At 43.5% G+C, this 144,179-nt stretch overlaps 2 protein-coding genes across 3 annotated transcripts in view; both read right to left on the bottom strand.

Annotated features, from left to right (window-relative positions):
* The window catches only part of reck (reversion-inducing-cysteine-rich protein with kazal motifs), a 53,574-nt gene extending 25,669 nt beyond the window's left edge, over positions 1–27,905 (bottom strand). Inside the window, 10 exon segments of the mRNA XM_023972493.2 lie at positions 833–1,006; positions 1,521–1,785; positions 2,542–2,739; positions 3,399–3,432; positions 5,143–5,190; positions 5,270–5,355; positions 8,872–8,908; positions 10,201–10,275; positions 14,382–14,440; positions 27,693–27,905. Of these exon segments, the coding sequence (XP_023828261.2) occupies positions 833–1,006; positions 1,521–1,785; positions 2,542–2,739; positions 3,399–3,432; positions 5,143–5,190; positions 5,270–5,355; positions 8,872–8,908; positions 10,201–10,275; positions 14,382–14,440; positions 27,693–27,762 (1,046 nt within the window). The 5' untranslated portion in view covers positions 27,763–27,905.
* Positions 27,906–33,074: 5,169 nt separating this feature from the next.
* LOC111953439 (collagen alpha-1(XVIII) chain) lies at positions 33,075–117,048 on the bottom strand. Of its 2 annotated transcripts, none has more exons than XM_023972696.2 (41): positions 116,715–117,048; positions 116,543–116,622; positions 74,840–75,387; positions 70,662–70,736; positions 69,429–69,521; positions 64,639–64,756; positions 64,402–64,442; positions 63,840–64,031; positions 63,253–63,279; positions 61,522–61,584; positions 61,120–61,197; positions 60,929–60,985; positions 60,632–60,760; positions 58,086–58,139; positions 57,908–57,943; positions 57,406–57,531; positions 57,037–57,096; positions 56,875–56,910; positions 51,252–51,293; positions 49,812–49,874; positions 49,347–49,382; positions 49,134–49,217; positions 48,718–48,783; positions 47,999–48,061; positions 47,364–47,453; positions 47,229–47,264; positions 46,764–46,817; positions 46,487–46,543; positions 42,351–42,410; positions 40,039–40,066; positions 39,066–39,143; positions 38,877–38,902; positions 38,580–38,678; positions 37,968–38,112; positions 37,792–37,856; positions 37,388–37,510; positions 37,234–37,281; positions 37,004–37,033; positions 35,842–36,045; positions 35,257–35,372; positions 33,075–34,214 (listed from the first exon to the last, which is right to left on the bottom strand). In XM_023972696.2, exons 1-41 carry the CDS (start codon positions 116,723–116,725, stop codon positions 34,013–34,015), a joined length of 3,639 nt encoding a protein of 1,212 aa, XP_023828464.1. In that variant the 5' UTR covers positions 116,726–117,048; the 3' UTR covers positions 33,075–34,012. The 2 variants fall into 2 exon arrangements, with proteins under 2 accessions (XP_023828464.1, XP_023828465.1); XM_023972697.2 differs by having other exon boundaries at positions 116,543–116,619; positions 116,715–117,047.
* Between the last annotated feature and the right edge of the window lie 27,131 nt (positions 117,049–144,179).

The following is a 144,179-nucleotide window of genomic DNA, read 5'->3' as shown; positions in this document are numbered from 1 at the left end:
TACTGTGTGGTACTGTGTGGTTCAGTGTGGTTCAGTTCGTAAAAACGTGGCACTAACAATGCAAATGTTGTGAATTTGTTGCAGGGATCTCATACAAAAATGTATGCATAAAATAATCTGTTAAGAGTGTCATATATTGCAACTATATAATAATAATAATAATAATAATAATAATATAGTCCCTTCAGAAAGTATTCGCACCCCTTTTTTCCCGCATTTTCTTGTGTTACAAAGTGGTATAAAAGTGGATTTAATTGTCATTTTTTTGTCAATAATCTACACAAAATACTCTTTAATGTCAAAGAGGAAGAAAAATGCATACTTTTTAAATTGTTTTTATTTTATTTTTGTATTATTTTTTAAAAAAAGTACTCTTTTTCTCCCCAATTTCGTGGTATCCAATTGGTAGTTACAGTCTTGTCCCATCGCTGCAACTCCCGTACGGACTCGGGAGAGGCAAAGGTGAAGAGCTATGCGTCCTCTGAAACACAACCCAACCAAGCCGCACAGCTTCTTGACACAATGTCCGCTTAACCCGGAAGCCAGCCGCACCAATGTGTCGGAGGAAACACCGCACACCTGGCAACCGTGTCAGCGTGCATTGAGCCCGGCCCGCCACAGGAGTCGCTAGTGTGCAATGGGACAAGAACATCCTTGCTGGCCAAACCCTCCCCTAACCCGGACGATGCTGGGCCAATTGTGCGCCGCCCCATGGGTCTCATGGTCGCGGCCGGCTGCGACAGAGCCTGGACTCGAACCAGGATCTCTAGTGGCACAGCTGGTATATATACCTAGCTACTTATCTGGTATAGTAGCTAGGTATATACCATACCTGTTGTTGAAGTTGGTGCAGTAGGCCAGGTCCTTACAGCCCAGCTGGCAGGGCTCCCTGACGTCGGCCAAACAGGTGATCAGGTCCGTCTCCACAGGGTTGTACTCGCACATCTGATCAAACTCCTGCCATGTCTGAGTGCCCCAGTTGGTGCTGATCTCCTGACACATGTCCCTTTTGGTTGACAAAACCCGAGTTAAACATACAGACAGAGTCACAACCCAAGAATGTAAAACCAGACTCAAATGTACACTGCCTTTGAACAAGGTAAATATCTCCAAAACTTTGAGTGTGCCTAACCTTCTGGCACATCTAACTGTATAAAGTCATCTGAAATTGTACATCTTGAAATGTGCAATAATCTGAAATCTGAAAACACGTTTTCACATGTGTGGTTTCATGGTATCACATGTTGCTTTATATGTTGTCATATGTGATTACATGAAAATGTGTTTTTGGAACACTTCATGTGTTGACTTGAAATTCATGTGGTTTCCGTAAGGCTCTGTAGCTAGCTCAGTTGGTAGAGCATGGTCCTTGTAATGCCAGGATAGGGGGTTCAACTCCCAGGACCACCGATATGTAAAATGTACGCACAATTGACTTTGTCGCTTTGGATAAAAGCGTCTGCTAAATGACATATATATTATTATAAACATCTCATCAGAGTACAATGACTCCAACTAACCGGCACAATGAGGTATTGGCTTTGGAGCAGCAGTGCAGCTTGGCGCCGTCGATCTTGGCGGTGGGGGAGGTCTCCGTCTCGCTCTTGGTGGGGGGGTGGGCGCTGCCCAGGAAGCACTGCCACAGCGGGTCCTGGGGCAGTGGCTGGCTGCCGCACTCATTGATCAGGCCCTCCATGATCTCATGCTCCGTGGTCATGGTGCGAAGGATGCGCCGGCATGCCACCTGGCAGTGGGGCTCATCGGCCCGGTCGCAGCAGTACAGGCCTGGATGGACGAACAAACTTAGTGATAGGCAGTGATGGGCGCTGCCCAGGAAGCACTGCCACAGCGGGTCCTGGGGCAGTGGCGGGTCCTGGGGCAGTGGAAGGCAACACAGACATAAGATACACACTGGCTATATTAAATGGGTTCCTGATAGATTAGTATTTCAATTCAATGAAATATGTTTTTCTTTACTCCCGAGGGGCATTTTCTTGGGCAATTATTTGGGTATAAGACTACTCATTATCTATGGGGTTGCTGATAGATTAGTATCAGATTATTATTATGATTTTTTGTTTTTAAATGTAACCTTTATTTAACTAGGCAAGTCAGAAGAACAAATTCTTATTTACAAAGACGGCTTACCGGGGAACAGTGGGTTAACTGCCTTGTTCAGGAGCAGAACGAAAGATTTTTACCTTGTCAGCTCGGGGAGTTGATCCAGCAACCTTTCGGTTACTGGCCCAACGCTCTAACCACTAGGCTAAAAAGCACAGATATACTCAGTATCTACAAAGCTCCTGATAGGTTAGTATTAGAGATACTCAGTATCTACGAAGCTCCTGATACGTCAGTATTAGATGTACTCAGTATCTGCAAAGCTCCTGATAGGTCAGTATTAGAGATACTCAGTATCTACGACGCTCCTGATAGGTCAGTATTAGATGTACTCAGTATCTGCAAAGCTCCTGATAGGTCAGTATTAGAGATACTCAGTATCTACGACGCTCCTGATAGGTCAGTATTAGATATACTTACTGTCTATGGGGCTCCTAATAGGGTAAGACTTGGTGTAGTTGCCCACACAGCCAATGAGCTCGGGGCTGATGCTCTGGCAGTATCCCTTGACAGCTTTGATTTGAGAGACGGTTGGGGAAGAGTCTGTCCGGAAGATAGCCTGGCAGTACTCTCTGCAGTTGGTGTGTCTCCCTGCATAGCTGCAGCATACCGAGCCCACTGAGGCAGCACAGACAGACAACACAGTTACAACTTGCTTTCCATCAGTCATTCACTTCAATGGAATTGTAAACAGAATCGAGTAGAAAATAGTTTATTATTATTATTATAAATTATATTTAGTCTATTTTGTTTTTAAATAGCCTTTAGCTTCATAAAATATATGACACACATCGCAAACATGATCGACATTCAAGCATCAGGAACTCTTCTTTGCTGAATTAAGAGTAGAATAGAGTAGACTTCCAGGATTTCCTAGAGAATAGTCTGATTAAATATGCATGGTGAACATTGGGGGTGATCCTTAGTTGCTAGACTTCAGGGAAGTCCAAGACCTCACATCCTCATAATCGCCCAAAGGCATGTCTGTCACATCTGTGGTGGGCTTGTCTGCAAGGCAGTTTCGCAGCTCCGAATACAAATAAGGGCTTCATCGGCTGGCTGACTCCGTGACAGATGAAATCATTTCTGCGGACCAAAGGTCAAGACCTTGCCTTTCAGGCACGTAAACATGGCTTGTCAAGCAGAGTGGTGACTCTTTTCCTACTCACAGAGGTCAAAGGGCCCTGAGCTGACTCCATGTTTAATCACACTGGAAAATCGCGCTCAGATTGGTGGACTTGGGCTAGCAGCTTGTCATGGAGATTTGGGAAACTTACTCTCATTTTTGATGATACAGCTGTAGAGTGGTTTCTGGAAATGAGAAGAAAAATAACTTTGTGATCAGAAGTATAATTGAAAAAAAATTATTATGTCAGTTCTCTCTCTCTCTCTCTCCCGCGTCCTGCTCCGGTTTGCCGTTCTTCTATGTTCTATGTCTGCCTCGTCTCCCCCCGTCATCTCTCTCTCTCCACGCCTCTCTTTCTTCATCTCTGCCCCGCTTGGTCTCCGCTTCGTCGTTGTTTTCTGCTCTCGTCTCTCTCTCTTCTTTCTCTCTCCACCGGTCTCCCTTTGCTTCGAGTTCTCATCTTCTCTCTCTCCTCTCTCTCTCTCTCTCTCTCTCTCTCTCTCTCTCTCTCTCTCTCTCTCTCTCTCTCTCTCTCTCTCTCTCTCTCTCTCTCTCTCTCTCTCTCTCTCTCTCTCTCTCTCTCTCCCCCTTTCTCTCTCTCTCTCCCCTTTCTCTCTCTCCTCTCCCCCTTTTCCTCTCTCCCCTCTTTCTTTCTCTCTCTCATCGATCTCAATCCCCATCATCGACGTCATCAAGGTCATCTCGTCGCTTCTGCCCTCGCTCAGTTAGTGGCTCATTTGGGCTCGTCTTCGTTCTGGATGGCGGTCGCCTGGCGTATAGCCTAGGCTTGAGTGGCGATGGAGGGGACAGGCGCCGTGCCGGGTGCGCGTCGCTCTCATCGTCTCTGCTCATCACTCTCTTCCTCTTTCTCGCCTCTCTCTCTGTCTCTATTGTTCTGCTCGTCACCGCCTACCCCCCTCGTCGGCTACTCTCCCCCCTCTTTCTTTCTATCTCTCATCAAATGGGTATCCAGGGCAGTGATTGGGGACATTGCGCTGTGTAGGGTGCCGTCTTTTGAACCTGAGTCTCTGTGGTCAGTAAAGATACCATGGAACTTATTGTAAGACTAGGGGTGTTAACCCCGTGTCCTGGCTAAATTCCCAATCTGGCCCTCATACCATGGTCACTTAATCACCTGCTTCCAATTGGCTCATTCATCGCCCCTCCTCTCCCCTGTAACTATTCCCCAGGTCGTTGCTGTAAATGAGAATGTGTTTTCAGTCAACTTACCTGGTAAAATAGGGCTTAAAAAAAGATTGAAAAAAACCAACATAAAAACAGTCCTGTCCTAAGTACTGTTAAAACTTAATCTGAAAACTAACTGGCTTCTTTCCAACAACACCATAGAGGAACATAAAGGCCAGTGCTGCTGCGTGCTTTGGCTCCCCTCACAAGGATTCATGAAAGGGCAAGATGAAAGGGGCCAGTGCCTAATTAAAGCTGGTGGGGGGAGTTTGGTTGTGGTTGTGGTCCAAACCAAACATTAAGCCCGCCGCTTTGTTTGTTTGTTTGTTTGGAACGAGGAGGTGAGCCAGATGAAAGGAGACCTCTGCTAGCACATCGCTAGCCTACGCTATGCTAAGCTAATAGCTAAGCTAAATCTTCTCAGCAGGACTGGATGAGCTCACTCCTCTCTCCCTTTGACGAGAGTGGCTCCAATCAGAGCTAAGATAGAGTGCTACACAGACAGGAAATGACCTCATAAAGAGGGGTGGGGATGAGCACGATACTGAGATGGACCGTAAAGACTTAACACTGCCTTTATCTTGTAAAAGCCAGGGAAAAGGCCAGGGAAAAGCAGCAGAGAATACATACAGTCTCTCAGAGTCAAAAGCATTTGCTCAATTTAAACAAAGCACATTATTTTACACAATACATGACCTTGTGCTACTTACTTCTGTGTCTTTTTTGCATATTTTTGTGATGTCGTTCTTGGATGATGCCTATAGGGTCAGAGAATGAGGAATTAGGTGAGACCATATGGATGAGGCCATAACTGGCCAAACTAACTTCCTCTCTCACCTGCTTGCACTCCCTGCGGCACTCTGCCGAGATGGCCAGCTCACAGCAGCCAAGGCCAACCCAACCATCGGACTTCCTGGACGCTCCTGTAGACAAACAAAAATGGCCACCATTACCCACAAATCTTTCTGGGTGTTTCATTATCACAGTAAAAGCATGGGTTAATTTTATCCTCTAGTTGGGGTTTGCAAAATATTCATACTTTTTAATGGGCAGCATATTAAAGCCAGACTCAGTATGACCCAAATAAAATATATATATTTTTCCAGTTTTGAAATGGATAGATGAAAGCTTATTTGGCCATTTCTGTCACCTCAAAGTGATTTAAAATTAAGTTTTTATAAATTATAAGTACATCAGTTTTGTTTACAAATTGCTGGTCAGATTTCTCCAGGTAATTATGATGCATATAGAATATTCTATCTGTTACTCTGATCCATCCACGACTACAGCAACACATCAACAATACATACAAATTGGCCTATCTACTGTATATCGCTCTCAGTATTAAATGATACAGAATAAAAGTGTAATTTTAGCTGAGAAACGCGTGTCGTAAAGGTAATGTTGGCTCCTGGCTGTCAGTCCGTCTGTGCGGCTGTCTGTCTGTGCAACAGCTGATGATGTGCAGGATCGCAGATTTGAAAACACCGGCGGGTCTGTCGTTACAAAGTTTATTCAATGTTGCTAGCTTGAGCTTCTGAATGAAAGTGTAATTGTGGGCAATTTTCATTCAGCAATGGATTGGGAATATTTTCTTAGTTTACCACTAGCTAGTTCAAATCAAATTTTGTCACATACACATGGTTAGCAGATGTTAATGCGAGTGTAGCGAAATGCTTGTGCTTCTAGTTCTGACAGTGCAGTAATAACTAACAAGTAATCTAACAATTCCTCAACAACTATCTAATACACACAAATCTAAAGGGGTGAATGAGAATATGTACATGTAAGTATATTGATGAGCGATGGCCGAGATGGCCGAGCGGCATAGGCAAGGTGCAATAGATAGGTATAAAGGTATAAAATACAGTATATACATGTGATATGAGTAATGTAAAGTGTCATTATTAAAGTGGCATTATTTAAAATGCATTGTATAAAGTGACTAGTAATCCATTTATTAAAGTGGCCAATGATTGGGTCTCAATGTAGGCAGCAGCCTCTCTGAGTTAGTGATTGCTGTTTAGCAGTCTGATGGCCTTGAGATAGAAGCTGCTTTTCAGTCTCTCGGTCCCAGCTTTGATGCACCTGTACTGACCTCGCCTTCTGGATGGTAGCGGAGTGAACAGGCAGTGGCTCGGGTGGTTGATGTCCTAGGTGTTCTGGAGGGCAGGTAGTTTGGCCCTGGTGATGCGTTGGGCAGAACGCACCAGCCGGACTACTGCTGGTTTTCTGTTCTACCTGATAATTAATTGCACCCACCTGTTGTCCCAGGTCAAAATGGCCTGATGGCCCCAGGTCAGCCTCCTGAGAGGCGCTGTTGCGCCTTCTTCACCACTGTCTGTGTGAGTGGACCATTCAGTTTGTCTGTGTGTACGCTGAGGAACTTAAAACTTTCCACCTTCTCCACTGCTGTTCCTTCAATGTGGATAGGGGGGGTGCTCCCTCTGCTGTTTCCTGAAGTCCACAATCATCTCCTTTGTTTTGGTGACGTTGAGTGTGAGGTTATTTTCTTAACACCACACTCCGAAGGCCCTCACCTCCTCCCTGTAGGCTGTCTCATCTTTGTTGGTAATCAAGCCCACTACTGTTGTGTTGTCTGCAATCTTGATGATTGAGTTGGAAGCATGCATGACCACGCAGTCGTGGGCGAACTGGGAGTACAGGAGGGGGCTGAGCACGCACCTTTGTGGGGCCCCAGTGTTGAGGGTCAGTGAAGTGGAGATGTTGTCTCCTACCTTCCCCACCTGGGGGCGGCCAGTCAGAAAGTCTCGGACCCAATTGCACAGGGTGGAATTGAGACCCAGGGCACTCCAGCTTGATGATGAGCTTGGAGGGTACTATGGTGTTGAATGCTGAGCTGTAGTCAATGAACAGCATTTTTAGATAGGTATTCCTTTTGTCCAGATGGGATAGGGCAGTGTGGTGGCGATGACGTCGTCTGTGGACCTGTTGGGGCAGTATGCAAACTGAAGTGGGTCTAGGGTGGCCGGTAAGGTGGGGGTGATATGATCCTTGACTAGTCTCTCAAAGCATTTCATGATGACAGAAATGAGTGCTACGGTGCAGTAGTCATTTAATTCAGTTATCTTTGCCTTCTTGGGTACAGGAATAATGGTAGCTATCTTGAAGAATGTGGGGACAACAGACTGGGATAGAGAGCGATTGAATATGTCCGTAAACACACCAGCCAGCTGGTCTGCGCATGCTCTGAGGACCTGGCTAGGGATGCCGTCTGGGCCAGCAGCCTTGCGACGGTTGACACGTTTAAATGATTTACTCACGTCAGCCACGGAGGGGGGGGACACACAGTCCTTGTTAGCTGGCTGCGATGTGGCCCTGTATTATCCTCAAAGCGGGCAAATAAGGTGTTTAGTTTGTCTGGAAGCGTGACGTCGGTGTCCGTGATGTAGCTGGATTTATTTTTGTAGTCCGTGATTTCCTGTAGACTCTGCCACATAAGTCTCATGTCTGAGCCGTTGAATTGCGACTCCACCTTGTCCCTGTACTGGCATTTTGCTTGTTTGATTGCCTTGCGGAGGGAATAGCTACACTGTTTATATTCAGACGTATTCCCAGACCTCTTTCCATGGTTCAATGCAGTGGATCGTGCTTTCAGTTTAGCATGAATGCCGCCATCCATCCACGGTTTCTGGTTAGGGAAGGTTTTAATAGTCACAGTGGGTACAACACCCATATGCATGAGCTAGTTGGACCATATTTTAGACTCCTCAGCATGACCAGTATGCTGGACACCGTGGATAGTGCCAATAAAAATCACAAAAGCAGCTCTGTCTACTGGTCAGTGAAGCTAATTAGCAAGCTAGCAGTATATCATTGTCTGTGTTAATTAGAATAACATTATACTGCTATAACGTTCATAGCTGACTCATTTTTATAATACGGTAGAGTAACCTAAAGAGCCAGTTGTAGGCTACAAGCAAATGAGAACACCAGCTGTCTGATACTGATCAAAGGGCAGCTGGCCCAGCGGCCGCTTGAGAAATCTTAGGTAGAGCACGTTATGACGTCTTGCCTAGGTTTGTTTACAAACAAGTAAAACTGTCGCCCCGATAGTTTGATATTTCATGAACACAAACTACGTAAATGAGACTTACTGAGTCTGGCTTTAAACTGTGGACTTATATGGACTTTTAGTGTGGGCTCAATGGGTACACAGTGTTGAGCTAAGCAACACTGTGTGTGTGTGTGTGTGTGTGTGTGTGTGTGTGTGTGTGTGTGTGTGTGTGTGTGTGTGTGTGTGTGTGTGTTGTGTGTGTGTGTGTGTGTGTGTTGTGTGTGTGTGTGTGTGTGTGTGTGTCTCTGTAGGTAAGGATCAACAATGTTTTTGCATCTGGGAGGCATTATGTTATGTTCTGACAGGTAGATTTGTCTGTAACAGCAACGTATCCCTTTGAAACGCTGGCTGCAGATCTTACCAGGTAGTGTGGAGTTGATGCAAATCCAAAGCTCATTCTGTGAAATACAGAAAAAAGGTCATAGCATTATAAACAGAGGACCAATGCCAAAACAAGCAAGAGAACAAGAGAAGAAAATGCCATGAAAATGCCCAGTTCATAACAGAACGACAGGTTGTTTTGACGTACGGTGGTTTCTCTGGAGTTGGGACAAATGAAAAAGGAAGGGCCTTGTGTTGAACGTAAGTGAGCATGAATGAACCACACGGAAGACCTCTGTCAGGGGTTTGTAAAAGTAAGGATGTCTGTGCATTTCTAGACATCCTGTCCCCAACATTTTTTTCAGCCCTCAAAAAAATGACCTCAGAGAACTCTTGGCTCTGGTGAAACAACAGGCTATTGAATTTTATAGAGAGCATTTTATTTTTAATTAAAACATATGAATGCAGTGGAAAAAACAACAGAGACACATACACTCATAAGAGCTTTGTGGTAACATACTGTGGGATTAATAACACACAGTAATAAACACAAACATCCCAGGCTCCTCTGGGTAGAGAACACAACGCATGGAGAAGGAGCAGTGAGTGGCTCAGAGAGCACACTCCCTCTAGCCCTAAACAAGATGATCAACTTAAAAAAACTGGACATTGTCTGAGGTTCAGCTCCGTACATCATTGTAAACACTCACTCGTGTCAGTTGGCTCGCGAAGAGAGGAGCCGCTTGTCAAGAGGCATCACTATAATTTGCGAGGCCGACGGAGAGACAATATATATTTACATGAAGTATAAACATGATTTGTGATGAAGGGAAACCCAAGAAAGTTTCAGAACATGAAGGACGACAGAGGGCGAATGTTAGTACATCTACTATTACACCTCACAGAGCCAAGAATCCCTAAAAACAGCTTTGAGATGTTTAGCGGGGTCTTAGAGTGAAAGGAACCTTGGAACTGCAGTGCTAACATGCTGGTGAAATCGTTTCCAAAATCCAAACATCTAATCCATTTTAGCAAATGAGTGCAAGACATGTGTGCAAATAAAATAAAGTATTTACCTCTAGCTAATGACAGACTGGTTCCTAATTGGCTGTTTCGAGCAGATAAAAAACATTAGGGTTTGTAATTACGTTGGTGGGTGAGGAGTGTTAAGCTTGGTTTCAAGCTCCGCTTTTTGATACTTATTTTATACTTGTAGCCAAACCCGGTGCAATAGACTTGTGATTAATGCGTATAAGCTTTACCATGGCCACCGATACATTTCCTCTGTCATAATGAAAGATTTCATAGCCAACTTTATTACAGACACATTTGACCGAAGACTATTTGTAGACCAGAAATCGGCACTTACCATAGACTCAGGGCAGTAGCTTGGTAATCGCTGTAGTAGGTGCTTCAAACGAGATTCGCTTTTTATGGTGGCGAGCTGGAAACAGAAACCAGTGTGTTATAATGAATTCAAAACATGTTTTCACCAAGAACAATGTCCATACGTTTGCAATATAGATAGCTAAATAGTTGGGAAGAGATTTTCAATGATTTACGATTCCATGGCACATTTATGAACTGATACACAAAACAACGCTGGATTCATAACGTAGAGTTTTTCAATTTAAATTATACAAAATTCTTGCAACCAATAAAATGTTATATATACAGTATGGGGGATAGCTCTGCAGATTTTGCTACGAAGAGACAAAATCATTAGATCATTTGTTTTGGTACTGTCCATGTGTAGCTTGTTTTTGGACGCAGGTTCAGGAATGGATGAAGAATTGCAACATTTACCTGGAGCTAACCCTGCAGATAGCACTGCTGGGTAATTAAAAAATGAATTGTCAATCGATCAATAATATAATAATAGTCTTAGCAAAAATATTTATCTTTAATTGACAATGTGTAGAATCTATGAGAATAGAAAGGTTCAGAACTTTTGTGAAACATCACAGCACAGTTGAAAAATAGATGGCAAATAGAAATCAAAACTGGATGGTCTTCAGAGATTGATGGGAGGGGTTGAGGGTAGCTGAAGGATGGGACTAAAAACAAACAAAAGATAATTCATGTAAAATATACCATGTCCGTAAAATGTATATACAGTAGTATGTATAAGCTGGAAGTAGACGCCTAAGTGTTGTTGTCCATTAGTTTACTACAATTAGGGGAGGGGTGGTACGTTAGGGGAAAATAATAAAGGAAAATATATATACATACATATATTTACAAAAAATATATGGGCAATTGGAAATGATGCAGACAATTACATTTATGGAAGCTACAATCTATCTGCAATATTAAAAATCTGATCTACCCCCCCCCCTAAAAAAAGTTTAAAAAAAAATACATTTCATCTGAAAACTATAATCTATGTAAACAGGTTTTGAATAATGAAATGCTCATGTAACAACAGTATCGTAACAACAACAGCCATTTGGTATGCTTACACTTACCACTCAATTAACAAGACTAACGTTTGCCTGAGAAAAGTAGACATCATCCCCAAATGACAGAAGAGTTCATCTTAACTCTATTCACACTCAGGCGTGGCTCTCTAGGTCGCGTGACCCTGCGACATAAAACAAACATGGCAGGGCCAATGACAGCAGCCAACTGTGGCGTTATCAACGCAGGGTGAGGAGCTGTTGGTTGACTCTCACACGGTCTGGGAGAATCCTGCGCCTGCCAACACTCTCTGGCTTAGTGCACAGTCATGAAATTAGCTTTGGAAGATTCATAGCCACTTAGTCAGAGCAATCTAAAAGACTAAACACATGATGGGAGTTGATGTTGTTTTTGGTTGGTCTCCTTCACTCCTTCGTTGTTTTACTTCACACAAAAAAAAACGCCGTTGGATTCAGCGTGAGAAGTTATTGTGTAATATCTGAAAAATATGTTGTAAAGAGTGCAGTAGTAGTAGAGTATTTCTACACTAAAGCGGAGTTCAGCCCCCAACTGTTGAACTGCATCTTCCTTTTTGACTCGTCTGTGATACTGACATCTACACCACCGTGTGTCTGCTATTGTTTCATTCTAACCAGGGTGATAAAGTTGGCTTGTTCTGCTTTCTGTTCATGCATTCTCACCATTTATCCTCATTACTCGACATTCTATCCAGAACATCAAGTGCACATGAAATAAATCACCCGAAACTAATAACACATTCTTTATTTGTGAGGTGAAATAAATCGAGGTATACGCTGGGGACTGACGGACGGTAATCTTCTTACAGCTGGAACATTCCCAAGATCTGTACCTTCGAAAGCAGCTGCCGAGCGGTGAGTTCTTGGCCGTTAATAAAATACATCTGCAGAACACTACAAAGGCGTGGTTAACTTGGGCCATGGAAACGTACAACGTACAGGGTTCCAAACAAGTTATTCGTCTGTCCCCATAGGAGAAGCCTTTTTGGTTCAATGTAGAACCCTTTTTGGTTCCAGGTAGAACTCTTTTGGGTTCCATTTAGGACCCTCTGTGGACAGGGTTCTAAATGGAACTCAAAGGGGTTCTACGTGGAACCAAAAAGGGTTATTCAAGGGGTTCTCCTATGGAGACAGGCAAAGAACCCTTTTAGGTTCTACGTAGATAGCACCTTTTTACACGGACCAAAAATATAAACGCAACATGTAAAGTGTTGTTGCCATGTTTCATGAGCTGAAATAAAATAACCCGTATTTCGCTCAAATTTTGTGCACAAATTTGTTTACATCTCTGTTAGTGAGCATTTTTCCATTGCCAAGATAATCCATCCACCTGACAGGTGTAGCATATCAAGAAGCTGATTAAACAGCATGATCATTACACAGGTGCACCTTGTGCTGGGGATAATAAAATGCCACACTAAATTGTGCAGTTTTGTCACACAACACAATGCCACAGATGTCTCATGTTTTGAGGAAGCATACAATTGGCATGGTGACTGCAGGAATGTCCACCAGAGCTGTTGCCAGAAAATATAATGTTAATTTCTCTACCATAAGCCGCCTCCAACATCGTTTTAGAGAATTTGGCAGTGTCCAACCGGCCTCACAACCGCAGACCAAGTGGCGTCGTGTAAGTGAGTGGTTTGCTGATGTCAACATTGTGACTGGAGCACAGGAGGCTGCTGAGGGGAGACTGGCTCATAATAATGGCTGAAACGGCGCAAATGGAATGGCATCAAACACATGGAAAAATACATATCTCTATTCCCAGTCATGTGAAATCCATAGATTAGAGCCTAATGAATTTATTTCAATTGACTGATTTCCTTATATGAACTGTAACCCAGTAAAACCTTTCAAATTGTTGCATTTATATTTATATTATATTTTTGTTCAGTATATAAAACTTCTCTCTCTTTCTCTCTCCAACTTTGAAAGATAAATAAATGTGGGGTGCCAGATTGAAACATCCAAAGAGGAATGACCTTGTCCTTTCAGAGACTGAAGGCCTCCCCTCATCAAAGAGGTAGTCATCTCTTAAGAAGAAATGGAACACTGTTTACACGGAGCCCTGTGGCACACCCCTGAAAAAAACACTTTCTCTGCAGAAACACAGCAGCTTGCAAGGACGCGAACAAGACGGACATTATATCTCTGCCCTCTCCCCTTCTTTCTCTCTCTGTCTGTCACTCTCTTACTTTCTCTCCCCTCTCTATAATTTGGATCTCCCCCCTCAGTGGCAGGTGCAGTGCTGGGGACAGGGCGACCTTGCTGAGCGTGGTTCAACACTACAGCATCAATGAGTCTCTCTCTCTCTTTATATCTCTCTCTCTCTGTAAAGGGGAGGGGGAGAGTGGTGCTGGTGGTACGCCACCAGTAATAGCCTACTGAAATGGGCTAGGGGTCTGCCCTTTTTGGTCCCATAAAAAATAAAAAGCCTTTCAGATGTCTCTTTCATGTCTTAGTGAGACACAGAAGGCAAGGATCCATGAAATTGTGCACTGCTTTGGCAGATTCCTTCACTACAGTAAATAAGAATAAGATGCAGAGATACAGATGTAGGATCTTAATTTGAGCCAGTTTGCTACAGCAGGAAAATAATCCTGAAGCAACAGGAAATGTGAATTATTATGTGGATTATAATTCATGGACATTTTGGTAGGGATTGATACCTTTTTTGTTAGGGCAAATCAAGTCTAACATTTCAAAGAGGAAATGCAAACTTGTAGTGTATTTGAGTTCTTCAAAGTTTTCGAAAGTTTGCATTTCCTGCTGTGCAGGAACATTCTCAGAAACAATAGAGTGATCAAATTAAGATCTTACATCTGAAGAGCGCGAGAGAGAGCTAGAGAGGGCATAAGAGGAACAAAAGAAGATAGACCCCTCACCTGCTCCTAACTCAAATGGGAGACAGGCAGAATTGTTATTCTAGCGCTCATCGCTACACTTCAAAGGACAGAGAAAAAAAGACATTTCAGTGCTCTTCATCAAATAGTCATTATTTATGAGCTACAAATAATACGGAGACCATTGTGCTGGGGCTAAAGTTCTCTCACTCTTGTGCTCTACTTTAAACTGTGTGTGTGTGTGTTCAGTCTGTGGCCTCCCTTACCTGATCGCATGCTTCCCTACATGGTGTGAGTTCCGCAGCATGGTGGCAGCAGGACGAATCTGTGGAGGAGAAACAGACAGACACGGAGGAGTTAGTCTTTGCAGAGAAAGTCTTTACTTTGATACAGTAGCACTCACTCACTCCCCAGCTTGTTTTGTCTTAAGCCCTGGCAAACCCGGGGAGACTTTCCAGGCGGGCGACACCTTGAAATCCATCCATAAATATAACGGATTCACAGTGGCTTAAAAACACAGTTCTGCTTTGGGGCTGGAGCGATAGATTGATAATGGTATTACAGCTGAGCTTATGTATTTGTCTCAATACACCTATTTCATCCTTTGTGCGTCTGGTCAACAATGTCTGCAGACTAAACAGATCTGGAGTAAGCTCTTATTATCTACACTTTCAGAGCAACAAGAGTGTCTTCTTGAGAAAGCTTTGGTCTCTGCTTAACCAAGACCTTCTGCCCCAATGTAACCAACGCAAACACATCAATGGCCTAACAATGAAGCATGATACAATGAATTTTACCGCATCATTTTTGTCAGGACATCTTAAGATGCTCAAGACTGGAAACATACACAATATTCAGTTCCATACAAAAGAAACGAAGTTTATATGATAGGTCAATGAACGCTTTCTTCTGGTAAATGGAATAAAACTGTCAGAAGAGACGTTTGTGGTCTTAAATGAAAGTGAATAACCTCAATTCCATGACCTGAGGACATATAGCAGACAGAACATCGGGCTTAATGGAACCCAGAGAGAAAGAGAAGAGGGGATGGAGAGAGAGAGAGAGAGAGAGAGGTGGAGAGAGAGAGAGAGAGAGAGAGAGAGAGAGAGAGAGAGAGAGAGAGAGAAGACTCGCACACATGCTCAAGCCAGACTTCTAGCCTTCCGAATAATAATCACAAGGGGGAAAAAAGGGTCTTACAGAAACATATTATAATCTGTTTATGCTCCTTGAGGAAATGTCATAATTATCAGAATTCTCTCTCTCCAGCTTTTTTTCTTTCATCTCGGCCCAGACATGGTCTTCCTCTCCTCCTCTTCCATTTATGTCTGATCCAGGCTCAATCCTTTCATCAACTTGATTCTGTTTTCTTTTTCTTACTCTTGTCTTCTTAATGTCGATCTCGTATCGGCAACACGCTAAAGCAGGAACAACAAACGCAGCGGTGGAGATGAAAGTGTTTTAGGGTCTAAGTGCTGCATCGTTGACCGTCTGTGATGTATCCGAGTGGGTCTGGTCTGGGTAGGGTCATGGTCTGGGTTCGGTCTGATGGAAACCAGAACCATCCTAGTTGTCTTTGTAATGAGACACAGATCCCCCTGGCTTGACCCCCAGTAGTAGCCTTTAAAGTATGTGTGTGTGTGTGTGTGTGTGTGTGTGTGTGTGTGTGCCACTATCCAATTAGCTTCGAGTGTGTGTGAAAGAGAGGAGTTTACGTGTGTGTGTGTCTATGTGCATCAGTGTGACACCCCTTAGCGTTCTCTTCTGCGCACCGCTACAAATTTCACCTGTCACATTGTTGTTGTTCTGAGGTGAGAGAGCCTTCCTGTCTGACAAGCCACGCTAAAACAAAACTGTTGTCATATTGCTACGATGGTTTCCATTGGCTTCTAATGACACCACATTCATTAGGAGGCTATAAAGGCTGGGAGTAACAGAGAGAGGCAGGCAGCTTGACTAACACACCAAAGAGGAAGACATGGTCATACGAGGGGAGCTTGGCTAACAGCTTAGCGGCAAAACAACACCAGTGACACCACAAACAAACTTGCCCCGTCCTGAATCATGTTGGTTAAACTATGTAGCAGGAACTGACTCACCTTTTCTCTTAACAGAAAAGACAAGTGAACATGTCATATGACCTATATATAGAACTGCAGAGCGTGAGTGAGTGCAAGTAAATGGATGTGCGATGCAGTTGTCTTGGACAGAGATGGTTCTGTCATTAGAGGTAGGCGGGGACTTGGAAAGGGTTCTCGGTCTTCTCTCCAGCCACTCACAACCATAAGGCCCCTTTTAGTGAGTCCAGAGAGCTAGCGTCTCTGGGTGCTGACTCACCTCTCTTTCTCTGACTCTTTATCTCCCTCTCTCTCAACCTCTCTCCATCTCTCTCTCCTGTTCTTGAAACCCAGTAACATATTGCTAGCACTTTGAGCTAGCCCTGCTACTGTGTCCCTGTTTTCAGAGGAATAGTAATAATGCCACCCACAAGCCACATGAAAGGAATTCCCCTCTTCAAGCCCCCCCCCCCCCCCCCACAAACCTCTCTCTCTCAGTACACACTCCCACCCCAACCCTTTTAATGCCCCCCTCCCACGCTAACTCAACCCACCAGCCGCCCCACAGACCAGCCCCTCTGGACTCCTCACGCCCTGCTCCCCAAACTACTTCACACAGCAAAGTTGTTTGCAATGAAGGGAAGGAACATGTTGGCCCGGCTCTCATCTCTTGCGTGAGTTACGTGAAGAGGCAGCATTTGATGTTCGGATATTTGAAGAGAGAGAGTCAGAGACAGCGACAGAGCGAGAGACAGAGAGAAAAATTGAACTCTGGCAGAAATGAAGGCAAAAAACTTAAAAGGGTCGGCACTTGACAGCCCCAGCAAAACTGATCAAACGGGAATGAGAACCAGACAGAGGGAAGGAGGGAAGGAGGGAGTAGGAACAGTTTACAATATGGGGCCGTGGAACCCCGTGGCCCCGTGGCTTCCACCCAGAGGGAGGCCCCACAACAGCCTCTGGATTCCATTCATGCCCTGACCGACGCAGTGTCGTGGTGAGGAAGAGCAGGCCTCGGCATCCTGGCTCTGTGTGTCTGTGACTCTACTGGACTGGGGAAGACAGAGAGGAGAGAGAAGGAGAGACAGTGGAGGAGTACAGTATCACCACGGTAGTGACTGTTCTGTTACTCTCTTCCTGCCTCAACTGACACATAGCCAGAGACATGCCACTACACCATAGACAAGAGGATATGGGGGTGGGGGTGTCATTAATACACTCTTACCCGAATACGGGTTGAAAATTGCAGATTTGGGCACTGATAAGCGCCTAAATTGGAACGCAGAGGCTGTACAGTAACATCCCATACATGACGTTAGAGCTCAGACTCACTCCGTCACAGCTCTGTATGGATTTTGACTGACAGATATTCTGAACTTGAGAACCGCATGCGACAAGAACTTGCCCACATCCCTCTCGCTAATCGGGCCACTTTTGCTAATGTTTTGTTGCCTGAGTAAGGGAAATGTTGGAGGACTCAATGTATTTTGAAAGATGAGACGTTCGTTGAGGATTATAATAAATACTGCTTTAATGTCATACAAGCAAGCCAAACACCCATAGCATAAAACTCATGTCATATACAGTGTCAACATTTATGATCACAGTGTTTGATGTACAGTTACAAGATTACATGGAGTCATACCCTGGGTTGTTCTGAACAGAATGAGACGATGTTTGTCTATTGTGAAGAAGTTTCACTGCGGAACACGCACCTGGATGCACTCATGACTCCTTTCTATACGCACCAAAATGACCATCTGTTTCTCTGAATTGCCCTGTGAAAGCCTAACATCGTATTTTATAACTTAGCTAGTCATGTTGGTAATAGAACAACCTTTGAAATGAGTGCACTGAAATAACTTAAGAACTGTGCACTTTGGAGATGTGTGTGACCACTTGGAGACTCCAGTTAGTCCTCTCACTCAAACCCTTGTCATTTTATTTGCCTTATGTTGAACCTACCCCACATTTCCCAGGAATACTGTTATCATGTTACTGAATGTATCCAGAGTATTTTGAGATTTTGTTCTCAACAAATTCAGCGAAAAGTACAGTGAATGTAAAATGCACATAAAATCAACAGTGTAATGTTTGGTTTCAGTCTTGTGTCAGGTGAACTGTTGTGTCCTCAGCTTCGGTCGAATCATTTCCCCATAATCTCCAAACTGTTCCCTTTCAATTTCTCCCATGGTTATGCATTTAATGTGTCTTCTGTAAGAAACATTTCAATTTAGCCCTATACATATAGGCCAATTCCTAGAAGAGTAAAGGGTTAACATGGCAAACCTTTCTGGACAGGGGAGAGTGGAGAAGAAAGAAGGGAGGAGATTCCAGCTAGCTCTTTAGGAGGAGAGAGGAGGGAGGCAGGTTGGGCTGGGCGTGTGTGGAACACGTCAGCCTCAGTCATCCTTCATTAAAGTGAGTTAGCGTTAGCCAGCAACTGCTAGCAGCCTAGGAGCACTCACCAGGGGGAGAGAGCCGAGCATTAGCCGACCCAACCCAAGTAGCCCTGCAGCAGCCTGCATTGTGGTGACCGCAAGTCCGCGCTCCCCTCTCTTAACGAGCTGCCATTTTAATGACACAATTGGCGCGGCCAGTGGACCATTCAGCCTCCAGCCCTCCTCCTCACCCGTCTGTGTCCGTACGGCTGTTCGCCTGCCCCTCTATGTGCTCCTCGCCCCGAAGAGAGGCCAAACAAATTACCCGTTGCCAAGGGCAGACAGTTGATAAAAGCCATGGCAACAGCACTAGTTGTGCACTGTTCGTGAATTGTTGTGTTTTATCTTTTTTTGTTGTTGACATTGTTATCTTTATGTTTCTATTGAGATGAATAGGCCAGCAGTGGACGGTGGCATGGTGCGATGAGGTTGTACAATATATGGAGGTCGGAGGAGGAGGAGGAGGAATGAATTGGCCAGTGAGGCACGTCGAGCCCCGCTGCGAGCCCTTTAATAGACAATGACAGGCTCTGGCTGTGCGGAGTGGGGAGAGCTCATCAGCAATACACAGAGCTGGGAGTCAGAGGCCCCAGGAGCTGCTAATGAGCATAGTAGGCCTAGAGACAGACTGACAGACAGACAGACAGACACCACGAGGACACACGGTATATAAGGTACAGTAACAGGACAGAACAAGACAGGACCGAACAGGACAGTAAAGCAGAGCATAGTAGAGTAGAGTAGAGCATGGTGTCCCAACACTTTCCAGTCCCTGTATTGGTGTCAGAGTGTTTCGTCAGCCAGAACAGCCTGTTGGGTAAGTATGCAGTCAGCTCTGAGAGAATGGACTGCACTGTATGGGGGAGAGGAGAGCACAGTGTGAGGGAAAGTCACAACACACACAACTATCTTCAACTCCAGGAGATAACGGATGAGTCGGTATGGGGCCTGGTGTGGTGGGTAATCCATCCATACTGTCAGGGGGACAGAGGGAACACACATGGTCCCTCACCGAGGGGTTACACAAACACAATGGAGGTGGTGACTGTTGAAAGGGCTTTTAAGGGGTGGTCATCTGGGGTGGATGGGTGACAGACACATCACTCTATGTTGTGGCTGGTTTAGTGGGGCTAGGGGGTCGTGTTTGCTGTGAAGGCCTGAGGAATGAGTGAACCATTCCACCGGCACTCAAGAGAAAACATACTTTCTGGCCATGCAGGCAGTGTGTGTGTGTGTGTGTGTGTGTGTGTGTGTGTGTGTGTGTGTGTGCGGTGTGTGTGTGTGTGTGTGTGTGTGTGTGTGTGTGTGTGTTGTGTGTGTGTGTGTGAGAGAGAGAGAGAGAGAGAGAGAGAGAGAGAGCGAGGAGAGAGAAGAGAGAGAGAGAGAGAGAGAGAGAGAGAGAGAGAGAGAGAGAGAGAGAGATACAGTGAGAGAGAGATACAGTGAGAGAGTGAGAGAAGTGTGTGCAGTCTCTCCTACAACCCCATCTGTCAGTGTGTGCACGCACATTCATGAGGGACACACTGCGCACCTCAAAAGCACCCTCTTCTTCTCCCAGTGTGATGCCCCTTACTTCTCCTCACAACTCGGGAGCGGGAATCAATCACGTCAGACGCGCCGCTTTCATCGGCGGGACGGAGACATCTGCCAAGACGTACCCATCCCATTTCCTGCCCCGCTACGCATATACAAAGGGACATGTACCGTATGACTGGCCTGAAAGATCACAGGACTTAGCACTCATAGCAGATGCAGTCTGACTTTCCAACTATACAATGCACAGACTGGCGGCTAATAACAAAGGCATGGTAGGAAGGGAAGAGAAGAGAGGACGGAGGAGAGGGTAAGGAGGGAAACCGCCACTACAATAGCTCAGTATCAGCTCTGAGAAAGCTACAAACCGCTGAGTCATTTTTAACCCTATTGCACCATATTTGTCTGAAATGTAAAATATGTCAACTAAAACGCTGACAGACACGCAATGTGGGACGGCCATCTTTAAGTCATTATGACTGGCTATAGCTACATTAACTAACCACGCCCAGGGCTGTAGCTAGAGTTCAGCAAACTGTCTTCCATAACTCCATGACAATAACAATCTAATTGCCATTCTTGTCTTAAGGTGTCAACATCTGCAACAGTGTTTGCCAAACTCTGTGCTACATGTCTGTGGCTCGGGTGCTCACCCAAGCCTCTGTAGTAACTGCGTGGGTGAGTTCAGTAGCTATCTGGCCCTGTGTGGTTGGAGTAAATCCCTCTGTCCACACCACAGATCGGTTTGATCCTGCAGTCTTGGCACCAGCAGCAGACAGAGACAGGCCAGTGTTGTGTTGTGTCTGTCTTTACCTAGTGGGCTGGCCGAGGCCTTGGTTGGTTCAGCTGCTTCATTCAGCTGTTTTCTCTGCTTAGCTTACTGGATATCTGGGCCCGTATTCACAAAGTGTTTCTGAGTAGTAGTGCTGATCTAGGTCAGTTTTGCCTTTTAGATACCGATGAATGAGGCATCGGGGACCTGATCCTAGATCAGCACTCCAACTCTGAGACGCTGCGAATACAGGCTCTGAGATTTGACAAAGCAGCTTCAGGCTTTAACAGTTATACATTTGACATTTTAGTCATTTAGAAGACACTCTGCCACTTACAGGAGCAATTAGGGTTAAGTGCCTTGCTCAATGGCACATCGGCAGATTTTTCACGTAGTCGGCTCGGGGATCCAAACCGGCGACCTTTCAGTTACTGGAACAATGCTCTTAACCGCTAGGCTACCTGCCGTTAGAGTGTGTGTTTATGCGGGCCGGCCCGGGACGGCTGTATTTTCTGCTCACTGCCGTCCTACGGTCCGACGAAAGCCATTTCCCGTATTTCGCCACAAAACACAAGGCAGACTTTAAAGGAGAGAGTAGGGATAAAATGGAGGGGTATTTATGCTATAACAAACAAAGCTGGAAATAGCAGCAGCGCTAGCCCTGGCTAAAGCGTATAGCCGCTGATGAAGTGTGGAATATCAATGTGCGTGCCCTCCCCCCAAAAAAGCGGTTCCTGCCAGTCCGCTTCCTGTGCGGATGCTCTTGTGGAGGTTGCTTTGTCTTTCGCTCTGTGTGATTTCTCTCTAAACAACTTAAACAATATCAAACCTCTCAATTTCAGAGCCGAAAATGTCAATAATATAGCAGACAAAAATGAACTTTCTAATCTCATATTCTCTCCTATTGTGTATCAGAACTCAGCCTAGGATGTCCTCGTCTCACCATCGGGGCTATAAACACACACAAACACAATGGTGAATAGTCATGGATTCTTGTCTGATGTTTGGGCTGCTCCCGCATTCCTCCCTGGCAGCCTGAACCCTCTAGGGGAGAGTTTAATGCCTCTGGGTCAAAGGTGACTTCCTGTGCATTAATACATTGCGATCTGACATAAGCAGGGAGGCATTAAGGGATCAGTGTGTTGTGAAGAAATGTGGGAGAGACTAGAGGCACAGACGTTTCCTCGCACCAAAACTCTTTCTGTGTCCTGATTCACTAAAAAGATGTGTAGGCCTTTGTACTACAGATGCAGTCAAACATAATGGCACCCATGTACGAGTCACTATTTATTCAAAAATAAGTTGAAATTGAAAAAACCTTTGGTGTTAACACGTGTATTTGTTTGATTTGAGGCACAGGACCCAAAAAATCTAAACTGAAATTTACATTTTTCACTTCAAAGTCAAAACATGGCCTGGACTAAATTATTCAAAATTCTAATGAATTAAGTTGGAGGCAAGTGATTCTATGCAAGTGTAATTTATCCTACTTGTGGTAAGTTGCAGGTGCCACCAGGGTAAAAATAGCCATTAACCCGTTTTGAAAAAATAAAACACGTTCTGCTCCATTGCACTCCATTGTAAAGTGCAAGGCAGGCAATATATGGGACCACATCTGTATATGAAATACTAGGAAGGTGTTCCTAATGTTTGATATGCTCAGTATATGCATGCACTATATGAAAATATATGTATGCACTATATGAAAATATATGTATGCACTATATGAAAATATATGTCTGCACTACATGAAACAATATGTCTGCACATATGAAAATATAATCTAGGGATTTCACATGACTGGGAATGCAGATATGCATCTCTTGGCCTCACAATGGGCCTCAGGATCTCGCCACAGTATCTATGTGCACACAAATTGCCATCGATAAAATGCAATAGTGTTCGTTGTCCGTATCTTATGCCTGCTAATACCATAACCCCACCGTCACCATGGGGCACTCTGTTCACAACGTTGACATCAGCAAACCGCTCGCCCACACGACGCCATACACGTGGTCTGCGGTTGTGAGGCCGGTTGGACGTACTGCCAAATACTCTAAAATGACATTGGAGGCGGCTTATAGTAGAGAAATTAACATTCAATTCTCTGGCAACAGCTCTGGTGGACATTCTTGCAGTTAGCATGCCGATTGCGCGCTCCCTCAAAACTTGAGATGTCTGTGGCATTGTGTTGTGTGACAAAATTTCTAATTTTGGAGTGGCCATTTATTGTCCCCAACACAAGGCGTACCGGTGTAATGATCATGCTGTTTCATCAGCTTCTTGATTTGTCACACCTGTCAGGTGGATGGATTATCTTGGCAAAGGAGAAATGCTCACTAACAGGGATGTAAATTAATTTGTGCACAAAATGTGTGATAAGTAAGGTTTTTGTGCGTAAGGAAAATGGCTAGGATCTTTCATTTCAGCTCATGAAACATGGGACCAACACTTTACATGTTGCGTTTATATTTCTGTTCAGTGTATGTAGTGTATAATAGACTATATGACCAGGAGCAGCAAATTCCTGAGTAATTATTCAAATCAACAAGTGAATGAATAGAGAATATTAATTTTGTCATTATAACCCCTCATCCATGGAAACCAAACTCTCTTTAATCAATGGTTGATAGATAACTTGTATTTATTCAACTGACTAATGCTCAAATTAGTTTCTTTGATTCCCTCATTGAAGTGTCTTTACCAGAGTAACTAGACAGGCAAATCGACAAACAACTATCAAATAAAGACATGAAAGTGTGTTTTTAACACATGCTGGGCTGGCAAATTATTTGACAAAAATCTGTGTCCCTCCATCACGCAAGATCCATAAGAAACCAGCTAAAGAAGAGAATGTACTCGGTGTGTGAAAACATCAAAGGCCATAAATTGTGTCTTGCATCTATAAAAATCTGCTCCATTGAAGAATCTTCAAAAATAAACTTCACACAATATTCTAAAGAGATAAATGATGATGGATGAAGTGCTAGATATCTAAAACAAAGTTCTTGCCATCACTAATATCTTCCTCCAGCTGTTTAAAATGACATCTGTGAGGATTGAGGGACTCATAAAACAAACAGAGGGAATAGAGAGACAGGGTGATGGGTAGCCTCAGAACTAAAATTGGATGCGTGCTTGATCGACACCAGGGTCCAGTTTGAATTCATCAACCCCAGTACACTCCTATTTAGGAACCTCAAAGCAACACACAAGCAATAAAGCAATAATCAATTACACTGCTGCTGGCACATTACAATCTTCAAAAAGTAAACAATAGGCCTTTTCAGTATTTATGTCGAAACATGGCCATAGGATGGTGGTCCCTTAATGTTTAACCATGATTGATGACCAACTTTTTTGGGTCATCCACCCAGATTCTGGATTTCAACAAACACAATCAATGTGTTGAGCCACAAGGCCCACCACAACCCAAAATAATTCAGCCAAGATCCAACAGTAAGTGCTCCTGACCTATCGTTTGGGAACCACGTCTTATAAAACATTTCTGTGCATGCCCGACTCCACATTATCTACATATAGCACATAATCATACATAGTGTGTCTAAAGTTTGGAATATTTTACCATCACATGGAGGTGCTACAACCATGTGTCTGTGGTTGTGGTTACGTAAAGATAGCCAGTGTGACCAGCAGGCCCATGTGCGCTCCAGGTGTGCAGCTCACGTAGGGCGCTGCACATTCTTCCAACCCCTGGAGGAGCACCTGAACACCATCAGTCTGTGTGGAGCAACAGATGTTGAGGCCCTGATTGTACTCCAGCCTCCAGATGGAGGGAGTTGGTCCCGCCCCTCTTTTCATATTCAATTAGGAAAATCAAAAGGGACACAGAGCCGGCCTGTCCCACCACTGACTCCACACACACACTGGGGAACATGCATCTGAGGTGGAAGGATAGGGGGGTTGGACAGATAAGAGTATGAACAAACATAATGAACTGCATATGTCCAGGTAGAGGGAAAAGAGGTGGGGGAAGTGTGTGTGTGTGTGTGTGTGTGTGTGTGTGTGTGTGTGTGTGTGTGTGTGTGTGTGTGTGTGTTGGGGGGAAGGAGAGGTAGTGGGGATGGAATCAGCTTGAGTCTTTTTTTGGCGAGTGATCAAATGAGGAACCCGTCTTGTTCTATTACATAAGATCCAGTTCTGTTGCTGCCACCCTCGGAGCCTGCCTGACAGACAGTCTGCTCTGGACCCATTGAAATGAACAAAGGTCTCACCTCCCTCGGGAGAAATGCCACACTTTTAGGCAAAGAGCGTGAGAGGGTCTTTAAAATCCAATCTACTTGTAAAATAAAAAAGAATAGGTCTTTGTTGATGAGATGCAAAACCAGCCTTATTGCTATACAAATGGATATGGAGTTTAATAGCGTGTAACTTTCAAGTGAGGCCTGTACTGATCCTATGTCAGATATTGGTATTTGAAGTTGGCACAGAAATGGAACCATGACTATGTAGTGTTCCCCAGTCACATTCAGGTATAACTTGACAATCTTGACATTTATGGTGGCCCTTAATGTAACAACTTCAACGTTGTGTCAACATAAGTACGTACATATGTTTTACAGAGCCTAATCTAATAACCTGAAAACTGTTCAGTTATGTCTCAGATCTGAAACATAATATACATTGATATTAATGTAAACCAATGTTCTTGCAAACATGCTCTTTACTCTCCTAAATGAACAATTATTGGAGTCAGATCAAAATAAATACCATTATTTCATTTATTGCAATAACCACGTGCCAAGTTAATAGCATTGGTAGGCTACACAATCACATTTTTAAAACATTGCATAAAATTGCATTGAATTTGCTTAGAACAAAACAATAACTACATTTGTTGTCTGTAAAAGTATGGCACAACATGATGCAAAAAAACGATGCAGGCTTGAAATGACACACATTTCAGATGATGCAAAGACAGCCATCCATTCTATTCTGCCTCATGTTCCTAAATCAGCCTTACTTTGAGGAGATGTTCAATTGATTGCAGATGCCTCTCCTTAAAACAGGGATGACTAGCCTGAATAGCCCATACATGAAAATAAACTAAAAAGGAAAGGGAAAGGTAGTTTTAGCTAAGTGGGGCGAAAAACATTTAGGGAATTTTTCACACGAAATAACTGAGGGAGTGGGACAATGGGAAAACCGTTATCTTGCGGCAGTGGTCAGGATTGGGGCCATATTCGTTTCCCAGATGTTCCCAAGGCGCGAGGCCTGCGCTATCACTCCCATTGTAGAACTTTTCACAAAACGGCCCATGTGTAGGTTAATATATTCTCTTCAGTTCATAATGCCAGCTGGCTAATGTGGGTCCTAACTGCAGTTCTAAACGATGCCTCGTCTTTCATGTTCAATGCACAGTGTGACAGATTAGAGCGATATTTACGCGAACTAATCCACATCCTGAGCGCATGTGGACAAACAGCACTTTTCACAACATCAAAGTCCTCATATGGCAGATGCGAATTTATAGCTGCTGCTGCCACCCCAACCCCATCCGTAAAGATTAAGGAATTCCGTACCAATGAATGATGTGGCCAAATGACTATTGATAAGAAAGGTACGCCTACAATGTTGCATTTAGACATTGTTGTTATATTGAAACGGTGCGCCAACTGGTTAACAAATTGTAAGTGTGACAAATGGCAACAAACAATCACTTTTGCCAAATTCATTAGCATGAGAAAGCAAAGTCAAGGGCAGTTGTCTAACACCAATAAAAGTTTTGCCTAAATAGCCTAAACACTGTATTTGCTAATTGACCGGTGTGAAGGACTAGCAGCTTTTCTTTATCAAATGACTCGGTACTGGTACCCCGTGTTTATTGGCAATTTATTTATGGTTAGTCATTGTGTAGCCTATGCAGTTTTATTCCTCGTGTTATTATATTTCTATGTTTTTTTCTCTCTGCATTGTTGGACAGAGCCAGTAAGTAGCCTAAGCATTTCACTGATAGTCTACACCTGTTGTTTACGAAGCATGTGACATACACAATTTGATTTGATTTAGCCTACACTTCATTCATGTTGTGTCAAATGTTCAGCCATGTTATTACCTAATAAGTAAAACGTTGGGATTTTACATCAACAATATCTAGCTAGTGCCCTTAATAGGATCTACTATAGCCTAATCAACAGGCTATATTCTAAGACACCGAAGAGAAACAAATATAACACGTATTAAATGATGTAATGTCATGACCAGAATATAGTAGTCTACACAACAAGCTATGGCTGGTAACAGTTCCATCACCGGTAAAGGGACCCTCCCCATTTGCGTGATACAATGTGTCAGAAATGAGAGGTAGAAACCAGCGTGACACAATGTGAAGAAAAATTACGGATATCATGTTCACAATGGAAACCTATATGGGAGGTCATTACTGTATTCCCTCCAAAACACTAGAAAAATGTAACCTAAACGTCCCAATACAAAGTACCGTTAGAAAACACAAAGTATGGTCTGTTCTGTTCATAAAACAGTCTAGCCTACAACGGTTGCTGGCTACTCACAGGTCTCATACTGCAGGATGCGTACTGTAGAAGTGAATCAACAAGTTAAAACTCGGCGCAGTGAAAACTTGGGTCGCCTACAAGGATTTGTTCTCACTTGAGCGAACTTTATCATTGTATACCTTGCATGTTTTGAATCAAGTACAGACCCCAAGAGCACAAAAATGGACTTAGAGACACAGGCATATCAATTACTGTATGTAATGTTTAGCGAAATAAGAAAAGCGAAACGGAGACTTACCCTGAGTAAGAACCAAATCGTAGAAGTTGAAGGCGAGAAGAAAAGTCACTATTTCAAAACACACATACATCTTATTGAAATCCTAAAGTGCATTGTGAACGAAAAGACAAATAAAACAGTGCCGCTTTGACAAGCTCCATGAGACCCTCTGTGTCGGCTACATTAGCGTATGCGGCTTTCTCTCGTGATCCGCTCATATACAGGCCGAACAGTGGAGGGGATGGAGAACTGGTGGTCACACACAGCGCATACTGAGCATGCGCATACGGGAAAAATCCCACCGGTCAGAAGAGGGCTGGGTTAACTGTGACATACATATGAGAACAGTATAATAACACCGTTATTAATGCATGGGTGTGGTGTTATTGCCTAAAAGTATTTCATTTGAATTCCAGAGATGTCAGCCAATTAGGCTTCTAGAATCATGGTGTCGTCTAGAAATATTTCGAAATCTTTTTGTCATAAAATGTTAACTTTTCTTGCATTCTTGCACAGACAAAACATTACAATGTCTTTGTTCAAACTGAGTCATCAACACATTTATTCATATAAAAGATGGAAATATAAATCATCGTTCTCCAGCAAAGCAACTGTCCATTCTGCAATATCCCAGACTATAAAACGGGAAATACAGTGAGCGAAAAAGATCAAATTAACTATATGGGCTAATGTATGTTTGACCATCGAAGTCAACGATGACAGCCTACACCTGCTGTTCCAAATGATACAGCCTAAATGTCCTGAGGAAGCAAACATGTCATCTGTTATGACATCTGGTTAGCGGAGATATAATAAGATATAATGCTTCTAATGAAAAACAACAACACTGCATTTAGCATGGTCGCCCAGACGCTCTGCGCTCACAAAGGGGCCAATGTTGAGTTGATGAACCAACCTCTGCTGCCCCGGCTCCAGGGCTCATATCAATCACTGAAAGGAACAGCCTCAGCTCAGCTGCCTTGCCGAGGTCAGGTCTACTGTGCTGTGCCATGGGCATCGGATTCTTCTAACTTTACTCTGTTTATGCTCCTTTCTAGCTCAGTTGGTAGAGCATGGCGATTGTAACGCCAGGGTAGTTGGTTCGATTCCCGCGACCAATGATAAGTAACAATGTATGCACGGCACATATAACTAACTGTAAGACGCTATGATAAAAGCGTCTGGCATATACTGTGTTATTATAATATATTTTGCGTTTCTGTACTTTCTGTCTTTTTGTCCCCTAACATGTCACTATGCTTTCCAATGATCATATTGATGGCTATCCAGAATGTATACTTGAATGAAGTTATAGATTAATGTATTAACTTCATGTATTTGCACACACACAACTTTAATAAATATGTCATTTAGCAGATGCTTTTATCCAAAGCAACTTACAGTCATGCATGCATACAATTTGTGCATTTGGGAACTTTACCTAGTACAATTGTCCATTGTGGTATGAATAAATTTAGATTAAAGTCAATTTGATTAAAAACATGCCCTTTTAAAGGTCACATGACTTTCCTGACCTGCCCTGCCCTGGCGGAGGTATGACGGACGTCCAGGGGCCACAACGCTGACTCCAGTCCCCTAACATCCTCCCAGCTCCGGGGTGATCGTTCTATTCGTCTGACCCCTGACCTCTGTCCCCCTATGGACAGATTTGTACGCCGCGCCACACAAAAGGACCGGTCCGCTCGTTGACATGGGAATTAGATGTGACAAAAGCCTGAGAGACAGACAGAGCCTCTACATGTTCTTCAAACATCTCTTTTCCTGTTGGCCCCCGCACGTTCCTGCAGTGAAGCTGTCATGGGGGAATGTTATTGATGATGTGTGTGTCAGGGATGACAGGCGGCTTGGGAGAGGCTACAGAAAACATCATGAAGTGTGATGAGCTGGATGTGTAGAAATCTGATGAGAAACAAGAAAAACAAAAACACATGATACAACAGAGTGCATTCATTCTCACACAGGCCTTAACCACTAGCGCATATGCTAGTGTACAAAACAGGTGAATCCACGTGAAAGCTATGATCCCTTATTGATGTCACCTGTTAAATCCACTTCAAATCAGGGTAGATGAACGGGAGGAGACAGGTTAAAGAAGGATTTTTAAGCCTTGAGACATTTGAGACATGGATTGTGTCCCATTCAGAGGGTGAATGGGCAAGACAAATTATTTAAGTGTCTTTGAATGAGGTATGGTAGTAGGTACCAGGCTCACTGGTTTGTGTCAAGAACTGCAACGCTGCTGTGTTTTTCCCATCTGTATCAAGAATGGTCCTCCACCCAAAGGATATCCAGCCAACTTGACACAACTGTGGGAAGCATTGGAGTCAGCATGGGCCAACATCTCCCTGTGGAACGTATTTGACACCTTGTGGAGTCCATGCTCTGATGAATTGAGGCTGTTCTGAGGGCAAAAGGGGGTTCTAACTCAGTATTAGAAAGGGGTTCCTAATGTTTTGTACTCTCAGTGTATATTCAATAAAGTCATGCATTATGGGTTAGGCATTTCTGTGTGACTCATAGTAAGGTTTAAGGAAAGTTTCGTCAATAACAGGTTTGTGTGTATGTTTGTGTGTGTGTGAGAGATTAACCAGAAGGTGTTAAGGGAGAATTGCCTGTCCTTCAGCTGCTCATGGCCATCCACTCCTCCGTCTCCCCCCTAGGCAAAACTCAAGCCCTTTCACCACCTGTCAGACAGACAGTGTGATGACAAGTACTTGTACGTGCAGTTCTACCACTATTATTCATGGCACACTGTCAGTCTTTTGGATATGTGGCTTACTGTATGGGTGTGAAAGAAATCCCTACATTTCCCCATTCCTGAGAAAGCAAACAGCAGTCACGTTCACACAGACGTTCAGACTGTGTCCTTTGAGACCCAGATGTTTTGGCTATGTCTTATCCAGGCACACAATGGACATGGATCAATAATTTGTGGGTAGCAATAGCAATTGTTTTCAGGTAAATTGCCTTATTTGTTATTCAAGTGTTTGAATATTTGACATGTGTGAGAGGACTGAATGAGATGAGGTCTCGAGTGGTGCTTTAAGAGTACCAGGAGCAGCCCATACTGCAAATTCCGTTGAATACGTTATACAAAGATACCATAGGCAACTTGTCCTACTAGTGCTTGGCTCGGTAACTGTTCAAGTACAGACTGTGACTGGAATAGGAGTTGTTCCTCCCTGGCTGCATTTACACAGGCAGCCCAGTCCTTATACTCTGCCCAATTATTGGCAAAAGAGCTGATCTGATTGGTCGGATATCAATTAGTGCCTGTGTAAACGCAGCCACTGTGTTACACAAAATATGTTACCCTGCACCAAGTGTGTTTGATTTGCACAGCAACGTGTCCTGGATGGTCAGCAATGATCAGCCCAATTCAGGCAGCCCAAATAAAAAAAAATTGTCCAATTATTGGTCTGTTGACCAATCAGATCAGATCTTTTGCCAATACTTGGGCAAAAGATCAGAATTGGGCTGCCTGTTTAAACTCAGCCATATTGTGTAAGCCAAAGACAGACTCGTGATGTACCTTGTGGCACAGAAAGTAATGTACCTTGTGGCATAGAAAGTTATCCTTCTGACCAAAATGTAACCAATTCAATCCCCATGGCATTATTTCTAGCGTTTGTAAGTTAATGGAAAAGTTCAACCAAATTACAAAATTACATGTTGGTTTCCTTACCACGTAACCAGGAAAATAAAACCAAAGCATGGATTGCTGTCATACATTTTCCATAGACTGCTTACAGAGTAAGGAAACCAATGTCTCAGTTTGTGATTTGGGTGAACTATCCCTTTAATAACATTTACATCCATCCAGCATTTTATTCTAATAGCATATTACTACAGCCATGTTGGACTGGGGGATGTGTTAACCAAAACAATGACAAATGTAATCGTACTGTAGTTGCTGGAAGCACGCTTTGGAACTTCTGCAGCCCCACCTAGATCCATCCAAGACCTGGATTCAAACTGTCACATCCTGTACTCCATTATAATCACATTTGTAACAGGAAGACCTCCCTCCGCCTGTCACGTCCTGACCATAGAGAGCCTTTATTTTCTATGGTGAGTAGGTCAGGGCGTGACTGGGGGTTAGTCTAGTTTATTATTTCTATGTGGGGTTGTAGTTTTGTTTTTCTATGTTGGTGATTTTGTATGATTCCCAATTAGAGGCAGCTGGTAATCATTGTCTCTAATTGGGGATCATATTTAGGTAGCCATTTTTCCACCTGTGGTTTGTGGGATATTGTTTATGTGTAGTTGTATGTTAGCACTCCATTGTCGTCATGTTTCCTTCTTTCTTTCTTGTTTTGTTTTATGGTTCACTTACTTTATATAAATAAAGATGTGGAACCCAGATCACGCTGCACGTTGGTCCGAGTATGCTTCCAGTTTGTACGACGAGCGTGACACCGCCTTTATAGTGGTAGGCCTACGACCCACTCACAAGACACATGGAAACGTCTTTGAAGGAAAGGGTTACTTACAGTACAGCAGCAAAACAGTTCGAATTCGGCTAATGGGGTTTACACATGTAGGCCGAGTGTCGTCGCTCACCCGTACTGCGACATGGTCGGGCGACCAGAAGAAGTAGTCCTGGCTATGGGGAGCAAACTGCGTGTGAAGCCCAACTATAATTCTCATTGCACTTTAAGGAGCACGGAGCTTCTGCCATAATCATAGTGCTCTCTGCTAATGCAAACACTGCAGGCCCCTTCCGACTGTTTAGAATGTCACTAATTAGTAAGGAATTCCCTCTCCTGGTTGTCTAGGTATTAATTGAAAGAGAAAAAAATGTAACCTGCGGACACTGGGCCCTCCATGGAATGAGTTTGACACCCCTGGACTAGATATTGGATAGGTGAACGCCAGGGATCCATCACATGGCTTTCATCTGTCTAGTCATTTCTAATCACTGTCACTGATTACTGATTAGACTAATCACTAATTACTGATTACACTAATCACTGATTACTTATTACACTAATCACTGTCACTGATTACTTCAAGGAGGGGTGAAGGGAAGGATTCAAATAGGGCCTGTGTCTTGGTAAAGCCACCTACTGGAGTAAGGGGGAATTGCTAAAAAACCCCACCATTGAGCCTCTATGCTACAGTACCACATCAGTACCAAATTGACCACCATCCCTAATTGACTCAAGAGTTGGTCATTCGCAGCAGGTGGCCGTCCTATCGCCTCTGACCACAGAATATTGGTGGTAATATTCTGTTAATGTTCAATCGCCACCATCTGTCGTACCGGGCACGGCCAACTTGCGTGTTGGTCTGTCTTGTCTTTGAACCACAGTACATGGGTGGCAGCCAGCGTCAATGTAACTGGACCAGGCTTTCAAAACAAATGACATCAGACTCATATTATTAAGAAAAAGAAAACATTTTTATTCAATAAGCACCAATTATTGTATAAAACATACTCTCACATACTGATCAAATCTCTGTTGTATAAAAATTCCATATGAGTTTTTTTTGTGTTGAATTTCTATATGATGGGTGGAATTTATGTTAAATCTAACTAGGTACCTATCAAATCAAAATTCTAGCGCAGTAAAAGGAATGCTGTACAAAAAACGACCAATTTCAGAAGAGGCAAAAAACTGAAACAGTCACTTTGACAAACAATCTATAAATTACATACTTAACCTTAATCATTTGATTCATTCATGTTATGTGCGGTCAAGGTATAAATAAAACATTGAATTTAAATTAAACACTGAGAGAAATTGTTGCTCAAATGAGAAATGTGTATAAAATGTATAAAAAAAACTGAAAGACAATCTTCATGGATATGAAGTGACAAAAGTATAAAACAAATCTAATACAGTGCATCAAAATTTCTTTGGTGGTAATACTGGTTGTTCCCTTGTTGGAATATGGACATTATGTTGTGTGAAATATGGTATTGGCCCTGGTCTAATGGAGTAAACATCTCTTATAGAATGACCTAATAGGACAACCTGTAAACACGACCAATCACTGGAAGATAAAAGGTGACATTTTGACTAGGAGAAATATCTGTAGTGAGAAAGAATCTTGAAAGTTGACAGTTGTGATTTGGAAGTTGGTTTAAAAAAAACTGTGCAAAGCCACGATTTGGAGCTGGTCTGACAGACAGTATCTGCTCTTTAGCACCATCCCAGTCAATCAACCAACCAATCAGAGGATGGGAGAGGAATAAGTTGATGACGATGATGACATGTTCATAAAGCAATGTTCATGTATTTACACCTTTCCAGAGTGTTAAGATGACAGTGGGTGGATTGGGGGATGGAGGACATGAGAGAGTTAAAGGTCTATTAAACATGCTCTATGGTCTCGATGCAGAGAATAATTAACTCGTTGGAGCAGCTGCTTGTTTGCTGTCCTATAAGGGAGCCCGAGGACAAACTGGACGACTGGCCCACGATGGAAATGTCGTTGACCCGCCACGACTCGCAGGACCGGTCTACCGCCATGTTGCCAAACGTATTGGAGCCGTGCCAGATGCTCTTCTTAGGCCTGTTGGGAGCGATAGACAAATATAATGGGAGAGTGTATGGATACAGCATATACACAGGGACATGCACACCAGAGGAGGCTGGTGGGAGGAGCTATAGGAGGACAGGATCATTGTAATGGCTGGAATGGAATATATTGGAACAGTCAAACATGTTGTTTGTGTTTGGCCATTTATTTAGTTCCAGCCATTACAATGCGCCCGTCCTCCTATTATGTACAAACATAAAGTACACGCGAACACACACACACACACACACACACACACACACACACACACACACACACACACACACACACACACACACACACACTAAAAAGTCATACAGCATACATAACAGATGTTCACGAAAACACCAACTAAAAGTTTCATTTACCTTCTATTTAAATAATCCTCCCAGAATAAAGGCACAAAAAAAACGAATGGGAGTTGAACTAATGTAGCCCCAAACTGAGCAGAGATACCCACAGATGTGACCTCAACCTAACAGATGACATCAACAAACCTATTTCTCTGCTCTGTCCCTGCTATATCCATTCATACATGCTCTCAAATAGACTTCGCCACAAAGTCAGAAATTGTCTGTTTGAAAAACATCTATAAACAGTCACTTTGGAGCCACAGTTGCCAGCCTCCAGTCTCTGGTTGGTTGGGGCTGCTAAATTTAACATGGCTGTGTATAAATAGGAGCAAAATAGAGCGAGGGTGGACATAGCTGGCTCGCATTGGCCCGGGCTGAAAAACACAACGCTACAACCCCCGATGTCTGGATTGCGGTCGGGCTATCCTGCATTTAAAACTTCATTTTGTGGAAACAGCCATGTCTGTCCCCTCCCTTCTTCATGCCTCGCTCTCCCAAACCCACTTGTCTTTTGGTGAAGCTGCTTGGGTCGGGTGGAATTGTGGAGAACATGACGGGTGGATGAGGATGTCTACCTAGCCTTCACTCTTTAGAGATTGATATAGGATGAGCGTGGATGAGCGTGTCCACATAGCCACAGGGCCCTGTGTCTGAGGAACTGGACAGCTGTCTGTTTCACTGACCAGAAGGGGTCTGCCAATACGTCCCGTCCATCGAAGGAGTAGATTGGGATGTTTGGCGGGAATTTGCCTCCACCCCCAGTGAAGATAGACTTGTAGTTACTGAACAAAATGTCGCCCTGTGGATACAGAAAGGAGTAATTGAGTTGACTCTGACACTTTATTTTTTAAAGGACCAACGCAGACCTTTTTATCTCAATATGAAATCATTTCTGATTTAAAAAAATTAACAAAATAATTTCTTAACAAAGAGCAATTTCTCAAGCAAGAATTTTGCTAGGACTGTCTGGGAGTGAATGGGGAGGAGAAAACTGAAAACTAGCTGTTATTGGCAGAGAGGTTAGGAACTCTCTTTCTTATCGGTCTATTAACTAATTTACCGCCTGGTGATATCACCAGACAGGCCAAAACTACATCCCACAAAAACAGGCTGAAATGTCAGGCAATCTTTGCAAACAGCTCTTACACTAAAACGGTATTATCATAATTTTCACAATTTCACAGTATTATTCCAAACTCATAGTTTGACTGCACTGGGCCTTTAACACTGATCTTAGATGAACCTATGGGAAACAGAAGTTGGCTTACCCTGAGGTTGGTAACGGGGTAGCTCTCCCTGAACTTCTGGGGGACCAGGTCTTTATTAACGGCCCGGGGTTTTGGGGAGGATAGGAAGGCCCGGTAATAAGCGGACAAGCCCATGGCCTTGGCCTGTTCATAACACATCTTGTCTGCTATGTAGACCCCACCAAAGTTCCCTGTGTGGGGCTGGTTCAGAGCCACCAGTTTGAGCTGAGGATGAGACAGTGGAATAGTGGTCATTCATTAGTCATTAGTATGTATTCTAAACCACCACCTCATTCAGGGTGGTCCTTCGAGCCGGATACTACTCCAGGTGGTCAAGGTATCCAACAAAACTGACAAGTGCATATACACAAACAGACACACACACACAGACACACACACACACACACACCACTATTCTCATCTCTTTTTGGTCATGGTTTCCCAAACTCAGTCCTTGCCCCCCTCCCCTCCCCAGTGCATCTTTTGTTTTTTGCCCTAGCACTACACAGCTGATTCAAATAATCAAAGCTCGATGATGAGTTGGTTATTTGAATCAGCTGTGTAGTGCTAGGGCAAAAAAATGTGCACCCAGGGGGGGTAGGGCTGAGTTCGGGAAACCCTGTCTTAGGTGATGGTCTTGGCAGTGCTGTTGAAATGGGAATGTAGCAGTGTGGCATGGTACAGTCTTCTTTTGTGAAATGTGGATCTAAATCTCAAAAACCAAACCTGGCCTGCCTCGGGCTGTCCTTCAATGACAGCACACAGACAGTCATTTAGTCTAAAAGTGGAATACTCCAAACCACGGCAAAATCTAATTTTGTCTCCAGCTCATTTTGCGGCCAGACTTGAGCCAAACCAATGACTTGCTTTCAAGAACGAATAACAAAGATTCAATTTCAGACTTATTCTCCCTTTACTAGATACAAACTAGAAAGCAGGCAGTTATAAGAAAGTATTTTAATTGACTGTTTCTTTGCTCCAGTGCAAAGTTTCATAAGAAAAAGTGGTGAAACAAAAGTTCAAGTAAATATTTGAGTAAGAAAGGATATTCAATAGAAGTGTAAATAAAGACAGGTTTATGTTTTTAAAAACCTTTAATTGTTCCCCTATGAAATAACAAGAGCAAACTTTTCACATTTACAAACGCTTAGTCAGTCTTGTCTGAATTTGTCAACAAACTCACCCCATATTTTCTGCCGCTGCCTGGCTGAGCCTAAGGGGGCAAAAGTTTATTACTAACTAGATCCTAAACATAAAAAGCAGCAATCACACAGCATATTCTGCTATAAGTATCCATTATATGGAGGTCTACAATGCACTTTCACATAATGCATTGATGTCAATGGGAGAATTGTGCAGAAAATTCATGCAGTTGAACATGTTCAATCCTCATCTCAACTCTACTGTTCTTACCTCGTCATTTAGAAGGAGATTAATTGGGAGGGGGATCAAGTCACCAAGCTGTAGAGACAGAGATACAGATAAACACCAAACACATCAGTTACTTTCACGGCTCACAGAGACACTATAGAGACATGGAAGAGAGGGACCAGAGATGCTGCTGTACCAGGACTTCCTTCCATCCCTGTTTCACCCGGATGTAGAGTTTGCCTGTCCCCGTGGTGAAGCTTAGGGTCCCCTCGCTGCTGTCTTTCGTCTGTTGCATCATGACCTCACTGGAAGGAAACGTCTTCAAATAAAAGAAAAACATAGAGAGAAACACATTATTCGACTGGAACGAAGTATCGGAATATAGTAATTGTTGGGGAGGCCCTGGCCAGAGTGATTGAGGAAAGGACAGCAATATCTAGCATGTCAGGGGTTATTTGATGACGTGACGGAGCTGACGTGATAATGTAACAAGGATGACATTATGTAACAGAGTTGACATTTTGATGGTATGATGGGATGACATTGTGGCGTGATGGGGCGGATATGTGACAGCGTAACGGAGGGGACAGACTGACTGACCATGGCAGAGGTCCCAGGAGGTCCAGCCGGGCCAGTGGGGCCTGGTGGCCCATGGATGGTCACAGCTGGAATTAGAAAAATGAGAGACAAGCACAACGGTAAGAATTTCTTATATGATGCTAGTCACCATATTATACCATATAGAACATTTCACAAAGGGTGCCACAAAGTCTTACCTGAGCCAAACCGAGAGGGTTCTCCGGGGGGTCCGGGAGGACCTTGGAGGCCTTGAGGGCCAGGTCTCCCATACCCAGGAGTACCAGGAGACCCCGGAACACCTGGATAGCCACGGGGCCCCATAACAGTTTCTCCTTTGGGGCCCTGAAACAAACACAGTGCTTTAGTAGATATTCATCTCCAGTATCTTTACATTTAATGAATTAATGGATCATGGTGACTTATTGAACCCCATGATGCTGCGGTGTTATTTAAATGCAGCCAGTAGGGAAAAATCCCCTATTGTTGCATGCAGCACTTGAATTTGTAAGAATTGGCAAAACAATGTATTATTTTGCACACAACTTGGATTTCCTTTCAAGTCAATTCTGCCTTTTGCCAACGTGGCCAAGTTCAAAATCCTCATTACTCACACAACCCAAAAGCCTATCTAGCACACCATCAAGAGGCCATAGACTACAATAACGCCCTCAAATGAAGTTGACACTGATTATGTACCATCTCATGTGTCTATGTTGTATCGTGATCTTCTCAGTAATTGTAATTGGTCAAAGCTGTGGTGGGTAAGTGGGGCTTTGGAAGCATATGGTCTCAATGGAAATGGGACTCACCACCAGTCCCGATCTCCCAGGCATACCAGGTGAGCCCGGTAACCCGGCCTCCCCCTTTTCTCCCTTGTCCCCCCTGAAGCCGTGGTCCCCTTTATTCCCCTGTGGATAGACAGACACACAGACTGTGAGAGCTCCAGAAGTAAACACGCAAACACACACACCACACACACACACACACGAACACACACCACACACACCACCAACACACACACACACACACACACACACACACACACACACCACACACACACACACACACACACACACACACTCAGCAGAAACAAATATTCAACTTACCGTAGTTCCTTTGGGAAGCATTGTAACTGCAGGAAAAACACATCATCCATTGTTTATTAAAGATAATGCATGAATAACACCTGTGTCCTTATGACAGATTATAACATGTATTCTTTATATTAACAGTAAAGCAAAATCACACTGTAGGTGAACAGTAATACATCAATCACTCTATCTATCGTGACTCACGTGGTGGGGCAGGCATCCCAGGGAAGCCCCTCTCCCCCCTGTCCCCTTTGGTCCCAGTTGGAAGACAGTTAGCCCCCCCTACAGGTCACATAGGGAATAACAGGTGAGCATTTGGCATTCATATCAGAGAATGCAGCACAACAAAGTAATTGCAAATGGTTTCATCAAAAGAACACGACTGCCTGCAAAAAGATTAACGCAGCCATACTTATCTCCTGAGTGCAAGCAGACAAAACAGAAAGTTAGTCTGTCTCTATAAAATCACACTATATCAATACTTTTTCTTTGCAGTCACTAAATAATGATCAAAATTGGAAGTACTATCCAAAGGTGCAGAATGATCGGAAATTACTCTTCTTTTGTGCATATTTCCTCAAATCAAATATTATTACTGATACATATTATTAATTTTTTAATTAAGCACATTGTGTGCAGGATTCATTCATCAGTATCATCACAATCCAATTCAATGTATTCAAAACAAAGGCTGGTTCCATTGGTACACAGAAACACTATCCACAATAGAAATAATGAAAGGTGAATACAATGGAGGAACACAACTGATATGAATGTATAGCCTCAATCCACACCAAAGCTCTATAAAGGAAGGTCACAATGTCGAAGATGAGTACTTAGGAGTAACCCAACTTCATTCTCTGCATCTCTGCATGTCCTCGATATTGTAAAAAAGTCTATATATTGCACATGGTATGACACTGATGGGGCGATTTATACTTTTTTGCAGTATTATTTACTGATTACCGGAAACAGCGAACACAACTGCATTCATTTCTCTTCTGATGAAAACAATGTGTTACATTCTGTGAACAGAACACTTTAACAGTGCATTTCGTATTCACTGATGTCGTTTCTATTTCAAGTTGAGAAAAACTGTAACAAATAAATACATGTCATTTATTTATTTATGATGTTCGGAAATGTTATGCCGTATCCAGAAAGTCCTTCAACTCACCATTTGTTGAGCTCTTAGAACCATTTATCTGAAAAAGGGAAACAAACATGTTCAAAGACACGAGACATATTGGATTTTTCTAAGCAGGAACAAGAACAATGCTTGTGAAAGGAACATGCATCTCAGACGCAAACAAAAACATTGTACATGATGACAAGATGAATCCAAGACAGCTATTATACTGTATCTAGAGTATATCATTTTTCATATTATAAATGACGTTGAGTTCACAGTGGACGAGTTAATCTTTCTGTAACAAAATGGAGGGTTAGAAGGATGAACAAAAAACCCATCTAAAACATGCCAGTGACCACCGTCACCCTGGATGAAAGATGCTTTTTCAAGATGGCCCCCATGAAAGACAGGAGATGCTAATCACACTTGGCTCATCTCACTTCTGAAAGACCTTACATAGTAGGTACATTCATTTGGTTAGGTTGTATTTTAGAACACTATTAACCTGGTATTTACTACAAAATTACACGGTTATACAATCTGAATGGAATTCTTGGAAATTACTACACGTCTCACCAAATACCAGGCAAATACATACTGCAATATAAACAATTGCTTCTGTTTTGACACTAGTGCATCTTCTAAAAATCTAAATATCATAATTTTCATGGAATGTTCAATCTTGGGGACCATCCTGCATTTTGTTAGTCTTCTTCATGAAACACCAACCTATGGAAGAGCAAACCCACACCACATGACCACCATGTCCATATGACATGCAGCATGCTGGGAGAGATTCTCTATTCACACCTGGAATAGGTTAGGGACCATGGATGCAACATGCACATTCCCCTTTTATGATGGAGAAGTTAGAAAAGATACTACACAGATTGAACAAGTGACTGTGAGACAGAGAGAGAGAGAGAGACACACAGAGAGAGAGAGAGAGAGTGAGAGAGAGATACAAAGTGTTTGTGTGTGTGTGTGTGTGTTTTTGTGTGTGTGTCTGTAAGTGAGAGAGAGAGAGAGAGACTGATTATGTGAATGAGTGGTTGAGAGAGAGAGAGAGAAAGCGAAAGAGAGAGTGAGAGCGATACACAAAGGTGTTATGTGTGTGTTTTTGTGTGGTTGTGTCTGTAAGTGAGAGAGAGAAAGAGAGCGAGAGAAGAGACGACTGATTGGTTGTGAGAGAGTAGAGAGAGAGAGGAGAGAGAGAGAGAGAGAGAGAGAGAGAAAGAGAGAGAGAGAGAGAGAGAGAGGAGAGAGAGAGAGGAGAGAGTGATACAAAGTGTTTGTGTGTGTGTGTTTTTTTGTGCGTGTGGTGTCTGTGAATGAGAGAGAGAGAGCGAGAGAGAGAGAGAGAGACTGATTGGGTGTGAATGAGTTGGATTGAGAGAGAGAGAGAGAAGGGAGAAGAGAGAGGAGAGAGAAAGAGAGAGAGCCGAGAGAGCATGTAGAGAGAGAGAGAGAGGAAGAGAGGAGAGAGAGAGAGTTAAGAGAGAGGAGAGAGAAGAGGAGAGAGAGAGAGAGAGAGAAGGAGAGAGAGAGGAGAGAGGGAAGAGAGAGAAGAGAGAGAGAGAGTAGAAGAGAGAGAGAGAGAGAGAGAGAGAGAGAAGAGAGAGAGAGACGAGAGGAGAGGAGAGAGAGAGAGAGAGAGAGAGAGAGAGAGGATGAGTAGAGTGAGGTGAGTAGGAGAGAGACGAGAGAGAAGAGAGACGAGAGACGGAGAGGAGAGAGAGAGAGAAAGAGAGCTGGAGAGAGAGCGCTACAAAGTGTTGTGTGTGTGTTTTTTGTGTGGTGTGTCTATGAGCGAGTGAGGGAGACTGGATTGTGTGAATGGGTGGTTTGAGAGAGAGAGAGAGAGAGTGCGAGAGCGCTACACAGTGTTTGTGGTGTGTGTGTGTCTGTGAGCGAGCGAGCGAGCGACGCGAGAGGGAGAGAGAGAGAAGAGAGAGAGAGAGAGAGAGAGAGGAGAGAGAGAGAGAGAGAGCGACGAGAGAGCGGAGAGAGAGACTGATTGGTGGTGTGAATGAGTGGTTGAGAGAGGAGAGAGAGAGGAGCGGAGAGATAGAGAGAGAGAGAGAATGAGTAATGGAAGAAATGAGTCAGAAAGAAAAGGTATATCCCACAGAGCCAGACAGACAGGCCTGAGCTCAGCCTGCCACCGCTGTACTGTCAGTCACTTACGGGCCTTCTTTTGCAGTGTGGTCTGGGAGGGATGGGAAAAACTGTCTTCAAAAAACGTAGGGGAAGAAGGGGCAGTGAGCACAGGAGAGCTACAATACCTGACGATGACATGGACAAACCGTGGATATAGGAAGGGAGTGAGGGGGGGCGGGTGGGGGGGTCATACTTACTCCTTTGGGGCAGTTGAACATTCCGGGACGTCCTGGGGGTCCGGGAGGGCCAGGGGGCCCCTGAGAACAGAGAGAGAACAAGAAAGAGAGACAGAGAGGAAGAGGAAGAGGAAAATTAGAGTTGAATGGACAACATACAGTTTCAGAAGTCCAATTCACATCCATCCACCTTGGAGTGATCAAGGTACTTCTGAATCACTCACCCACAAACCTTCATAGTGAAACAACCCTTGATTTGCACACATGTACTTCAGATATGACCACAAGGGCTCTGCCCTTTTGCCCTCCTATGAGAAAAGTGCCCTTTCAGATTGGTATATTTTTTAAACTAATTTGAATCTTACTTTTAGTCTCTTTTCTCAAAATACAATATGAATTGTGATTCTCACGATTCTCAAGATTCTATTTGTACTGCAATTTTGTTTGCGATTTGATGTTCCAAACATATTGCTCACTATATGTCTGCTGCAGAGAGACGAGAGAGCATGAGAAAACATGTTTTGATCAGTCAGGGAAGTAAAAGTGCTGAGAACATGTTGGCTCACTATTTAAAAAGAAGATGGAGAACAAGCTATAGGAGTTTTGGCGCAGGTACAGCCGATTAGCGCTAGCTAACGCTACCCACAGTAGCAAAAATATATATATTTACACTATATATACAAAAGTATGTGGACACCCCTTCACATTAGTGGATTCGGGCTATTTCAGCCACACCCGTTGCTGACAAGTGTATAAAATCGAGTACACAGCCATACAATCTCCATAGACAAACATTGGCAGTAGAATGGCCCGTATTGAAGAGAGCAGTGACTTTCAACGTGGCAGTCAAAAGATGCTACCATTCCAACAAGTCAGTTTGTCAAATTTCTGCCCTGCTAGAGCTGCCCCGGTCAACTGTAAGTGCTGTTATTGTGAAGTGGAAATGTCTAGGAGCAACAACGGCTCAGCCGTGAAGTGGTAGGCCACACAAGCTCACAGAATGGGACCGCCAAATGCTGAAGTGTGTAAAAATCGTCTGTCCTCGGTTGCGACACTCACTACAGAGTTCTGCCTCTCTGTAAGCAACGTCACCACAAGAACTGTTCGACGGGAGCTTAATGAAATTGGTTTCAATGGCCAAGCAACCGCACAAGTCTAAAATCACCATGCGTAATGCCAAGCATTGGCTAGAGTTGTGTAAAGCTCGCCCCCATTGGACCCTGGAGCAGTGGAAACGCGTTCTCTGGAGTAATTAATCACACTTCACCATCTGACAGTCCGACGGACGAATCTGGGTTTGGCAGATGCCTGGGTTTGGCAGATGCCTAAAATTTGGTGGAGGAGGAATAATGCTATGGGGCTGTTTTTCATGGTTCGGGCTAGGCCCCAGTGAAGGGAAATCTTAACGCTACAGCATACAATGATGATTCTGTGCTTCTAACTTTGTGGCAACAGTTTGGGGAAGGCCCTTTATCAATATGACAATGCCCCCGTGCACAAAGTGAGGTCCATACAGAAATGGTTTTTCAAGATCGGTGTGGAATAACTTGACAGGCCTACACAGAGCCCTGACCTCAACCCCATCAAACACCTTCGGGATGAATTGGAAAGCCAGGCCTAATCGCCCAACATCAGTGCCCGACCTAAATAATGCTCTTGTGGCTCAATGGAAGCAAGTCCCTGCAGCAATGTTCCAACATCTAGTCAAAAGCCTTTGCAGAAGAATGGAGGCTGTTATAGCAGCAAAGGGGGAACCAACTCCATATTAATGCCCATGATATTGGAATGAGATGGTCAACGAGCACGTGTCCACATACTTTTTTCCCCGATGCTTCGATTTTTACAAATTGTTACTTGAGGTAAAATATCGATATAATATAGTCCAAAAATTATTTTGCTATATGTATTTGTATAAATGTTTTCCCCCCATCACTAGTTAAGAGTAGTTACATTGTTACAACAGCATAGCTAACAATTAGCTAGCTACTGTAACAAGTTAGCTGATTTACATTCACTATGATCAGCTGACAACGGATATATTTGTGCTCTCTGTGAACAGTAGGCTAGGCTGTTTTTGCACAAAAAAGGGCCTATGCCAGAAATATATATGTTGAAATTTGGCTACATGAACAATAGAGAGAGATGGGTAAATGGGGTAAATGTAAAAAATGGGGTAATGTAAAAAAATCTACAGTACCAGACAAAAGTTTGGACACACCTACTCATTGAAGGGTTTTTCTTTATTTGTACTATTATCTACATTGTAGAATAATAGTGAAGACATCAAAACTATGAAATAACACATGTGGAATCATGTAGTAACCAAAAAAGTGTTTGGTTTTAGTAGCCACCCTTTCACCGATGACAGCTTTGCACACTCTTGGCACTCTCTCAACCAGCTTCATGAGGTAGTCACCTGGAATGCATTTCAATTAACAGGTGTGCCTTGTTAAAAGTTAATTTGTGGAATTTATTTCCTTAATGCGTTTGAGCCAATCAGTTGTGTTGTGAGGTAGGTGTGGTATACAGAAGATAGCCCTATTTGGTAAAAGACCAAGTCCATATTATGGCAAGAACAGCTCAAATAGGCAAAGAGAAACAACAGTCCATCATTACTTTAAGACATGAAGGTCAAAAACCATCAAGCGCTATGATGAAACTGGCTCTCATAAGGACCGCCACAGGAAAGGAAGACCCAGAGTTATCGCTGCTTCAGAGGATAAGTTCATTAGAGTTACCAGCCTCAGATTGCAGCCCAAATAAATGCTTCACAGAGTTCAAGTAACAGACACATCTCAACATCAACTGTTCAGAGGAGACTGCGTGAATCAGGCCTTCATGGTCGAATTGCTGCAAAGAAACCACTACTAAAGGACACCAATAATAAGAAGAGACTTGCTTGGGCCAATAAACACGAGCAATGGACATTTGACCAGTGGAAATCTGTCCTTTGGGCTGATGAGTCCAAATTTGAGATTTTTGGTTCCAACGCAGAGACCCAGAGTAGGTGAAAGGATGATCTCCGCATGTGTGGTTCCCACCGTGAAGAATGGAGGTGTGATGGTGTGGGGGTGCTTTGCTGGTGACACTGTCAGTGATTTATTTAGAATTCAAGGCACACTTAAACAGCATGGCTACCACAGCATTCTGCAGCGATACGCCATCCCATCTGGTTTGCGCTTAGTGGCACTATCATTTGTTTTTCAACAAGACAATGACCCCAAAAACAACTCCAGGCTGTGTAAGGGCTATTTGACCAAGGAGAGCGATGGAGTGCTGCATCAGATGACCTGGCCTCCACAATCACCCGACCTCAACCCAATTGAGATGGTTTGGGATGAGTTGGACTGCAGAGTGAAGGAAAAGTAGCCAACAAGTGCTCAGCATATGTGGGAACTCCTTCAAGACTGTTGGAAAAACATTCCTCATGAAGCTGGTTGAGAGAATGCCAAGAGTGTGCAAAGCTGTCATCAAGGCACAGGGTGGCTACTTTGAAGAATCTAAATTATAAAACATAATTAGATTTTTTTTAACACTATTTTGGTTACTACAATGTAGAAAATAGTAAAAATAAAGAAAAACCATTGAATGAGTAGGTGTGTCCAAACTTTTGACTGGTCTGTATATACTGTAAGGTCTGGTTAAGATTGTTCAGCCAGTTAAACCAACAGTAAAAGTGTCTAAGACACCACAGCACATGGACAGACCTGAAAAACAAACACACTGTTGCTTCATCGCACACAGAGGATGGGCCAGGGACTTCTGACACATGTTGAGGAAAGATGTCTTGTTTGTTAAAAGTCAACAAAAGCTATTTTATTTACGGGGTGCTTTCAAGTGCCCGTCGATAAATAAGCCGGTTGTTTTCATCGTATGTTGGGGTTGTCTGGGCACGGGACTGTCTGTTAAACAACTATTCCCAATGCCAACGTGTCGACTGGCATCTTTACCAGCTGTGTGGTGAGTCGGTGTCAGGCGGTCAACCATGTGGTTCATGGGCCGTGTGTGGTCTAGGTCTAATATTTGGTGGTGGCTGGAATGGAAAGAGGTTCTGGCTAGGGGGCGCCACCTTCAGATGGCAATAGTGCAGTGGTTCTCAAACCTTTGTGACTGACCCATCTAAAGATGGAGGAAAGAAGGGAGAGGGTTCAACTCACCGACACAACCACAGCGTCTCCTCTGTCTCCTTTATGCCCACTAATTCCAGGACGACCCTGTAGCGAGAGACACACCACATCACCAACGGTCAAATGCATTGGAGTGATATGATCATACTCTGTAGTGCTGTTTATTTGTGTAACCCAATGTCGTGCCCTTGGGTTTGAAAAACACACTATATGTGAATCATCTTTTGTTTTTACTGCTGTTGTTATCATGTGTAGCCTACGATGTTAAAGGAATGGCTCAAATCAAAATGTGAGGTACTGTACTTACTGGACGACCAGGATAGCCATATTCTCCTTTGGGTCCTTCTGGCCCAATGGGACCCTGTAAAAAACAACAACAAAGCAACCTTTGAAGGACCAGAACTGTTTCTCTTTTGTATTTCTCGCGTCAGCAGGTGCACTGCGGATGAGGATACATCACAGGTCCGTAGTACGCCTGAAAATATGCATTGGCTGGATAGGGGGCCCAGAAGCAGGCCTGTATGTGCGTATGGACTTGGCCTGATAAAAATGTTCCAAAACACTTTGAATGAAAGCAGCTGCGGCACCACAAAGAAGGAGGAGGGGGGGTTAGTTACTACAAAGGGATTACTCCAAACTCAGTGTAGGGAACAACACCCCCCCCATACACACACACACACACACACAGAGCTGTATTGGCAACATAACACACACGAGAGTCAGTTGTTTATTATAGGTCCGTTATCAAACTGAGAAACCAATAAAGTCTTACTATCACGCCAGCTGGTCCAGGTACACCATAATCGCCCTGCGAAGGAGTCAGGAAACAAAGTTAGTGTCTGACACAACTAGAGCCCAGGCAGCCAATGTGAACTTTGACCCAGGAAGTAGTGTGTGTAAGACTTACCTTGATCCCTTTGGGCCCCTGTGGCCCTGTGAGTCCAGACATCATAGACCCATCAGCGGCAACCATGACCCCTGGCTCACCCTTCTCGCCCTGCAAACACACACACAGACACACAGACACACACAATAAGATGGTATGAATACTGTCCATACACTTGCAGTCAGATTACAAACATGCATACACACACACGCACGCACACACATACACACACACACACACACACACACATGAACCCAGGGGTAATGTGCAGCACATGCATGTTGAGGCACCTTGAGCACTTCTCAGAGAAAGGATAACATTAGATAATAATCTCATTCATGTTGTTCCATGGGCCTAGACTGAATCAGTTATATATTGTCTATGGCTGCACAGTCTGGAACACATTAGCAGGCTTTTACACATCAATAGTGTGCAGCAACCGGGGTCGTAGCTTTAATCATGAGTACTTGGTGTTTAGTTTCACACACTTTTAATTGATTGGAATCCTTTGAGCCTGTATATTAGATGTTCATTCAATCCTGTTTGGAAAAGGCTCCTATAGCAAAAGGTTATGCTATAGTAAACCCAGCTATAGTTAACCTCTAGTGGAGTTCTTAAACCCAAAACAAAGACAGATAACACAAACACACACATACCTTTAGGCCTGGAGGCCCCATGATACCTGTCATCCCCAAGTCCCCCTTTGGACCCCGTGGCCCCTGGGAATAATCATAGTCAGTGAATAGATCATGTATTAATAATTTAAATAAATAACTACATTAATAATGAATTAAAACAGAGTCACTGAAACAGACAGCTGCAGTGTCTCTATCAGTATGTACCTGTCCGATTGCACTGTATAAAGTTTGCACTGCCAAGTTCATGCCAGAAGTGTGGGCCGCATATTGTATATTTTGCAATAGAGAAAAGACAGACATAGTACCATGGTACTGTAACCTACCAGCAGATACTCTGAGCAGCAAGAGAGAAAATCTGATTTGTGTGACTATTTGTCAGTTATTCACCCATACAAAAAAACAACAGTCTGTTTCAAGGAATTATCTAACACTTATGTACCAAGAAATGGAACAAACTAAACTACACACTGTAGAATTAACCTCCTTATCAATCACAGATAAATACTTCAACATGCATCTCTCATAACCTGGACCTAATTGTCCGTGGGATACACAAAACACTTTGTGTCACTGTTGAAGGAGACACACACACACACACACACACACACACACACACACACACACACACACACACACACACACACACACACACACACACACACACACACACACACACACACACACACACACACACACACACACACACACACACACACAACAAGCCTAAGTCTACTCACTCTGGGCCCCTGAGATTCCAGCACTCCTGAGAAGTTAAACACACCCTCTGTATCGTTGACCAGGAGCTGAGGAGTACAGAGAGGAGAGGCAGTGACATCAATATCTACATCCACATTAAAACTGTCCCATCTGAGCTCATCAGTAGGAGTGATAACAATGTAATTTGTAACACTTGTAATTGTTCTAATAACAGCTAATTACTGTATAATATTAGCCAATAAAATGTGCCTCCCGAAACTGAGATTACTGGTCATTTTAAGGGATTAAGTCATACTATACTGCCATTAGTGTGGTGTTAAAATTACAGCTGAGTAACTCAATAAATCAGAAGTAAACTGGATAACTGTCCCCGTAAAGAAACACTCCTTAGCCCATAGGTCCTTCATGAGGATCTCTTCATGGTTGATCCACTTACATCCTGGAGGTTGATGACTGGTCCTGGAGGCCCGGGAGGTCCTGGAGGGCCGGGGAAACTGAGGCCATCCTGACCTCTCTCTCCCTACCACACAGAACATAGAACACAGTGTTAGAAGAACAGGGCCAGCTTGGTTGGCTCCAGAAGGCCAGTCGAAATCGATGATCTCATAACATATTGACATGAATGGAGTCAGCAGGAGTGATACTGTACCTTTGGTCCCATATCACCGCCGTCCCCCTTCGCTCCCTGCATGGAAGAAAGGGCAAATACTATAACGACAAAACATAACTGAGACCTGAGACCATTTTATGAGGAACCTATGACAACAAATGTAAAGGGTATAAAGACAGATTAGAATATTTTTATTTTTTTTCAATTTAAAGTTTTATTAAGTTTTCAAACAACCAACCAAACACATTCCACATTCACAGATGTGACAGACTTAAAAAAAAAATAATAATAATAATAATAAAAAAATTGTTATATATATATATACATACATACATATACATACATAGACACATACACACAAATAATAATTATGACAAAATTTAAAATGTAGAACTTGCAGCAGCACTATCAAGGTTTAGAATATTTTTAAATCAAAAGAAGTTCAAAAGAAAAGGCAAATAGAGGAGATTGAATAGGTCAGCAAAAGGCAGGTGAAGTACTGACCGTGTGCCCTGGCAGTCCGTCCAGCCCAGAGACCCCTGCTGCTCCCGAAGCACCAGGCTCCCCCTAGAGGAACAGAGATGAAATTGATGGATTATTTATTAGGATCACCATTAGCTATTGCTCATGTAGCAGATACTCTTCTTGGGGCCCACACAAAACATAAAATAACATTATTTAGAACATTAGTAGACAAAAACAGTATCAAATTAAAATAAGAGAGTTTTTAGATCTGTTTGAGATGCTAGTGAGTGACCAACCCACATAGAGCAGTCCAAAATTGAGGAACAAGTCCAACTAACTACCTCATCTGCGTACCTATGATAGTAGACCTCATCAATGAGTGATACTTCTGAAAACCTTTTTATCATAATGAGGAGATTGTATGTATAGAATTACTCTTTTATCATTTTCATTCGGTCATCAACGAGGTCCGGAAGGCCACACTGAAAATTGGTCAAAATTTGCAAAAAATAGTCCTCTGTTTGTTCATCATTTTGGGAATTTTCGATGCCCCCTGACTGTCTAGTGATTATTAGCGAGCTGGACAGTCAAGAAACTGTATGAATGTAGGTCCATTGTCATTTATACACAGTTTTGATTTCGCTTTAAGTATATTGAGTTTGTTTCCCCCCTCCTATTTACATTTTTTTTATAAAAGTATGTCCAAACTTTCGACTGGTACTGTATATGGTACTGTATATATCTACCAGTCAAAAGTGTGGACACACCTACTCATTCAAGGGTTTTTCTTTCTTTTTTTTTTCTTTTCTCCATCGTAGAATACTAGTGAATACATCAAAACTATGAAAAAACATATATGGAATCATGTAGTAACCCAAAAAGTGTTGAACAAATCAAAATATATTTTAGATTTTTCAAAGTAGCCACCCTTTGCCTTGATCACAGCTTTGCACACTCTTGGCATTCTCTCAACCAGCTTCATGAGGAATGCTTTTCCAACAGTCTTGAAGGAGTTCCCACATACTGCTGAGCACTTGTTGGCTGCTTTTCCTACACTCTGCGGTCCAACTCATCCCAAACCATCTCAATTGGGTTGAGGTCGGATGATTGTGGAGGCCAGGTCATCTGATGCAGCACTCCATCATCAAACCAGATGGGAAAATACAGTACTCAATCCCAAAAGAGTGGGAACGATTGGAATTACTGTAGTTAGTTTACAAACTTCGATTTTGGGGTGAACTTTCCCTTTAATGATATCTGAACTTTCACATTAATGCTAGCTGATGTCTCTATCAAGGTGGTGGTGCTGGTGCATGTGAGGTACGGTGCCTGAGGCCTGGACGACTGGCCCTGCCTGTGTACAGATGTGTCAGAGAGGAATTCATTGGAAATTAGCGGGCTAATAGAATGCACATGGTGGGGAAGGCTGCACTTCCTCTGAGAGGATGAATGGGAACCAGTTGAGTAGTGGGGACCCACCTTTACCGCTACACCAGGAAGCCCGTCCTGCCCGTCTTTGCCCTGTGAAGGAGAAATAAAATGGCCGTCAGTATGGGAACCTTTTACATGTATGTAGAACTACATCTTATAACACACAGAATATGTAGTGCCACTAGCACATACCAGATAGAAATGAACCCAAGAACATGCACACTCACGACAAATACCAACACAGTTCTAGTTTATGCAGGGCAGTGAAAACTTTATAGCCACATTCGCACCAGATGATTTCATTCTTAGAACCACTTGAAGCACATACACAAGTATTGCAAGATTTCAGTCCTATGATCTTATACACCTGTATACTGACTCTGTGATTCATATGATTGATACTTTAAGTGGTGTGCAGTAGGATGTTTTTTAAAAATGTAACTTTATTTAAAACTTCTTGTCAATATGGGGGCGCTGTTTCCACTTTGGGAAAAATCGTGCCCAAATTAAACTGCCTCGTACTCTATTCTAGATCGTACAATATGCATATTATTATTACTATTGGATAGAAAACACTCTCAAGTTTCTAAAACTGTTTGAATTATATCTGTGAGTAAAACAAAACTCATTTTGCAGCAAACTTCGACAGGAAATGAAAAATCTGAAAACGATGCTCTGTTCCAGGGCCTGCCTATTCAATTGCCTTATATTTATGGATTTGCATGCACTGCATACGCCTTCCACTAGATGTCAACAGGCAGTCGAAGGTGGAATGGGGTGTCTAGCTTGATCTGAGGTCGAACAAGAGCTCTTGGAATGACGTGTCCAGAATTTCCTTTCTCTACCTAGGCGCGGGAAGAACCTCCATATTGTCTTATGATAAGCGTTCGGTATACACGGCTAATATCTCCGGCTTTGTTTTTATTTGATACATATTAGAAAAACATCATAAAGTAGTTTTTTTCAACTGAGTTTCATCAGTTTATTCAACGTTTAATGGGACTTTTGGAGTTTTCCGTTCTCTGCGTCGAGAGAAATTGGGAACGTCATCAACATTGGCTAGCCTTGTGGAGCGAATTCGACAGGAGAGAAGGACATTCTAAAACCAAACAACGATTTATTCTGGACAAAGGACTCCTTGTACAAGATTCTGATGGAAGCTCAGCAAAAGTAAGAACAATTTATGATGTTATTTCGTATTTCTGTGGAAAATGTTATTTCTATTATCTGCCGTTTTTGGCGGGCGCTGTCTCGCTATAACGTAAGCTGTTTGTTATCGTAAAGTTATTTTTAAAAATCTAACACGGCGGTTGCATTAAGAACCAGTGTATCTTTCATTTGCTAACCAACATGTATTTTTTAGTAAAGTTTATGATGAGTTCTTTGGTCAGATTAGGTGAGTGTCCAAAATATCTCCTGACATTCTGGGGAATACATTTTCACAATGTATAACCACGGGTTGCAGCTCTAAATAGGCACATTTTCGAACAAAACATAAGTGTATTGTATAACCTGATGTTATAAGACTGTAATCTGATGAAGTTGTCCAAGGTTAGTGATTAATTTTATATATTTTGCTGGTTTTTGCGAACGCTACCTTTTGCTGCTAATAAATGCATTTGTGTGTTTGGCTATTGTGGTAAGCTAATATAATGCTATATTGTGTTTTCGCTGTAAAACACTTAAAAATCGGAAATATTGGCTGGATTCACAAGATGTTTATCTTTCATTTGCTGTACACCATGTATTTTTCATAAATGTTTTATGATGAGTATTTAGGTATTTCACGTTGCTCTCTGTAATTATTCTGGCTGCTTTGGTGATATTTTTGATGGTAGCTGCAATGTAAAACTACGATTTATACCTCAAATATGCACATTTTCGACAAAACATACATTTATTGTATACATGTTATAAGACTGTCATCTGATGAAGTTGTTTCTTGGTTAGTGACTAATTATATCTCTATTTGGTCGGTTTTGTGATAGCTACCTATGCGGTAGAAACATTTTGAAAATATGCGGTTGAGTCTTTTGCTATTGTGGTTAGCTAATAGAAATACATATTGTGTTTTCGCTGTAAAACATTTTAAAAATCGGAAATGATGGCTGGATTCACAAGATGTTTATCTTTCATTTGCTGTATTGGAATTGTGATTTCATGATATTTATATGCTATTATTTACTTGTGGCGCTATGCTAGGCTATGCTAGTCAGCTTTTACTGATGAGGATGCTCCCGGATCCGGGATGGGTGTTTTAACTAGGCAAGTCAGTTAAGAACAAATTCTTATGTACATTGATGGCCTACCAAAAGGCAAATGCCTCCTGCGGGACGAGGGCTGGGATTACAAATAAAATAAAATAGAAATATAGGACAAAACACACATAACGACAAGAGAGACAACACTACATAAAGAGAGACCTAAGACAACAACATAGCATGGCAGCAACACATGACAATACAGCATGGTAGCAACACTACATGACAACAACATGGTAGCAACACAACATGGCAGCAGCACAACATGGTACAAACATTATTGGGCACAGACAACAGCACAAAGGCAAGAAGGTAGAGACAACAATACATCACGCGAAGCAGCCACAACTGTCAGTAAGAGTGTCCATGATTGAGTCTTTGAATGAAGAGATGGCGATAAAACTGTTTGTTGCAGCTCGTTCTAGTCGCTAGCTGCAGCGAACTGAAAAGACGAGCAACCCAGGGATGTGTGTCCTTTGGGGACTTTTAACATAATGTGACTAGCAGAACGGGTGTTGTATATGGAGGATGAGGGCTGCAGTAGGTATCTCGGGATAGGGGGGAGTGAGGCTTAAGAGGGTTTTATAAATAAGCATCAACCAGTGGGTCTTGCGCCAGGTATACAGAGATGGCCAGTTAACAGAGGAGAATAGAGTGCAGTGATGTGTCCTATAAGGAGTATTGGTGGCAAATAAAATTCAATAAAAATCAAATGAAATGTATTTGTCACATGCACCGAATACAACAGGTGTAGACCTTACCGTGAAACGCTTACTTACAAGCCTTTAACCAACAATGCAGTTCAAGAAATAGAGTTAAGAAAAGATTAACTAAATAAACTAAAGTGAAATTTTTGTAAATTTTTTTTCTAAAAGTAACACAAGAAAATTACATAACAATAACGAGGCTATATACAGTACATGGGGTACCGGTACCGAGTCAATGTGCGGAGGTACAAGTTAGTCGAGGTCATTTGTAAAGTGACTATGCATAGATAGTAAACTGTGAGTAGCAGCAGCGTAAAAACAAAGGGGGGGGGGGGGTCAATGTAAATAGTCCCGATGGCCATTTGATTAATTGTTCAGCATGGCTTGGGGGTAGAAGCTTAAGGAGCCTTTTGGCCTAGACTTCGAGCTCCGGTACCGCTTGTCGTGCGGTAGCAGAGAGAACAGTTCTATGAAGTGGTTGACCAAGTCCTTTGACCATTTTTTTGGGCCTTCCTCTGACACCGTCTAGTATATAGGTCCTGGATGTCAGGAACTTGGCCCAATTGATGTACTGGGCCGTACGCACTACCATCTGTAGCGCTTGCGGTCAGATGCCGAGCAGTTGCCATTCCAGGCAATGATGCAACCGGTCAGGATGCTCTCGATGGTGCAGCTGTATAACCTTTTGAGGAATCTGGGCACCCATGCAAATCTTTTCAGTCTCTTGAGTGGAAAAGGTGTTGTCGTGCCCTCTTCACAACTGCCGATCTATAAATCTCCGTAATCTAGCATGAGTAGGATGGTCATCTGAATCAGGGTTAGTTTGGCAGCTGTGGTGAAAGAGGAGCGATTTACAATAGAGGAAACCAAGTCTAGATTTAACCTTAGCCTGCAGCTTTGATATGTGCTGAGAGAAAGGACAGTGTACCGTTTAGCCATACTCCCAAGTACTTGTATGAGGTGCTACTTCAAGCTCTAAAACCTTAAGAGGTATTAAACACATCGGTGGGGAGAGGGGCGTACTTCTACCAAACCACATGACCTTTGTTTTGGAGGTGTTCAGAACAAGGTTAAGGCAGAGGAATCTTGTTTGGACACTAAGAAGAGCTTTTTGTTGTAGAGCATTTAACACAAAATCCGGGAAGGGGCCAGCTGAGTATAAGACCATATCATCTGCATATAATGGATGAGAGAGCTTCCTACTGCCTGAGCTATGTTGTTGAAGTAAATTGAGAAGAGTCCTGGGGCCTAGGATTGAGCCTTGGGGTACTCCCTTGGTGACAGGCAGTGGTGGAGAACAGCAGATGTTCTGATTTTATACACTGCACTCTCTGAGAGAGGTTGTTAGCAAACCAGGTCAAAGACCACTCAGAGACACCAATAGTCCTTAGCCGGCCACAAAAATGGAATGGTCTACCCTATCAAAGCTTTGGCCAAGTCAATAAAAATAGCAGCGCAACATTGCTTAGAATCAAGGGCAATGGTGACATAATTTAGGACCTTTAAGGTTGCAGTGACACGTCCATAACCTGAGCGAAAACCAGATAGCATACAGAGAGAAATACTATAAGACATCAAGAAAGCCAGTCAGTTGATTATTGACAAGTTTTTCCAACACTTTTGATTAACAGGGCAAAATAGAAATTGGCCTATAACAGATAGGATCAGCTTAAATAAAGGACGCACCATGGCTGCTTTCCAAGCAATGGGAACCTCCCCAGAGAGGAGAGACAGGTTAAAAAGGTCTGACATGCCGGGCAATTCTAGGGGCAGAAACCTTAAAGAAGAAAGGGTCTAAACCATCTGACCCAGATGTTTTTTGGGGTCAAGTTTAAGGAGCTCCTTTAGCACCTCGGACTCAGTGACTGCCTGTAGGGAGAAACTTTGTAGCGGGGCAGGGGAAAAGGAGGGAGGAGCATCGGGGCTAGTCACATGAGAAGGGGTGGGAGATGTTGGACAGGGAAGGAGGCATGGCTGAGTCAAATAGGATTAAAGTGCTCAGCCATGTGCTCCTTGTCAGTAACAACCACATCATCAACATTAAGAGACATGGGCAGCTGTGAGGAGGAGGGTTTATTCTCCAGGTCTATAACCGTTTTCCAGAACTTCTTGGGGTTAGACCCACAGAGAGAGAACTGCTCCCTAAAGTAACTAACTTTGGACTTCCGGATAGCCTGAGTGCACTTATTTCTAATTTTCCTGAATGAGAGCCAGTCAGCCGGAGTATGCGTGTGCCGAGCCTTTTGCCAAATTGAATTCTTGAGGTGGAGTAACTCTGCCAGATCACGGTCGAACCAGGGGCTGAACCTGTTTTTAATTCTCATTTTCTTCATGGGGGCGTGTTTGTTAACAATACCACTGAAAATATAAAAAAAGAAGGTAATCTATCACAGTCAGTGGTGAAACAAGTGAGTCACACTTCACACCAAGGATCTAGTACACGTCAACATTTTAGCACATACACTACTGTGTGTCATACACGCAAACATCCAAGGGTTGTGAAAAGACTGCCGACTGCAAGTACACGTTGAATTTGATGTCAGGTTGAAGTGTGTTTTTGAAAGTAGCTGCCTCACATAGTTAGCTTTTAGCATAGTCAATTTGTTTCAAAGATGGGACATGATAACATATTAAAACATGCCTGATAGGTACATAGAGTAAGCTCACTGTGTCAGTGATATAAGACATGAGGGCATACAGTACCTTTGGTCCTGGAGGACCAGGTTTCCCAATAGGACCCTGTGGAAAGCACCAGGTAAAAATGATTGTTAGTTTTAATCATACACATTTTCATATGTATATCAGTCTTACAAACAAAATGGTGTCCCAGCAGCTCCATATAGAAACCACTCTTTGTGGTCTTACCTGAGGGCCTCTGGGCATCACTGCCCCAAAGCCACCGAGTGTCCCAGACCCTTCAATGTCCTGTAAACAACATACAGTCAATGACAACTGGTGTGTGGTGATGAGCCCCCTGGCACAAAATGGCTGCCGAGCATCACTAAGGTGGGTGCTACACATTGGTGATGTATAGAGTGAGTCGTTGTCCCCATCCCTCCCGACATACAATGTAAATCACTTTAAAGTGTATAATAATAATGCAATAATACATAACATTGTTATGAGAACAGTATTAGTTATCCTTCATTACTAAAGCTTGAAAATAATCTAACAGGTGTACAGTATGTTGTTGACCCTCTGACAGACAGGAGAGCTGAATGAGTGAAATCATACCTCCAGGTCCAAGCTGAAGCCCCTTCCTGGGGGTCCCGGTGGCCCAGGAGGGCCCCTCAGGCCTGGCTTCCCCTCTGGGCCCTCTGAGCCGGGCAGACCTGGGAACCCTGCAGCACTTGGCTCCCCCTGGGAGAGAAGCACAATGGTTCAGTCTAAAAAAACCTGAAGCAGCATACATTATTACAACGTCCATTTTTGCAGATGTGAAGGAACTGGACGGGTGTAAGTATTATGGAGGGGGATTCCACTACACCCACAGGAAGGTGGAGGCATCACAGTAGCTTAGGCCTATGTTATTCCTTTAGATCTGAAAACGCTGATGGGGGAGTGGCTAGGCATAGCAAAAATGTTTTATTTGGTTCTGGTTATTAGCAGTAATTATCACTTGATTCACATGTGGGGAACAAGTGTGTTTGGGTTTGAATAGTGGAGAAAGGTCGTTGTGGTTTTTATGGTCACTTCAAGCTTGGGGAGTGATGGAGCAGCGTGACTCTGACTTTACCTTTGGTCCAGGAGGTCCGCTCAGACCCGGCTCACCCTGTCAAAGAAAATCAATGTTTCAATCAATTTAAATCAATCAAATTGAAGCTCTTTTTACATCAGATGGAGACTGTCTTGAGATGATAGATTCTACGCAATCAGTACACAGGATATCAGAGGTCTATATCCATAGGTCGTACCTTCTCTCCTCTCTCGCCTGCTGGACCAGGGTCCCCATCATGTCCACCAACCCCCTGGGAGTTAGAACAATTACTTAGATTAGATGTGTTTCTCCGTAATGTAGTTCTGCCCAGTATGGGATCATTCCATTTGTCAGATTGTATTTAGCTGTGAAGTGTCTGATCTGACAGCACAGCAAGACACTATACTGTCTCTTTAGTCCACCGGCTAATTTAGAAATAATTAGTTCATTCATCTATTCAGAAGAGCCAGAACTCAATTCATAGTTTCAACGATCATAACTGACATGCGATAAATGTCCTGTAAGCGATCCATTCACACAGTTAGTAAAGCCTCCTACATTCTCAAGTCAAAAGGCAGTTTTGGGAGAGAATAATGGGAGAGACCATGTTTCATGAGATGCATCTAGCTGCAGTCAGAAGCCATTAGCTCAAGGAGCCAAGATTACATTGCTGCTTCATCGCTTCTGAACCTTTAACCTTTCCACACTAGACTCGTAATATCTTTATCTCCATTGGTTAACGGTCTTACTGTATTTTGTGAATCGTATCGTGAAACAAACTTAAAAATGTTTCTCAACAGATTAAGTGAGAGATTATTGGCCTGGGAAATAACATTCCGTAATCTGTCATTCAGTACAGATTAAAATGTCATGAGGCTGAGCAATATCTCACCACTGGGAAAGTAAGCATAAACACTGCCAAATCTCATGGAAATAGATTGTGACGTGTTGTGGAAAGATGACTGTGAGATCCCTGTACTTCACCAAAGAGGAGGTTGATTAGAGTACATGTCGGGTTGGATTTGAAACATAACAGCCATGTAGTTTGATGAAACAGTCAAACAGTGAAACAGTGTGTAGCTACAATATTACATGCTGTCTGGAGCAGAGCCAAGTAATCAGGGGTCTGTCTGTGGGAAGTTGGCACCTGGGAATGCATGATCACATGGGCAACTGTCAAATCAGTCGAGTTACAAGTCGGCCTTAACCACAGAACTAGGATCAGATTACTCAACCAGCTACCTCCGATCCTAAACCTAACCAGTAGGGGGCTGAAAAAAAGACCTGACCCTGTATCATTGGATAATGCAAACTTTGACCTACTCTGTCAAACACAAAAGGTTGGAATTCCCATAGTGCTCTGTGATCAAGGTCCCTGGCTTTGAACAGACGAGAAGTCTGAGCTGTGTACACGCTCTGAGGACAGCAGGCCAGGCCAGGCAGCTTGTAGAGCGTGGCGCAGGCAGGCTAGACCACACAGAGAGAGAGGGGCGAAAGACACACTGACTGGGGTTGTGTTTACCGTAGCAAAGGGGAGCAGACTTGCTTATAAACACAGAGCTCCTTTTACAGTTTGTCTAAGAGACTGAGTGACACACACAATAACTGGTGTGTGAGTGATGTCACTCCTGCTTTCCTTCTAGATTGATCAACAGAAATGCAACAATAATAAAACGCCCCTCTTTTTTCATGTTTACAAAAGCAGTGTTTTACACACCAGTATAAAGGTTTGACCCTATTATATAACCATATCAGTCGTTAACTATCTTAACTGTTCATGATTGAAAGTCAAATTCCAATGTACTTTTTGAAACAGTTGCAAATAAATATTTGCCTCCATGCCTCTGTCTACAGCCCTCCTTCCCACAGTAAAAATCTCCCCAATTCACAGCAGGTCAGAAAGTATAATTTACAATACAAGTTGTCAAGGCAGCCAGATTGGTGTCACGAGGGTCCAGCTCCATGGTGACCTCACCAAGGCAACAGCTGCCCTGGGTCCCTCAATCACCCATTCAATCATTCACATAAACATTGGGCCTCCAGAACGTTCTAGGCTTAAGCAAACGGAACAAATTGCAGGGTTGCAGGGGAATTATGCGTTATCCAAATGGTTTCCAGGCATCTCTTGTCATGTAGCGGTCAGAGATGTTATAGTTGTGCTGGGCAACAGAAGGGATTGCTGTAAGGTTGACTGAAGGTTGCTGCTGGGTTTGACAAATCTTTTGCAGACACCTGGAGTTCCATGCTGTTGATTATCTGGCAGCAATTTGTTCTAAGAAATTGATTTGTACGCTCACACACCGCCTTTGTTCATGGTTCTGCAGCACACAGAGTACGCAAAACCACAGATGCCTGGTGTTAAGAAACATGGGGAATGAAGTGAAGTTGTGGGGGAAATTATGCCTTTTTGGCCCATCGGTTCAATGAACAGACAGGACCAGAGTTTAATACCAATCCAGATCCCGAACCAGAACCACTAAACCAACCCAGCATCACCTGAAACAGAGGCCAGGTGAGCAATGGAAAAAGGGACTGGAACACCACCACAGAGTTTAGTTGTGTCTACAACACGGTTTTAGAAGTCTCCTTCAAATGTGGGTTGGAATGTACCAATGCTGACCTCTCCCCAGGGTGTGCTATAACAGCTGCTTAATTGGCCCTTAGAACTACAAGTGATAGACGGATGGCACCATTTTACCACTCACTGGCTTTAACAGTATAAGTGAGAGTGATGGAGTTTCAGTAAAGTGTTGGGTGACTCACAGGCAGTCCAGGTTTACCCATCTCTCCATCCTTCCCGGGGGCCCCAGGGGCTCCAGGTGACACAGAGAGGCCCTCAGGCGAACCTGCGGGGCCAGGCAGCCCTGGAGGACCCGGTGGACCAGGAGGACCCTGGATGAAGAAAATAAATAATATTAACATTAATGGTAACAAATAGCATAAACGTCATAACGCATTAACGCTAATGCTAACCGTGTGTATCCAAACAGTCTTTGTGGCTGTAATCAGAGAGCAGAACACCAGGTGGATTCTAGGTTTTTGAAAAGGATGGCCACTCACTGTCATAATCTCTGTGTCGCTGTCAAAGTCCCCAAAGCCTGAACCGTCCACGCCATTCTGCAAACCACATCAACTTACAATGAATCAATGAACTGATGAATCAATCAAACAATCCATCAATCAACCAACTAATTCTTCCATCCATCCATCCATTAATCCACACATCCAGGGTGGTTCATTCCACTACGCACCAGGGATCTGGATGAGTTGGGTCGACCCGGTGGCCCGGGAGGACCGGGGGAACCAGGTTTGCCCACTCCAGGATCACCCTACAGGGGTCAACAACAACACACAATCCAGGGTCAAACACAACAACCAACTAGATCAGTGTTTCTCAATCCAGAGCACGGGACCCTGTAGGGGGATTTGTTCAAGGCCAGCACTAACACACCTGATTCAATTCATCGGCAGCCCTTGATTAGTTGAATCGAGTGTGCTGGTGCTCGGCTAGATGAATAATGTACAATGACGTAGAGCACTGCTGAACTATCCAGTGACAGTCCCCCATGACCTTGTAGCTGCTAAAACCTGTAGGTCACTAGTACATCATGTACCCTCTGTAACAGTGATGTTATACACTATGTGTTTTGCACCTTGTCTCCTTTGGGACCAGGATCTCCTGGCAAGCCTGGGAATCCCTGAACTCCATTTTCTCCCTGTGGTAGGAACACAGCAAGTGAGTATTATCAACATGAGAAATGGCTGCTGGTTGAAACATATATAGAAATCCACATGGCTTTCTAACAATGATTGGTGGATTGGCAGGAGTTGGAGATTGGATTCATGTGTGGCCCTTCCTCCTCGAGTTATATCTCACTCCATAAACACAGTGTTCAAAGAGAACATTCACCCCGGTATTCACTACAACAGTTATCTAATCTCTTCTGAAGCCCCTTTACGACTCACAAGGCTGTGTGCACACACACACACACAAGACAACACAGACACGCAAGCACGCACCACACACAATCAAACACACGCAACACACACACACACACACACACAGCACACACACACACACGACAACACACACACACACACACACACACACACACACACACACACACACACACACACCACATTCGACATCACAGCACACACACACACGAACACAAGTCACACGTATGCAACACACACACACACACACCAAACACACACACACACAACACACATCACACACATCAAATGATGTACACACACAACACACGACACACACACACACACACACACACACAACTCACACACAGACAACATACACCAACACACACACACACACAACACACACACACAACCCACACACACCACACACAGCACACACACCACACACACCACACACACACACACACACACACACACACACATGCAGACACACACACACACACACAGACGCACACACACAGAACACGACTTAGATGTACCACATGTTAGCAGGAGCCTATATCCCACCCACAGGTGGGCAGGTGCTTCAGTCAACCAATGAAAACGCACAGAACACGATGAAAAACGTCTAGAGAGACCACCGTAGAAGATCATGTCTGATGTCTAGGGACGTGAGTGTGGTAAATAAATAGTCAGACATTTTGGACTACAGCTGTCAGAGCTGGATGCACAGATGAACTAACCTTTCCTAACATTTATGTAAAACATTTCTAAATCACTATATCCCCTTTTTCTCCAATTATTGGCTAAAGGACTGGGTCTGGTGCACACATGTGAGATATTGGCAGGTTACGTGTGTGTGTGTGTGTGTGGTTTCATAGGAGGCTGCTGAGGGGAGAACGACTCATAATAATGGGACGAAATGGACTGAATGGAATGTCACAAACACATGGAAACGACGTGTTTGATGTATTTGATACCATTCCACATATTCCACTCCGCAGCCATTACTATGAGCCTGTCCTCCCCAATTAAAGGTACCAACAACCTCGCTGTGGTGTGTGTGTGTGTGTGTGTGTGTGTGTGTGTGTGTGTGTGTGTGTGTGTGTGTGTGTGTGTGTGTGTGTGTGTGTGTGTGAGTGTGTGTGGTTGTGTGTTTGTGTGTGCCTGGGAAGCTGTGGTGTGTGTACAGTGTTCTTGAGAAAGAGAGAGGGTGGGAGTCATTGTATGTAGCAGGACAACAGGGTCAAGTCTTATGTATTGTGCACTGTAGGGCCTAACACTGAAACAATTACTGTAAGTAGACTATAGTACAGAAAAGTAGTTTAATTTACACAGCGTAGTGATCTCAACTCAGAGATGTGTGAGTCGAGTAATAATGAAAGCTTGAAGTCCTAAGAAATGAAGCAGAAGTCATATTGAACAATGACATAAAGAATACTTACGGGGTCGCCATCTTTCCCTCTACTGCCCTGGAGAACAAAGAAAACAACAATATAAAAGACCCCAAACTATTTTTGACCCCATAAACTTACATCAGTTACATCAAAAACTGCCCTTCTCAACCACTGAACAAGATGACAATACAGCCGTCATGGACAACGGCCGAAGGCCTGAAACCACCTAAATAGGCCATTAAAATAGACAATAGCAGATGTTTATAGAGACAGAATTACAGAGAGAGAACGCCAATTGAACTGAACTATTTTGGTGAAAAATATGCCGGGCAGGCCAAACCACACAAATAAAAAGAATAGCATGTTCACAATGTGAGACGGAGAATAGAGAAAGGCTCCCCTATCGCTTGCCAACTGCCGAGCTCTCACTGTGTTTATTGTGCATTGCGTAGCATGACAAATCAGGCAGGGTGTTGTTTGGTGTTTGTCAGGAACTGTCTAGGAGCCAAAGAGAACGAATGAATCGACCGTAACCAGATACAACTGTGATTTTGCCCAATTACAATACAGTGCTGATAAACATGATCAATAGGTGGTGAAGGGAGGGGATGTTGTGCTAACAAACAGGCTCTTACTGGCTGGCCGTCGTTGCCGGGTGCTCCGGGTGTTCCTGCTGGTCCCTGAGGCCCCTGGGGGCCCCTTGGTCCTGGCTCTCCCTCCCCAGAGGAGCCATCGCCTAATGGGCTTTGCGGGCCTGGGGGGCCGGGGGAGCCAGGGGGTCCGGCTGGCCCTGGGTCTCCTCGCTCTCCTTTCTGACTGGGCGTCGCCTGGAGGGAGAGAGTAGACTCACACCATGAAAGGATGTTTTAGAACAAGCTAGCAAAGTGTGGTATATCTGGTACATTGGCAATAAATGATTTGTTATTGATGGCTCGTCAGGTACAATAGGGCAGGGGTTCTCAAACCTCTCTTCCAGGACCCCCAGCCACTCCATGTACTTGAACTACTGAGCTAGCACACCTGATTCAACTTGTCAACTAATTATCAAGCCTTTGACTAGGTGAATCAGATGAGCTAGTTCAGGACTACAACTAACGAGAGATTTGACAACCACTTCTATAGATCAGGTAACACGCTCCAGGTCTTCAGTTACATTCTATTCAATCTCATTCATTCAAGTCAACAACTGATACTTACACTTCCTGGTCTATAGGCTGCATCCGCTGTCTGACTTGGTCCTGTGGCCAAAGATACAAAATCATCAATACAAATGTACAGTATATGGCTCCTTGCCTCACCATGTTTTACCGCCACCTGGTGGCTCTTCGTGTAAATACCACAAGGGATAGTAACATGTTCGTGCAGTGGATTTTCATTTCAAATGATCATAAATTAATAAATTGTGTACAGTCTTCCTCCATGCCTCTCTCTCACCTCTCTCAGCGGTCAGCTCCACTTCCTGACCTGAGCTCTCGCCAGCATCCTCCTCATCGTCACTGGGCGATGCCTCTGTGGGAGGGGCACGCACAGGGGCGATCATTGGCTCCTCTGGCTAGGGGGAGAGCGGGAAGACATTTTAAACAATGCATCATTTGAACATACAGCTCGAGTCAGATTCATCATGTTCTGCAAGATTGGTTTTGTCGCCTTAGGAAAAGCCTAGAATTTGGAACGTTTGTTTGAATTGTTTTAAAGCATTGTTGCTATGGCTTTGCATTTCGTATCAAGGAGACCTGAGAATTTGGAATGTTTGGTTGAATTGTTGCCATGATAATTTGTTGCATTTTCAGAATTTACTTTCAGTCCTTACTGGGCAAACTATATAAGATTCAGATGACTTTTCTGGATCTCTGGTGGATTATTACATAACTTTATTTGAACAACTTTCATCAACTCTTGTGAACACATTCTGAACCCAAGGCTTGAAAATGTTTGCCATTGACACCACTGGAAAGTTTGAGCCTGTGATCTTCACCATTGGCAGACAGCGAGTATGATTTTGATGTTGTTGCCTCTACCATGTTGTTGTGGATTCCAACAAGAGCTGGAATGAAACCCATCATGAGAGAGTATAACAGCAAACTGGTGAAAAATACATATTCTTTGATTGTGGATATTTGTGAAAAGGAGAACAAGGTGAATGAGTTTCAGGACAAAAATAAAAACTTTGAAAGCTCTGGTGGTGAAAACGGTCAGGTGTGTAGATAGAAAGGTGATTCATGCATACAATGCCACTTTGAGAAAGATGAAAGTTCTCAAGAAGAAACAGTCTCACAAGTGTCTCCTTGAGAATATCCTGGAACACATCCACATCAGGAATCAGATTATGGAAGCTGAGGTGCTGAGGTGCTGAGGTGCTGAGGCGGTGGCAGGTAGCCTAGCAGTTAGAGTGTTGGGCCAGTAACCGAAAGGTTGCTAGATCGAATCTCCGAGCTGACAAGGTAAAAATCTATCGTTCTACCCCTGAGCAAGGCAGTTAACCCACTGTTCCCCGGGTGCCGAAGACGTGAATGTCGATTAAGGCAGCCCCCCGCACCTCTCTGATTCAGAGGGGTTGGGTTAAATGCGGAAGACACATTTCAGTTGAATGAATTCAGTTGTACAACTGACTAGGTATCCCCCTTTCACAGGTAGTTAGCTAGCCATCAAACTGAAGCTACTTCACAGCAGTGGTTCCCAACCAGGGGTACTAGGACACCTGGGGGTACTTGGCCCATCCACAGGGGGTACTTGAGAAGACTCATGAGACCATAGGCTTAATTGTAAAATGAGGGGGTACTCCAGGAAAATTCAGTTGGTGGTACAGTAATCTAAAAAGGTTGGGAACCACTGCTTTACAGTATTTTCAGGTATGTTCAGGTTCAGGTAAGTATGTTGAGGTAAGTATTTAGCTAAGTATGTTCAGGTAAGTATGTTCAGGTAAGTATTCAGGTAAGTGGGTCCATGCAGTCCATGCGGTATTCAGGTAAGTGGGTCCACCTACCATCCGGTGCCTTTTCTATCCCCAGGAAATATCACCTCTTTTTTAGTGTAAAAGGTGAAATCCAAAACTTTTAAATATAAGGTCAGGTGTGCTTTACCATAAAAACAAACAAATATGGATCTTGAAAATGACTTTTTATGCATTTTGAAAACTTTTTCAGTGGATGTAGGCGTTTTTGCCATGTTGCCGGGTGTTATTCATCAACTTCTACAAGAAATATAAGCAATAAAATAATACAATCTTTCTTCATTATTTTATAGTACTAGTTAAAATCTCTCTCATCAAAATGTTTTTTTTTCTCCATGATTATTGTATTCATTATTATTGTATTTAACCCTTTCTGTGTGTCCCTGATATCACTTTCTACCCTGTTAGTTTGTAGTAATTCTCCTTTAAGAAAACAGCCCCTTCCCACAATGACATGTGGTTCAGGAAGTGTCATTATTTGTTTGGTGGGAAAACAATGGTGCAAAGCTAAATAAATATACATCTATTTTTACATGTTTCATGTTAGTCTGCTTGCCTCACTCATACATTTCCACCCTGTTAAGCTAAATTATAGAGAAAATTCATAAAATGACAAAATACATTTCATATAGAAGTTAAATCCTCTTCAAGTGTTTACCATTATGCTATCTTAATCTCAATCACCCACAGAGCTATGACTCATTTAGGCTCCAAATGTCCACCCTGTTAGGTTTGACCCTGTCAGGATTATATATGTTTTTCTGAAACTCAAACCTCCTTTTTCTGAAGAAAAAAAGAAGAAAAAGTGGCAGGGGTGGCGGTGGCTGTATAAAATAGTCATTGTAGTAATAGAATGGTAATTGTAAACACTTAAAACTACACATTTACAACTGTGGCAATACTCTGATGTTGCAAAATCATTTGATGTAATTTGATCCTCTATTGTAATTGTGACCTGTGGTTTTGATTGTGTGTCCTTTTGTATTATGTTCAATACATTTTTTGAAATAAAATGCTAAAATATGTTTTAAGTGAGAAGTAGGCAGGTAAGAAAGCTGAAAAAGGAAATTCACATGAGCACCAGCGAGCCTACTTCACCCATGTTCTACCAAGGTTTTCCAGCCCACAGCTTTGACCTACTACAGTAGCTATGTTGGTCTACTGTTCTTCAAACAATGTCTATGCAGGTTGCTTAGGATTCAAATCTTCTCAAACTGCCTAATTCATACTCTTTTCCAGTAGGGGGCAGAGGTGCTGCATGGTGTGTTTTCTCTCTTTCTCTGGCTCACAGCTTCTGTATGTGGATGTGTGTTTATGCATATGTGTGTTTGTGTGTGTGTGTGTTTATGTTTGTATTTGTATGTGTGAGCATGCATATGTGTGTATGAATGTGTTTGTGTGTGTGTGGGCTGACGGACCAGGAACCCTGCCAAACCAGCTATGCAGGAAAACGCTGGGACCGGATCCACAAGCACACTTGGAATGCCAGAGACAACTTCCCCTGCCTCAGTACATCCTATGTTCCCGGATGAAGCCGCCCATGGGCACAGATCTAGGACCAGTTTTCCCTCAGAAAATCCCAAAAATCCCCATTAGCCAAATCACCCTTCCTGAGTCTACCCCAATGCCAGCTAGGAAAGAGGACACAAGCAAGCTGTGAGTGGGAGCAGCCTCAAGGAGAAGTAAGGGAGGATAGTGTAGACCACACAAAGTCCAACCTTCACACACAGCTGGAGAGAGAGACAGGGAGACAGAGAGGGAGAGACAGGGGAGAGGAGTGAGGAGAGAGAGAAGAGAGAGAGAGAGAGAGAGAGAGAGAGAGAGAGAGAGAGTGAGAGAGAGAGAGGGGAGAGAGAGAGAGACATAGACAGAGAGACCGCAATAGAGAGAAGGGGAGAGAGAGACAGAGAGCGTGAGAGAGAGAGCGAGAAAGATAAAGAAACAGAGAATGAGGGAGACACAGAGACAGAGAGACAGAGAGAGATAATGAAGAGAGACAGAGAGAGAGAGAAAGAGAGAGAGAGAGAGAGAGAGAGAGAGAGAGAGATGAGAGAGAGAGAGAGAGAGAGAGAGAGAGAGAGCGAGAGAGAGAGAGAGAGAGAGAGAGAGAGAGAGAGAGAGAGAGAGAGAGAGAGAGAGAGAGAGAGAGAGACCACAAGAGAGAGAAGGGGAGAGAGAGAAGTAAGTAACCTTGGTAGTGTGTTGCCTAACTAACTAACCACAACCATGTGGTGCTTCAAAGTTGGGTTACTACTATCCTTGTACTTAGAAGTGTGCTTCCCTGAAGTGTCCTAGAAAATTCCCATTGACCTGCACACTGTGTGGTCTCTCCTACTGAACTCTTGATCTCATCACATTCTTTCAGATCATATCCATTCCCTGGTAATTGGAGAGAGAAAAGCTAATGGGATATTGGAAGAGAAACTCTGCCAAGCATCAGTGAATGACTAAGCAGTTGTGATGTTAAGCAGTCTGCTTGGTGTCCATGTGAAAGTTCAATGCACTGAGAAGATGACAGAAGGCAGTGTCAATGGTATCTTGTCAACAAAGCATGATCTCCACGACATATAGCATGGGATGTGTCTGTCAACTTTAGATCATTTTTCAGGCATGAAAATGTCCTTCAAGCTAAAGACCAATACATCTCACTCCAAACGGGCAGAAGGATGCAGCAGAGGAGTGGGAGTGAGACAGACAGTAACATGTTTTTGGATGCAGAACTCACTCTGACCTTTTCTAATAGACTCCATATCAAACGAGCTAGCTTCATTTCCATCTCTGGGAATAACCAGTGTGTTCTTATCTAAATGGCTGTGGTGAGATATGGGGGAGTGGAGCACAGATGTGTCAGAAAGCAGCTGATATTCAGAAGAGGAAAGGTTTTCCTCCCAGACGCGGTCCAAGACCATCAGGCCAGATCTGGCTGAGCTAAGAGCATTTCTCACATGGAGAACCTGGCAGGAGGAACGGCATAACTCCACGTCTCCCACCTAACTGGCCCTATTAGGAGGACATTTTTGAATTGGATTGATCCCAGGCCCTTTGATTCTGGATGTACTGTAAAAACACTGTGGAAGTATGGATTTAGAAGGTGTACATTTTGTTGACGTTTCAATTGAAGTATTTCGTAAACTATCCTTGTGGGATAAAATATATCTACATGTTAATATACTGTACATGGTTGGGTCTGTACGTGTGTGAGTGTGTGTGTGTGTGTGTGTGTGTGTGTGTGTGTGTGTGTGTGTGTGTGTGTGTGTGTGTGTGTGATACTCACCATAATGTACTCTCTCTCCTCCACTACCTTCTTCACTTCATCCATAGTTTCTGTGTCATCGAAGGAGTCGTCTCCACTCCCATACCCAGATGCCTGAAAGAGAATAACAATGGAATTTGCAATCTCCTTTTTTTTTTTTTTTTTTACATATTCAATCACAAGCCAATTATCTAATGCTTTTCCAAGTAGCAATAACTCAGGCTTATGCATGTGGAAATACTTAAAAAACAGAGATAAAAACAGAGGGGGAAAAATACAAAGAAATCTAATCAACCAAAACAATCTGTAAAGCCCTGCAGGCTGCAGACCACTATCACACAGTCCTGTGATGCTCTCTCACAACCACAAGAGGGGGTGATGAGCCCATTCATCATGAGCCTTTCTCAGGTTTGATAGAGTAGGTAGTAGTTCAGCCCATTAGTGCCGATTCAAGGTCAGATTTAAGATTTTCATAATAGTTTTAGTATTGGGGGTGGAGTCATCTGATCCAAGCACACCTGTTGGAGGCAACTTCTACCTCAAGCTTTGAGGATATCAGTGAACCTTGCAGCTAGGCTAGCCCCTGTACAATGCTTTACCACTGTCTCTGGTGTTAACCACAAATACTGCTCCAACAGCCTTAAATAGCCTCTCATTGCATTCTTTCCTTTATGATTCATTTGAAAATATTTCATAGGTGATAGTTGTATGGCGGAAATACCATCTGTATTTGGAAAGTTACATATCTTGAAAACTTGATTGCTGACATGCAAAACATTTTTTGGGACTATATCAAATCAAATCAAATGTTATTAATCACATGCGCCGAATACAACAGGTGTAGACCTTACAGTGAAATGCTTACTTACGAGCCCCTAACCAACAATGCAGTTTCAAAAAAATACAGATAAGAATAAGAGATAAAAGTAGCAAGTAATTAAAGAGTAGCAGTAAAATAACAATAGCGAGACTAGCAGTAGAATAACAATAGCGAGACTATATACAGGGGGGTACCGATACAGAGTCAATGTACGGGGGCTCGGTTAGTTGAGGTAATATGTACATGTAGGTAGAGTTATTAAAGTGACTATGCATAGACGACAACACAGAGTAGGAGTGGTGTAAGAGGGGGAGGGGGAGTGCAAAGGGGGGAGTGCAAATAGTAAATGGACTAATGAACCAAATACCAAAATATAGTTTTTGGGTGGAATTGTCCTTAAAGGTAGAGTATTGGGATTAAGGGGACACACTCACATAGGGGTCGTCCTCCTCACACTGGTCATCTGGGGCTGTGGGGTCCCCCTTTAGAACCAGCTGCTGAATAGAACCCTGGGGGGGAGAGAGAGAGAGAGAGAGAGAGAGGGGGGAGACGGTAAGTCACAATAACACTAGTGTACACACTCACAGTAAATGCATGAACCCTTGTGCCCTTGCACGCACACACGCACGCACGCGCGTACTTGAAATCAGCATTTCAAGTATGGCGAACAGGTGCCTCTAGTCTTACTGACAATAACTGTTCAAGACAAGCAACCTTTAAACTGCTATAACTCGAACAGAACATAGATCCACTCTAGCAATGAATAACACGAGTGTTGCAAATGGACAAAGGCATGCTTGGTAAATCTATTTATGGGTTCTATCCAGAGGACAAACACCTGTTTTTAATCCAACACATCTTCTAGGAAACAAGTGGAGGGGAGAGGGGGAGAAGAGAGGCAGGATCAATCTGGGTCAACCAAATCAAGTCCATGTGTTGATGCTGTAAACAGAGTTTGCAGATAAACAACAAATGTGCCATGCAACAGCGAGCTCTGATTCCTTCAAAGTTTCATGAGCTTTTCTGAATAGAAAAAGGACGCGAGAAGAGTACGGTACAGCACAATCAAGCATTTTGTTGAATTAAACTTGAATTAAACGCATTGCGATCAGTGAACCTTCCAAATAGGAAACACTCCCATCAATCGCGTTCAGCTGATGATTGGTTGATTATTTGAATCAGCTGTGTAGTGCTAGGGCAAAGTCCAAAACGTGCACCCCCTGGGGTCCCGAGGACCGAGTTTGGGAAACCCTGCTAAACACTGAAGCTGTGAACTATAGGGGGTGCTGCTGACCCATACTGATCAGCGGCTGTGTGATTGCATGTGATTGTATGTGTTTGTGTGCATTGCTCGCTGTGTGTGATACCAGTGCCTGATGGGCGAGAAAAAAGCTGCTCTAAGGGTCGAATCCGACCCCTGATCTGTGATATTGCTTGAATGCTACGGTAGACTACTGATATTGCTTTTCACCCCTACGATGACATAACTGAGCAAAGACAAAATAATAGAATTGAACTATACTGTCCAATGTGAATCGGATATTCTTCTTTTTGCCGTTTTATGTTAATCCCGACTCCTCAGACGCCACACACACAAACAGTACATACTGTACGAGAGGCTGGAAGTAGCGCCGGGTCAGCTGCAGAGCATCGCCCCCCCAATAGTGTTGTTTGATCCATGTCCACGATTGGCTATGTGTTACTAATCTAACAGGACGCAGACATAAACACAAAAATAAGCATCAACAGCAGAAGAATGAAGTAAACAGAGTTGACACGATCAAGTAAACACAAATATAGCAGTAAAATCTGAACAATAAAATGCAACTTGTAAATACACATTATTTTAGAAAAGGGACATTTGAAGTAAATGAAACAAGGCACATATAAAAGCAGCTAGAAGCAGCTACCCTCAGCTAGAGGGTACACTTAGTATGGTAAGAGTATGCATCCCTGTGGCGGAGGGGAGTAGTGAGCTTAGATTTATGAGGATGGGGATGTTGCCAAAGGCACAGAGAGCAATGTCTCAGCCGAGCTGGATTTTCTTGGCTGCAGACGGGGAGGATTGTCTCCTGGCTGCAGACGAGGAGGAGGGGGGAGTGGTGTACCTCTCTCTTCCTCAGACCTCACTGGATCAGTAACGTTATCACACGGCCTGCCTGTAATCTGAGGAGCATTGGCTAGACTGACTAAACTTTTCTGCACACTGTTTGGCAGGGTAACAACAAGCTGGCTACAGCAGACACCGACTGGTACCCAGCAAGAGGAGGGTTTTCCTCACAGCACAAGCCACCACATTGTATAAATAACCATGTCTGTTGGAACCAAGTAACCGTTGCAAAGGCAGCAGACGTGAAGGTCTTATGTTGTGATGATAAGTTATGCAATGAACGGTCCTATCAAGTAGAACATCTAAAACATATGCTGCTTACGTCAGGGTTACACAAAGTCTCTTCGCAAGATTTTAGCTAACGCTTAAAGATATTTAGAAATAAAAGAAACATGGGAGTCACTATCAGAACTGGCTGTTACTGAAGACCACTGGTCCCAAACCAGTATGGTATGACTACCATGACTCCCTGGCTGCCCGGATGCAAACACGCACGCGCACGCACACACTCACGCACACACACCCGCACATTCATGCGCACGCACGCTCTTGGCAGAGCAAGAGAAAGAGAGAGGACTAAAGGAAGATGAGCAATGAACACAGAGTGATTTATATTTTGATGGCTCTGATCAGCGAGACGTCTGCTTTGCTCCCGGGTGCTACGTGAGAAGAGAAAGGCTGGTGCAGGTTGAAACAAGCAGGTTGGAAGAGAAAGGCTGGTGCAGGTTGAAACAAGCAGGTTGGAAGAGATAGGCTGGTGCAGGTTGGAAAACAAAGCAGGTTGGAAGGAGATAGGCTGGTGCAGGTTGAAAACAAGCAGGTTGGAAGAGATAGGCTGGTGCAGGTTGAAACAAGCAGGTTGGAAGAGATAGGCTGGTGCAGGTTGAAACAAGCAGGTTGGAAGAGATAGGCTGGTGCAGGTTGAACACAGCAGGTTGGAAGAGATAGGCTGGTGCAGGTTGAAACAAGCAGGTTGGAAGAGAAAGGCTGTGGCAGTTGAACAAGCAGGTGGGAAGAGATAGGCTGGTGCAGGTTGAAACAAGCAGGTTGGAAGAGAAAGGCTGGTGCAGGTTGAAACAAGCAGGTTGGAAGAGATAGGCTGTGCAGGTTGAAACAAGCAGGTTGGAAGAGATAGGCTGGTGCAGGTTGAAACAAGCAGTTGGAAGAGATAGGCTGGTGCAGGTTGAAACAGCAGGTTGGAAGAGATAGGCTGGTGCAGGTTGAAACAAGCAGGTTGGAAGAGATAGGCTGGTGCAGGTTGAAACAAGCAGGTTGGAAGAGAAAGGCTGGTGCAGGTTGAAAACAAGCAGGTTGGAAGAGATAGGCTGGTGCAGGTTGAAACAAGCAGGTTGGAAGAGATAGGCTGGTGCAGGTTGAAACAAGCAGGTTGGAAGAGAGAGAGTTTCCTGCTCCTCTCCCCTAGGTTAACTGTATTTCTCGGAATCTACCAACCCATCGCTCCAATGAAACTTTAATGAGAGGAAAATAGCTGCTTGAAAATAGCTTTTTGGTGCACTTTCAACCTGAAGCAGGCAATGATTTATTAGTTCATCCATTCTGTTTAGATTAGTACAACATTAAGTAGTGGTATGGTGGAGTGGAAGTAGCAATTGATTGGTTATTTTATATCTAAGGGTGAAATAAACTGCATTGTAATGCCTAGGAGTTAGGTCAATGGGATAACAGTCTTGTGGCTCGCAGAAGAGCCGGGTTCGAGTCACACATACGCAGTCTGACTGAAAACTAGTTAAGCAATGTCCATTTTCTCTTCATCTAAACATTTTACAACAAATCCAGAGTTAAGTAAACACTCTCCGGCTAGGTGAACACTGGTTTGTGGCACGATATGTTCATTCCACAAGCATTCACATGCTAATTTATAGTATTTATTGTATATCTTATAAAGATGTATAGGTCATTCAGTCCTCTATCCTCTGCTATTGCCATTATGTTGCATCAGGGTTTACAGTCATGTTTTTCATGCCTTAAAATCAAAATGGCTGACCATGATGTCAGCAGAAGTGGTGAGCCCAGCTCTTAGTCAAGTTCTCCACACTGACTCACCCTACTGTCTCTTTCCCAGGCAATCGACCGTGAAGTCATTCAAAGCTTATGGAGCCGAGTCATGCTGCCAGCCTGTGGCAAGCCCTGATGACCACTTCTGAACAGTCTGTTTTGGGACTCATTACTATTGGGTTTGGGGCACACTCTCAATTTAATCATTGTAGTGCTGAGGAAAATCATTATGGAATCGAACATTTGAATCAGACCGAGATCTGATTTCAGTCAGGAAGGGTTGAGGCCCAAACAGCAACCACGGAGCCAAACAGCAACCACGGAGCCAAACAGCAACCACGCGCAGGCGCATGAAAACCAAGCAGAGGACTCTAAACACAAACACACTATAGGCCTAACCAACGTAAAAGAACCCCCCCAACACCTCCACTCATACACAAAAAGAAGCAAAGAACACCACAAAAACAACCCCACCTGTCAACTTACCACAAACCTGTCCAGCCCTGTGCCACCGGCGTTGCCCACGAAGATGCCCGAGCTGGCCTCAAAGGTGAGGGGCTCCGGGCTCCTCTGGAAGGCCACGCGGTGGTACTCCTCACAGTCCATGTAGAGGCGCACCTCCGCCCCCTGCACCGTCAGCGTGAAGCGGGCCCACCTCCCCGTCAGGTCACCCAGCTTGAAGCTGGCCGCCTCCTTGGTGCTCCCATCCCCCGGGTCGGTGTAGTAAAGGAGCACCCGCTGAGACCCATCCTCCACGGGGCTCAACGCCACCCCCAGGTGCACCACCCGCTGGTAGGCGTCGGTGATTGCGAAGAGGACCCCACCGCGCTGCGTGGTGGGCTTGGCAGTGACGGTCATGGCAAAGTCGCGGTAGAAGGGGTCGGGGATGAAGGACTTGGTGAGGCGGCCCACGTTGGCATCGGGCCCGAAGCTGTAGGCCGGGTAGCCCTCGAACCCTGTGATGAAGGAGACCGATGGGGGGAGAGGAACGCCGATCAGCTCGGTCAGGTCTATCTGGCCCTGGGAGCCCCGCTCTGAAACACACATAATCAAATACTGTATTAAATCACATGAATAAGACAGGAGTATGACATAGTGCATGGATAGGATAGCACATTCATTCATATAAAGACCTGATGAGTTAATTATGTGTATGTTCACAATGAATTCATGATTATGAATATTAATACCGATGACAAATTGGTCCGCAAACTGTGCTGCACTGCACTGACTCCCCTCATCTCTCTTTCTGCACTGTGAAGGTGATCTGGCTTGTGCTTTTATTTACAACCATTACTTTCCGCTTCAATGGATTACAAATTTGCCACAGTTTCACCTAATTTTCCAAGAGAATGAGAACGTGGAAGCATTACCATACTTCACTCCTTCCATCCCAGTCCCTCTCCACACGCATCTCTATACACTCACACACACTCCCCACCACACATGTTCCTCGTTAGGAGGGAGAACCCGTGGAACAATCATCCGTTTTGTGAGACTGTATAGCAGGATAAGGCATGTTCATCTGGAAGGCATTAGCGTAGACTAATACACACACCGGGTCCAGGCTGCTCCTGTAAAATGGGCTTAGCACTGCTAGGCTAACCCACACCAATAGGCTAGCCCACACCGCTAGGCTAACCCACAGCGCTAGGCTAACCCATACCACTAGGCTAACCCATACCGCTAGGCTAACCCACAGTGTTAGGCTAGCGCTAGCTCCCCATAGAGAAACACAGACAGATAGGCATGCTTTCACACAGTCTTTAATGGCCATCACCTCTCAGGCTTCTTCAAGCCAGTGTCGCTAGTAAACCTTAACCCTTGGTCTGAGTGCATGTTTTACTGGTGTCATGGAAGAGAGGCCAACATTCCAAATAGTCCTGTCACCTGGATCTCCTCACCCACCCAGTGACATAACAACAGATGGGGGAGCAGCTGGAGACATCACACAGCATTCTTTGGCAGATGCAGGTTCCCATGACGCAAGACCAACATACTGTACGGAACCAGGTGTGACATCATCATTGGTGGAGTGATAGAGACCTGGCCCAGACGGAACAAACATCACCTGGACTAAGACATCACCATCAAAGTAGCAAGTACCTCAGATTCACTTCAAGTCACAGATTAATCATTTCAGTGTGCATACAGTATGTCTCAATCTACTGGGCAATACCATGATAGAAGCGCTATAAGTAATTGTAGGGTAATATAACCACAGTGCCAGAATAAAGTCCACTAGAATGAATGATCAATTAATTAACACTCCAAATCCCCCTGATTCGTTAGCTAGAGGGTGTTTGGGAGCAGTTTTGGGGCATTACGTAACGGAAGGTTTGGCTGCTAGCTTCACATACACATGTTGCTAATTAGCCATATGGGTGCATGGCATCGTGTGTGTGTGTGTGTGTGTGTGTGTGTGTGTGTGTGTGTGTGTGTGTGTGTGTGTGTGTGTGTGTGTGTGTGTGTGTGTGTGTGTGTGTGTGTGTGTGTGTGTTTATCCATGACTGTTTTCTATCCAAGTGGTCATCCGTCGTTCCATAGGAATCTCTCTCGGGGGTATTTTCCTAAGTGGGTCATTGCATTTTGAGGAGTGTGTAATGCGGCCTGGACTCAGAGCACTGCATTATTTTGGCAGGGACTAGACTGTTACCATCTGCACATACAGTATAGCCCAGTTATACAGTCTCCGCACTATTTCATTAAGTGCACATAACAGCTAATTCGTCTTGCTTAGGTTATGCAATTCAAATAAATGATAATATTGAGTCCAATTCAATGTGGTGACGGAGCAACCTCAGACTCTGAGGGAAATGTGCTTTGTACAGTATCTCCTATGTGAGGTTTTGAGAAGACAGTGTGGATTAAGCACTATTTAAAACACATTCAATCCCGAGCCAGAACATGCTTTATCAGTGTGTGTCATATCAAATCGAACTGTATTTGTCACACGCTTCGTAAACAATAGGTGTAGACTAACAGTGAAATGCTTAATCCCGACAATGCAGAGAGAAGAATATAAAAATAATTGAAAGATAATAACACAAGGAATAAACACAGAATGAGCAACAATAACTTGACTGTATACACAGGGTACCAGTACTGAGTCGATGTGCAGGGCTATGAGGTAATTGGGATAGATATGTACATATAGGAAGAAGTACAGTGACTAGGCAACATGATAGATAATAAGCAGTGGCAGCAGAGTTTGTGATGAGTCAAAAGACTTAAAGTGCGAAGGGTCAATTCAGATAGTCTGGGTAGCTATATGGTTAATTATTTAGAAGTCTTATGGCTTGGAGGTAGAAGCTGTTCAGGATCCTATTATTTCCAGATCTGGTGCATCGGTACTGCTTGCCGTGCGGTACCAGAGAGTCGGAAGTTTACATACACCTTAGCCAAATACATTTAAACTTAGTTTTTCACAATTTCTGAAATGTAATCCTAGTAAGAATTCCCTGTCTTAGGTCAGTTAGGATCACCACTTTATTTTAAGAATGTGAAATGTCAGAATAATAGTAGAGAGAATGATTTATTTCCTTCATCACATTCACAGTGGGTCAAAAGTTTACATACACTCAATTAGTATTTGGTAGCATTGCCTTTAAATTGTGTAACTTGGGTCAAACGCTTCGGGTAGCCTTCCACAAGCTTCCCACAATAAATTGGGTGAATTTTGGCCCATTCCTCCTGACAGAGCTGGTGTAACTGAGTCAGGTTTGTAGGCCTCCTTGCTCGCACATGCTTTTTCAGTTCTTCCCAAAAATGTTCGATAGGATTGAGGTCAGGGCTTTGTGATGGCCACTCCAATACCTTGACTTTGTTGTCCTTAAGCCATTTTGCCACAACATTGGAAGTATGCTTGGGGTCATTGTCCATTTGGAAGACCCATTTGTGACCAAGCTTTAACTTCCTGACTGATGTCTTGAGATGTTGCTTCAATACATCCACATAGTTTTCCTGCCTCATGATGCCATCTATTTTGTGAAGTGCACCAGTCCCTCCTGCAGCAAAGCACCCCCACAACATGATGCTGCCACCCCGTGCTTCACGGTTGGGATGGTGTTCTTCAGCTTGCAAGTGTCCCCCTTTTTACTCCAACATAACGATGGTCATTATGGCCAAACAGTTCTATTTCTGTTTCATTAGAAACAGAAAGTATATATACATATATGGTATACATATATGTGCATTTATGTGTGTAAGCAAATTATGAAGTGAGTGTTTGTGTGTGTTGGAGTGTCAGTGTGCGTGAGTGTGTAAGGCCCTGTGAGTGTGCATAGAGACAGCGCAAAAATAAAAATAAAAGGGTCAACTGCCTACACTACCAGGTCACTGACCGCCTCCCTATAGACTCACCGTTGTCGGTGATCAGGCCCACCACCGTCGTGTCGTCAGCAAACTAAATGATGGTGTTGGAGTCATGCATGGCAACACAGTCATGGGTGAACAGGGAGTACAGGAGGGGACTAAGCACGCACGCCTGAGCGTCCCCCGTGTTGACGGTCAGCGTGGTGGATGTGTTGTTGCCTACCCTTACCATCTGGATGCGGCCCGTCAGGAAGTCCAGAATCCAGTTGCAGAGGGAGGTCTTCAGTCCCAGGGTCCTGAGCTTAGTGATGAGCTTGGAGGGCTCTATGGTGTGGAAAGCTGGGCTGTAGTCAATGAACAACATTCTCACATAGGTGTTCCTCTTTTCTGTGTGGGAGAGGGCAGTGTGGGAGAAATATCATCTGTGGATCTGTTGGGGAGGTATGCGAATTGGAGTGGGTTCAGGGTGTCTGGGATGATGGTGTTGATGTGAGCCCTGACAATCCATTCAACGCATTTCATGGCTACAGTGCTACGCAGCGCGATAGTAATTTATACAGGTTAACTTGTCGTTCTTGAGCACAGGGACTATAGTGGTCTGCTTGAAACATGTAGGTATTACATACAAGGTCAGGGAGAGGTTGAAAATGCCAGTAAAGACACTTGGCAGCTAATCAGTGCATGCTCTGAGTACACGTCCTGGTAATCCATCTGGCCCCATGGCCTTGTGAATGTTAACTTGTTTAAAGGTCTTAGTCACATCGGCTACGGAGAGTGAGATCACGCAGTCTTCCAGAACAGTTGGTGCTCTTATGCATGGTTCAGTGTTGCTTGCCTCGAAGCGAGAATATAAGGCATTTATCTTATCTGGCAGGCTCGCGTCACTGGGAAGCTCGTGGCTGCGGTTCCCTTTGTTCCCTCTGTGATAGTTTGCAAGCCCTGCCACATCCGACGAGCGTCAGAGCCGGCATAGTAGGATTAGATCCTGTATTGACACTTTGCCTGTATGATGGCTCGTCGGAGGTCGTAGCGGGATTTCTTATAAACGTCCAGATTAGTGTCCCGCTCCTTGAAAGCGGCAGTTCTAGCCTTTAGCTCAGTGCAGATGTTGCCTGTAATCCATGGTTTCTGATTGGGATATGTACGTTCGTTCACTGTGGGGACGACAACGTCGTCGATGCACTTATTAATGAAGCCAGTGGCTGATGTGGTAAGCTCCTCAATGTTATCTGATGAATCCTGGAACATATTCCAGACTGTGCTAGCGAAAGAGTCCTGTAGTTTAGCATCTGCTTTATCGAACCACATCCGTATTGAGTGTGTCACCGGTACTTCCTGTTTGAGATTTTGCTTGTAAGCAAGAATCAGGAGGATAGATTTGTGGTCAGATTTGCCAAAAGGGAGGGCGGGGGAGAGCCTTGTATGCGTTTCTGAGTGTGGAGTAAAGGTTCTCAAGAGCTTTGTCACCTCTAGTTGCACAGGTGACATGCTGGTAAAAATAAGGTAAAACGGATTTCAGTTTCCCTGCATAAAAATCACTGGCCAAGAGAAGACCCATCTCTGGATGTGCATTTTCTTGTTTGCTTATGGCCCTATACAGCTCGTTGAGTGCGGTCTTAGAGCCAGCATCACTTTGTGGTAGTAAATAGACAGCAATGAAAAATAGAGATGAAAAATATCTTGGTAAATAGTATGGTCTGCAGCTCGTCATAAGGTAAGTCAGTGTGTGTGTGTGTGTGTGTGTGTTTGTGTGCGTGCATGCCTGCCCGCCTGCGCGTGTGTGTTTGCTGTGTGTGTGTGTGTTTCAGTAACTTAACCTCCTGCTGTTAAGCCAGGTTTCCCAGTCAGTCAAAACTCCACCACTAATCCCATTACAGTTGTATTATGAGGTTTACTTTGGACAGGCCTACAGGAAACCACAGGCCCCTTTCTATATCAAACAATCACTGGAGGACTTCTGACAGAAACATTCTGACGGGGAATGTAGCATGATACTGTAAAACAGCGGTGTGTACAGTTACAACATGATCCTTTAACCTGACTTCAACCCTCACACCATCAGACTAAAGACAGCTCACAAACTGTTAAGTTGCTGACAATGCAATGGCTTGGAGGGAGTGTATGTGTGTGTGTGTGTGTGTGTGTGTGTGTGTGTGTGTGTGTGTGTGTGTGTGTGTGTGGTGTGTGTGTGGTGTGTGCGTAGTGTGTGTGGTTTGTGTGTGTGGTGTGGTGTGCGTGTGTGTGCGTGTGTGCGTGTATGTGTGTGTCATCGTCAAAGTTTACTCCCTTTTGTCCCTCTAAACCCAACTCCAGCCCCACTATGCGTCTCTCCTCTGGACATGGAAATGAGACCGTTACAAGCTGGCCACAGAGGAAGCTAACCACAACATTTGTTCACCCAACGGGCTGTAGCTAGCAAATAAAGGAATGCAAAACAATAACCACTTTAATACTAGACTACTAGACTGTTTAAAAGTCTGAAGCCTTTCTCCTGGGACTGATTTAGTTCAGGCCTCAAAAGGGCATTATTGAAAATGCCCCATGGTCTTAGATATGCTAGTGCTTTAGAGAAATCCTCCGACTATTGGTGTCAAGCCTTACATGGAGGTGAATGAAACATGTTTGTGAAATGAAACAACCAGCCATGGTCTTTAAAAAGTATCTGTGAGGAGTAGAGATTCACTGTGTTGAATGACATGAAAACATTTAAGGTCATTTTGAAGACACAGTAAGTAGTACACAGTAATTAGCAGCTATCAACAAACGCTCGCCACAAAACTGAACTACATTTTTACAATAGACAGAGAGAGAAAAAGTCATTTGTCATGGTTATAAGACTCATCTTGCATAACTCACTCTTTCACAATCACGTCATGCAAATGATGTCTACGGAAGATTTGTGTGAACGTTCGAGTTACGTAAACAGAGCTCTAGTTACACCCTTAGAAAAAAGGGTTCCAAAGGGCTTCTTCGGCTGTCCGCATAGGAGAACCCCTTTTGGTTCCAGGTAATACCAGTTTGGGTTCCATGTAGAACCCTTTCCACTGAGGGTCATACATGGAACCCAAAATTCTACTTGGATCCAAAAGGGTTCTACCTGGAACCAACCCTTTAAGGTTCTAGATAGCACCTTTTTTTCTGAGAGTGTAGGATCAGGCACATAGGGCACATTTAATGCCTTTCTAATGCACCGAGTCTAGAGTAGGTGAGTTAGGGTTCATGGACGAGGATCTTTGGCCCTTCAGGAGTCAGATATATAGCTAGCTGCTTTCCTGCTATCTCTCTTCAATAATGGAGTGCCAAGTACAGAATGGAAAGAATTCACAAAGGAATGAATATCTCTTAAGCATCTTTGTGTGTGTGTGTGTGTGTGTGTGTGTGTGTGTGTGTGTGTGTGTGTGTGTGTGTGTGTGTGTGTGTGTGTGTGGTGTGTGTGTAGGTTCGTGCCTGCGTGCAAATTGTGTACATTACTTGTGCTGGACTTGTGTCGAGTGTGTGCTTTTATACACGTATGTGTATATCATTGCAGCCCTAGCTGACACCATCCGCAGACACTTGCTGCATAGGGGGAAGACTACAGACAGAGAGAGGCCCAGCAGACGGAGGAGTCGAGGGGTAATACGGCAGTGGTGAGAGACAGGCTCTGGACAGGTTAAGTGGAGCTGGAGCAGTCCAGGGGTTTACAGTCATTACACTACCATGTGCCTCCATTAAGCCTGGAATGGACTGCCAGGTGGAGGGAGAGGGAGAGGGACATTTTTAATCAAACTTTAAAGGGATAGTGCGAGATTTTGTCAATTTAGCCCTTTTCTACTTACCCAGAGTCAGGTGAACTATTGGATACCATTTTTATATCTCTGAGAGCAGTTTGAAGGAAGTTGTTAACTAGCGTCAGTGCAATAACTGGAAGTCTAGTTAGCAATGGCTCACAAAACTACCTTTCACTTCCTTCAAACTGCACACAGAGACATACAATTGGTATCAATGAAAATCTCGCACTATCCATTTAATCCCAGTCTGATATGAGATTCTTGGTAGGAGTATAGGTAGGGCCAGATGGAATATGTGATGGCTTTATATGAGTAAACCTTCAGTAATTAATTGAAATAAAAAGGATACCAATGCAATAACTCAAATCACTTCACAAAACACACAACACACAGACACACACACGTATCTGTGGTACCACAATGCTGTCATTGGTCACAAAGGCTAGAATTCAACAAAGCCACTCAGTCTAAACCTAATTCTACTGTATCCTCTGTGGCACTGGGATTAGGCTACACCACATGTTACAGTAATCCTTCTTTCTAGGGATTATGTCACGCTTTAACGACGTTAGCCTCGGTCTGTGATGGGACTTGTTTTGTGTTCACATTGAAAAGAGCGTAATTTATTTACAAGTCATTCACAAGATCAAGAAGCTTGTTGCCATTGCCTTCAGCGTCCTTCGTTTTGAGTGACAGCCCGGTTTAGGGGGTGATGTTTGCCACGCATGGTTTGAAAAACAGGAAAAAGGAGCTAGCTGGCTAGGTAAACGTTAGCGTTGTGTATTCAGCTGAGAGAGGACACGCGGTCAGGTGAGCAATGGCCTCCTGTAAGCACAAAGGCCTGTCTGTTAGCGGCAGGCTTAGAGGTGAGTCAACACAGGCATTAGCCTAGTGCCCAGAAAAGCTCCTAGCACCCTAGCCTTGATCAAAGGCTTTCACCACTTAAGTGGGAATGAATGGGGAACGTTTATAAGGGCTCCGACGCCGAGCAACTGCATTCTACCACTGTCACAGGATGAGATAGACGGCTTGGATTTGAGATAGCTCTGCTATTAGGTGGACTGAGTCGCACACACACACACACTCATAATTCTGATCTTCATCCACTAATTGGTCTTAGGCCAATGATTTGGTAAAAGATCAGAATTGGGCTGCCTGTGTAAACACAGATAGAGAGCTGGAGATCAGCCAATGAACAGCTGTAAAAACAGCCTTCCAACTCCATCATGTGGTCCCATCCAGATGAAAATTCCAGTAACTTTCCCAACATTTATCGATTTTTCAGAAATCCTGGTTGGAAGACTTCTGGAGTTACGAGGTAATAAGCAGGAAAACCAGACATCCTCAACCACGATTTCTGAAAAACCATGACATTTTGGAAAAGTTGATTTTCCAACCCTAGTCATATCAGAACAGTCAAATCTGTTGTGGTTGACTTAGAAACTAGTTGATAGCTAGATCTTACAGTGAGTGCTACAGTGAGTGTTATAGTGAGTGTTACAGTGGAAGGAGGTAGAGAGGGAGGAACTGACTGAGAAATTGACATTTCATTCATGATGAACTTTTCCTCCCGGATTTAAATAGCTGTCAAAGGTCTCACCAAGTAAATAATGTGTTTCAAAACATAAGCACGGTAGTTGCTGTGGGAAGCAGACGTACCAAGTCCCAGTGTGTGAGGCCAGGGAGGGTAACCTCAAGAATTTTAATCCCACCAGCGATGGTTAAGTGGGTCATGTTCAAAAAACGAAAATGGGACTTAGAACTGTACTCTAGGGAGCACGGAAGTTGCTCCCTAGAGACCAATGAATGTCAAGGAATGATTTTGATGACCTACTCTGTCCAATCAGCTGCAAGAATGCCTCCATGGTCACACTACTATGCAATGGTATAGTCAACATTATTGAATTCTTTTGGCATTAATATCACTCCATAGTATTTTAGCATTTTGATGGCACTCTCAAGGAAACATCAGCTTTACAACAATGTTACAATGCAAACAGCAAGCTGAGCTGACAAAATGGTGAAGTGCCTAGAATCTGTTATCACTCCCATGGCCTTCATATTTGCCACCATACATGTGGCTTACGTCAGCCATACTTCAAGAAGAGGGGGGACTTCTTTCCACCATGAACTCAGTACGAGAACTCCTTGGTCTAATAACACTGCACTGGGACAGTGGAGAAGCAGATTTATATGTAAAATGTTATTTTTACAGGCATTAAAGTTCAATTGGTATGAAAATAACCAAATGGCTACAAAATACTTCCCTGGGCGATTCCATGCCAGCAAATATTTTTTTTGTATCTCAGATTGTTCAGGCAATTCTCACATAGAAACTTAATTGGAAGGAAGTATGTTTGACATACTTTTATATTTGTAGCACAAACCATTTTTTTTCATGATGAAAAGTGACTCTTCTAGGTCCTTTTTAGACCTATACATGTCCCCTGTAAGACCATTTGATCTGTGAACCGTACATGACACAGACAACATCTTGGTGTCATTATACTCCAAACAGTTTGCTCTAAAATATGGAGTATCGCTGCATTCTGAAATACATTTTTACACATACATTTATTTGACATAAAAATGACTAATATTAATATCTCTAAAGTACCCTTTTTGATTCTGTTAAGTTTTAGACATCTTGTTTTAAACAATATACCATTCAAGTACATCACATTTCCAGAGTGGGCTCTCTGCTTTTATTTTTGCTATGATAAATTGTATGAGTGCCACCAACGCAGTGAATGGGAAAATGGATTCAAAGTGACCTCCCTCTGCTGGTAATTTGGTGAATGTGAAATCCTACAGGAGGGCTGTGATTGGTTAATGACCTATAATGTCTATTCTATGTATAAAATGTATAATTTCTTCAAAAGTAGAGCCCACTCCGGAAATGTGATATGTTTGAAGATTAGTTTGTTCCTAACAATATCTCTAAAAATAAGCTAAATTAAAAAAGGGTACTTTTGAAATATTAATTATAATATTTTCTATGTTGAATAAATTGTATTTCAGAATATAGACTATAAATTATAGACATATTATAAGAGTATAATGACATGAAGATGTTGTCTGTATGTATGGTTCTGGATCATAGGGTCTTACAGGAGGCCTGTATAGGTCTAAAAAGGGCCTGAAATGGCCACTTTCATCATGATTTTGCCAAAAACTGTTTGTGATATATATGTAAAAGCATGTTAAACCTCCCCATTAAGTTTTTATGTGAGAATTGGCAGAACAATCTGTTTTCATGCCATGCAGGCGTGGTATCGCCGAACCCTCTTGGTCGGTTATTAACAGAGTCATTTTTCCATCAGGTTTTAACATGGGCACTGTTTTCTTTGTTAATGTCTTTACGAGCCAGCCAAGACTTTGCCAGAAGCCCAACTAGAGCCCTTGAGAAAAAAAACAAAAAAACAATTTGTTAAATGAATTACATCATGACATTTGGAATGAATTGACATGACAGAAATGTGGGTATTACTCCATTACTCAAGAGCAGTCAAAGTCTGTTTTCACTCTGAAGCCCGTTATTTATCATTGTGGGTTTTGTGCAAGTGCATTAAATATCAAATATCATTAATTCCCCAATGGTTGGAAACAAAAGAGAAGTTAAAATATCTTTATCTATTTGGCACAGTTGGCAGCATAATTCGTAGTGATTCAAGCTTGACCGCAATCAGAGGGCAGAGAAAGAAAGAAAGAGAGAGAGAAAGGCAGAGAGAAATGGAGTGAAGGACAGAAAAAAGCAGCTTGGCAGACTAGGGAGTAGCATGCCACCTCCATCTCCATGCCCCATCTGCTTGATTTCATTAGCATCATAGCTTCCATGACACCACAGCATTACTCTGTTGGCAGTGCTCAGACGCTTTGTGTGGTCTCAAAGCCAACTCTTAATAGCCACATTTTATACCTAACGTCCTCAATTAACCCCTGTTCCGTGTTAAGGGGGGAAATTCCCTTCACATTGTGTTCTCAAGTGCATTTCAGATACAAAAAAAACAGTATTATCCGGTGGAAAACACAAAGTGCATTAAGGTAATTGGAGGGAAATTAAGTTGGGAACACAAAAGATAATTTCAGGGAGTTTCCACAGTAGCGTTGCCGTCCACAGTAGCGTTGCCATGTGTTACTGTGACTCATGACCCGGCTGGACAGGAAACAGAAAGGGCAGGGTCAAGTCCACGCTCAGGGGAGATGAAGATGTTAAATGTTAAGATGCACATGCATGCCTACTCTAAACCAACGGTAACATTTAGATGCGGCTACCAAAGTGAGGACAAGAAAGTTGATCCTTTCTGGAATCCCCAGTTCAGGTGTGCTCAGCTCCGATAGCACAGTCAGCACAGAGAGAGGAACTTTTGTCATTAGGGTTACAGTTTCACATAAAGTAGGTGATTCTTAGGGAACACAATGGTTTTTAATATCCAGTTACGTGGAATATCATTAGCTGTCTGGTGGTCTCATCTCCCATGCCTTTTCATACACACATACACATTCATGTTATTGCACGAGCACACACACACACACACCCACACAACACACACACACACACACACACACACACACACACACACACACACACACACACACACACACACACACACACACACACACACAGTTTTGTACAGCTAACCTGATGGGGGCACACAATTCAATCCCATTCAAATCCTATTTTCCCTAACACTAACTCAACCCTTACTCTTACCTCCTTAACCCTAACCCTAACCTTAACCCTAACCCCAAAACTGAACCTTAACCCTAAACCCCTTAGAAACAGCAATTGACCTTGTGGGGACTAACAAAATGTCCCCAGTTGGTCAAATTTTTGTTTGAGAAGTCCCCACAAGAATAGTTAAACATGTCCAGACACACACACACACACACACACACACACACACACACACACACACACACACACCACAACACACACACACACACACACACACACAAACACACACACACACAACACCACACACACACACACACACACACTGAACTTTCAGGAACACAGACCACACATACTTAAGACACGGCTCTCTACCATTGGCAATGATTGTGAAAAAGCAATATATTTAACAGCTCTACCACCTAGTGTACAAAGTCTCAATTGAACCCTTTCTTACTGCATATGGGTAATCTAATCAACCCCATTCAGCTGAGTGTGTTGTACTTGGATAGGAGTGCAAATTAAGGAGTGAGATGTAAACCTCAGCTGACTGAATGGAACCTATATTATGAATGCAGGAGCTGTTGCCGCACAGGGGAGCACATTAAACAGCGCGCAGACAGACAAGGTCGAGCACTTTTTTTAATGAACATCTGCGTTTGACCACGCTCATTACCACGGTCCAGTGGTCGACTTGGCCCGACCATCTGCGGTTCGACTTCGCTCTTCTCCCTCATCCCAGACAGACTTCATCTTGAATGTCAGCAGCCCTTTTTTTGTTTTACCTTAGTCAGGAGAATCTATCTAACGAGGTCATTCAGTCTACAGTAGCTACAGTCTCTGACTACAGAGTCCAGACTGACTGTCTGTACAGTAGGTGGTTTGTTATAGAAACAAGATGGTGCCTGTACTCTGAACGTTATGACTAACCGCTGAGAGGTCTACTGAGGCTACATAGCGAGTCAGACATTTTGGTTCTGAACGCTGATTACCGCAACACAGATGCTGAGATCAACGAACGATCCGTGAACCTTTGCGAGGGGATATGCTGTAATTTCTTCCGGTAATCTGGCAACCCGGGAAAAGTGAGTTCTGCAATGCAGTGGCCTCAGTAATCTGGCAACCCTAGCTAAATGATTTCTATTTCAATCATAATTACCATGGTGTTGAGATGCTGGAGTCCTGAGACACAAAGGCTGTCAGACCACATGGAGACAGTCTTTTACCACACCCGCTGTGTCTGGTGGATCCAAGAGTTTCGCCAGAGTGAGACTAACTAGGAGATAACATCCAGCCAGCCAGCCAGTCAAGACACAAGAAGAGTCTGAAAGTCTAGGGCTGTGTTTACACAGGCAGTCCAATTCTAATCTTTTTTTCCTCACTAATTGGTCTTTTGACCAATCAGATCAGACTTTTTGCCAATAATTAGGCAAAATATCAGAATTCGGCTTCCTGTGTAAACGCAGCCTAGCAGAGCCAATTCTTTACAGCGTGTGTGTGGGCCAGGAGCATCCAGGGGCCAGGAGCATCCAGGGGCTAGGAGCAGCCAGGGGCTGGGCCAGGGTGTGAGTGTGAGTGTGATGTGTGTGCGCCTTATTGAGAGAACCTGTTGACAGTACACCAGACTCCCAGTCTGATGTGTGTGTGTGTGTGTGTGTGTGTGTGTGTGTGTGTGTGTGTGTGTGTGTGTGTGTGCGTGTGCGTGTGCGTGTGCGTGCGCGCGCGTGTGTGTGTGTGTGTGTGTGGGCGTGGGCGTGGGCGTGGGCGTGTGTGTTTGTGAGTGATTTACGATGTACGGCTGTGTTTCTTGAGGGGTTAAAGGATGTGTACCTCCATTTTCAGCAGAGCCTGTAACAGAGCTATAACAACATCCTAATGACAACACTTAGCATGGAGAAGTGGTAGGACAAGAGTATAACCATTTGTGAAAATGAGCTTTTACCCTCAATAAAGAGCAAATCCGTATGACCTCAAGACATTCACAACTCTCTTTGCTCCATTTATGCATTTGTTCCATAGTTGAGGTTTCCATGAATAAACAGACTTTCAATTTCATACAGTCCCACAACTAATACATTTTGGTGCACATTCCATCCCAAACTGTTGAATATTGTTAAATCACCCCAGACTTCTTTTTGGTCTCTTTGACAGAAAAGCCCACGCAGTTAATTAACAGGAAATCATAACATGTTCTTAAGTGATTTGTCTGAAAGTAGAGAGTACACTTTGCCAAGCCCAATAGGGGGCACTGTGAGTTTGTTAAATCCAGGCCAAAATCCCATTCCACAACAGGGCGTACCCACATAAGTAAACATTTATAAGAAAGGGGTTACTGATAACTTTGTCTGGGCATAATGTCAAGGGCCAAAAAACCAAGGGCCAAAGAGCTCTTTATAATAACGCTCCCTCACAACTAGTCTCCGCCTTCCAGATGTCTTTATCGCTAATCTAGATATTGGTCACCATTTTGATAGTGTCAGTGGGAGAACAGTATCTCTTTTGTGTGGGGGGAGATTTGCAGTATTTTTCTTGATTTTTAATTTTGGTCTTGAGAGGCACTTTCACCTTGATTTAAGAACTACATGCAGTGTACAGTTGTAGGATCTTAATTTGAGCTAGTTTGCTACAGCAGGAAAATTGCCCCGCAGCAACAGGAAATGTGAATTATTACGTGAATAATAATGAATGGACATTTTTGTGGGGGTTGATGCATTTTTTTGTTAGGGCAACGAAGCCTTTTTAAAACTCAAATATACTACACGTTTGCATTTCCTCCACAGCAGGAAAATTCTCAGCAACAAAAGAGTGATCAAATTAAGATCCTACATCTGTAGGCAGCATAAAAAACAGGAGGAACAGTTCAAGCATTGTGTATGAAGAACATAGGAATAAATGCCTTTATATGTAGAACTTATTTAAATACTATCCATGGAGACCTGTTAACTGCGTGGGATTCTCTGACAAGAGACCAAAAATAAGTCTGGGGGGGGATTTAACAATGTTCAACAGTTTGGGATGGAATGTGCACCAAAAATGTATTAGATACTGTATGATATTGAAAGTCTGTTTATTCATGGAAACCTCAACTATGCAACAAATCCTTAATGGACCAAAGAGAGTATAAAGAGACTGAAAGCAGCTCGCTGAGAATCTAGCAGGGTAGAACAGTACAATAAATGAAAGTACAGTCCAGTAAATTATTGGTAAATTAATGAGTGCCAATCAAAAATAGAGTGTTCTTTCAAGCTTAGCTAGCTATATGCTTTTGCCTCCTCCCTTGCTGGTGCTTAGGTCAGTGGTAATAGGTTTGAGTAGATCATGGCTGCAGTAGTGTATGGCTGGAGGGGGCATGAGGCTGCCGTCATGTAAACGACACGTTGCTTCAGAGGTCTCCCTCTCTGTTTGACCAGCTGTACTGCCACCTCTCTGACCAAAGTGTCAGAGCAAATGGTAGTACAGCTAAAATTGCTATACTCTTTGGCAGCTTGCCTCCAAACCCCCCCCCCCCCCCATTCCAGCCTCTCAGGGGAAGAAAGAGGGAACGATGTCAGATGGAGTGCTTTGCAAAGGGAGGTCTGCAGTATACCATGACCCCTTGAAAACTAGAGAGTCATCCATAAGGGGCTTTTCTTTGGAGTACACTGCAATGGTCGCTCCAGAGTCATAACGAAGCCCCCTCTGTGTCGGAATATCCCCTAACGTGTTCCGCCCTCCCCCCCACCCTTTTTTCTTATTTTCCGTTTCCTGGTAAAAATAAAGTATTTCTGGCTTAAGCTGACTGGGTTATCCGTGTCCATATACATCATTTGGAATTTTGTAGATCCCGGGTTTAGAAATCAAAACTATCTCAGGGGGGCTGGAGTAATGTGCTCTAAAGCCCAGAGCAATGCCATCTGTCTTGGCTTTGCATTGCAGTGGGAGTCTATTAAGTCTGAAGAGGGCCACTTGCAGTCCACTCACAATTTATTAAATCAGTGTAGCACCATTGTTTCCATGGCGCCAACTGATTGTGGCTGTTTGACAACACTCAATCGAAATGACCTCCTGGCCAAACTCCCACTTCCCTTCTCCCAACACACTCCAAAACCCAACACACTCCAACCATCGCTTCAACCCCCATAACAAGGTCACACACTCAGGTTCAAGTCCTCCTGAAACATTAAACTTCCATTTCCCCACCAAGAAATTAGACAGTAATCCTCTAACAAAGTGCTTCCCAAATGGTGGGTCAACTCAGAACCCAGTGAGTAGCAGAAGTGACTAATTCCTTTCGGGTCCCAGTTTGAGACTGGGTCCTGGCTAGAAACACTGGGCTTGTTTTCTTGGTAGGCGACAAGGCAACTCCAAAAGCACATTTGGGAACCACTGTCTAGCCCAGCGTGCAAAATTGGTTGAAATAACATCTTAATGAATGTTAAACTGGTTGTAATGACATCATTTCATCCTATTTTGCCTGCTGGGAACTAACCCTGCCTTCTATGCTAATGGACCAACCCAAAGTATGATGTTACCAAAGCATTGCATACCAGCTGTATGTTCAGACATTTGAATTGTATGGTTTCAGCCTCTGCTGTACTTGGCCTACAGAGCAGGTTCAGGTTGATTTACAAAAAAGCTGAAAGCTTGATTCATCGTTCTCGTTAGAGGCAATAACAAACAGGACCCAGAATAAACTCTCCTACCTGCCAAACTGTAGTCATCAATGAACTAATTAATCCACTATGGACAAGGAAACAAACTTATGTAACCAATAAAGCTTGTTTCTCTTTGACTCTAATTCAAATTTCTAAGTCTTCGAATGACTGACAACCTGCTACTGAAGTAGGGAGCGTTTATTTGGTACACTACCCCGTTCTCCTGGGCTTTCACGCACAACAGTGTCTAGGGTTTACCGAGAATGGAGAGACTAACAAAATACATCCATTCAGCGGCTGTCCTGTGAGCGAAAATGACAAGAATAGTGCAAGCTAACAGACGGGCCAAAAACTCCTGCCTGGTGTTAATGGTACAGGCTGGTGGGGGTGGTGTAATGGTGTGGGGAATGTTTTCCTGGCACACCCGTAAGATCCCTTGATACCAATTGAAAAACGGTTGTACACCACAGCGTATCTGAACATTGTTGCTGACCAGGTGCATCCCTTCATGGCTACAGGGGTGTCCGACCCGGTACTAGATGGGTGTACCTAATAATTTGGCCACTGAGTGCATAAACTAGTAACTTCTAAGACATTTCTTGTTAAGTAGCAAGAGGCAAATGGTGTAAACTGTGCCAAGGATGAGTAATTGGGATTTTACATGCAGGTTTTCTCATAAATTTGCTTCTTTGCCTCCTGTCTTTTTCTCTCCTTTGACCATTACATGCCTATTTCTACTTTTGTTACCCCCTCGCTCCCTCTTTTCAAGTTCAGAATGAGGTCCACCTTGACGGGGAAGGTAAACATCCAACACACGAGAGTTCAAAGGTCACACACTCCTCTTTTCAATCCTCCTCATGGCGGAGGACACTCTCCTCTTTCATCAAAATGTCCCATCGTAAAAGCAAGAGAGACTGACCTAGCATGTTAGATCACCCCGCTCCCCTCGCTAAAACCTTGCGAGACGTTACGAGACCGAACGAAAAGGACGCGACCGCAATAATCCCCCCTTCCCACTTCCCCTTCACACTCCACTGTTACACACCAAGTAGTGGACTACATAGATTGCATCCTCTGACAGAAAACTCTAAAGAAGGCCCCGAAGCATTCAGAACTTTTCTTTACACAAGTCAAAACAAACAGAGAGAAGGGGAGTGTTGGGGAAATGAAAAGCAGTTGGCCAGCCATTGAATACATGACCCTGGGAGACAAGCGGGGGAAGAAAGGATGATACACTGCCTGAGGATGTTAAAGAGAATATCTGAGAATATCCAGTTGGTAAGGGAACAATTCAATGCTAAGAAACGTTAACAACAAGCAGATCCATTCAGAACAAACAAAGCATATTTGTGTATTGTTTGTGTGAATGAGGTCTGACTATAAACTAAAGTGAACCCTTTAACAAGGACCACGGCCGCAGTTTATTGTGAAAAATAAACTTCCTGAATAAAATACTGTCGAAACAGTTCTATTTAGACAGGTGTGGTCATCTTACAGACATTTCAACTGACTAGCTGGTCTTAGGCAATAAATAGTAATTTCTTCTGTCTTTTAGTCCAGCTCATTGACTGGCCATTTAACAGTGGTATGCATCGCTCTACAAAAGGCCTGCCAGCTAAACGGGCCTCACTATGTAGAAGGGCTCCCCAAGACATGTCCATCGTCACAAACAATCAGGATTTCTCCCCGCAATTAGTTGAATGGGTGGAACTGTAGGATTTGTTCGTTGCCATGACACCAAGCACCCCCTCCTCGCATTCCTTCTCCCTCTGTATCACCAAAACCAACGCATGACCACAGGATCTTCCAAGACATGTGACACTGGATTATAGGTTTGTTTATGGTTACCCACAAAGCAGCAGGGGATGACTAGCATTCCTTCAACCGCCTGCCATTCTTGCAAAGTGGCTCCTCTGACCCATAAGTCTCTGCTCTAACCGCTAACGTTAGGGTAAACCCTTGGTCCCGGACATCGCTTCCAAAACCCACAGTTATTGGGCTCATTCAAAACAGATTGGCTGAAAAGAGTTCAACATTATACTCTCCATACACACATTATACTGTGTCAATACATACGCTCTATGCCCAAAACTGGAACTCCTACCGTGACGGCCCACTTCACAAAGTTACGCTCAATACACCAACAATGGAGCGATTTCACAGCCGATGATATCTCAAGAACTGTGAGTGGAGGGAGAGGAAATTGCTATTTCATACACAGGGTTTTGCCATCCGGAGCATTTTACAGCACGGTTTGCCAGGTATACTTCCCCTGCATTGTGTTTCCCATTAAAACTACAGCAAGCTTCACTTCGTTTCCAGGTCTGACTCAGCTGTTACCGTAAGCCTGCTGACTTGGTGATTTTTCAAGGGCATGGTTAAAGGAAGGTTGCAGTGCGGTTTAAGTCAGCAGCATGGGCCAATTTGGGATCAACCTTCACTCTCAGGTTGGTGGGCCTTGGAAAGGGAAGTATGTTTCAAGTCTGGTGTGAGAACTGGAGTCGATCAAAGGTTTAGGAGCTTTACTCTGCTGTGATGGACTAACGACAGCATTGTTCAGCTGAGGCTCATGGGAAGGTACACTCTAGCCTTCTGTGGAATAATTTTTACACCTGAAGAACCTGGTTAGAGTCTAGTGTTCTGGAGGTGACCCAGAAGGGTGTGGTGGTGTAGGACTGCAAAAAGTATGGTGGTGTGGCATCCTAAATAGTTAAAGAACACACTTTATAACTGAACAACCACGAGTATCTGCATGTCTTCAGATTCTTATCTAGAGCCTAATAGTTATGGATCATTACCATCTTGACTAGGGAGGGAAGATGGACAGTTGGCCATGCAGTGAAGTGTGTAACATCCATGACATCGTACTCCAAAAACACGCTTAATTTACATTCAAAGTAATGGAGGATTGCCTCAGACTGAGAGAATACGGAGAAAGACCACTTAGTCAAGACCACAGATGGTTAACACAAGGCAAAGAATTGAGTGATGGGGATATTGGTCAAGATTTGAATGTACAGTAAGTCAAACTGAGCACTGAAGATAATCAACCAAGACACTAAGCCAGTCCTGGTCATTGCTACGTCTATTTAATTATTATTTTATACGTAACCTTTATTTAACTAGGTAAGTCAGTTAAAAACAATTTCTTATTTACAATGACGGCCTACCCCAGCCAAACCTGGACGACGCTAGGCCAATTGTGCACCGCCCTGTGGGACTCCCAATCACGGCCGGATGTGATACAGCCTGGATTCGAACCAGGGACTGTAGTGACGCCTCTTGTACTGAGATGCAGTGCCTTAGACCGCTGCGCCACTCTAGCTTGGCAAGGACAGCACAGTCAAGAAAGTAATTTATGTCAATATTTATCCTGGATGTTTTTTTGAAGGGTCCTGTGGGACACACTAATAGCACTTTTCTGACAATCCCCATAACATTATATGGCAGACCCATAGGCATAGAATGACTATTCCTATGGGCAGACCATAATTAAGGAGCATAACATACAGCTCGATCTCCTGTAGGACACATCATATACTGTACTGTACTTCAGGGGAAGCCTTAAAACCCAAAGGTGAGTTTGCGTTTACGCGTTTGACTGACCGCAACAGTTAACCCACGGCTCTAAAGGCGTAAATTGGGTGGAAACAGCTGGAACTTCTTCTGAGAGGTAGAGGTAGTTTCACAGCCAAACACGTGCACACACACGGGAAAAAACACACAGACACACACACCAATGGAGGTGTGTTTATAATAGGCTGAAGAACTCGCTGTGGGTCCTCCAGGATAGGTCCCTACTGAGCCGTATTCTAATATTATGTCTATGGATGGTGATTTTCTGTGCCGTGCTGCTACTGGATGGATGAGGAATAGTAATAATGAGTCTATAGGGCTCTTAGTCTCTCTTGAGACCATGCTATTATGCCTTTGGAAAGGTGGGCAGACTACGTTATATGCATGCAACACAATCATAATCACTGTTTAAGGAGGGGCACTGTTTTGGATGGGCAGCAGCCATGCTACATTAGTGAGTGTTAAAGGCCTCGTCGCCACAAACCGAGGGGAGAAACTGATTTGCTGGTTTGTAATTAGATCCCAATCAAGAGAAGGGCATTGTTGAGTTATTTTTTATTTTTTTCAGTTACTGTAGGTTCTTCTTTCTGTTTAATCAAGAAGCCGGAAAACAAGGCGGTTTAGTCACACTTTAACTGCTTAAGTAATCTCTGTGAGACGGTGGAGAGGAATCAAATAAACAGGCTAAATGAATGAAGAAAACGGCGGTTGGAGAGAGACAGTGATGACTTCATACACACTCGTAGGGGAGGTATTAAGGTTGGCAGGAAGAGGTAAGGTTTATTAGTAGGAGGCTGCTGATTACATTTGTGGTGAGGTTTGGGGAAGTGCGTTGACGGTACTATGTCGCATATCAAAAACAAAGCAGCTGCAGTCCAGCTGTTGAGAGTAGCCCCAGGATCTAGTCCGCCTGGAAATTCATCAAGATAGATTCAGAGAAATAGAGAGACAATCTCTTCCTCTAACCCCCCCCCCCCCCCTCCCCCCTCTCTCTATCTTCCATTAAACAAGTTAGACTGACAGCATCCTTGCAGAAGTTGCAGCCTAACCCTTTACCCATGCCTCATGAAAACAGCCTTAGACCAACACATATTACATCCATGAAATGTTGACTCTCTGAGAGTGTGACATGTGTTTGGATTTGCTGCTGACAAAGCAGAGGATGTTCAATAACCCCGCTGGAAGGCACAGATGGTCAGTGGCCACACTCTTAACCACAACACAGAGACAACAGTATAAATAAAATACAATTGTATTTGTCACATGCGCCGAATACAACAGGTATTCACACCTTAATGTGAAATGCTTACTTACAGGCCCTTAACCAACAATGCAGTTCAAGAAATTGAGTTAAGAAAATATTGACTAAATAAACGAAAAGTAAAACATTTGAATCAAAAAGGAACACAAGAAAATGACATAACAATAACGAGGCTATATACAGGGGTTACCGGTACCGAGTCAATGTGCGGGGGTAAAGTGACTATGCATAGATAATAAACAGCGAGTAGAAGCAGTGTTCAATGAAAATGTAAATAGTCCGGGTATGTAAATAGTCCGGGTGACCATTTGATTAATTGTTCAGCTGTCTTATGGCTTGGTACCGCTTGCCGTGCGATAGGAGAGAGAACAGTCTATGACTTGGGTGACTCGAGTCTTAACAATTTTTTGGTCCTTCCTCTGACACCGTCTAGTATATAGGTCCTGGATGGCAGGAGGCTTGGGATACGCACTACCCTCTGTAGCATCTTACGGTCAGATGCAGAGCAGTTGCCATACCAAGCGATGATGCAACCGGTCAGGATGCTCTCGATGGTGCAGCTGTAGAACCTTTTGAGGATCTGGGGACCCATGCCAAATCTTTTCAGTCTCCTGAGGGGGAAAAGGTGTTGTCGGGCCCTCTTCACGACTGTCTTGGTATGTTTGGACCATGATAGTTTGTTGGTAATGTGGACACCAAGGAACGTGAAACTCTCGACCCGCTCCACTACAGCCCCATCAATGTTGATGGGGGCCTGTTCAGCCCTCCTTTTCCTATAGTCCACGATCAGCTCCTTTGTCTTGCTCACATTGAGGAAGAGGTTGTTGTCTCTGACCTCCTCCCTATAGGCTGTCTCATCGTTGTCAGTGATCAGGCCTACCACTGTTGGGTTGTCAGCAAACTTAATGATAGTGTTGGAGTCGTGCTTGGCCACGCAGTCGTTGGTGAACAGGGAGTACAGGAGGGGACTAAGCATGCACCCCTGAGAGCCCCAGTGTTGAGGATCAGCGTGGCAGATGTGTTGTTGCCTACCCTTACCACCTGGGGGTGACCCGTCAGGAAGTCCAGGATCTAGTTGCAGAGGGAGGTGTTTAGTCCCATGGTCCTCAGCTTAGTGATGTGCTTTGTGGGCACTATGGTGTTGAACACTGAGCTGTAGTCAATGAACAGCATTCTCACAAAGGTGTTCTCACAAAGGTTGTCCAGGTGGGAAAGGGCAATGTGGAGTGCGATTGAGATTGTGTCATCTGTGGATCTGTTGGGGCGGTATGCAAATTGGAGTGGGTCTAGGGTTTCCGGCATGATGGTGTTGATGTGAGCCATGACCAGCCTTTCAAAGCACTTCATGGCTACTGTCGTGAGTGCTATGGGGCGGTAATCATTTAACACTCACGTAATTTAGTTACCTTCGCTTTATTGGGCACAGGGACTATGGTGGTCTGTTTGAAACATATTACAGACTTGGTTAGGGAGAGGTTGAAAATGTCAATGAAGACACTTGCCAGTGTGTCCACCCATGCTTTAAGTACACGTCCTGGTAATCTGTCTGGCCCTGAATATTTACCTGTTTAAAGGTCTTGCTCACAACAGCTACAGAGAGCCTAATCTGGAACAGCTGGTGCTCTCATGCATGCTTCAGTGTTGCTTGTCTCGAAGTGTGCATAAAAGGCATTTAGCTCGTCTGGTAGGCTTGCATCACTGTAGTCTGTAATAGTAGTCTGTAATAGTTTGCGGATGTTGCCTGTAACCCATGGCTTCTGGTTGGGATATGTACGTACGTTCACTGTGGGGACGACGTCGTCGATGCACTTATTGATGAAGCAGGTGACTGAGGTGGTATACTCCTCAATGCCATCGTATGAATCCCGGAACATATATTTCAGTCTGTGCAAGCAAAACAGTCCTGTAGCGTAGCATCCGCATCATCTGACCACTTCCGTATTGAGCGAGTCACTGGTACTTCCTGCTTTAGATTTTTAGCAGGAATCAGGAGGATAGAATTATGGTCAGATTTTCCAAATGGAGGGCGAGGGAAAGCTTTGTATGTGTCTCTGTGTGTGGAGTAAAGGTGGTCAAGTTTTTTTCCTCTGGTTGCACATGTAACATGCTGGTAGAAATGAGGTAAAACAGATTTTTGTTTGCCTGTATTAAAGTCCCCGGCCACTAGGAGCGCCGCTTCTGGATGAGCATTTTCTTGTTTGCTTATGGCCTTATACAGCTCGTTGAGTGCGGTCTTAGTGCCAGCATCATGTTTTTGGTGGTAAATTGACGGCTGCGAATAATATAGATGAGAAAACTCTTGGTTTATAGTGTGGTCTTCAGCTTTTCACGAGGTATTCTATCTTAGACGAGCATCACCTCGAAACTTTAGACATCACGCAGTAGCAGTTATTGACAAATAGACACACACCTTGCCCCTTGTCTTACCAGACGTATTTGCTCTGTCCTGCCAATGCACGGAAAACCCAGTCAATTCTATATTATCCATGTCGTCGTTCAGCCACGTCTCGGTGAAACATAAGATACTACAGTTTTTAATGTCCGATACTACAGTTTTTAATAGTCTTCATTGTAGATTGTCCAGTTTAGTTTCCAATGATTGCACGTTGACTAATAATACTGAGGGTAGTGGTGGTTTACCTACTCGCCTGCGAATTCTCACAAAAACTATTTAAAGTTGATGACGAAAGATTCTCAAACAGCAACAGCCGAGGCTGAGTCGCTAGTCAGACAAGCAGCAATCAAAGGCTGAAGGATGCGCTACCCCCGCTTCAAAAGACAAGCTGACACTTTTCCAGACAGAAGAGAAAACACTTGAGCACCAAAGAAACTTCATAAATCTGTTGGCTGCAGATGGCTGCTCTGTCATTAGCGGGCCCCCTCTCTAGTCTCATCACCTTCAGTGAGAGAGAGAACAAACACAGCAACACACAGCAGTGCTCAACTGACTTCAATCAACAGGATGCCTGCTGCCTGTACTTCTAAAGGCTTCTCAGGGCTCAGAACAGTCACTGTGGGATGAGAAGAAAGCCACTCTCTCCCTCTGATCTCCTATAAACAGATACCTGCTTGTTTTTCGCTATATCTTTCCACTCTGACAGTGACTTTCCAGGATAGGATAAAAACTCCCATCAGGCCGCTTTGTCTGTCGCATAGCGTCAGGACATTGCATGGGCGCTCCCAGAAAAACACTAATATTTCATACAGGTTTAATGTTCTATTAACTTATGGATCTGATGCATTTCTAACCTCTGTAGAAGGTGACCTAATGTAGGAACATTTTATTTCCTTTCCTAGTTTCAGGCAGCATTCAGGTCTCTTTTTGAAAAAGAGGCTCAAACCCAAAGGGGATTTCCTGGGGGAAACAAAGGTTACATAAATAAATACTGGCTTGAGAAAGGGAGAGGGTGAGAGGGAGAGAGGGAGAGGGAGAGAGAGAGAAGGGACCGAGAGAGAAAGGGAGAGAGGGAGAGTGGGAGATGGCAATGGCCTGATGCATTTTACTCAAGACCTCAAAATTAAAGAGAGAAAAAACTATCTTTAGGCACATCAAAGTGTTTGAAAATGGGCCAGCCAAGCACTAGTCTCTTTGATGAACAAAGATTTGATTTCAACAGGCTGATTAATGCAACGATAGGAGAATTAATGAGAGATTAATGAAAAGATAAGGGAAATGGGGAAAGGAGTTCAATATCAACACCAGTCACCACAGTAAATTGGACCCATTCTTTATGGCTGTCAACAATGTGCACTTAGTGGCTACCCTGGTGTGCTGTCTTTCCCAGCTCTTATGGTCATTGCCACGCGATATTCGACCATAAGAATTGGCAAGACAAGGGTCGTTCCACAAAAAGAGTCCCTTTTGTGTTTTTGGTAGAAATTTGGTACCAATATAGAATTTTAAAAGCCTGTTATATTGAATGAAGTGCCCCTTAATATAGACCACATGAATAATTCAATAAATCAGATATTTTATATTAATAAAGAAGTGCTAAAATTCAGCATTTTGACATTTCCCTCCATGCACCCTCAGTGACATCAAGGAAGTTTTTACCAACTGAACCCCAACATTTCTCCAAGTTTTCACCATCATTGTAAAGCCCTAGTTATTTTGTTGCTTTTACAAAATTATTTCTCAAGATTATTATTTATTTCATGTGATTAGTGATTATTTATGTCTGGCCCTCATTTTAAGGTTAACACTGTTACGTGAACTGAATTCTCATTTTAATATGGTGAAACTATTCCTTTTTTAATATATTTTTCTAAGAAATATTGAACATCTAAAAGTCAAATCATAGTGTAAAAGCAGGTGAGCTGGTTCTACTCCTCTTTACAATTTTCTTGTGTTTTGTGGTGGAAAACTGAGTGGGTCGAACATAACACGTCAACCCTGTTACCTATAGATAGACAGGCTATAAATGTTTTAACAATTATTTTTGGGGGGTGAAGCTTGCATTCAATTGTCATTCCCTGTTGCACACAACAGGCTTCCATTCCCCTGTGACATGGGGATTTATGGCTGATTTAAGATGAAGTCGTCAACCCTGTTACTTTACTTGGCATTTAATAGGCACTTACTATAGTACGTTTTTTATTTAACCTCTTGAGATGGGAAAACATGTTTTTTATTAAGTAAAACGTGTTCTCTTTATGACAGAATGTTAAATTAGGTGAAATAACGTGTTTTTGACCAAATTATACTTTCTCAAAAGGCAATGAATTGGTGGAACAACCCATAAAACAAACAGAGCTGGGACCGGCTACTTAGTGGCTACATTACTGGAACAAAAAACATACGAGGTGAGTGGATAGTGTGTTTGTTGATCTAACGGCTGGATCACGTCATGATGAGGGCAATGCATGGATGGAACTATTGCTGGACCCAATCCCTTTCCTGTTTTTCCTCACTTCCTGGTTTCATTGTGTAGTAGGGGTCATCACTTCATCCAACACATGCTAATATTTCTAATTGTAATCATGGTGGGAGGTTGTTACTCATTTTTCCTCAAGTCCATGTTTATGATATTCACATTGAGAACAGTAGGAACATGTTTGGCCATGTGGAACACACACTTCTCTGAGTATCTGACAACTGCATGTACAATGGGTCTTGGTTAGTCAAATCAAATCAAAGGAAGTCCAGGTAACAGTAGGGGGACAGGGTGAGCAGGTAGCTAGCTGCCTAGTGGTGGGTATTCAGCAGCCTGCTGGTCTGGGGCTAGAAGCTATTGGCCAGTCTTTCTGTTTTTGCCATGATGCTCCTATACTGCCCATGTCTGAGTGATGGAAGTGGTGAGAACAGACCGTGGCTCGGGTTGCTGAGGTCCTTGATGATCTGATGTTGTAGGTGTCCTGCAGGGCAGGCAGTGTGAACCCAATGGTGCATTCGGCTGAGAGTACCACGCTCTGTAGACCCTTGTGGTCAGCGGCAGTAGAGTTGCCGTACCAGGCTGTGATGCAGCCTGACAGTATGCTCTCGATGGTGCTCCTGTAGAACACTGTGAGGGCCCTCGGGGACAGGCTGCATTTCTTCAGCCTCCTGAGATTGAAGAGTCGCTGTCCTGTCCTCTATATCACATTGTCCGTGTGGTTTAACCATTTCAGCTCCTCTGAGTTGTGTACGCCGAGGAACTTGATGTTTTTTACCCTCTCCACATTATCCCCATTGATGAGGATGGGGGCGTGCCCAGCCTGGTTCCTCCTGAAGTCCACAATCAGCTCCCTTGTTTTGCTGACGTTGAGGTTGTTTAACTGGCACCATGCAGTCATCGTGCCTACGTCCTCTCTGTAGGCCGTCTTGTCATTGTTGGTAGTCAGGCCTACTACTGCCATCAGCGAGCTTGATGATGGAGATGGAACTGTGTGAGGTCACGCAGTCGTGTGTAAACAGGGAGTATAGGAGGGGACTGAGGACGCACCCTTGTGGGGCCCCCGTGTTGAGGATCAGTGTAAAGGAGGTAATGTTGCCTACCTTCACCACCTGGGGGATGGCCCATCTGGAAGTCCAGGACCCAGTAGCATAGGAAAGAGTTCAGTCCCAGGGCCGTGAGCTTTGTGGTATTGAAGGCCGAGCTGTAGTCGATGAACGGCATCCTCCCATATGCATTCCTTTTGTCCAGGTGGGTAAAGGCAGTGTGCAGTGCAATAATGATTGCGTCGTCCATGGATCTGTCAGGGCGGTAGGCGAATTGGAGAAGGCTGAGTGTTTCAGGGAGGGAAGAAGTGATGTGGTCTTTGACTAGCCTCTCGAAGCACATCATGATGACGTAAGTATAAGTGCTACTGGTCAATAATCATTCAGTTCAGTTTCTTTCCCTTTCTTGGCCACGGGGATGATAGTGGACATCTTGAAGCAGGTGGGGCCTGAGCTAGAGAGAGATTGAGGCAATGCAAACTAGTGACATCGGCTGACAACTAGAAAAAACTATGTCTCAACAACATGTTCATCTATTTGCCCTTTGAACCCCTCCAGGGACACCAGGTCATGGGGTTTTAGGTTGGCTTGGAGGGAATTGCAAGACCAGGGGGCTGAGTAATGCTCGGTTATAATTTTCAGAACTGTAAGCATAAAACAAGATTAAGATCTGAGCTTGTATGCTTTTTCATTTTGAGCTTTAAGATGGCAGTTTTACTAAAATGGCCTTACAAATAAGAATGTACCAGCGTTTGAGCTTGACCGGTTGCTATTGATGTACATCCGACAGCACGTCTCTAATTAGTGATAAAACAAAGGGCTGCATGATACACAGAGTCAAGAGCCTTCAGTGTAGAGCTTGAGGCTTGCACATAGTCACCATAGTCACACAGATAGAAAAGTACAACTATTTTCTGGCGGCAAAGGAAAAACAAATTTTGTGCTGGTAATAAAACCCAATACGCAGCTTGAGTTTCCAGACAAGGTTCTCTACATGGGTGATGAAGCTCAACTTCTCTTCCAGCCAAACTCCCAGATACAGTGGGGCAAAAAAGTATTTAGTCAGCCACCAATTGTGCAAGTTCTCCCACTTAAAAAGATGAGAGAGGCCTGTAATTTTCATCATAGGTACACTTCAACTATGACAGACAAAATMAGYAAAAAAAATCCAGAAAATCACATTGTAGGATTTTTTATGAATTTATTTGCAAATTATGGTGGAAAATAAGTATTTGGTCACCTACAAGCAAGCAAGATTTCTGTCTCTCACAGACCTGTAACTTCTTCTTTAAGAGGCTCCTCTGTCCTCCACTCGTTACCTGTATTAATGGCACCTGTTTGAACTTGTTATCAGTATAAAAGACACCTGTCCACAACCTCAAACAGTCACACTCCAAACTCCACTATGGCCAAGACCAAAGAGCTGTCAAAGGACGGTGACTATTACCAATGTGCTATTTGTCGATAGATCTCCACTTAGATCTCCAAACTAAATAGATTCACTGTTGCTATCGAAGTCATTCCAAGCGTAGGTTAAACAGAGCAAATGAAATGTGACCATACTTTACCTCTCATACATCCTCATGTATGATGCTGATGCTATTTAGGCCTATATAGCATTTGTGAAGTCATCAACAGATATTGTTTCAATTCAACACAGAATTCAACTGAAAATAGAAAAATAGACAACACAATAGGCCTAGGGTTTCAAGCTCTGGTTGGTTGAAAATGTCATGATATTTAGTGATATTGAATTGTGTTTGGTTGTCAACGCAACCAAGTATCAACATTTGAAGGAGATGTATCTTCTGCTTGGACAGTTTCATGTGCCACTGACTTAGTCTGGCTTAAATTCCAGTATGTCTACAAATTAATAATTGATATGTTGGATTCACGTCTCCATCTTAACCAACAAGTTAAGTTAAAGAATCGGACTAAATCAAATCAAAAGAAACATTTTAAGTGTTTTTTTGTTTAAAACAATTTATCACATAAATGTCGTGGTCTTCAATGTCAAAGTTACAGGACTTTGATGTTAAATCAGTTTTTTGCCATGGTTAGCTAGCTGGATGGCTAATGTTTGCATTTAAATAATGCAGCAGGCATCTCCGGCTTTTTTGTTTCACCTGCCGGTTGGAAGGTGGAGACTGCGGTGTCTGAGATGTCAGAGAGGCAGAGGGACTGTTCCTGACCACTGCTGATGTGTGGTTGATTTTTACTGCTTTACTGCAGCTTTACTGCAGCCGATGTATCTGACCATAAATGGAGGATCAGCTACCTACGGAGGAGGTGCTACTATGGAGGAACTAGGAACGTCGTACAAAGCGACAGGCAGTCTGACAGACTAAATTTCTCCATGGCTGTACTGTACCATCGATGCGCCATCCGCTCAAGCCATAGTGACTTTTCCAAACAGCCTCAACTCCATTCGTTTTCCATCTTTAATTTCTTGTTCATTGATGAATAATGTAAAGTATTTTGTTAACAAGAGGACCACCATGGAAATAGGTTTCTAAACTTGTGTATGTTATCCGCTGTGATTTTTAAATGTATTGTATCCACATGTGTGGTTGTATTGTGTTATTTACAATTATCATAAACTTTATTTAAAGTGCATTAATGTTTGATTGGATCTATCCAAACAGAAGATGAATCTCCTCCAAATGTTGATTGCGTTGACAACCAAATAAAATTAAATATCACTTTTGAAATACAATATAGCCTATTAACTTGTCGACAAGTTAACAAATGATATGTTGGACTCACATCTCCAACTCAACCAAAAATAAAGGTTAAAGAATGGGATTAAGCCAGTGGCTTAGATGTAACTATCCAAGCAGTAGATATATCTCCTTTTAATGTTGATATTTGGTTGCGTTGTCAACCAAACACAATTCAATATTACTTTTGTAATACAGTAAATAGCCTAAAGTTAAGGCTATCTTACAAACTAATGTAACATGGCCACATTTTAAGGTTACTGTAACTAACTATACATTTCTTCTCATGTGATCATATAAAGCGTGCATGTTCAAGATAGCATGTATGCAGTAGGTCGTTGCAGGTCTGTAGAGATGTTCACAATTGCTGTAATAATCATTGCAGAATCTCGTATGGCATTGATCACTTGCACCATGTACTTTTAATGTAATCTCATCTGCAATCCAGGTTAATTGATTCTGCTATTAGATAAAGCACAGTGATACAGCATTAACCTGTTGTATAAATAAATAAAATATTGTATTCCCATTTGAACTTTGCTGTGCTTTTAAATGTTTGAAAGCGCAGTGATAAACATTTGGGTGACAACTAAACCAAAAGTCAGACATTGTTTTTCCATTGGAATTTGGTTGTGCTTTTAGATGGTTGAAACCATAGTGATAACATATTGGAAATTCAACTAACTTTAGGCTGTCTTGTTGAGTGGGTAAATATAGGTTGTAATCTGATTGATCAACATCTCAACCAAATATTACCCAAATATCCACATTGAAATGACATGGTGTGCCCAGTGGGTATGGACTTCTAAGGGGGTAAGTAAGAACAAGTATTACCTCATTAAGTGAGGAACTAGAGAAATAGAATGTGCTTGAACCTCTCCTATATAAACACATTCATACACATCTAACAATTCTATAAACATACATAGGAACGCTGGCTCAAAACTAAAGCTAGGACGCTTTTAACTTGATGAATACTGGTGAATGTTTACCCTTACGGTGTGACAAGTATTTTTTCCTTTGTAATGGAGGCCGAGTTTAGAATGGGTCTGGTCAGCGTTACAGTACATGGTGCAGCAGACATTGACCAGACCCAGTGGGCACTCGCCCTTTCCCGACACCCAAGGGAAGCCAAGTGTTTTGCTAACAGTCTGCCTGGAAGACACTGGACTGGAGAGCCTCTCCGCCAAGTGCAAGGGACAGGCTCGTATTAGCAACATTACTCGAGTTAGCTTACATTAGCTTACATAAAGGTCCCACCTTCCCCTCTCCTTCCCCTGCATGTCTGTTAATTTCTCCCACACACATGTTCACACGCACACTGTCCGTTTGGGGAGAGGAGAGAGGACTAAATTGAACCACCCAGTTTTCTGTCTCCATGGTTCATGTTTGGACATGAGAGCAACACACTTCCTTGATGAATATCCATCTCCGTCCTCCTCTGCTTCATATTTTCCAGAGTTTAGGAGAGTTTGGAAGAAGAACAGTTTTGCATGTCAAGTCAAATACAGCCACGGCGGCCAACGTCTGTTATTCAATCAGGGAGGGACAGAGGGAGCAGAGTTTTATATATAACATAAATAAATGCTTTACATGTGGGGCCTGGGCCCCATTTGTATGTCTCTTTTACTGTAACAAGGCCCTAAACCATTTGTATTACATATCTGTGGAAGGACATCAAACCATCACCTCTCTACTTTTTCTAGACAGGAACGCGGGCGTGAGTGTCACTAATACAAATAATGGATTTATGGTGAGCTAGCCCAGCAACAACTCCACGTCTCATCAGCAATGAACGATGGCTTGCTTTACTTAAAGGACTTGTTCATCTCAAATTAGAAAGCAAATTTTCTTTATTTTGATGAAACCGATACCCGTGTCGGATTAATTATGTACCGGAGTTTACATTTGTACCCATGTGTGTAGAGATATGTGTGTAGAGACATATAAACTCAGCAAAAAAAGAAATGTCCCTTTTTCAGGACCCTGTCTGTCACGCCTTGACCTTAGAGATCCTTTTAATTCTTTATTTGGTTAGGTCAGGGTTTGACTAGGGTGGGCAATCTATGTTTTCTATTTCTTTGTTGGCCCGGTATGGTTCCCAATCAGAGGCATCTGTCTATCGTTGTCTCTGATTGGGGATCATACTTAGGCAGCCTTTTTCCACCTGTAGTTTGTGGGATCTTGTTTTTGGTACTGTGCTGTTTAGCCCTACTAGATGTTACGTTTCGTTTTGTATTTGTTGTTTTTCGGTGTTCATTTAATAAATTAGAATATACGCCTACCACGCTGCACCTTGGTCCGATACTTCCATCGACGAAGATAACACTGTCTTTCAAAGATAATTCAAAAAAATCCAAATAACTTCACAGATCTTCATTGTAAAGGGTTTAAACACTGTTTCCCATGCTTGTTCAATGAACCATAAACAATTAATGAACATGCACCTGTGGAACAGTCGTTAAGACACTAATAGCTTACAGACGGTAGGCAAATATGGTCACAGTTATGAAAACTTAGGACACTAAAGAGGCCTTTCTACGGACTCTGAAAAACACCAAAAGAAAGATGCCCAGGGTCCATGCTCATCTGCGTGAACGTGCCTTAGGCATGCTGCAAGGAGGCATGAGGACTGTAGATGTGGCCAGGGCAATGAATTGCAATGTCCGTACTGTGAGATGCCTAAGACAGCGCAACAGGGAGACAGAACGGACAGCTGATCGTCGAGTTACACCAGGAACGCACAATCCCCCATCAGTGCTCAGACTGTCCGCAATAGGCTGAGAGAGGCTGGACTGAGGGCTTGTAGGTTTGTTGTAAGGCAGGTCTTCACCAGACATGACCGGCAACAACTTCGCCTATGGGCACAAACCCACCGTCGCTGGAACAGACAGGACTGGCAAAAAGTGCTCTTCACTGACGAGTCGCGGTTTTGTCTCACCAGGAGTGATGGTCGGAATCGTGTTGATCGTCGAAGGAATGAGCGTTACACCGAGTCCTGTACTCTGGAACGGGATCGATTTGGAGGTGGAGGGTCCGTCATGGTCTCGGTCGGTGTGTCACAGCATCATCGGACTGAGCTTGTTGTCATTGCAGGCAATCTCAACACTGTGCGTTACAGGGAAGACATCCTCCTCCCTCATGTGGTACCCTTCCTGCAGGCTCATCCTGACATGACCCTCTAGCATGACAATGCCACCAGCCACCAGGGTAACATCTCACAGCAAGAACTGGCAAATCTGGTGCAGTCCATGAGGAGGAGATGCACTGCAGTACTTAATGCACCTGGTGGCCACACCAGATACTGACTGTTACTTTTGATTTTGACCCCCCATTCCATTTCTGTTAGTCACATGTCTGTGGAACTTGTTCAGTTTATGTCTCAGTAGCTGAATCTTGTTATGTTCATACAAATATTTACAATTTGCTGAAAACAAACACAGTTGACAGTGAGAGGACGTTTATTTTTTGACTGAGTTTATATATATATGACATGAACCACAATATCATTGAGGAACATCGGGGTGGATGGAGCAGGAGGGCAGGTGGGAGGGAGTTTGGACACATGGTGTAAAAAAGAACAATATCACTATCTATTTGTAGTATTTCAGATACTAATGCTCTGCCATAAGTGACTATCCTGTTTTTGTATTTTCCCTTTCTCGTATGCTAAGCCATTTTGGAACACAAATCTGTTAGCATCTAACTACTGTATTTCTGTTAATATTGTACATTGTTGATATATATTTGTGTTTGTTGTTGAAGCTGTTCTTATGCATAAATATCAATGATTGTATCTTTGCATGATCTTGTGATCAAATAAAATATATAATCCCCCCCCCAAAAATGTAAAGCTCGCTAGTAGGAACTCAACTCCACTTTGGACCACTTTTGAGGCATGAAACTTTGATTTTGGGGTGAACAACTATAGGGCAACACATGTCATGTCAGTGCAGTTCTCTTCACTGAGGTGTTGAGTCTGTTGACATTCATTATTGGTCATGCCACTGTGAGGGGTGATGCAGTCTGCCCTGCTACTGTACGTCTGAGCCTGCTGCCCCCACAACCAAGACAGAGCTGCCACTCAGTCATCCTTCATTACAGCTAAACTCAGCAGCCTGGCAGGAGGCCACCCTCTCTCTCTCTCTCTGTTAGCCCGACATGGAAGCAGCCCCGGGGGGAGAAACTCAAACTATGCAAGCCCCTCTCTGGCTCAAAGCTCCATGGGACTGGTCCAGAATTAAGAGCATTCAGACAGACACACAACCACACACACACACACACACACACACACACACACACACACACACACACACACACACACACACACACACACACACACACACACACACACACACACACACACACACACACACACACACAGCCATGCTTCAGAGTGATATATAGTATCCTCTTATTTGTCTAGTAGATCTGTGTATTGTAGTGTCCTGAGACACAGTACAGACGTTGACATTTCTTTAGGAAGCATACTGTGCTGTTCCCATAAATAGACCCTCAGTTGGTGGTCCCCACATGGCATAAGCATGTCAGTATTGAATAATTCCCAGCTCTCGCCTATACAGTACGTTACTGTCAGGCCCGGGTCAACTGAGGGCAGGAGCCGCGACTGAAAACCATAACAAGTGTAATTACGCCACCGCATCATCATCATCATCATTAGGGGCATTAGTGAAACACATGGGATTACTTCTTTCCTCCAACGACTACTCCAATGGTTATCTACTCCAATGGTTATCTCTTAGACAAAGTATGTAGGCTACATTACAGACTAGGTCACAGGAAAATAGTTACGTCAGCACTGTCGTCCTCTGTAGCTCAGTTCGTAGATAAGGCGCTTGCAGTGCCTGGATAGTGGGTTGGATTCCCAGGACAACCCATATTTAAAATGTATGCAAGCTTTGGATAAAGGCCTCCGCTAAACTCAATTATTATATTACTGTTTGGAGATGCATCACTGTGCTCCTCTTTTGAACAGCTGAAGGTCTTTTTCCTGTCTCTGTGTCTCAGATATTCATTTACAATAGTCCCATGAACATCATTAAGGGAATATTATGCATGTGTGGAAGGTGCCAACACTGATCAGGCTGCCAAATTCCACCCCCCTTCCCTAACTAATAAACCATTAACATGAGTAGACTGTCTCCACATGTGCTGTAGGCCTAAGCATCTAACATTTTACGGTCCTTGCTCCAATGTTGATGAAATTCCACATAATACCTTCAAGTGGTGAATGTTGATGCTCTAGTTAGTCTATTGCAGAATTGATCATTAGGACATTATTAACACATTTACGTTTAAGAGGCAGCAGTCTTCAAACTTTATCTGAATTGGAAACACTTGAACATGCATTTAGACTGGGGGTAGCACACAAAGGCTGGAATGGTGCATTGTGCCTGCCGGCAGATAAATTCCACATTACCAGGCATTAAAAGCAACAAATCACCATGAGTGAATTCCCACAAACTAATTTTATGATGTTTCCAAAAGAAAAACAATTTAATTATCTATGACAATACCTCATAAAGTAAACTCTCCTGGTATGTGTAAGAGCTCGTTACGTTGACACACACTTGAACCAGGTATTTGTCCAGGACTAGGCTGATAAGAAAACCATTAGGGCTAGTCCCTGTCACTGATATAAAGCATACAAGGACACATAGTTTAATTATTGTGTATTTTATTCCTCTCTTAATTTCCAAGATGGCATAGCAGTCAGACGTCCTTTGTCCTCGTCTTGTCCCGTGTATATATATATTTACATATTTTCTTTGCATATCTTTTTATATCTTTTTTTCTAAAAACTCAACTTCAAAACACTCTCCTGCAACCCGCCTCACCAATAAATAAAAAAAGTATTATTCACCTCAAATCTGAAATCCACAACAGAAGCTAGCCAGAAGTTAGCCAGAAGCTAGCCAGTTCACTGGCTAACGTTAGTATTCAGCTAACCACGGTTGGCGGTTATCAGCTATCCTTTAGCTCGAAAAGCTATCGCCAGTTTTGTACAACGCGACTCAGACCAGAGCATACCGGACCTATTTTCTCTCCATATCCCCGGATTTCTACCGCAAGCTGTGGACATTTACACCTGGAACTTGCAGCTAGCTAGCTGCTATCCAAGTGACTATTGGCTAACGTCGGTCCCGGGGCAAACATCAATTATTCCGGAGCTAGCCAGCTGAAGAGTTCCATCAGCCACTCCTGGGCTACAATCACCTATCTGTACCCGTTTTACTGCTGATGCGGAGCCCAGCCGGGCCTTCACGACTGGACTACCGACGTTATCTGCCCGAGGGAGTTATCCAACTGGCCCCTCCGTCGCGACGTAACCTGAACGCCCATCTGCGGCCCGCTAATCGTTAGCTGTCTTATCGGCTGCTATCTGAATAGGTCTATCGGACAATTTTCTTGGGCCACTATAACTATAACTATTTTGCCAATTGGATTGCTCCCCTCTACCACACGGAACCCCACTAATCTAACCACGGAAACGCACGAGGTGGCTAAAAACAGACCTCCATCTCGTACCAGCTTGCTACCCATGGCCCGGCTAGCTGTCTGAATCGCCGTGACCCCAACCTTCCTCATCATCTTAAATAAGAATGCCCCATTCAATACATTTAGAACCAGGAACAGATATAGCCCTTGGTTCTCTCCAGACCTGACTGCCCTTAACCAACACAAAACCATCCTGTGGCATTCTGCATTAGCATCAAACAGCCCCCGTGAAATGCAACTTTTCAGGGAAGTTAGAAACCAATATACACAGGCAGTTAGAAAAGCCAAGGCTAGCTTTCTCAAGCAGAAATTTGCTTCCTGCAACACAAACTCAAAAAAGTTCTGGAACACTGTAAAGTCCATGGAGAATAAGAGCACCTCCTCCCAGCTACCCACTGCACTGAGGATAGGAAACTCTGTCACCACCGATAAATCCACTGTAATTGAGAATTTCAATAAGCATTTTTCTACGGCTGGCCATGCTTTCCACCTGGCTACCCCTACCCCGGTCAACAGCACTGCACCCCCCACAGCAACTCGCCCAAGCCTTCCCCATTTCTCCTTCTCCCAAATCCAGTCAGCTGATGTTCTGAAAGAGCTGAAAATCTGGACCCCTACAAATCAGCCGGGCTAGACAATCTGGACCCTTTCTTTCTAAAATGATCTGCCGATATTGTTGCAACCCCTATTACTAGCCTGTTCAACCTCTCTTTCGTGTCGACTGAGATTCCCAAAGATTGGAAAGCAGCTGCGGTCATCCCCCTCTTCAAAGGGGGGGACACTCTTGACCCAAATTGCTACAGACCTATTTCTATCCTACCCTGCCTTTCTAAGGTCTTCGAAAGCCAAGTTAACAAACAGATCACCAACCATTTCGAACCCCACCGCACCCTCTCCGCTATGCAGTCTGGTTTCAGAGCTGGTCATGGGTGCACCTCAGCCACGCTCAAGGTCCTAAACGATATCTTAACCGCCATCGATAAGAAACAATACTGTGCAGCGTATTCATTGACCTGGCCAAGGCTTTCGACTCTGTCAATCACCACATCCTCATCGGCAGACTCAATAGCCTTGGTTTCTCAAATGATTGCCTCGCCTGGTTCCCAACTACTTCTTCTCGATAGAGTTCAGTGTGTCAAATCGGAGGGCTGTTGTCCGGGCCTTCTGGCGGTCTCTATGGGGTGCCACATGGTCAATTCTTGGGCCGACTTCTCTTCTCTGTATACATCATGATGTCACTCTTGCTGCTGGTGAGTCTCTGATCCACCTTTACGCAGACGACACCATTCTGTATACTTCTGGCCCTTCTTGGACACTGTGTTAACAACCCTCCAGACGAGCTTCAATGCCATACAACTCTACAACTCTTCCGTGGCCTCCAACTGCTCTAAATAACAGTAAACTAAATCCATGCTCTTCAACCGATAGCTACCTGCACCTGCCCGCCCGTCCAGCATCACTACTCTGGACGGTTCTGACCTAGAATAATGTGGACAAACTACAAATACCTAGGTTTGTCTGGTTAGACTGTAAACTCTTCCTTCCAGACTCACATCAAACATCTCCAATCCAAGTTAAATTAGAATTGGTCTCTATTATTGTACAAAGCATCCTTCACTCATTGCTGCAAACACATACGCCTCTATGTAAAACTGACCATCCTACAATCCTAGCACTTCGGCGATGTCATTTACAAAAATAGCCTGCGAAATACACTACTTTCCATTAAATTGGAATGACAGTCATTCCACAGTGCCATCGTTTTTGTCACCAAGCCCGCATATACTACCCACCTACTACTGCGACCTGTCACGCTCTCGTTTGGCTGGCCCTCTCGTTCATACTCGTGCCTCAAACCCACTGGCTCCAGGTCATTCTACTAAACCCTTGCTAGAGTAAAGTCCCCCTATATCGAGCTCCGCTGGTCACTATATCAGAGCACGCACCACACCTCGTAGCACACGTCTCCAGCAGGTATATCTCTCTGGTCACCCCCAAAGCCAATTCCTCCTTTGGCTGCCTCTCCTTCCAGTTCTCTGCTTGCCAATGACTGGAACGAACTACAAAAAAATCTCTGAAACTGGAAACACTTATCTCCCTCACTAGCTTTAAGCACCAGCTGTCAGAGCAGCTCACAGATTTCTGCACCTGTACATAGCCCATCTATAATTTAGCCCAAACAACTACCTCTTCCCCTACTGTATTTATTTATTTAGCTCCTTTGCACCCCATTATTTCTACTTCTACTTTGCACATTCTTCCACTGCAAATCGCTCCTATGGCCTATTTATTGCCTACCTCCTCATGCCTTTTGCACACACTGTATATAGACTTTCTTTTTTCTACTGTGTCATTGACTTGTTTATTGTGTTATTGGCTTGTGTATTGTTTACTCCATGTTTACTCCAAATCTACCATTCCAGTGTTTTACTTGCTATATTGTATTTACTTCGCCACCAAGGCCTTTTTTTGCCTTTACCTCCCTTATCTCACCTCATTTGCTCACATTGTATATAGACTTATTTTTCTACTGTATTATTGACTGTATGTTTGTTTTACTCCATGTGTAACTCTGTGTTGTTATATGTGTCGACCTGCTTTGCTTTATCTTGGCCAGGTCGCAGTTGTAAATGAGAACTTGTTCTCAACTTGCCTACCTGGTTAAATAAAGGTGAGAAAAAAAAAAATATATATATATATTTTTTTTTCTCCATGCAAGCATTTCATGGTAAAGTCTACACCCGTTGTATTTGGTGCATGTTACGAATTCATTTTGACTTCATTCGACTTGACTTTAAGGAACAAGAAAGGGTAAAAAGTATCTAAGGCCACATGTGTCAAACTCATTCCACCGAGGGCCGAGTGTGTGCGGGTTTTCGCTCCTCCCTTGTACTTAATTGATAAATTAGGGTCACTAATTAGTAAAATATATATATATTAAATACAGACACTAGGCCCTCCGTGGAATGATTTTGGCACCCCTGATCTAAGCGGTAGGATACAGCACAAAACCCCAAAATGTATAATATCAGCTCGATTTCAACAAATACATGAGATGGGACGTTACTAGGCGACGGCTTTGTTTTTTAGAGTATTTACTGCAATGCCTACATGTGCCTGGAAATATTTCTCCCTAATGGCCTCCTCTGGCAAAAGCAGCACACACTGAATAATTTTTTTCTCCAAAAAAGTGAATCATCTTCGAGAAGTTTATAAATATGGCACATCCACAAACAGCTGACAGGAAATACAGTCGAGGAAACTGTCAAGGCTGTAGAATCACCAGTTTTCTCCAGCTCCACATTCCCCTCAGTCACAAGTCATCATACTTCAGAGTTATTTTCCATAGAAAATTAGAGACAGCTTGCTCATATAGATTTTTGTTCTTGTAAGAGCCAAGTGACTCTAACTCAGAAGGAATGAGCTCAACAATTAAGCTCCCGGGGCCACATTACAATGACTTGGCAGCCCATAATTATTTTATGGGGCTAGCGAAAACAAAGGTGCTTTTTGTGAGGTCATCTCATAATGGTGATTTTATGATCTCCAGAGCTTGTCAAAATGGCAATCTGCGTGCCATTCTATTGAAGAGGAGAGACAGTAATTATCGGTCAGTCACTGCACAGGTAATTTATCAGACGGAGCCGTATATAGGCTACCGCTAACCCTAATGAAATGAAGAAGCCTAATATCAACCTAGGCATTGACTTTGAGTTGAAGTTGAAGCCATGTCAGGGACGTGTCATTAGAGACACATTCACGAAATCACAAACACATACACACCTTCCCCTTGAAAGTGTATCCTTTTTCTTTGGCCTGGGCCCATAATCAGTCCCAACTGTCCTGTAAAATGTCTTAACTATCTAGCTAACATCCAATGAGGTCTACTGGATGGTTATATGCGGGAAATGTATTCCTAGTGATACAACACTCCATCTACTGTTCCAACTCAATTACATGGTTGGCTACTGATACAGCAGGTAGCCTGTGTTCTTCATCTTCCAGACACAGCCATCTACTGTCTGCGTCCTTGATCTGTGGCAATTCCTTTCAGTGTCCATTGCTATCACAGTCAATGCCTGCTGAGTCGCGCACATCTTGTATTACTTTTTACCATTAGTCACGGAGCAGTCGGTGACAGATCATTGAAAGTCTTCGCAGACACCGTAGACAGAGCGCACAGCAAGCCACACAACCAGCCACAAGAAAATGAGCCGTGGATACGCTACATCATCACATCTTCAGCTTTCCAAATTTATGTGGACATGTTCTGATTCCACGTAAAAAACGTGTCGCACTGTACAGTTATGAGATAGACAGAGCGTTGCTAGAATGACACGTTAGCCAAAGAATAATGACTGATTGGTTTAACACTTGGTTGTCGATGCTGTCAAAGACATGCGCTGTGTATTTACAACCACAAGACGCAACCAACTCAATAGGTTTTAAGCATCAGTCTGAAATGTAAAAAAAAGTATTGTCAAGTTAAAAACAAGGGCAGGATTTACTGACCCATCACTCACTTTCATAACGCTATAATACTTGCACAGCACCGGTGTCCTAAAAAGTGGAACTTTACGCAAAGGCGATTGCACCAAGGAATTTTAGAATATGATGTGCATTATCACAAAATCCTTTAGCTAAACTCGCACAGACTATGTGATTTCATCTAACTATTAAGCAATGCATGCATGAATGAATGGATGCATATTTGCGATAGTTGTGCTTAATACTTTCTCACAATACTAAACCAGTTCATCCAAATGAGAGAGAACAGGGGGGGAAATGATGAGCGTCACATACCGTCCAGAAGCTGATATGCAGTCGACAGTTGGCAGTACCACAAGGCGAGATGTATTCCAAAGGACCACAGGGAGAGGCTGCTGATAGAGGGGGAAAAGTGAATAATTTAGCTGAGTTCAATTCTCGGTTTGTCAAAACACTTTCAATGCGCGTAAAATATGTGCGAATTTACCGTGAAGTCATCTTCGATCTTGTTAAGTCCACACAAAAGTCCTCTTGTTCCAATGTGATAGTGGTAAGAGTTGGAGCCCGCTCTATCCCTCACTCACTCCCTCTTAAAAAGATCTTGCTCTCCCCCTCACTTGGACTGCCCGCATTTGCAAATGAAACAAAGGCTGCTTTAGTCCTCCAAGACTGAACCGGTCCTCAAACACTGAAATCTGACTCCTCACAGTCGCTCTTCGTGGACCACTGCTTTATCCAACTCTGCCCTCATACAGTCTGGTCCAAAATGATTGACACCCTTGATAAAGATAACAAAAATGCTGTCTAAAATTAATAATACAAATACTGAGATACAGTATATTGTATAAAAAAAGGGTAAATTATATTATTTTATACTAATACATTTGCTCAAATTGGTTCCAATCCAAGTGCCAATGTCATTTATCAAACTCCAGGCGGTGCTATGGTCAGATGATATGAAGATAAAGCTCTTTGGCCACGCACACCAGTGGTGGGTTGGGCACTGAAAAACGGAAGATTGTGCAAAAAAGTACCTCATACATGTTATCATGTTATCATGTTATCTACTGTAAAATATGGTGGTGGATCGTTGATGTTATAGGATAATTTTGCTTCCACAGGTCCTGGGGCCCTTGTTAAGGTCAACGGCATCATGATTTTTATCAAGTACTTGGACATTTTAGCCAAAAACCTGGTTGCCTCTGCCAGGAGGCTGACACTTGGCCAGAAGTGGATATTCCAGCAAGACAATATCCTCAAGCACACATCAAAATCCACAAAGAAATGGTTACTTGACCACAAAATCAACATTTTGCAATGGTCATCTCAGTCTCTGGACTTGAATCCCATTGAAAACCTGTGGTTTGAATTGAAGAGGGCAGTCCATAAGCACAGACGAAGGATATCAAGGATCTGGAAAGATTCTATTTGGAGGAATGGTCATAGATCCCTCCAAATGTGTTTTCCAAACTCATAAAGCATTTTAGAAAAGTATCTGTGTCGTTATCCTGGCAAGGGGAGGGTGATGGAATACTGAAAACAGGGGTGCCAATCATCTTGGCCCCTATCTTTTTAGATTTTTGAAAAATGTCTTTGTTAACAAAATGCCTTTCTCTAAGCAATTGTATTAGTATAAAAGACAATTTCTTTCCTTTTTTTCCATGCAATATAGCAAAATTTTTGTATTATAATTGTCACGTCCTGACCATAGAAAGCCTTTATTTTCTATGGTAGAGTAGGTCAGGGCGTGACTAGGGGGATTAGTCTAGTTTATATTTTCTATGTGGGGTTCTAGGTTGTTTTTCTATGTTGGGGTTTTGGTATGATTTCCAATTAGAGGCAGCTGGCTATCGTTGTCTCTAATTGGGGATCAGACGTAAGTAGCATTTTTTCCTCCTGTGGGTTATGGGATATTGTTTATGTTTAGTTGCCTGTTAGAACTGCAGTGTTGTCACGGTTCGTTTATTCTTTATATTTTGTTTAAAAAAATCAAAGTTTCACTTTCTTTAATAAATAATGTGGAACTCTACGTACGCTGCGCCTTGTTCCGACCATTATTACGAACAACGTGACAGAATATCCCATCAAAACAGGACCAAGCAGCGTGCCCAGGAGGAGAAGACATTCTGGACTTGGGAGGAAATTATGGCTGGAGACGAAAGCCTTGACGCAAGCGGTGAGGGAAGGACAACGACGACGCCAGGGTTCGCGGCCACGACGCAGGCCCAAAAGACAGCCCAATTTTTTGGGGTGGTCGGCGACGGGGTGGTCGACGACGCTGCGGGGTGAGTCAGAGACCGAGGAGGAATATTGGGACAGATTGAGCGAGGAGTGGTTGAGGAGAGTGATGAGAGAGAGCTGTTGGTTTGGCTGGAGAGGCAAGACAGTCGCCCTGAGGAGCGTGTTAGCCGTCCGATGCCACCAACGTGACAATAATACAGTATTTTTCTCATCTTTATCAAGGGTGCCTATCATTTTGGTCCTGACTGTGTATTGCTACCTATCCCAGATTCAAATGAATGCACACACCAAGTTCCCTCTCTCTAGATTAAAGAGTGATCTCTCTGTCCTACCTTTTTCCTGTTTTAAATGGCTCTTGCCTGGCCTTGAAATGAGAAAATATCAGGCACAGATACATTTCATAAATTTTTGTATCAAATAATTGTCAGTTAATTGTCACCTTTGTGCCACTTATGTATACCCTTCTGTTTCCTATGTCCAAATAAAGGATTTATAAAGGTGTCATCAACAAAGCCTTTTGCTTTTAAGAGAAAATCTCCACTGTAATAGTCTTCTTCTTTGATCATCATTATGACCAGTAACAGTTACCATAGAGATAAGGTTGAGTCTGAACCAACAGATACTGTACACCCACTCAATTCTTATGAATGTACCGCATCTCTGTAGAACATCTGCACTCCGAGACCTTGACACGGTCCATGATTCACCCACCACAACGTCTGGTTGGACCTCAGACATAGTTGGGTGTATAGTCAAAAATGGAATCCAGCATCCAGACCCCCCAAGAGCCTTCTGTCTGGGAGATGCCTTTTATGGTGGGGAGGGTCAATAAGAAGACTACTCTTAATTAAATTCCCTTCCGATTGACGGCACACACTGATACAGACGAGTCACAGACATGAGTAATGCTATGTGAAGCCAAACCACTGATAGGGGAGGCTATCACAACTAGTCTTACTGTTATACACAGCTGGGGGTCAATGACAAGCATCTGAGTGGTGTTAGTGGGAGATGGGAACCGGCTCTACCATTGTCTGGCCCTGGTAGTTGAAAAGCAACTTCCGAGGCACCTCTTTGAAGCCAGTGTGGGACAGCGTGTTGAAGTGGGGTTGTGGATGTGTTGTTGAAGCGTTATGGACGTGTTGTGGACATGTTGCAGTAGTGTTTTGGAAGTGTTGTGGACGTGCTGTTGTAGTGTTGTGGACATGTTGCGGTAGTGTTTTGGATGTGTTGTGGACGTGTTGTGGAAGTGTTGCGGACGCTTGTGGATGGATTACCTGAAGAGGCTGCTGAAGGGTAGGGATCACAGAGGCATGCGCCCTTTCAAGTGGTGTTTTTGGAAAACAAGGAGTGACACAGGAAGGTTCCCATGCCACAATACTGCTCCAGTGTTGCTGCTTTTCTGAAATACTGTTCAAAGGAAAGAGAAAGCCACACACCGCTCTTGCTAGTATCCCTTTTTTAATTTAATTCAAGCTTACATGTCGGCCTCTTGGCCTTCATCAGAGCTGTTCAAAAGAGTTCAATACAGGTCAAAAGAGAGAGGAAGGTCTGCAGCTGGACAATTATCATTATTTGGTTTGGATATTCATCCAACTCTGAACAAAATCAAAAGTAATGTGATAGGTCAGGAGATTAATGTTAAAAGCAACAACAGTTTTTGGGATAAAGGGGCAATAAAAGATAGCCCAGAGGCTGCAAATACAACTTTTCTGGACACCTCTTCCTGACAGTCAAAGGTCCCGAAGAGGGGTCCAGAAAAGTCTGATCCGCAGCCACATATTTTATATAAAAGATCATATAAAATCTGCTTTTGGCAAATTGTGAATCACAAAGCAACTCATATGAATGGCCTAACAGTCACATTAAAAGTTATGGGAAACAAAGTCCTCACATCTCTGGTTTCACTAAATACTTCATCTCGTGCTAATCAGCATCATCACCCCATCCTATGATTTCAGAGGAAAACAACGCCTTGATCCGTCCCACAACAAAAAAAGGTTTGGTCACAGTTAACAGATTACAGCACCGCAATCACATCCAATATCATATCATAGCAGGAATACCCAAAAGAAAACAGTTGCCGTTCATCTCTGAACACACACACAGACTTTGAGGGAGAAAGGGAATTCACACAAAGCCAAGTTTAGGGGTTCGCCATGGTAGCCTGTGTGTTAATGGAGGGAAACAAACCGTGTCTGAGAGAATGTGTTGATAGTGAGAGACAGAGAGAGAAAGAGAGAGCGAGTGAGAAAGAAAGAGAGAGAGGTGCTGTGGGCAGTAACACTGCTGCTGCAGATTAACGTGGAAATCCAAGGCCTATATGAGTCAGACAGGACACACTGACACAACACCCTCATCTCTCTATGGACCACTGTGAGAATCTGGGACAATATACAGTAGGCTTCACTAACATCAAGAGGCATAGGAGAACAAAACCTATCTGTTAGAAATGGCTGCTTGGAACTTAGAAGTTTGAATGGGTGGCTGTGTGATACAATGGGTTAACCTAAAAAAGTTGTCAGATAAACTAAATCTAACTGCAGTATTAGAGATGGTGACACTGGGATTTGTATGTAAAACCTGTAAATAAAAGTATTATTGTGTATTCTGTGGCAAACAGGGTCTGCCTGAAAGCATTCTGTGGTGTAATATACAACACCACACAGACCCCAGCCAGGACTTGGAAACGTCTCCCATACAGCAGGTGGTAAAGCAAGTAGACCTCAAGATAACTCCTCTACTTCAATGACGGGAGGCCCAAATCTGTTATCAAAACCAATTTAGAAGATGAACAGGCTCTCCAACTAAGGGGAGAGCTATTTTTCTGACTGCATGACTTCTGTTCTGATATATACTACCGTTCAAACGTTTGGGGTCACTTAGAAATGTCCTTGTTTTTGAAAGAAAAGCAACATTTTTTGTCCATTAAAATAACATCAAATTGATCATAAATACAGTGTAGACATTGTTAATGTTGTAAATGACTATTGTAGCTGGAAACGGCAGATTTTTGTATGGAATATCTACATAGGCGTACAGAGGCTCATTATCAGCAACCATCACTCCTGTGTTCCAATGGCACGTTGTGTTAGCTAATCCAAGATTATCATTTCAGAAGGCTAATTGATCATTAGAAAACCCTTTTGCAATTGTGTTAGCACAGCTGAAAACTGTTGTGCTGATTAAAGAAGCAATAAAACTGGCCTTCTTTAGACTAGTTGAGTATCTGGAGCATCAGCATTTATGGGTTTTATTACAGGCTAAAAATGGCTTTCTAATGATCAATTAGCCTTTTAAAATGATAATCTTGGATTAGCTAACATAACGTGTCATTGGAACACAGGAGTGATGGTTGCTGATAATGAGCCTCTGCACGCCTATGTAGATATTCCATTTTAAAAAATCTGCCGTTTCCAGCTACAATAGTCATTTACAACATTAACAATGTCTACACTGTATTTCTGATCAATTTGATGTTATTTTAATGGACAAAATGTTTTGCTTTACTTTCAAAAACAAGGACATTTCTAAGTGACCCCAAATTTTGAACGGTAGTGTAGCTTGGAGGGAAACTGTGTGTGTGTGTGTGTGTAATTCAAACTGCCCTCAGAAACCTTGCACACCATCTAGTGTTGCACCACAGCTCCCATGTTTTCAATCAAAGGATTCAGCACTGTAGCTGTGACTGCAATATGTGGCATAATTGATACGCTATAAAGAGGTAGCCAAATGTGATTAGGGACATGCCAGGAGCCTTTCCCAATAGACAAATCTGTTTCTCTCATTAGCTAGGTTTCCATCCAATTGGCAACAGATTTTCATGTGAATATTCAAACATTTGCATGAAAACAATATGCGTATTTTCCCACCACAGATACAGTATGTTTCCATCAAATGACTGTTGCAGATAAAAATCTGTGTGTAATGATGAAGTGCACATACAAATGACTTTTGTGGTTAAATTCCCATGTACCGAATAAAAAATAGAAGTTTAATTGGTTTCCATCGTATTTTCAACTCAGTTTTGTCTAAAAACTGTTGCATTAAATAACACTCTGGTCTTGGCACGTGCTCTCTAACCAACAGCTCGCAGATACACAGTACGGGTATAGACTAGTTTAGGCATACATGATGAGATGATTATAGATAAGAGAAAGATTATTTGTATTTGTAAAATGGCAGCCAAGCATCGCATCATGTCACCAGAATAAAACCCTTGATATTTATTGGAAAGGAGCATCAAGCTCATGACACATGTACTTTCATTACCCGGTGAAGTTCCTCAACTTATTTCATTTGTAGTCTAATAAACTCCATACTTTCCTGAGTCGTAGTGGGAGGTAGGACCACACAACATATTGTTGCGTGACTCCAAGTTTACTTCGACATGATGGTTATTATATTTGATCATAAAAGTGTTTCCCCCAATATTTCGCACATCTAACATTTTGCGGACACAAAAAGATCCCACCATTTTTTAACGGTTATTTTACCAGGTTGAACGAACAAATTGTCTGTGGAAATGTATACAATTTCACCAACATTTCATGTTTCCATCAGCCTGGTCGTGACTTTTTTTCATGCGTCAGGTAATTATTCCACATTAAAATGGTTGGATGGAAACTTGGTTAATGATCCTGTGGCGGTTGAGAAATGCATGGTTTACATTGAATTCAACAGACAGCGGATTTAAATAGAAAGGATGTGATTCATGGGTCACAAATAATGCTGACAATAGTTACTCTGTTCTGCACGGGCTGCCTTCGGAAAGTATTCAGACCACTTCACTTTTTCCACATTGTTACGTTACAGCCTTATTCTAAAATAGATTAAATAAAAACAATCCTCAGAAATCTACACACAATACTCCATAATGACAAAGTGAAAACAGGTTTTTAGAAGTTTTTGCAAATGTAATAAAAAATAAAAAAGATAAATACCTTATTTGCTTAAGTATTCACACCCTTTGCTATGAGACTTGAAATTGAGCTCAGGTGCACCCTGCTTCCATTGATCATCCTTGAGATGTTTCTACAACTTGACTGGAGTCCACCTGTGGTCAAATCAATTGATTGAACATGATTTGGCCACCGGGCAAACTGAGCAATCGGGGGAGAAGGGCCTTGGTCAGGGAGGTGACCAAGAACCCAATGGTCACTCTGACCGAGCTCTATAGTTCCTCTGTGGAGATGGGAGAACCTTCCAGAAGGACAACCATCTCTGCAGCACTCCACCAATTGGGCCTTTATGGTAGAGTGGCCAGACGGAAGTCACTCCTCACTAAAATGCACATGACAGCCCGCTTGGAGTTTGCCAAAAGGCACCTAAAGACTGACCATGAAAAACAAGATTCTCTGGTCTGATGAAACCAAAATGGCATTCAGGCCAAAGAGTTCAAAGTGTCTCATCTAGAGAAAACCTGGCACCATCTCTACGGTGAAGCATGGTGGTGGCAGCATCATGTTGTGGGGATGTTTTTAGCGGCAGGGACTGGGAGACTAGTCAGGATCGAGACAAAGATCAAAAAGTACAGAGAGATCCTTGATGAAAACCTTCTCCAGAGCACTCAGGACCTCAGAATGGGGTGACGGTTCACCTTCCAACAGAACAATGACCCTAAGCTCACAGCTAAGACAATACAGGAGTGGCTTCAGGACAAGTCTACTAATGTCCTTGAGTGGCCCAGCCAGAGCCCGGACTTGAACCCGATCAAACATCTCTGGAGAGACCTGAAAATAGCTGTGCAGCGACTCGCCTCATACAACCTGACAGAGCTTGAGAGGATTTGCGGAGAAGAATGGGAGAAACTCCCTAAATACAGGGGTGCCAAGCTTGTAGCATCATAGCCAAGAAGACTCGAGGTTGTAATCGCTGCCAAAGGTGCTTCAACAAAGTACAGAGTAAAGGGTCTGAATACTTATGTAAATGTGATATTTTAGTTTTTTTATACAAATTTATAAAAATGTTTTTATTTTGTCATCATGGTGTATTGTGCGTAGATTGATGGGGGGAATTTTCTTATCCATTTTAGAATAAGGCTCTAACATAACAAAATGTGGAAAAAGTCAAGAGGTCTGAATACTTTCCGAATGCACTGTATATCTTTCTTAATAGGGGAAGGGAGAAAAGTTGGTCCTGAAGTGGACACTGACAACTTTTGGCCGGGGCCCTCTTTTCTGTCTCCCCTACCACACCATTCACCCCTTCCCTGTGAATAACAGGGACCCCCCCACCCCCGTGCGTGAATTGGCTTGACCCCCCAACCCCTTTGTGAGTAAGTTGTTTTGCACTATAATGAAGTCATTTGACAGAGCTGCACTCTCTCTGGGGTCAGGGGTTGTGTTTCTCATGTCATGGGGATGAACCCCCACCCTCAACCAGTGGAGATAAGGTGTATGATAATAGCATAGCTTTGTTTTCTGCGTTAGACTGCGCTAGTGAGGGCTACTGTTCCATTGGATGCTACTCATGGTCCAGTAAGCTCCCGAGTGGCGCAGTGGTCTAAGGCACTGCATCTCAGTGCAAGTGGCGTCACTGCAGTCCCTGCTCAAATCCAGGCTGTATCACATCCAGCCATGATTTGTAGTCCCATAGAGCGGCGCACAATTGGCCCAGCGTCGTCCAGGTTTGGCTGGGGTAGGCCGTCATTGTAAGTAAGAATTTGTTTTTAACTGACTTGCCGAGTTAAATAAAGGTGAAATAAATATTTTTTTATTAAGTATCTCAATAAGACACAGTACCATGGAAGTCCCTTCGCTTGGCTATGTGGTTTGTCTGTATTTGTGATAGTAATGACTCGGGTAATCTAAAAAGTGTCATTTAACCTGCAAGCCTTTCAGGTAATGGTTTCAACACTGTAACATTGTACAGATTGTGCCCTCAAAACATAATTGCATGAGATAAATTTAGTCCAAATTGATAAACAATATGACATTTCCTCTTTTCTTTTTTTGCATATGCTGCAGAAGTGCTGTTTTATATCTGATTATTTGATAGCTCATGTGCTCCAAACAGTGGAAATGTATTTCTACTCAATGGAACTTTGAACTAGGCAAGCCAAGCATGTTTTAAAACTTTTAAACAAGATTTAAATGCTATGGTTGCACAGGCAGGTGATCTTTCAACCCAACCCAGGAGAGAAGTGGAGGGAGAGAGGGAGGGAGAGAGAGCGGAGTAGAGAGATGGAGAGAGGCTTCTTGACGTAATGGAATGGGAGTCAGGGGAGGAGTGAGTAGTGCAGCCAGATACTGTTCATTCATCCTGGCCTCGCTTTGCCTCCACAGCTGTCTGTAGCTCTGCCCTGCTGGAGGGGAGAGGATGGCCACGCTCAACGCCCCTCAACGACCAAGCGAACCCTTGTCCGATGCCCACACACTGCAGGCATAGACATAGATACATGTGCACGCAGACACACACACACACACACACACACACACACACACACACACAACACAACTACACACACACACACACACACACACACACACACACACACACACACCTCGGAAGGGGCAGCCAAAATAACAGCCAGCTCTGGGGGCAGCAGTGTTTTTTGAAGTCCCACTCTGTGATAACTGATGTTTGGCTGCCATTCATTCCAGTCAGTGGGTGGACATGAACTCTTCAAGGGAGAGTGCACCTTGGCCCAAGCATTAAGTTATGCCCAGATGCTGACACATACCTTAGCTGCCCCTGCTCCCATCCCACCACTAAGGCTAAGGAAAACAGAACTGGTAAACATGGAGAGACTGAGAGATTCCCCTGCCCTGGCATATTTCTCAGAGCAATAGGAAAATATATTCACTGCTTTTCCTCACAAATCCCTCCCTCTACTCCACACGATTAAAGTCCTTACCGAAACATTTGCGGGATATTTTCATAATGAAAATAAACAGTTTTCCTCTCAAAGTGTTCCAAACACACATTTATTTTTCAATCCCTGGGGGCTCTCTTCAACGTACATACAGGCAGGGTCAGAAAGAATGTTGATTTCAAAACGCTGTAACCCCCGCACCTAACCTCTGACTTTGTTTCCTTTTATAATGCTGTTTTGATTTCTGTATCACCCACAGTACACAGAGTACAACAGTTTATGTTGGTTAGCTTTACAAGTGAACATGATTGCTTTGCAATCAGAACGTTTATTTGAATGACCATTTTAACATGTAAGCAAACATAACATTTAATGCAGAAATAATGTAAATGGACAATGATTGAAAACAGAAGTCATATACATGACTCTGTAAAGAGAGTAACACGTTCTCCAATGCCATTTTGAATGAATGACCCTTCAGCTGAATTTGTATAATCTTACTAACATTTCCATAGGGTCTATACTTCATGACTTCTGCAGTCAACCCGAAGGCTGTTTCTCAGCAATGTCAAGATTGTCATACACATAGTTCTGTATACAGCAGGCAACATAATGAAACAATTATCTTAGGCAACAATCTCACCGATCACAAAACAATGCTCGGCCGTTAGAGAATTCATCCTTGGATACAACATTTGGTGTGAGTTCTTTAAAAGACTGCAAAGTACACCAAATTGTATATATTATTGTTCCAATTTCTATGAGACTTTGCAAGAGTTTTTGGTGTGGCAACATATCTTGTGCACCGTATCGCTTCAATCCTTCTTCCAACAACAAACAGTTAGAACTTAGTGAGACTGATGAATTAAATCTTCAGGGAAGCGTTTTTGGACGGTGTGTGATCCAAACGACGGCTTCAGACATCTCTTTTTGGACAACCAAACCTCTTTACCTCATGCTTGATGTTCTGAAACAATGCCTGGAATCATACATTAAGTCAATGAGTGTGAATGAGTTCTCCATCACTGTAAAGCGGGCACTGGAAAGGCAGTATAGTTGATCTCTTATTCTCTACAGTGAGTGACTCATACTTGATAATGGATCAGGAGACATTTTTCCAGGATGGGAACAGAAACAGAATCAAACAGGAAAAATAACACAGAGGGGTTTCACAAATCTATACCACACTCTTAGAAAACAAGTTGCTATCTAGAACCTAAAAGGGTTCTTCGGCTGTCCCCATAGGAGAACACTTTGAAGATTCCTTTTTGGTTCCAGGTAGAACCCTTTTGGTTCCACGTTGAACCCTTTCACAGAGGGTTCTACATGAAACCCGAACGGGTTCAACCTGAAAACAAAAAGGGTTCTACTGGGAACCAAAAAGCATTTTCACTGCTAACAAGCTGTGACGGAACGCTGTGTATAGCTTGGCAAGGAAGCAACCGGCCTCTTAGAGGCTTGAAATTAACTGAGAGGATGATGAACTTCAGTGCATTCGAGCAATTAAAGCATAACTGTGTGTGTGAACGGGAATGAGGTTCTGTAAATGTGCGTGCAGCTAAGACAACACCTGTAATTCTCAAGTGAGATAATCAAAGTATAGACGGATATTGTTGTTGGATGATGGTCAAGGTCACAGATGAGGAGCATTAGGTAGGTAAAGCATCGGTCCCACTTCACGCACGTATCACACATGGGCACACGTGCACGTAATGCCAGCCGGTGATTTCATTGTGTTTAACCCCCCCTCCATTGTCACCATTCAACAAGTGTGTCACCCCCATACTATCCTCCATTATGCCCACTTCTCTCCAAGGCCTAAACACATGTGTTATTCAATATACAGTATGTTATTCAAAGGCTATCAGGTAACTCCATGTTCTAAGTAATCTGAAAGCCCCTCTAAATCACCTGCCAGGTCAGTCATTCAACAGGCATCAGCGCCTTATTATGTCTAACCAACTTTGAGCACTTCTCCTCTTTATCTCGGGAGAAGTAATGAAGTGAGTAGGGGTTTGTTATTGTTCTGACTCATGTGTCAGTAGCCAGTTTAAGTTCGAGTGGGGTGAAGGGGTTCCTCCAAAGGCTTATGTTACTTTCTGCAGGAGGGGAGACCGGAGGCATGGCCGTCTACACTCTGTCACTTTCGTCTCTCACATGCCCCGTGAACTAGACCTTGACCCTGTTATTCAAAATGTCAGCCAAGAGAACGGAGAATGTGTCAGCAGGGGCATCTTTGGAATTCCGCACTTTCAGCTCAAGGGTAGGTTATGACAGAATAGAATCAAAATACATTTCTAGATCAAGACTAGTTTAGAATATCACCAAAGTGATCTTTCTTTCTTTATGATAAGATGTTGTACTGTCCCAGTACTTTTAGAGCTCACTGTATATGCTAAGCTGACCCTCCTAACCTGGAAAATATAGCATAACATACACTTAATAAAACAAAAGCATATAGCATATGCCTGAAACAATAGAGGTTTGGCACTCTTCCAAAAGTTCTAACATAAACCAAAAAATTATAATAATGGTCCAACTCCCTGCAAAACTCCCCCCCTGCCCCACCACCCACGTGGAACCTTCGGAGAAGAGGCACGGGCAAGGATATCATCATGGCGATGATGATAGATGGCCTCTTCTTAACCCAGTAACCACATCTCTTTCCCGGTGACCACATCTTTGACACCATCTCTGATTCCATGACACATCCACACCGTAGGAAGAGAATCTCAGAAACAGAGGGATATGGAAATTGTTTACGCAATGCGTCAACTGGGAGTCACAACTCCAGCCAAATAGGTTTCATAGGTTTCATTGCAAGGGAGGGAGGGAGAGTTGGTTTTATATGTTGATGAATGGCAGTGTTGCCATAGTGTAAGCCAGAACAGAACCTCTGGGGGTCCATAAATATGTGAGTGAGAGTAGGATGGATTGATAAGACGTCTCCTGTACATGAATCTGACTCCCCAAAGTAAAATAAGTAGGCTACATAGCACTCAGACAGACATTGGTAACGGTCCTTCAGTCCATTACTGGGTTGCCAGGTGTTCCCGCAATGAGTTTGTTTTCACAAGAGCCCCGTGGCCGTCCCTGGGCCCAACATTGGCCTGCCACTCTCTTTCCACTGATCAAACGTCATGGCCGTGGCTGCCGTTGTTTGACATGGAACACATCTGGGCCCAGTTAGCGACTAACAAATCAAATCAAATTGTACAGGAGTACAGGAGAGGGCTGAGAACGGGCCCCAGTGTGGGGCCCCAGTGTTGAGGATCAGCGGGTGGAGATGTTGTTTCCTACCCTCACCACCTGGGGGCGTCCTGTTAGAAAGTCCAGGACCCAGTTGCACAGGGCGGGGTCGAGACCCAGGGTCATTGACGAGTTTGGAGGGTACTATGGCGTTAAATGCTGAGCTGTAGTCGATGAACAGCATTCTTACATAGGTATTCCTCTTGTCCAGATGGGTTAGTGCAGTGTGCAGTGTGCAGTGTGATTGCGATTGCGTCGTCTGTGGACCTATTGGGGCAGTAAGCAAATTAGAGAGGGTCTAAGGCACATATGTCAGAGTCAAGGCCCGCGGGCCACATCCGGCCCGCGAGAAGGTTTTTTACGGCCCCTGGGATGATCTTGATTTATTATTAGAACCGGCCCGCAGACCGCAGCAAGCCGGCAGCCCGCAGATCTTTTACACGCACCAATACTACATTTCCCACAATGCAACGGTGACGCACCGAGCAGTAGGCTGCTTCATTTCAATATTTATTGGCACAGCAGTCGTCAGCATCACAGTAAAATTAACTTTCAGATACCCATCAAAAATGGCAAAACGGAAGGTGGACACTGAGAACCGGGGGTTTCAAACAAGACAATGGGAGTCGGAGTATATGTTCACGGAGGTAGCTGGAAAACCTGTGTGCTTCTGTGTGAGAAAGTGTGGCGGTACTGAAAGAGTATAATCTGAGACGACATTATGAAACGAAACACGCGGACAAAAACAAGAATATGGACATGGAACAAAGGCTACAAAAGGCAGAGGAATTAAAACGAGGCCTCAAATCTCGACAGGCTCTGTTCAAAAAAGCCAAATCACAAGGCCAGGCTGCTGTCAAGGCCAGTTTTATTTTGGCAGAAGAGATCGCTAAATCAGCCCGGCCATTTACGGAGGGGGATTTCATCAAAAACTGCATGATTAAAGTTTGTGACGAAGTTTGCCCAGAAAAAAGGCAACTCTTTTTAAATGTGAGTCTGAGCAGAAACACCATTGCCGAGAGAGTAGACCAGTTGTCCATCAATCTAAAAGAGCAGCTTGTGAAAAAGGGAAAGATTTCATTGCATATTCCTTGGCTGTGATGAGAGCACCGACATTCTGACTGCCCAGTTGTCAATTTTCATCCGCGGAGTGGACTCCAGCCTAAGCGTGACAGAGGAGTTTTTGGCTTTACGTCCTATGCATGGCACAACTACGGGGCATGATTTGTATGAAGAGGTGTCAAGATGTGTAAATGAGATGGAGCTGCCTTGGGAAAAACTCGTGGGTTTGACAACCGACGGAGCACCTGCGATGTGTGGACACAGGAGCGGACTGGTGGCGAAGATACGGAAAAGATGCAAGAGGAAAACGCGACAGGTGAGCTGACAGCTTATCATTGTATCATACACCAGGAAGCGTTGTGCGGTAAAGCCTTGAAAATGGAGCATGTAATGAGCATCATCACGCGCACAGTTAACTTATCAGAGCCAAAGGTTTGAATCACCGCCAGTTCAAGGCATTTCTGACGGAGTTAGAAACGGAGCATGTGATTTGCCTTATCACACAGAGTGCGATGGCTAAGCAGGAAAGGTGCTTCAAAGATGTTTCGAGCTTCGTGAGGAGATTTGTCTGTTCTTGGACAGCAAAGGGAAAGACACAACACAACTCCGAGACGAAATGTTTCGTGTGAAATGGCTTTTCTGTGTGACATTACGAGTCATCTGAATGCAATGAACTTGCAGCTGCAGGGTCGGGATCATGTCATCTCTGATATGTACAGTACAGTGAAGGCATTTAAAACCAAACTGACTCTGTGGGAGACGCAGATGCGGAAAGAAAAAATTTGAGCCACTTTCCAGCTGCCAGACCTGAAAGAGAAGCTCTCTACCAGTGCGTTCCCGAGCGCACAGTTGGCTGATAAAATAGGTATGCTTGCCGCTGACTTCGACGCCGATTTGCTGACTTTGAAGCACAAAAAAGCAGGTTGAACTGCTCGGTAACCCATTTGCTGTTGACGTGGAAAGCTCACCACCAAACCTCCAAATGGAGTTGATTGACCTCCAATGCAATGATGCACTGAGGGCAAAATATGCGGCAGGGGTGCTGCGGAGTTCGCCCGTTTCCTCCCCGACACAATGCCCCAGCTGCGCATCCAGGCTGCTCAAACGTTGTCTATGTTTGGCAGCACATACCTGTGTGAACAACTGTTTTTCTTTGATGAACCTGAACAAAACATCACACAGAAGTCGACTTACTGCTGAACACCTCCACTCAATTCTGAGGATTTCCTCAGCTCAGAGCCTTACCCCGAACATTGATGAACTTGTGGAAAAGATGGGACACCACCAAGTATCACCCTCAACCTCAAACAAGTGAACATTACTGTGCAATCACATATTTAGAGTTTTTACTCAGTTCAAGTTAAAAGTTAAAGTTTAATATTTGTTTTCACTGCATGTTACTTCTCCTTAAACAAAGTGTTGTTTTTGATTAATAGATTTTTGCACTTTATTTATTGTATTTCAATCCAATTATATTTTAAAAATATTTCAGTTGAGTGGATGATAGAAAATTGCTATTATTGTTTTTTTCTTTGAAGTAAATTTAGCCCACTTTTGCTAAAATAGAAAATATAGGCTACTGATGGTGCCTTATACCGGTTTCTTTCATTTAATGTTCATGTTATGGGGATTTTTATATAAAGGAAATTTGTCTTTTGTGTCTGTTGAAAATTAAAGATTACTGACAGAGCCATAAGAAAATATTGCTTTATTTATCTGATCATATTGGAATATATTTGTTAGGTTTTCAGTAGGTTCAATTAGGTTCACTAGACTATATGCGTCATTTAAAAATTTTTCAATGAACATTCGAACAGTCCGGCCCTCGGCTTGTAGCTAAATTTTTTATTTGGCCCTCCGTCCATTTGACTTTGACACCCCTGGTCTAAGGTGTCAGGTAGGGTGTAGGTGATATGATCCTTGACTAATCAAATCAAAGTTTATTTGTCAATTGCGCTGAATACAACAGGTGTAGACCTTACATTGAAATGCTTACTTACAGGCTCTAACCAACAGTGCAAAAAAAGTTATTAGGTGAACAATAGGTAAGTAAAGAAATAAAATAACAGTAAAAAGACAGTGAAAAATAACAGTAGCGAGGCTATAACAGTAGCGAGGCTACATACAGGCATCGGTTAGTCGGGCTGATTGAGGTAGAATGTAGTCTCTCAAAGCACTTCATGATGACGGAAGTGAGTGCTACGGGGCGATAGTCGTTTAGCTCAGTTACCTTAGCTTTTTAGGGAACAGGAACAATGGTGGCCCTCTTGAAGCATGTGGGAACAGCAGACTGGGATAGGGATTGATTGAATATGTCCGTAAACACACCAGCCAGCTGGTCTGCGCATGCTCTGAGGACACGGCTAGGGAAGCCATCTGGGCCGGCAGCCTTGTGAGGGTTAACATGTTTAAACGTTTTACTCACGTTGACTGAGGTGAAGGAGAGCCCGTAGGTTTTGGTAGCAGGCTGTGTCAGTGGCACTGTATTGTCCTCAAAGAGAGCAAAGAAATTGTTTAATTTGTCTGGGAGCAAGACGTCAGCGTCCGCGACGGGGCTTGTATTCTTTTTGTAATCCGTAATTGACTGTAGACCCTGCCACATACGTCTCGTTTCTGAGACGTTGAATTGCGACTCTTTGTCTCTATACTGACGCTTAGCTTGTTTGATTGCCTTGCGAAGGGAAGAGCTACACTGTTTGTATTCGGTCATGTTTCCGGTCGCCTTGCCATGATAAAAAGCAGTGGTTCGTGCTTTCCGTTTTGCGTGAATGCTGTCATCAATCCATGGTTTCTGGTTGGGGAAGGTTTTAATAGTCACCGTGGGTACAACATCACCGATGCACTTGCTAATAAACTCACTCACCGAATCAGCGTATCCATCAATGTTGTTGAGGCTATCCGGAACATATCCCAGTCCACGTGATCGAAACAATCTTGAAGCGTGGCATCCAATTGGTCGGACCAGCGTTGAACAGACCTGAGCACGGGCGTTTCCTGTTTTAGTTTCTGTCTATAGGCTTGGAGCAACAAAATAGAGTCGTGGTCAGATTTGCCGAAAGGAGGGCGATGGAGGGCTTTGTATGCGTCGCGGAAGTTAGAGTAACAATGATCCAGGATTTTGCCAGCCCGTGTCGCGCATTCGATATGCTGATAAAATTTAGGGAGTTTTGTTTTCAGATTAGCTTTGTTAAAATCCCCAGCTCCAATAAAAGCAGCCTCAGGATATATGGTTTTCAGTTTACATAGAGTCCAATGAAGTTCTTTCAAGGCGGTCGAGGTGTCTGCTTGGGGGGGATATACACGGCTCTGATTATAATCGAAGAGAATTCTCTAAGTAGATAATGCGATTGGCATTTGATTGTAAGGAATTCTAGGTCAGGTGAACAAAAGGAATTGAGTTCCTGTATGTTGTTATGATCAAACCACGACTCGTTAATGCATACACCCCCGCCCTTCTTCTTACCAGAGAGAATTGTTTCTGTAGGCGCGATGCGTGAAGAAACCGGGTGGCTGTTCCGACTCTGATGACGTATCCTGAGTGAGCCATGTTTCAGTGAAACAAAGAATGTTACAATCTCTGATGTCTCTCTGGAAGGCAACCCTTGCTCGAATTTTGTCTACCTTGTTGTCAAGAGACTGGACATTGGCAAGTAGTATACTCGGGAGCGGTGAGCGATGAGCCTGTCTACGGAGCCTGACCAGAAGACCGCTCCGTCTGCCCCTTCTGCGGCGTCGTTGTTTTGGTTCGCCTACTGGGATCCGATCCATTGTCCTGGGTGGTGGTCCAAACAGAGGATCTGCTTCGGGAAAGTCGTATTCCTGGTCGTAATGTTGGTAAGTTGACGTCGCTCTTATATCCAATAGTTCTCCCCATATAATAATCATATCAAATACATTTTATTTATATAGCCCTTCTTGCATCAGCTGATATCTCAAAGTGCTGTACAGAAACCCATCCTAAAACCCCAAACACAAGCAATGCAGGTGTAGAAGCACGGTGGCTAGGAAAAACTCCCTAGAAAGGCCAAAACCTAGGAAGAAACCTAGAGAAGAACCAGGCTATGAGGGGTGGCCAGTCCTCTTCTGGCTTTGCCGGGTGGAGATTATAACAGAACATGGCCAAGATGTTAAAATGTTCATAAATGACCAGCATGGTCAAATAATAATAATCACAGTAGTTGTCGAGGGTGCAACAGGTCAGCACCTCAGGAGTAAATGTCAGTTGGCTTTTCATAGCCGATCATTGAGAGTTTCTCTACTGCTCCTACTGTCTCTAGAGAGTTGAAAACAGCAGGTCTGGGACAGGTAGCACGTCCGGTGAACAGGTCAGGGTTCCATAGCCGCAGGCAGAACAGTTGATACTGGAGCAGCAGCACGGCCAGGTGGACTGGGGACAGCAAAGAGTCATCATGCCAGGTAGTCCTGAGGCATGGTCCTAGGGCTCAGGTCCTCCGAGAGAGAAGGAAATAAATAAATAAAAAGAGAAAGAGAGAAAGAAAGAGAGAAAGAAGAGAGAGAGAAAGAGAGAAAGAGAGCAAGAAAGAGAGAAAGAGAGAGAGAATTAGAGAGAGCATACTTAAATTCACACAGGACACCGGATAAGACAGGAGAAATACTCCAAATATAACAGACTGACCCTAGCCCCCCGACACATAAACTACTGCAGCATAAATACTGGAGGCTGAGACAAGAGCGGTCGGGAGACACTGTGGCCCCATCCGACGATACCCCCGGACAGGGCCAAACAGGCAGGATATAACCCCACCCACTTTGCCAAAGCACAGCCCCCACACCACTAGAGGGATATATTTAATAAGACTTAAGATTTCCTGGGGTAGCAATGTAAGAAATAATACATAAAACAATAAAATACTGCATAGTTTCCTAAGAATGCGAAGCGAGGCGACCATCTCTGTCGGCGCACTTCACACAGACCCTCAAAAAGGAGCACAAATGCAGCTTATGGATTTTTCTTCTAGCGAACAAACACAGCAGATGTTAATTGGTGCTATAGCTACTTTTACTCCACACCGACTCTTTTCTCCTGTTAAAAAAAGAGTCCAGAGTCCGTTCCCACCTGCAAAAGGTGTTTCCACAAGATTCAGAAAATTAGAAAAAGTGCTACCAAGTCAAAGGCCATTGAGACAGAAAAGCCAGGGACTAACCCTAACCCTAACCCTAACCACAGTGGGGACCATGTACGCTGTGGACCTAATAGGTAGTGACTGGGGAAACCAAAGTTATTATGCTAAATTGGACATTTGAACTTCGTAACAGTAATCAGAAGAGTCCCAGAGAAACCTATCTACCAAATCTTTTACACTACAAGCCAGAATAATAAACTTGTTTCATGTCAATTTCTTCAGAATCATTCTGGAATGCTTTTGACCATTATGACATAAAACTCCAATGCAGCCTGTGTGAAGTGAGACCTGACAAGCATGAACACAGCGCAGAGAACCAATCCTTTGTCTGATTACAACTGTCGACAGAGAAGTCTGGTGAAGTTCTATGAGACTCTCTCCACATTTACTGCAAAACTAGGGGTCTTACCGTCTTAACCCCGGTGTCCTTGCTAAATTCCCAATGGGGCAACTCATACTGCATGATCACCTCATCATTCACAGCTTATGGTGGGCATTCTTATGTAAAATGGTCACCAGGCACCAACCAGGTGGGTGTTATTGTAAAAATGTGTGGTGGATGGGTCCCTCTTATTGTATACAGTACAGCATGATGAGACTAAATGAAAAACATGTTATTGTGATTAATTCAATGGTCTGGGAAGAGAGCACAATAGCTCAAAACCACAAACCACAATCCCAGTTTAGCACAGGACAATGAGTCCAACAGAAAGTTCATTGTCTCAGGGATTACTTTCCTCCATTCAGTAGTCATATCCTCTCCCACTGAATTACATTTCAACTTTTTACCCCATGTTATTTTTCCTTATCCCACAGAAAAACTTACTAATACCCACAGCATGACAAATGGCTTCCACCCAAACAGTAGCCTGTTGATATGATGTCATCTATTCATTTGAGCTGGTCAACTTGACTCACTGGCACAATAGCCCACTAACTCCACTTAAACCACATTGGATCATATTAAATGAGTCTCCTTCTTTAACACTGGCAGTGTATAGTTAAATCGATAGTTCACCCAAATTACAATTTACCTCATCTTCAAGATACCTAAAGTAGTAACTAAGTACTCCATGGACTTAAAGGGTCAGTTTCCTGGACACAGATTAAGCCTAGTGCTGGACAAAAAAAATGTCTCGATAGAAAATCATAATTTCAAGTTTTTAGTCCAGGACTAGGCTTAATCTGTGCCCAGGAAACCTGCCCCAAATCATGGAACAAAGTTTTGTGTTGATTTACCAAGCTACAATTGAATGGTAGGAGGACCCCCGTTAGCATGCTCCCCTGTTAGCATATTAGCCAATGTACTGCCCGGTTTAAGAGGACCACATGCAGTCTTCCCACCACTCTGTCATATCTCCAGGATGGTTGCCTAATTCCACACCATGCTTTGTCAACATAATGTCAGGATTTCCCACGTACCACCTAGGCTCTACACACCGTTTGATCTGCTGCTTTAAGGGGTCCAACCTACTCTGAGACCCTTAATGAACGATTCCACACCAGCCTAAAAGTCCTAAAATATTTTTGCTATCTCAGATTGTTCTGTCAAATTTCACATAGTAGCTTCATTGGGAGGATGGATGATTGACATGCTTTTTACATTTGTATCACAAACCATGTTTTGGAAAATCATGATCAAAACAGCCATTTTAGGTCCTTTTAAGACCTATACATGCCTCCTGTAAGATGATCTGTGAATCTTATGATTTGTGAAGCATACATGATACAGGCATCTTGGTGTCATTATACTCCTTATARTGTGCTCTATAATATGAAGTATGTCCACATTCTGAAATCCAATTTTCGCATTCACTTACAAAACACTTTTTTTTTTTTTAACTACCCTTTTGATTTTTTTTTTTGCATCTTGTTTGTAACAATATACTCTTCAACATGTCACATTTCCAGAGTGGGCTCTCTGGTACTTTTAATGATATGACCGATTTTATACATCGAAATTGACATGATTAACCAATCATAGCCTGTCACACCCTGATCTGTTTCACCTGTCTTTGTGCTTGTCTCCACCCCCCCCCACTCCAGTTGTCGCCCATCTTCCCCATTATCCCCAGTGTGTTTATATCTGTGTTCTCTGTTTGTCTGTTGCCAGTTCGTTTTGTTTCGTCAAGCCTACCAGCGGTTTTCTCTAGTTCGGTTTTCTAGCTTTCCCAGTCTTGACGATTCTGCCTGCCCTGAGCCTGCCTGCCGTTCTGTACCTTTCGGACTCTGCTCTGGATTACTGACCCCTGCCTGCCCTTGACCTGTCGTTTGCCTGCCCCCCTGTTTTTGAAATAAACTTTTGTTACTTCGAAATTGTCTGCATCTGGGTCTTCTCCTGAGCCTTGATAATAGCCCCCCTTTAGAATTTCACATTTAGCAAGTCACCAGCTGAGGGAGTTCCCTTAGAATCCTTTTTCATTCATTATGTTGGTGGTGCTTATAAAATGTATCATACCACTCTGGAAATGGTATGTACTTGTAGAGTATATTGTTCCAAACAATATGTCTTAAAATTAACAAAATCAAAAAGATGTGTAAAACAATTCATAGATCATCATAATTGGACTGGATCAAGAGTGAAGGAAGGACCCTTGAGTTCCCTGAGTATAAAGGCTTTTCCATCCTCCCTCCACATGGCTTGTACAGGAATGCAGGCTTAAAACGCATCATAAATTCCTGCATCCATCCCAGTCACATGTAAGGCACTCTCTGTGCCGTACAGTCATTTGGAGACACCTTGTGTTTGCTCTGAAATGAGGACTGGAGGAGGAGTGAAAGCATCTGTGTTTTCCATCCTCAAATTCGTCAAAATCTACACAACAATCTAATAATTCGTGGGGACCTTGTCTGGTTGACAAAAACTGGGGCAGCAATGTTGATACATCAGCTAAAATGTTTGCTGCTTATGCAGTTAGCCCTTTGACCATTTTTTATTTTTGTATAGCAACAGATCTGCATCATCTGCATTCATAGTTTGACTGTGGACAGCACTTTCTCCTCAAGTCACAACCTTTGTGTTGAAATTCAGTTTGTCTGTGGAGCAACAGTCTGAGCCAGTCGAATGGGAATGCCTTGTTTCAAGGTCCATATCAATGGATCTAAGCTTCCTGGTCGGGCTCCCTTCAGGGGGTGTTTAGACATTAAGTTTAGTGTTTGTCCACAGATGCTACTGTGAACACACACACTCCCCCTCTCCGTGAACACCAGGGACTCTGAACACACAAACACACACACACACCCCTCCCTCACATCACACACTACTCCCATCTTTGTTTAAGGGCACAGCAGGGAGGGACATACGGATGTAAACCAGACCCCAGGCAGGGTGGCAGTGGGAGGGACACACCTTCCGGAGGACACACACACAAACACACACACACACACACACACACACACACACACACACACACACACACACACACACACACACACACACACACACACACACACACACACACACACACACACACACACACACACACGTTCACTGTGTGTTTGTATTTTGTGTGTGCATGAGGCTGTGTGTGTGTTCTGTGTGTGTGTTCACATTGGCTTTGATGTGTCTGGCAATGGTAATGAGGCATTCAAACAGTGCATATTAGCCTGGCAAACCCTATCATGCCTTTAGGGGCCTTTTTCCACAATTTTGACTGAGGGATAAGGAATGTAATTCATAACAGCTACACAACAGAGAAAACGCAGTCTTTCTGTTCAAAAGCAGTTAAATTAAAGCTACTTCTAGACAGTCATGCAGGTCTATTAGGATACATAAGAAGATCTATCAACACTCATCAATAAAAAATGATGTATGGCATCTGAGAATGATGTCTGACTTTCAGGGGCGGACTGGCCATCTGGCAAATGCCAGATGGGCTGGTCCTTTTTTAGACAAGTGGGCCTATCTAACTTGGGTTTTTTGAGCAAAATTATAATTATCTGGCTAATTATGGCCTGAAGGAAAATAATTAGCCAGTGTGGGGGCCTGGAGGAAAATAATGGGCCAGTGGGCCTCCTGAGTGGCGCAGCGGTGTAAGGCACTGCATCGCAGTGCTTGTGTGGTGTTACTACAGACCCGGGTTTGATCCCGGGCTGTGTCGCAGCCTGTCGTAACCGGGAGAACCATGAGGTGCTGCACAATTGGCCCAGCATCGTCCGGGTTAGGGGAGGGTTTGGCCGGCCATGATGTCCTTGTCCCATCGCGCTCTAGCGACTCCTTTGGCGGGCCGGGCCCATGCACGCTGACATAGTCGGCAGTTTTAAGGTGTTTCCTCCGACACATTGGTGCGGCTGGCTTCCGAGCAGTGGGTCAAGAAGCAGTGCGGCTTGGCAGGGTCGTGTTTCTGAGGACACATGGCTCGACCTTCGCCTCTCTTGAGTCCATACGGGAGTTGCAGTGATGGGTAAAGACTGTAACTACCAATTGGATATCACAAAATTGGAGAGAAAAAGGGGTAAAATAAATAAATAAAAAATTGTAAAAAATAAATAAATCCCAGGGCCGAGTTTTGGTCCCAGTCCGCCCCTGCTGGCTTTATTTACTTGGGACAAAGTGAAAGAGCTGACATCTGGAAGGCTTCTTATGCTTCTTTTGCCCATGGTGAATTGCAAATCACCCCTTTATCCCTCAAATAATTTCTCTGCTACTAATAAATATTTGAAACTATATGACAGAGAAGTTGCTACTAAATTATAGTAATGATAACATTCTTCCTAACAAATGTGCCCATTTGCTTTTGCTATTACAATACAGTTGATCTGTTTCTATATAAAATGTCTTAAATGGTGTATGAATAACACATCAGTGAGTGACTACTGAGAAGTGAACAATGTGGGCTAGCTGGACTGCCTGCCTGTCTCTTTCGCTAGTGTTTTTCCATTCCACCTTTGGGAGGAAACTGATAGTCGGAGGTAGCAGGAAAGCCAGGCGCCGCTGATAAAACTAGCGTAGGTTCACTGTAATAGAGTAAGATAGAGCAGTACAGGTGGTCTTTCCATTTGGCCCATTATGGTGTGTCATGCTGGAAAACTATTACTGAACAGGTTAGAGAAGAATATCAACACATAGATCCTGGCCATGTAGATCTAATCTTCAGGTGGATGGGAATCTAAACTACATTTAACTTCCTTAGTCTCTGGGGTGGTGGAGTTTGTGTGTGTGTGGATGTGTTTAACTAATGGTAAACACATTTTGTTTTACCAACTGGGGACATTTAGTTAGTCCACACAAGGTCAAATTCTATTTCTAGGGAGTTTCAGGTTAAAGTTAGAATTTGTTTTAGAATTACGTTAAGGTGTAGCGGTTATGAGCTAGGGTTAGTTTTAGGGTTAGGAGCTAGAGTTAGATTTAGGGTTAGGGTTAAGGTTAGGTTTTTGGGTTAAGGTTAGGGTTAGGGTTAGGGTAAGAGTACGGGTTAGATTTAGGGTTAGGGGTTAGGGAAAGTAGGATGTTGAATGGGACTGAATTATGTGTCCCCACAAGGTTAGCTGTACAAGACTGTGTGTGTGTGTGTGTGTGTAGTGTCCTGGGGTTAAAGATGAAAGTCTTTGCACTTCCTCTCCCAGAAATCTACAGTGTTACCAACTCTCTCCAAACTATATACACTGTTGTAATTGAACAAAAATGATTCACAACCGGTAGTATAAACTCCCTAATGACCGTGTAGTGACTCAGCCATGGCAAAGTAAAGCACGTTGTTTGTTCCTGTTTACTCTCTGAGTAGCATCCTAGATAGAGGCAATTAAGAACTGGGTAACACACACACACACACGCACCAACACACATACACACACACACACACACCATTAAAACATGTCTCGGAGTCTGGGATAACAGATAAACTACCTTCTTCCTGTCAGAACTGGGAGAGGAGAGAGAACCAACAGAAAAAAACAGATAGGCAGGACATCTCCAATCCCAACTCTGTTAAAACCATTTAGGGCTTGGAGGATAAATGCCTTGTCAGCGCCATATCAGTCAGTTGACTTACATGTTCCTCATGTTGGCTTTGGACACAGTCTGGATTTTTCTAATACTATTTGAAATCCTTTCAACTACTTTAGCTGGGCTTGATTGAGCTTGTCTGAGGCAATGGAACCAATAGAATAGTTGCAAACGGCAAATTCCATCCATTTAGCACTCGAGGCAGGCTAATGCAAAAACTAAACGTATTTGAAAGAATTGAAATAGTATTTGAAACCAGGTCTGACGGAGGGTGAAGTGGGGGCATTACGTTCTTGTTCAGAGCGGAAGTTAACTTAATGAGCTCATTGGCTTTGATCTGTATTTTGAACTAGTATTTTGAACTAATGTCTTGGGGTGGAAGGGTGTTTGCAGTGTGTCCCGCATTAAGACATGTTTTGAATTGCTGTCAGACTGAACAATGTAAGATAGGAACACATCCTTCAATCTGACAAATTGAGAGATTTCCTTCAGTGATCATTAAATTGAATTTGGTTGTGGTTTCAAACAATATCACATTATTTCCCGTACAGGATCTGAATAGTGTGAACAAGCATATCTCTGTTCAATGGATAAAACAAAACCTAAATCAAATGTATTTATAAAGCCCTTCTTACATCAGCTGATATCTCAAAGTGCTGTACAGAGACTCAGCCTAAAACCCCAAACAGCAAACAATGCAGGTGTAGAAGCACGGTGGCTAGGAAAAGCTCCCTAGAAAGGCCAGAACCTAGGAAGAAACCTAGAGAGGAACCAGGCTATGAGGGGTGGCCAGTCCTCTTCTGGCTGTGCCGGGTGGAGATTATAACAGAACATGGCCAAGATGTTCAAATGTTCATAGATGACCAGCAGGGTCAAATAATAATAATCACAGTGGTTGTCGAGGGTGCAACAGGTCAGCACCTCAGGAGTAAATGTCAGTTGGCTTTTCATAGCCGATCATTGAGAGTATCTCTACCGTTCCTGCTGTCTCTAGAGAGTTGAAAACAGCAGGTCTGGGACAGGTAGCACGTCTGGTGAACAGGTCAGGGTTCCACATCCGCAGGCAGACCAGCTGAAACCAGAGCAGCAGCACGGCCAGGTGGACCGGGGACAGCAAGGCGTCATCAGGCCAGGCAGTCCCGAGGTATGGTCCTAGGGCTCAGGTCCTCCAAGAAAGAAAGAAAGAAAGAAAGAAAAAGAAAGAAAGAAAGAATTAGAGAGAGCATACTTAAATTCACGCAGGACACCGGATAAGACAGGAGAAATACTCCAGATATAACAGACTGACCCTAGCCTCCTGACACATAAACTACTGCAGCATAAATACTGGAGGCTGAGACAGGAGAGGTCGGGAGACACTGTGGCCCCATCCAACGATACCCCCGGACAGGGCCAAACAGGCAGGATATAACCCCACCCACTTTGCCAAAGCACAGCCCCCACACCACTAGAGGGATATCTTCAACCACCAACTTACCATCCTGAGACAAGGCCGAGTAAAGCCCACAAAGATCCCCGCCACGGCACAACCCAAGGGGGGGCGCCAACCCAGACATGAAGATCACGTCAGTGACTCAACCCACTCAAGTGACGCACCCATCCTAGGGACGGCATGGAAGAGCACCAGTAAGCCAGTGACTCAGCCACTGTAATAGGGTTAGAGGCAGAGAATCCCAGTGGAGAGAGGGGAACCGGCCAGGGAGAGACAGCGGTTCATTGCTCCAGTGTCTTTCCGTTCACCTTTACACTCCTGGGCCAGACTACACTCAATCATAGGACCTACTGAAGAGATGAGTCTTCAATAAAGACTTAAAGGTTGAGACCGAGTCTGCGTCTCTCACATGGGTAGGCAGACCATTCCATAAAAATGGAGCTCTATAGGAGAAAGCCCTGCCTCCAGCTGTTTGCTTAGACATTCTAGGGACAGTAAGGAGGCTTGCGTCTTGTGACCGTAGCGTATTTGTAGGTAGGTACGGCAGGACCAAATCGGAAAGATGGGTAGGAGCAAGCCCATGTAATGCTTTGTAGGTTAGCAGTAAAACCTTGAAATCAGCCCTTGCCTTAACAGGAAGCCAGTGTAGAGAGGCTAGCACTGGAGTAATATGATTTAAAAAATTGGTTCTAGTCAAGATTCTAGCAGCCGTGTTTAGCACTAACTGAAGTTTATTTAGTGCTTTATCCGGGAAGCCGGAAAGTAGAGCATTGCAGTAGTCTAACCTAGAAGTGACAAAAGCATGGATTCATTTTTCTGCATCATTTTTGGACAGAAAGTTTCAGATTTTTGCAATGTTATGTAGATGGGAAAAAGCTGTCCTTGAAACAGTATTGATATGTTCATCAAAAGAGAGATCAGGGTCCAGAGTAACGCCGAGGTCCTTCACAGTTTCATTTGAGGCGACTGTACAACCATCAAGATTAATTGTCAGATTCAACAGAAGATCTCTTTGTTTCTTGGGACCTAGAACAAGCATCTCTGTTTTGTCCGAGTTTAAAAGT

The sequence above is a fragment of the Salvelinus sp. IW2-2015 genome, linkage group LG27 (genome assembly GCF_002910315.2).
Source record: "Salvelinus sp. IW2-2015 linkage group LG27, ASM291031v2, whole genome shotgun sequence".
Classification (NCBI taxonomy): Eukaryota; Metazoa; Chordata; class Actinopteri; order Salmoniformes; family Salmonidae; genus Salvelinus; species Salvelinus sp. IW2-2015.
The sequence above is the reverse complement of the archived record's forward strand: the minus strand, read 5'-3'. Positions and strand labels throughout refer to the sequence as shown.

What these genes read in the sequence shown, in the direction of transcription:
- LOC111953439 (XM_023972696.2), bottom strand. An exon ending in GCTTCAGCTTGGACCTGGAG is followed by an intron (nt 57,097 to 57,405) that starts GTATGATTTCAC and finishes TGTTGTTTACAG; the next exon opens with GACATTGAAGGGTCTGGGAC. An exon ending in CTGGACCAGCTGGCGTGATA is followed by an intron (nt 46,818 to 47,228) that starts GTAAGACTTTAT and finishes TGTTTTTTACAG; the next exon opens with GGTCCCATTGGGCCAGAAGG.